The sequence below is a fragment of the Rattus norvegicus genome, chromosome 14, assembly GCF_036323735.1.
Source record: "Rattus norvegicus strain BN/NHsdMcwi chromosome 14, GRCr8, whole genome shotgun sequence".
NCBI lineage: Eukaryota > Metazoa > Chordata > Mammalia > Rodentia > Muridae > Rattus > Rattus norvegicus.
This window is the reverse complement of record NC_086032.1, coordinates 103584259-103728437: the sequence shown is the minus strand read 5'-3', so window position 1 is coordinate 103728437 and position 144179 is coordinate 103584259. Positions and strand designations below refer to the sequence as shown.

At 40.4% G+C, this 144179-nt stretch overlaps 2 long non-coding RNA genes and 1 pseudogene across 2 annotated transcripts in view; 2 read left to right on the top strand and 1 right to left on the bottom strand.

The window, feature by feature from the left end:
* Positions 1-20133, top strand: part of LOC100909672 (uncharacterized) — a 361625-nt gene extending 341492 nt beyond the window's left edge. Inside the window, exon 9 of the long non-coding RNA XR_005493507.2 lies at positions 17211-20133. This is a non-coding gene — a long non-coding RNA (uncharacterized LOC100909672). The remainder of the gene's footprint in view (positions 1-17210) is intronic.
* Positions 20134-65609: 45476 nt separating this feature from the next.
* On the top strand, positions 65610-75302 carry LOC108352810 (uncharacterized). Its single transcript, XR_001841214.3, has 2 exons — positions 65610-72362; positions 73014-75302. It is a non-coding gene; the product is annotated as an uncharacterized LOC108352810 (long non-coding RNA).
* Positions 75303-80218: 4916 nt separating this feature from the next.
* Positions 80219-107925, bottom strand: LOC134481694 (glyceraldehyde-3-phosphate dehydrogenase-like; annotated as a pseudogene).
* Positions 107926-144179: the final 36254 nt, after the last annotated feature.

Sequence of the window (144179 nt, the reverse complement as noted above, 5' to 3'; positions counted from 1 at the left end):
TCTTTTCAGAACACCCCCGCAACTCCTCCCCCCAAAAGAGTATGTGTTAACAAAGTAGTAAGAAATCAAGTGATACCTGTATTTTCTCCCTCAAGACCATCAGTGCTTCACTTAGCATGATGCGGACATGAACTTCTTTACAGTGCAAGTTTCTGAGACTTTTCCCCATATTTTCATGTATTCATCTCTCCCTTTGTTCTTAGATTTCACCCACTTGTCTCTCAATATGTTTGCCACATTTCATGACAAAATACTCGGGTCAACCAAAGGGAAGGGACGATTTCTATGAGACAATAATTACAGTCCATGGTGACTTGCCTGCCTACTTTTAGAGCTATATGGAATGAGGCAGAACTTCATGGTGGGGACCACATGGTAAATCTAGGGATTCAATAGTGGATAAGGGATTATCTGTAGGAAAAAGTTTCAGAGAGAGGATATGTAATGGGCTGTTTTCCTCCTGGTCCCAAGCTCTAAGAATAATGACTCAGACTCAGAATATATATACAAATACTTAGGCAATAGAGCTAGACTTATCCCTGACTAGCTAATAACTTAAAATAACCCATTTAAACTAATCTACCATTCTGCCACATGGCTGAATGTGTTGAACATATACCAACTGTTTGTCCTTCTTACTTCTTCCAGCAACTCTTCCAGCACCTGGCTCTATCCCAGAATTCTTTCTGCCCACCAGATGTCCCCTCTTCTATTCTACACTTTCTTATAGGCCATAGGTTTTTTTTTTAGTTGACAGGTGATGTGCCCATGTAATACACAAGATATTCTTTCTGTGAGGGTGGGTAACTGGGGACAGGATAGAACCATGAAAGTTATACACTCAGTAACCTCTTTTGTCCAACTAGATACCTTTCTCAAAGTTGTGTCCATCAATGATTAACCCAGAACTGCAGCTAGAATGACCTCCCCATAGTACCTCCATTGAAGGAGGAAACCTGCATAAATGACCTCTGTGGAGCAAAAATCAACAGCTATCGTTGCAGATTCTAAGCAATGTAAAGTGAATTTTAATGATATGCGAATAGATAGTCAATGAAGTATTAAAGGTATGCATATAAGCTAGGATATTGTGTTTCCTGTTGAGTTTACTGAATCTTTAACCGTTTGCATACATTAAACTAGGCCGCAAGACGAATTAAACACTGTACAGATTTTGTGTAATGCTTTCGGGTTCTTTGGAAACGGGGGAGGACTTCATTGTTTATAGAACTCATTTGAGTTACAGATTTGACAATAATCCCAAGTATGTATCGTGAAGAAACATCTGCTTGAGTGGAGTCAAAGGCTCTATCGGTTTGGTGAAATCAGCCAAGCCCATAGCTTGGTGGTATACATGCCCACCCTCTGAGTCCTGAGATTTCCACTTCTGAATGGGTTGTTTGGCATCTTGTGGACCCAGCCTATGATTATACCACCATCTGGATTCTTCCTTACATCAGGCTTCTTTCAGCCACAAGTTATACATGCTGTTTTGGGAAGAGCTTGTCAATATTTTGGTTTGTCTTTAGCTATAAGAGTGCCGTAGACGGTCTTGAGTGAACTTGGCTCTGCCTTGGTAATTCTCCGTCAGTTCTGGCAGCCAGAAGAATTTAAGTTCATGGTGTAGATATTTGGATTCCCCTCAAAATAAAAATAAAATATGTAAAATAAAATTTAAAATAGGCTGCCTTTTTTTTCCAACAAGAATACCCAAATTCCTAAAAATGGACAGCCATAGCCAATGCATGTGCACGTATAATTTTAATGTAAAAACAATGAAAATGGAATAGAATATTCTGAAGTTAACAATTGCTCGTGTTATCTTGGGTTTCAAGATGCATGAAGCAGTTGAATAAATCTTCCCATTCTGAATTTAACAGCTCACTGATGCTTTTGAAGTTATAAGATCTGTATCATGGTGGATTATTTCATTGAAATTAGAAAATGAACTAAGTTGCTACCTGCATTTTACTTCACTTGTACTCTTAGAACTTAGAGTATTATAATGTTATCATTACTATAGTGGACTTGAAATGTTCTCCAACCATCCTGGAATATTGTGTGGCTTCTTGTGCAAACAGTCACAGTAGCTGAGGGTATTACAAATGCAGGGGTCCTATCATATTCTGAACACATTGTTTTGCTATGGTCCTCAGCCTCTGGCTCTCATAATCTTTCTGTATCCTCTTCCAGGAAGATGTCTGTATGTTGGAGGAAGGTTTGGCACTTTGCTGAAAGGTTTGTCAGCTCTAAGAATTTCCTAGTAGAGTCTTTGTGAGAAATAGGAAAATTTGTAGTGAGCAAACATTCAGTTAATTCAAAAGCAGAGAATTACGGTATCAGGAACAACTAGAAAAGGAAGGACAAGTTTTAGCTCAAAGTAAGGCAGAAATATGCATGAACATATTGCCAATGACAATAAATATAAATGAGAATAGAATACAGTGAAAGAAACACATAGGCAAAAAAATACAGTTGACCATAAAAGATTGGAAACACTATCCCATTTTATACTTGCCAAAAACAAGAAAAACATAACTGTACAGAGTTGTGTGGTATTGAAGGACATGGTGGGTTAAAAGGAACTGATGAGATTTAAAATGGGAGCTGTACTTGACTATGGAGAGATAAAAAATGTTTGAAAAGAGATGCTTATTCTAATATGACCTTCACATGTAGAGTCTGCGTGTTCTAAAACATTATGTATTTCATCACTAGTTTTTAATAAATATAAACATTCTTTAAGAATAACGACATAACCATAGATAATTTGGTTCACATATAGATAGAATTTTAAAATACTAGTTACCTAACATTAGGTTAGGTTAACATTAAATGGAATCTCATCATCAAACAATTTATGAGATGGCTCATCTGTCAAAACCATGAACTATCCTGTAGAGGACCTGAGTTCTGTTCCCAAAACCGAGGTCAAGTTGCTGAGAACCACTTGTAACTCCAGCTCTGGTGGGATCTATGGCTCTCTCCTCAGGCAACTGGACTAACGGGTACATACTTATATTCACACTCATGCCTTGTGGATATGCATTCATATATATTATACATAGTTTAAATAGAGTTCAGATACATAGTCAAGTGAGGTTACAAGAATTTTTGTAACTTTAGTGGCTAGAGATGTGGCTCAGTGGTTAAGTACTCATCGCTCTTATAAAGAACCTAGGTTTCAGTCCCAGCACCCACAGAGTCACTGTCACTCCTGTCCCAGGTGTTCTGCCATTCTTTTCTGTCCTCTGTAGGATCTGGCATACACATAGAACACAGAAACTCACACAAGCTCATACTCACACATATACACAAAAACAAACATATTGTAAAGCAAACATTACTACAATTGTACGAAAAATATTTCCAATAAAATTAAGTAAAAGAATTAGTGTATGTGTCGCTATCTTAAGATGTTTAAACTAAAGCTGTTTCTAGAAGTGAAGCACAAATCAGGAAGGATGTGAAGCTTGCTCTCTATAGCACATGAAAAGTATACCCCACATTCCTCTTTTTCTACCCAAACTGTGAGCAGTGTGTGTCACCCCTGCTTATGCCTGGTCAAGGTAGGAACAGTTTCATTATATGCAAATCCATGTGACAGTCTCTACTCACACTCTCCTGGTTGTCTGGTGTGTGTGAAATTGTTGTTTCCCACATTCTTGCAAATGGACATTTAAGCCCAGGCATGAGATTCCAATCCAGCTTTGGAAGGGAGTGTAGGAAATAGTACTTAATGTTACATTACAACATCATGCTCGGTTACATTGCAACATTACATCCTCTGCTATCATTCCTGTTTCGGTGATAAAATACACTGACCAAACTTGGGGGGAGGAAGACGTTATTGCCTTAAAATTTATTAATAGCTCACAATTTCCAGTTATAATACCTCACAGCAGGGAATCAGAGAGTAGGTGGGGCATAAAATACCTCGGCACATCCCATCCACAGTGGAGACTGGAGAGAAATGGACGTGTGCACGTCTTAGTACTCAAATGGCTTCCTCTATTCTTAGAGTCTCAGGGAATAGTGCTGTCCACAGTGGGCTAAGTCTTCCCATAGCAGTCAGTGTAATTAAGAGAGTTTCCCACAGACATATGCAGGCCAACCTGATCTACATAGATAAGACTCACTCAAACCCTCTTCCCATGTTATTTAGGTTCTGTCAAGGTGACTAAAGTAAGTAGCACATAAATGCAGGGCACCAGATCTGGCTGTCCCTGTCCACAATTCGGAGACTGCTCAGCTGGGTTGTTTACTGGTTATTTGACGCTCACTCAGATTTGCCATCAACACTTGAACTAACACTTTCACCCGTGATGTGATCACCACTCTCTTAGTTTTGCAAAATAGTACTCGGGCAATTCAAGGACAAAGATGTTTTTGAAAGTTGAAATTGTTTCTTTATACAACAAGTATCTAGTCATCAACGTATCTGAGGATTGTTTTGGTTTTCTTATCATACAGATCACTTTCTCTCATCAGTGTGCATTTTAATGAGATTTTTTTCAAGGTAAATTTCATGATCAATATTATTTCAGCACACCATAAGCATGTGAGAAAACCTAAGCCAATTTCAGTTTTGAATTAAAATTTAAAAATTGTGAATGAGATATTGGACCATTGAAATCTAACAATATGGAATAAAATTCAAATTTTTCCAGAGAAAGTTAATTATACTGTAGAAGAACTATATGATTTAGAAGCAAACATAGAAAGTGTTACCTAATGTAACACATGCAGATGCAGCAAAAGCTGTCAATAAACACATGGAAAACTATTGTATTAATATATATGTATATAAAAGAAGATGATTAACAAAGTAGGGATGTAGGGATATTAAACAAAGAAATGTTTAAAGAGTTGGCTTTTGTGTTGGTTTTTAGGAAGTATCAAGACATAAACAACATAAAGAAAAGGAGGGAGAAGGGATAAAAATACTAAATATAATGTGACAGATGATAGGGAAATATTTTATTTTTAATTAAAATACGTATATAACATATACAAGTGTGTGTATGCATATACACATAATTTAAATGACATTATACCACTTGTGGTAAGAATGCTCCCCCTAAGAGCAACTATAAAACAACACCATCATTGCCAGGTATGGGAAGTCTTCCTTTGCGTTATTAGTCAGGAGAATTCTAAAATCTCCCAAAACAATGCAAGCTAATGCCATTGGCTTGGTTGCCTACCAGAACTTGAACATAAGCCCTCATTCTTGAAAAGATCATTCACTTCAGACCTAACTATACTAACTGGAATCCTTCCTTAGGACTAGGGCATAACACCCTAAGGTGCTATGCATGTTACTAGAGTAGACCAGCAACTAATCCCTACTCAGATGTGCACAACAGTGACTATCACAGCAAGATGTACCAGCAACACACAGTAGTGGCACTTATCTCTAGGGTAACCATTAGCCACCTAATTAGACTTAATGTCCACCCAATAGCAGGGAATTCTTTTCTGCCAATTACTGTGACTGATGAAATCATGGGCCCTAGTGGAGAAGCCACTGCTTCTAAATCCTAAGTCAATGTAATTATCATCTGCATTGTTAATACCTATCCTTATAGCCAGGGGTAAATTCAGCTCTTCTCCTCATCTAAGAATCTTCTTTTTCCCAATCTGTTGGTTGCTGTTTTGTCCTTTTGACAGTGTCCTTTGCCTTACAGAAGCTTTGCAATTTTATGAGGTCCCATTTGTCGATTTCTTGATCTTAGAGCATAAGCCATTGGCGTCCTGTTCAGGAAAATTTCCCCTGTGCCTATGTGTTTGAGGTTCTTCCCCACTTTCTCTTATGTTAGATTCAGTGTATCTAGTTTTATATGGAGGTTTTTGGTCCAGTTGGGCTTGAGCTTTGTACAAGGAGATAAGAAAAGATCTTTACCAATCCTACATCTGATAGAGGACTAATATCAAATAAATACAAAGAACTCAAGAAGTTAGGCTCCAGACAACCAAATAATCCTACTAAAAAGTGGGGTACAGAGCTAAACAAAGAATTCTCAACTGAGGAATCTCAAATGGCAGAGAAGCACCCAAAGAAATGTTCAACATCCTTAGTCATCTGGAAATGTAAATCAAAGCAACCCTGAGATTCCACCTCACACCAGTCAGAATGGCTAAGATAAAAAACTCAGGTGACAACAGATGCTGGTGAGGATGTGGAGAAAGAGGAACACTCCTCCATTGCTGGTGAGATTGTAAACTGGTAAAACCATTCTGAAAATCAGTCTGGTGGTTCCCCAGAAAAGTGGACATAATATTACCCAAGGACCCAGCTATACCACTCCTGGGCATATACCCAAAAGATGCTCCAACATATAACAAGGGCACGTGCTCCACTATGTTCATAGCACCCTTATTTATAATAGCCAGAAGTTGGACAGAACTTAGATGTCCCTCAAAAGAGGAATGAATACAGAAAATATGGTACATTTACACAGTGGAGTACTACTCAACTATTAAAAGCAATGACTACTTGAAATTCTTAGGTAAATGGATGGAGCTAGAAAATATCATCCTGAGTGAGGCAACCCAGTTACAAAAGAAAACACCTGGTATGCAGTCATAGATAACTGGATACTAGCCCAAAAAGTTCGGAATACCCAAGAAACAATTCACAAACCATATGAAGCTCAAAAAGAAGGAAGACCAAAGTGTGGATGCTTCAATTCTTTTTAGAAGGGGAAACAAAATACTCACTCACTGGAGGAAATACACTGACAAAGAGTGGAGCAGGGACTGAAGGAAAGGCCATCCAGAGACTGCCCCACCTTCAGATCTATCCCATATGCAGAGAAATTCACAACTGGTCAAAACTCAGACGACTTGACTGTTCACTGCCTAGCCCCTGTTGATACATCTTCAACCGAATCCCTATACCTAAGGATAAAGAAAGATTATAAGGACCAGAGGACTAGGACACGTGCTGTGGGATACTGTCTTCTATATATGACAAGCCCTGTATAAGGACAATGTGGTTGGCATGCTAACAGGAGAGGAACCAGTCTCTACTCCTAGACAAAGAAGTGCAGGTGACTGATGGCTGCTAAGAAAACAAAAAGGAGGTTTTTTTTTTTTTTTTTTTTTTTTTTTAACCAGGAATGAGCCTTCTGATAGCTTATCCAATCCCAAGTGGCCATCCGCAGACACGAAAAATATGAGCAACACTAAAGGGAGTGTGTGATATGTGTGTGTGCCTGTGTATTGCGTGTGTGTGTGCGCACATGCGTGCGTGTGTGTGTGTGTGTGTGCTTGTGTGTGTGTTTGTGTGTGTGTGTGTGTATGTGTATGTGTATGTGTGTGTTGAGATGGAGTAGGAAAGAGAGGGGAGGTGAGTTGGATGAGGTTATATGTAGAAGGGGAATAAAACATATGAAGTTCTAAAACACTAAAAATTGCTAAAGAAGGAGAGAGAGAAAAATAGTTCCTCCTATGCTAATGTTTTGTGCTGTTAGATCCCTAGGCTGCAGCAAGAAACCAAGCAGCAGCAGAAAAATAATGAAACAAATAGAAGGTGTGTTTCCACAGCATAAATCTTTTTGTTTCGAAACAGATCGTTGAGAAGTACTTTGTAGCCCTGGCTGTCCCGGAACTCCCTCTGTAGACCATTCCATTTGAAGCTCCCATTGTTGTTTCCTTGAAGTTTGTTCTGAAATGAGAAGGACTTCTAAAGAAGAGTGAAGGCGAAAAGTTTCCTTTCTCAGACCAAAAAATGTAGACTATAGCTACAGAAATTAAAGGAGAGGTCCTTGCTGTGGGGAAAGACAAACAAAGAAATGGCACCAACAGAAAATGAAAACAAAACAGAGCAGCAAACACTGAAAAGTAGCAGTAAGTAATAAGGAGCTGGGCTGTTGCTGGTTTCACTTCCCCTAGAGAAAAACATAAGGCTCACATATGTAAGCAAATTACACTTGTAGTATTTGGTATTGAAAATAAAAAGAGAAAAATTTAGTAACTAGTGACAGTGGGAGTGTTAGCCAATGAGGGACAATTTAGAAAACTTATAAACGGCATCAAGAAATTTTTAACCTAAACCTGTGCAATGGGTTTATTGTGAATTATTAAAACTAGCTGATCACTGCCATTTTGGTTTTAAACTTACTATATTTTACCTGATGAATGTTTTGTGACTATATTTAGATTTTGGATATATATGTGTGTGTGTGTATATATATATGTGTGTGTGCATATATATATATATATATATATATATATATATATATATATATATATATACCTTGAATGCAATAATTTAAATCTAGAAGCAGTGACTTTCTACCATCCAAAGATAGACATTATTGTCCCTACATCTAAAATACAGTTCATTATGGTTACATAACAATAAGGACAGAATCGCTGTAATGGCTCAAACATAATCTAATTCGGGTTATGACCTCAGAAAGAAGTGTAGTGTCCCACGGATACTGATCTTTCCAGTGTGCCCACTCTTCTGTGTGAAAGCAGATATGCCACCATCCCATTGGGAGTGAATTATTGGCTGTGACTTTATCCTTTGTCATCCACCAAGTGAATCTCCCTAACAGCATCCCAGTGTGCAATTCCAGGGCACAAAGGCACAAAACCAGTTACAGTTACAAAAACACAAAGATGATAGAGAACCTCTCTCTGAAGCTCCTCACCATCTATATCTACTTTGAATAACCGAGTCCACTTCGTTCTTTTTTCTCTGCCAGCATTAGTTGGAAAAATTCCTTTATTTTCCATTTTATTTAATCTGCATAGGCAGAGCCAAAGAACCTCCTCCTTTCCAAACACAGGCCTCCAAATTACACAAGGGCATCAGTGCTCCCGACTGCCACACCACAATACTTGAAACTATTTGATTCCAGCGAATTAGTGGACAAGGCTGTCTGAAAGCGGAGGACTCCTCTGTGTAGGTACTTAAAGAAACAATGAATAGCCGTGTGCCTTTTTATTGTTCACTGGTCTGCTGTGTCCTGGAGCAGAGTATTATTACAGATAATCTACAATGAATAAAAACAAAGCATTCTCCACTCCAAATATGTACATGTTTGCCAAGTTTCCCGAACCCGTGATTTCTCAAAATAAAAGATACAAATATTTATTTGAAAAATGATATAATTAAGAGAGGCTCACTACAGAAACGAGTCTATGCCACGCTGTATCACCAACCACAGAACCAATGAACAGGTTCTGCAGACAGACACCTATTGTCAGTAAGATTAGTTGAGCGCAGAACAGTGCCAGGAAACCTCTTTCATGCTTCAACAGAGAGTAATCTGTTTCAAGTAATAATAACCAGTTACATATAATTAACTGATTATTGTGAAAAAACTTGCCCAAACAACTTTAGCATGCTATAAGGTTTAATTTACTCCTTGAATTATTTAATGTTTCTATAGTCCAGAGACAAAGTGAACAATTCAAAACCAATTAAAAATTTTGCCCAAATTACTCCTAAGTTGGAAATGGGCATACCATAGCAGGTATGTGTTACATTGGATTCTTTTTTTTTTCCTTTTTTTTCTTCTTTCTGAGAGCAGTAACAGTAGTGTCTTCAAAAATAATGAGGTTTTCCAGAGTAAAATAGTTTATAAATCATCAGCCAATGAAAATGATTCATGAAATTAGATCAATTTTAATATAAAACAGCATAATTCTTATCTCTTGTGTAGGTAGACTTTTAAGATGTATGAGAAAGTGAATTGCTTATACCATGTAAATGAAAATAATCATTCAGTGTCTAATACAGTCGTGCAAATAAGGAAAAATATTTAGATTCGTACACAAAGAAATTTCAGTCATTGTTATTCTTCTGATTTACTTGGAAACACAATGAATTAAACTAATATTATTTTCTATTCAACCGGCATAAATTAACTCTGCTTCTGGGAACAATTCATTTTGAATACTTGCCCAGTGAAAAATGCTGGAGGTTTTATTTTTTCCCAGGTGAGGTCACAGCTTCTTAATTAATCTTTCTAATTACGAGAAAAAAGATAGGAAGAGTATCAATTGTTTTATGAAGGAAATTGACGATAGGTGTATATATATGTTTTGGGCTGAAGACGTTTCCTTGCTTGAACACTATCATCAGTTGAAAGTATTAAGGATGCTCTAGCTGCAAGTAGCATTCAGCATTATTAGATGACTTGGGTGCAAAGAGGTTTGTTTCTCTTAGGGATTAGCATCTTAGATGTTAGGCAGTGGGTGCTGGTTCCATGAGTCAGCCTTGTTGGGGTGAATCCTATCCCACTTGTTCTTGTCCTTCTCTCGGAGTCCCCAACAACATCCCATCTCTTGACATTGCACACTTGTGAAGCCAGAAATGGGAGGACATTGAGCTGAGAGCCTTGCCCTTTGCTTTATCGGGGAAGTAAAACCTTTCCTTAACTCCCAGCACTACAGCAAAATGTCTTCTCACCTTACTGGAAATACATCTTAGGCTCTCTAGCCATATTGCCATAATGGGCCAGTCTCATTTGCTCTTGGAAGCTAAGTAGGATGGATTCAGTCAGACCTTGGATGGGAGGACATGTGTTGCATGACTATTGTTAAATGGTGTTTTGGGTTTTGTTCTGTTTTTTTTTTTTTTTTTACATTTTATCACAGTATGTAGCACAAAGATGTTTGCAAAGGAGCTCAGGGAAAAGAAGTATTACCTTTGGAAATGAGCAAGAGAAAAAAGGACTGGATTATTTAAATGACTTTTTTGACTGACACCATCTACTATTCTACTTATAGGAAGTGATTCGGGTGATGAACTTTAAAACACACCTAAAAACTGGAAGAAACATTGTCTGTCTACATTGTCCTAGAGCTCCTTGAAAGTTATATGAGATTTTTTTACACAAACTTGCTCCATAAGCTGTTGGGAACTAAATATGATTAAGATTTTCGGTGTCACAAAAACACAGTCTTAAAGATATAATTCTTGTCGGCCACATCGGCTTAGCCTTTATTCCTCAACTGGCAGATCAGTGAGCACAGCTGTACTTAATTATTGACCTAGAGAAACCTTAAGATACTCAGATACTCAGACTATCTGCACAGCGGGTGGGGGCAGATATAAGTATACAAGCAATCAGAAATAACGTGCTATAAAGAATAATAAAATAATATAATGTAATTTGTACTGCACATCCTATGAGGACAAAATAAAAACATATATAAATGATTCAGAAAAATTCTATAAGGTAAATGTAGAAAAATCCCCTGATGTTAAAGAAAATATTGATCAAGAAGATTAAAAATATTAACCTTTGGCGGAAAGAAGGGTAAAATGTAGCTTGACTAAAACAGTAATCATCAAGTAGATTTTTTTAAAAGTGTTTTGTTGTTGCTGCTGTTGTTACCAAAATGAAGAAGAAACAAGTAGACTATCACAGAGAAACTAGGGGTCAGCCTCAGGTATCCCTACACAACACTCACTTAAGTCTTGTGAGTTTCAAAACAATGTATGCCAACCTACATGCCGAGGATGGACTCAGATGCAACAGATGATGTGCTACACATAAGGATCCACACTTGTAAGGACATTGTCGTCTGGTCTGCTAAGGCTCAGACAAGATCATGGAAGAGAAATGGAAAGAGTGTTTAAGGGCAGAAGAGCTACTGTGAGAACAAGTTTCTGGACAGGACAGGGTCATTGCTCTCTTGAGCTCATGACATCTGTTGTTACCTGGCAAAACAAGTCAGTCAACATTCCAGCATGGTGGAAAGAGGCTCAGGAGACCCCATCCCTGGCTGAGAAGCAATTGCCTCCGCCCCCGCCCCCGCCCCCGCCCCCGCCCCCGCCCCCGCCCCCGCCCCCGCCCCCGCCCCCGCCCCCGCCCCCGCCTCTGCCTCAAGTGCTGAGATTGAAGGCCTGGGCCAACACCACCTGGCCCAAAACAAACAACTAAAGTAGGAATGTGATTTAATGACGATTTAGCTGTTTTACCTGAAAGGAAGGTATACATACTATTGAAAACTCAATTTTGAAAACTGAGTTTAATTTTTTTTAATACCTCAAGGAAATGGAAACAATATAAGTGGCACAATTTTGTATTTTTCTAAAGGAAGAGGGAAGCAGTTAAAATTTTGGAGACATAACTCTAAAAACATAATGTACAACATCTTGCATTTTGATAATATTGTATTAACCCAAGTATGTATTTTTATTATATTTAAAAATGTAAAAACATTTATAGTTCAGAAAATTCCTTTTCTGTTTCAGTTTTAAATTTAGAAAATGCTTGCTTATTTATTAAACTTAAGCCAACTAACTTCCTTTGCCCCTTAAAATAACATGTGTAGGTGCTTGGGATGATGTTTAATTGTAGAGGGGTTGCCTAGCAGGGGCAAGGTCTGGGTTCAATGCCAGCACTCCAAAATAGTAAAGAAATAATAAAAGTTTGTAAATCTGTTGTGATTCGTGGCAAAATCCAATGGAGATCAAAATCCAGATTTTTGGATAATCAGCTGAGTTTAATTAGAAAGATTGCCTGGGAATATTCTGGTCAGGCCTAATATAATCAGAAGCTTCCATCAAATTAGAAAGGAGGCAGAAAGTTAGAGTGGTGTGATCTGAAGAATTCTCAATACAGTCTCCATGTCTTTAAAAGTGAGATAGTTCATAAACCGAGGGATGTGATGTGGTAGTCGCCAAACTTGAAAAAGTCAGGAAATAGATTCTCTAACACTCTCTAGAAAGCCTTTAACACTTGTATTTTAGCCTTGTGAGATTTATTACTTACAGCAGCGTAGGATAATAAATTTGCATTTTATTAAGCCACTGAGTGTGGTAACTTCTTCCAATAATAGTGGAAAGCTAATACGTATTTCAATCTGTTTCTACACAAATGGACAAATAAGATTGATGTTTAATTCAAGCTAAGGACAGTTAGTCTGGATTGACTGAATTTAAACCAATTTAAATATGATTTGACATTTTCCTCCACACAAGTGTGTGTGTGTTTGTGTTGTGATGAGTGTGTGTGTGTTTGTCTGTGTGTGTGTGTGTGTGTGTGTGTGTGTTTGTGTGTGCCTGTGTTGAAATGTAGCAATTAATTAGAGTTGAAAAAGTTCCATAGTAAAAAGAACATGATAGGGAATGGGAAGTATTCTCTCACAAGAGTCGGGATATTCCTGAAACTAAAAAGACTCACAAGACTTTGCCCTCTCCAAGTTTATATTAGCAGTAAGAACTTCTGAGAAAAAGACTTTTGAGCCGATCAAGCTCCAAGATTCTGTCTTTTGTGAGTCAGACTGGTTGAAGTGGAATATTAGTACAGTCGCTTTCTTTGAGTCACCCATTTTTTTTTCAAGTAAACTCTCACTTATACTTCTATAAGCAGCCCCAGTAAAACCCATTGATTCATCATCATCATCATTATCATCATCATTATCATCATCAACAACAACAACAACAACAGGCTACTAAGAAGGGGAGGAAGATGGGTTTAGCTAAGGATTTGTCCTACTGTGAGAAAGTGACCAGTGCTAAACATCAACAGTCAGAATTAAAATATCTATTCTACAAGTTATGTCTAAGAAATGAGAATAACAAGTGCATTGAAGTTTGGATTTGGACAAGAAAATGATTAACATTCTGGCCTTCCCCTGTCTCTATTCTCCTTCCTTTCTCTCTTTTAAAAGCTCCATTTACTATACTGATGTTAAAGTTAAGTGAAAACTGGGCAAGTGATATTTATTAATTTTTTGGCAAGCAAAAATTAGTAGCTTGAAATTACAGTAAATTTTTACGAAAATCTATTTTCTTGGCTGAACTGTCTTTCTCTGCTTAGACATTTCTTCCACTAACCCAATCTATGGCAGGCCTCATTCTAGTGACTAGAATTCTTACATGTTCCTTTGATGAAAGAAATAGTCATGGAAGAATATTGCCATTTTTGTTGGGTGTCTTTATGGGTCAGTTGATTAGATGTCACAGTTTTTGAAGTCTAAGAGGATAAACATTAACCCGGATGAAGAAAATATATTTACAGGGTTAGGGAACATATAATCTGTAGAAGCTAAAGGGCTTGATTTTCTTGGCTGGCAAAATATATTTTATGTAATTCCAGAGTTGACGCAAAGACAGATGAATATCCCCATGGTATAATCACCTAGTTGAAAAATCAGGTGACTTCAGTCTTCACGGTCCCCTTTAGCACAGGAAGTTTTTACAGTTTCTTTCTCTCTTGCTTGGTAGATGAGTCAATGTTTAAATGGTCGTTCATCATTTACTATATAAAAGAAAAGCTATTACCTGAAAGTCATTTTTACAGTTACAGGCAAACAGAAATAATCATTTTCAAGGACCTAGAGCTGTTTCTTGAAAGAAGTCATCATTTTATACTTATTTTACTTACTCTTTACTTGCATGTGAGCCGGCCCGACTCTGCAGGTTCCAGCTATAAAGAGTTTCTACCACTTTCCTTCTGCATCAGGCAACAGGAAGAGATTGAGCCCCCGGGGAATCATAGGTTATCATTCAGACTGACTGGAGAATGAATGGAAGGCACAAATGGGCCACAGCAGTCATTGCTTCCCTTATGAGCTAAGTCCTGGAGACCCTGTGAGTAGCAGTAGGCCTCGGTGAAGAGCCATTGTTCTTCTTAGGTAATAACTGTTGGGATATAGACGGGGCTTATGATCCACAAAGTGGCTAGACTATGGTCCTCAGGATAGCAATGATTTGAAAAGTCTTCAAAGATATATTTTTCAGAGATAACTTGGTGACTAATAAAGTGTGGAAAAGCTTGTTTTTTAATCGATGCTAAGATGTATACTCTAATGGCTGTTTAACCACAGGAACACATCCCCAGGGAATCACCTGCGGGCTCAATTCTGTCATTTTCTTGGGTCAGAACAACTTACTGTGTGTCACACAGCTTCAGAGAGCTTCTGTCCTCCAACTCACCTGCACGTCTCCATCATCAGTGCTGGGCTACATAGAAACACCTAGGAGCAAGCCCTCAGGTTCCTTTCCCTTGATATCTAGCACCATGTTAGGATTGGGAAATCTTCTTTTCCCTAAGGCTTTTCTCTATCCCCATAAAGTCTTCCAAATCCATAGTTTTCACCAAAGGAGAAAGGCCAAGAGATGAAAGGAGAAAGTAACACTTAGCTATTTTTAACTTTTGATTTTTTTTCTCTAATACTGAGGCTGTGCACTCCCATAAGTCCATTGTGAATCAATATAAGTCCTCCCTAAGGATAGAGTAAGCATTCAGTGGCCTCTGAGGACCTTTACCTTACAAAATACAGACGAAAAGAAGTTGCACTGTTAGAATCAATTGGTGAGGAAAATACAAAATGAGAAAAACTTACAATGAATCAGTAATGTCAGTCAACCCTTTCGTGTTTCAGTTGGCATAGCCTTTGTGTACATTTGGGAAATGGAGATTGCTACGCATCTACCCAGCATACTAAGTATTTATTCTGCTTCTAGGTACTGCTTGTATTTGTGGAACCCTTTGAACAATTTTGCAGCATCCGTGCATACAGCAGGAAGCCTTGTCCGAAGATTGGGAAATTTATTGAAAAGCTTCTGTGGATTAGGATGATATTTACAAGGTGATAGAGATTGAAAGAAAAAGAGTTGTGAATGCAAGAGACTCCAAAGCATTAGTATTTAGCTATGAGAGTCAAAGTAAAGGACTTGGGAACCCAAGATGAGATGGTGGCAATAGAAGCAGGAGTATTTGATTGGACATAAATATATGAGCCTGTTCCTTCTTTCCTACCTTCCTTCCTTCCTTCCTTCCTTCCTTCCTTCCTTCTTTCCTTCCTTCCTTCTTTTATTCCTTGTTATCCATATGTTGAAGGAAAATGAAAGAAGATGAAGGTTTATTTGTCATTGATTAAAAGTTAGGAAAAGGTTGCTTCTGGAAAAAATAATTTGTTATTGTTAACTGGTCATTTCTCTCTCTCTCTCTCTCTCTCTCTCTCTCTCTCTCTGTATGTGTGTGTGTGTGTGTGTGTGTGTGTGTGTGTGTGTGTGCGCGTGTGTGTATGAGACTAAGCTAAGCAGGCAGATCAGAAACTGGTCAAAGTTCAAACAGTGTCCATTTTTGTGGATAGAGTCACTAAGACCACAAGAAATCAATAGCATATATGTTAAGACAAGAAGAGACAAGTGAAACAGTTGGAGGTGGACCTGGAGTACATCAGCATTTCCTATAAAGAGCCAGGAAACAAATATTTTAAGCTACTTAACTTTCTTCATTACTGTCTAAGTTATACACAATATGCACATATATTGGAGGTCTGTGTGCTAACAAAATCTGATCATAGAAATCTACATACAGACGTCAAGCTGATTTGGCCTACAATTCTTTTGTTTCGTTTTTTGGTTTGTTTGCTTGTTTTCTGATCTAGGATGTTAAGGACAAGTGTCTAGCACAGAACCTTCTCAACATACATTTGTTAAGGTGATCTGTATTGTGGTAGAGTGACCATGAAGCTATTTTGCTTTGCTGTCCCAACAAAGGAAACAAAGGGTGCACTAAGGAGGAAAGAGACAAAGGCTAGATGAACGTGAGAATGGGGTATGTCACCTGCAATGATACAGCACCAAGGTTGTAAAATGAGGAGTTACAGAAAGTATCTTTAGCAATTAATAACCATCAAACATAAACGATTATCAGAATGTAACCAAAGAAAGGACACACACAAGATGTTCTAGATATTAGCTTGTTTATTTGTTTGTTTAGAGTCTCCTTCTCTATTTCATGGTAGTCTTCTAGCCTTAGCTTCTTCAGAATGGGGACTACAGATGTGAGCCACTATGTCTGGCTTCTCTGAGTGTTAGGATACAAGAAATTTGGGGAAGAAATCTGCAGGGCTTAACATTAAGGATTACTGTTCTTAGCATTTTATGTTTGTAGTTAAAAAGTATTATCACAAGCTTGATTCAAAATCTATGTGCTAGAGTATTATAAATCTAACATCATTAAATCTTTGAACTATTTGAGGAAGAATCAAACTTATTTTGACATTAAGTAGATAAAATAACCAGCTTGGATAATTTTAAATAGGTCTGTTGATATTTGTCAAGAGTTTTATTTTAGCTGCTTTTTTCTCGAATTTATGAGCTTAACTTTTGTGAATTTCCAGCTTTACTATATGAATTTGGTGGCAGTCATAGGACTTCAATATTTTCCCTTTATTATTAGTTTTCACCGTTTACTTTGTCTCTCTGTTATTCCACACAGGGCTGTCGGAGGTACTCCATGGTGATTTCAGAGGATCTCTTTTCTAAGCATTCCTGGTGCAAGGTACATGAATGAATCCCAGAAGGAGAGCATTGGTGTCTTTAGACTCCATGTCCTAGTATTTAATTCCCTGACCTTTTCCTGTGTCCCCTGTCAGTCTTAGTTTATGCAGCCATTTTTAACATTCGAAATGTATTTCTTTTTTGTTCTTATCGATCATCTTTGTATCATTCAGTGCAAGCCTAGTGTGTACGGTTTGTTGTGCTTATGTGAGGGAGAGAAAAACAACACAATAATGACTCATATCACTGAAGCTTTGCTTGTGATAATTGGGGCAGAGAGGAAGGATGGAGTGGAAATTGAGGAAAAGGGTCTTAGCCTGAATTTTCCAAATTGGTTATTTATCTGTTAATTCTTCATCTTTCCTCATCACCATGTCTGAATTCAGAAAGTCTTCCTAATGATAATAAACTGCGTCAAGAACAGATGGCTGATTTGATGGGATGAAAATAGCTGTGTCAATTGAGGGCATTTTTTTCCTTACCCATTTTGCTTTTCATCACTCTGGGGTTGGTGGTTCATGCTTTTTTCCCCTTGTACAGAATGTACTCTCAGCCTAATAAAATACCGTGAATCTCTCCCCCAAAGCAGTTTGGGCCCTTTTCTCTGAAAGACTTGAGAAGTGGCCTTTTGTTATTATTTCTGAGTAATTTCTACCTTTCTTGCCTTCTCAGTTTTAGATAAGTTACTTTTGGAAGGATCAGTTTACAACAAATGTTTAATGTCAGGAATTTTACATTGTCATGGGCCTGACAGCTTGGCCTGAGAAGAGGTGGGATTATGTCAATTGTAAATGAGTATGCTATTACATACTAATTAGACTTTGCACTAGTGGGGTGAAAGAGTGTCCTTTGGAACACCCCAGTTGTTGTGTTTATATGACTGTTGTCTATTGAAACCATCCATTGTCTGGCATTTTCCAGTCTCATCTCCTCAATGCCAATTCATAGCCTTTTACTTAAAAATATCCCTCCACTGCTCATTGACAGATACTCAGAATATCTAACAATAAAAAAAAAAAAACTCTGTGAGTCACATGCTTTGTCATAGCACCTAGTTTGATGGCACCAATGACAAGGTAGGCTTGTCAATTACATCCTAAATGCAAGACATTTTGCTAAAAACGTCCTTTACATTTTAAGTTTTCCTGACCTTCAAAAGAATATGAGAATATGTTTTATAACATTTTTTTTCTGAGGAGATTGGAGTTGCACAGTTCATAAATGTAGACATCGGGAGTCTGTTGTCCAATTTTTCAGCCACCTTTGTTACCTATAGCCAAGCCCACAGATTCGCACACTACTCTGTTCACACTGGGTGAGGGTCACTTTTGTCTATTTACTCATGGTCAGTGTGTTAAGCAAAAAAGTAGACATGCATATTACCAGTGTGTTATTTCTTTTCTACCCTCTGAAAACATCACCATTTCAGGTTCATATACCAGATACCTTTCCATAGACTTCCACAAGTGCAGTGCGAAGCTGACTCAGTAACTCTCACAGTGTTGCCGGCTTATGAAAGGAAAAGTGATTAATAGTCTAGTTAGCTATTTTACTCTCTTGCTTCGGCAGAAGGTAGTTTATTAGACTTGGCTAATGACGTTTTCCCTCTGTTGCTAGATAAGAAGCAGAATCAACAATGTGTCACATCTGTGTGGGAGCTGGCTCAACAAGGAGCTCAGCCACATAGAGCAACATCTGATGGTTTCTGACTGTTTCCTGATTGGGTTGGGCGGAGGCCATCTATGTGGATGCTTCTGTCCTGAGAGCACAAAGCTGTGTATGTTAGGCATTGTCCACAGAGTGACATCACTTCCTAAAAGAAATGATAGAAAAGGGTGGGTGAGATGTCCCCCGTGAAAAGCACTTGCAGCTAAGCCCAATGACCTGATTTTAAGCCCTGAGACCCACATAATAGAAGGAGAAAAACAACTCTCACAGGTTATCTTCTGGCTTCCATACAAGTTTCATGCCACATGCCACATGCGTGCCCTCACACAATAATTATTTTTTAATGAAAATGACAGATATAGCCTTGATAGTTAACATCAGAATACCTTGCTATGAGGGTTATGTGACTCCTTCCTTACTCTTTCCTTACTATTTTCAATAACTTTTAAGGTTGAAATAATTCCATAATGGAGTAAAAAGTAAAATCCAGGGAAAAGAAAAACAGAACATACAGCTTAGCTCCCATAATTCCCAGCAAGCAGAGCACATTTCCTGAATGCGACATAGTCTTGCTCACAGACGTGCCAAAACAAAAAAATACAAATCTAAAATTTGAGCTGATAACTTAGATTGTGGCAGAGATAGCAACTTGTGAAAAGTCACAATTTTGCATTGTGCTGGGAAGCCACCTTCTGTGGGGGACTACTGTCACTCTTTAATACCCAGCAGAGGCACCCCACTGTGCTTTGTCAGTCAGGAGCAACATCCAAGGCTCTCTGTAAAAGTAATTCACACTTTTCTCACAACACTGTTGCTTTAATTACCACTGAACTCTGCGGATGCTCAGGCAGGCCTGGTAGGACATGGCAGAGGCACAGAAAAAGCAAATGGCTTTTCTCTTTCTTACTTCATGATTAGCAGCTCATCTTTGATGGAAGGGTTCCTAGTTCTGAATCCTGGACTTAACTCCTTTTGGCATATTTATTATCAAGAGAAACACAGATGTGTGTGTGTGTGTGTGTGTGTGTGTGTGAGAGAGAGAGAGAGAGAGAGAGAGAGACAGACAGACAGACAGACAGACAGACAGACAGAAAGACAGAGACAGAGACAGACTGACAGATTGACAAAGACAGAGACACAGAGACAGACAGATAGACAGACACTCAGACAGACAGACAGACAGACAGAGAGAAACAGAGGGAGAAGAAGGGGCAGGAGAGGAAGAGGAGGGAGAAGGGGAGGGGGAGAGAGCTAATTGAAAGTTTTATTAAGGAGTGGGTTTCTCATTTCTCCTTTCCTGTTTTTGTAACAAATGTACTAAGACTTCAGTGTATATATTCTTGCTGGACAAATGTCAATCTGTTTATTTACTGTGGATTTATTTCTTCAGGATTAGTAGACATAGCAAATCACATAACAAAGGAAATCACAGAAGTGCCAAAATCTACCAGTGCATAAAAATAATAGACAAGGTTGGTGCTTCCTAAATATGAAGGCACTGTGGGAGGTTTAACATGTATGCAAGCAAACTCTTCATTTTGCATCACAAAATATTTTGCCAATGAACTTATTCCCACTGAACTGACTTCCACAATCTCCTCCATATAGAATACCAGAGTAAGTATCTGTAATCTCATGTGAACTTTCAGAGACGTAATAAACAGGGCTATTATCCTTAATAAATTATTTAAAGGATCTCTGAGTTTACTCCTGGCTCTAAAATTTCATGTTGAAATAGAATTTAGGGACTAGAGAGATGGCTCAGATAGTAAAAAACTTTTCTGGACACATGAGGACCTAAGCTTACATACCCAGAATCCATATGAAAACTAGGAATGTCTACGAGCACCTACAACAAGAGGTTCTCTGGGACTTGCTTGATACCAGCCTGGAGTGAGAGACTGGGTCTTCTGAATTTGTTATTCAGAAGCAGTAATGATGACATCCAATAGCCTACAGTAAGGTTGTGAGTAAAGTCATAGATCATGTTAGTGCTGTTCATTAGTCACTAAATCCTGACCTGATTGACCACAGCTGGACAGGATCTACTACAAGCCAAGACAAGAATTGCTCATCATTCAGCTGATACTGAAAACACGAGACATCTTCTCCAAGACGTCAACCGTCTATGCCAAGTAGCCCTTATCCCTACTTCTCCTGGATTTATCTTATTAAATTACACATTTGTTACCATTTGTGATAATGTGCTCTTCCTTGCTTTCTTATTGTAAGAAAAGATGAGCCCTCTGTAGGACGAGCACCCCTGAAACAGCAAAGTCCAAACAATTGATGCTCATTTATTCAGATAGATGACACAGATACTGTATGACAGATTAAAACTTTAAATTTGCTCCATTCTCTGGGCATGGTAGAGCACGCCTTTGATCCTAGCACTTGGGAGAAGGAGGCAGGAAGATCACGGTGAGTTCTAAGCCAGCCTGGTGAATTTCAGGAGAGCTAAGGTTATAAAATAGATAGACCCAGTTTCAGATAAACAAACGAACAAACAAATAGACTGTGTCACTACATATTTCCGTCCATGTGTTTTTGTTCCGCTGTTGACAAATATGTTGAGCTTGATTCACTGATGTGTGGGTTTTCATTCTTTCACCTTAAACCTGGGCAAATCTTTATATCAGTTTCAAACAGAAATGATGGAGTGAAATGATGGAAAGACACAGCTTTCTCCTGGACCTCCCTTGGCAGTCTGGAGATGATTCATCAGAAGTCTGGCTATCCTCTACGCTGACAGCACATAGAGGCAAGTGACAGAGGAGCCACCATGTATCCAGACACTGAATGTCATGAAGCACTGTGCCCTACGTGCTAATACAGACACCATTACGCAGCATAGGGCTACTTTATGCTACTCCACTGGGGACAATTTGTTACTCAGAAGGAGTAATCATGACACCCAATTTGGGGTATTGAATATCACTGTTGCATGTGAGAAATTACTTTTCTACACTTTTCTGTTTTGTTTTGTTTTTTCAAGACAGGGTTTCCTTGTGTGTAGCCCTGGATGTCCTGATACTCACTTTGTAGATCTTGAATTCACAGAGATCCACTTGCCTCTGCCTGCTGAGTGCTGGGATCAAAGACAAGCACCACCATCACCCAGTTTATATTTCTACTCTTATACATTTTATACACTATACTTATAAAACAAAAAAAATACAGAAACTTTTCATGATATTAATAAAGCATTCAGCTTTAAAAAAACAGCCTAATTTCAGCAGAACTGATGTAACATAAATTGTACATATTTAAAGTGTATAGTTTGACAAATTCAGACATAAGGAGTACCTACAAAGACACCATTACAGGTAAGACAATGATCTGTTGTTAGCAATGAAAAGATCATCACCTTCAAAGTTTTCTAGCATCCCTGTGCCATCTCCCTTCATTCCTGTACCCAGGCTACTGCTATCCACCTTCTAACTTCAGAGTCATTTGCAGTTTTAAGAATTTTACATAAATTGACCATACAATGTGCCCTCTTTTGTGTTGTTCAGGTTTTTCCTCTGGGAAAGTTATCTGTGATTCATCTACTTTGTCATACAGATCATTTCTATTACTGAGGACCAATGAACTCTTGGGCATGCTGTATCCTAGTCATGTAATAGATCTGGTTCCAGTTTGGGGATAGCACAAGTGCCACTATAGCTATGCATGTATGGTCGAGTCATTGAGTTGACACACATTTCCTTTTTTCTTTATAAAACACTTAAGAGTAGAGCAGCTTGCCTCCTCTCCTAGAGCCCAATCACAATGGCAAGAGCCTAATGTAGAACAGTCAGAGCTATATGTTTGCTGCATTTCATACAGTTATTGTTTTGTTGCCTAATGTCAATGCCCTAAACTATGTCCTCAACTGTAGATATAGCAAAATGATTAATATGTAAATATAATTATATGTCCATGTATGTGTATGTATGTGCTACTTTTGTTTTCACTTGTTTCAGATAGAAAGTTTAATATGGTTCCCATTATCCCATACTGATACTGACTCACTCTCTTCATTCATCCACTATTCATTCATCCACCACTATTAAATGGCAAACGCATATTTGCTTCCTCTTTTGTCTTTCATAAATGTTTGACACATGCGAACAAGCCCTGAGGTGAAGGCCTCTTGGATCTTGGTGTGTGGCTCCGACATAGACTCTATGCCTTAGCAATGTGAATTTAGACATGTTACTTAACTTCTCCAACTACCATGCTCTCATCCTTACAAAGATAACTGCAGTGGGACAATGGGTACAGGTCTCACAAGATCGTCGCACGGCAAGAGTGGAGTTCATGAACTGTAATGAGCTCAAGGTTTGAAATATCACAAGTTCTCCATAAACCACTACAGCACTGATAAATATTCATACAGTTTTAGAAACCACCGAATGAGAAATTGGGTTAAACTCTTGGCTACAGGGGCTATGGAGAATAGCTGGTATGCCATTGACTAGGCTGGTAATGAATATGTTTCCTCACATTTGCTTAATAAACTCTATGTTTCCTTTCTGTTTCTGAGTCCTGTTGTTAGAGAACTCACGTACTTGAACCCTTATACTACACTGAAGCCATGTGTAGGGCACTGGGAGAGAACACTAAATTTGGTCAATAGAAACGATCCTCTCAGAGGAAGCTATTTTCTTCAGTAGGACTGAAGATGAGTCACTGTGTGTGAAACCGAGAGCCAGACCACACAGAAAAGTGCCCTGCAGCAACTGGTTTATCCACTTCTCTATCTACAGGTAGCTGGAGGCAGGGAACAGAGTCTTGCATTAGAATTTCTTTTGAATTAAGTACTTAATTAGTAAAATATTGAAAAGCTTCTCTGCCTGTTATCTCTGTCTCTTTGTCTCTATTTCTCGTGTGTGTGTGTGTGTGTGTGTGTGTGTGTGTGTGTGTGTGTGTTTGTGTGTGTGTGCATTAGAAAAGTTTAATGTTTAATGGGTTTCAAAATTATTCCTTTCTTTTCTGGCAATTTGATTCTTCATTCGTGTGTTTTATGTGTAGACACTGTGAACTGGGGGAGAGCTTCAAAGACATTTAACTATTTTAAAAATAAAGTAGGTTAGTGTATATGTTCCCAACTTTAAGGATCTGGCTGTACATTACAAACCTGGCTTTGCCCTGCTCAGATTTCCATGTGTTCTGATATGATAATAGCCACCTGAAATGCTTGGTGACTATTGAATTGGCAAGATAGAAGTATGGTGCCTAAACAGGGTATGTTGGTTCAGGGTTTTGTATAGTAGTGCATTAAGATACAGGACAAAATTGTCCCTGCCTTGAGAACTATGCTTTGCTGGGCTATAAGTTTTACCTCTCTAGCCCCAAGTATTCATTTTTAAAGTGTCAAGTGTCCAAAGAACTAGTGGATGTTTTCAAGTGAATCCCGATCCCCTACTTATTTGAGGACTTCAGATCCCCTGCCCATGTAGTTCCTGACCCACATTCAGGGTGTTAGGATTTGAATATGAACCAGCAACTGTAGGTTCCTGTATTAAATAGTTTCGCCCTGGCTGGTAGAACTGCTTTGAGACACTGGAAACTTTAGAAGGTAGAAAAAGTATGTCACTGTAGACAGGTCTTTAAAGGTAAACCCAATCCCCAGTCTTTTTTGGCTCTAATTCCTGTTACAACGGGGTGAATAGTTTTCTCTGCAAGAGCATATTCATTTTCCATGGAGTTCTGCCCAAACAGGGATGAACAGTCATGGAGAAAACCCCATGAAACCATGAGTCAAAATAAGTTCCTTCTTTAGGTTACCAGCCCAGGTACTTTGTCACATCAATGAGAATGGTAAATAAGACACATGGCTTGTAATTGCCTCTCCCCTGGGTTGTGCTTTTTTGCATAATCATTACCAGTGGTATATGTGCCCTGAGCCTTGAGGCACCAGACTGTAGAAATATGAAGATGCTGTAAATGTTCGCATGTGAGGGCCCTAAAATACAATGATGTGACAAGAGGTAGGGTAGGGACAGGTGTCTTATTTTCTTCCTGTGCCTCTACTTTCCTGTGGCAGCCACCTTCATGAAGCCCAAGGACTCTGAAATGAAGGCCATGCATCCATAGTGACTATAATATACTCATAAAGTTATAAACAGGAGTTTATTTTAGGAAACAGTTTTCTGCCTTGATTCTTAGTGAAAATGTTTCACCATAAAATGGAACCTCTACTTGTGTTTTTCCCAAGGGGCTCCTCCAATGTGAAGGATAATTATAATTTTGTGTCTTTGGTTCCCTTCTTCCTCTCTCTTGTTCCCCTCTTTTGAGTTTACTGGGAAGGCAAGTCAGGGAGAAGAGGGCAGGGCATCCATAAACTGTCCAGTCTTTGGTCCATAACCGGCACTACTTGTGGCCTCGTGTGTAATTTCCATTTCTTCAGCCTTTGTAGAAAATACAAGGGAATTTTGATATTTCCCTTGTTTGGTATGTTCAGAGGAGACTCAGCAATAAGGCTTTGTTGGATCTCAAGTCAGCCTCAGTGTATCCCTTGTCCTATTCCCAAGCAGATAGGAATTCTCCAGCTGCTATACGTGTCCTGGTTTTTATTTGTCTCTCTGGGGCCTCTAGTATTAACAAGCTCTACCACAGTGTCTTCATCCTTTGCATCAATGTTCCTGTTGCTGATGCTGTGACACTGCCACCAAATGTGCTGAGAAACACTGACTCCCTTCTTTCCCATCTTGTGAATCCTCCTTGAGGATGCACCTTATCCTTTTTGTCTTCTTTGGGAGGATGTAGGAATGAGGCAGTCTTGCAGGCATTTCGAATTCAATCCACTGGTTTCTTACACATGACTGTGTTACCCCATATGGGTCACTGAACCCTTCCGAGCCTCAGTCAATCTTTAAAGAGATGTAAAACATGTTTTCTGTTGAGACAATTAACTGATGTGATTTATATGATGTGATTGCTATTAGATCGCATCTCAGATTGGCTCTGAAGCTCAATGTAAGCACTGCTTATATGCAGCGGTCATATTTGTAAATGATGTTCCCCATACACACAAACCACCAAATTAGCCAGAATGGCATCATAAGAATGCTAGGCCATACATCTTGAGTAGAGTTGAGTGTTATCAGTTAGATAGACTTTAGGACATTAGAAAATGTGCCAGAGAAATTGACTGAGTGGAAGTTGAGACAAGCATTTAAATTAAACGAGGAAATCTAATCTACACCCATATCTTGAATTCTTTTTTTTTCTTTTTTTTTTTTCGGAGCTGGGGACTGAACCCAGGGCCTTGCGCTTGCTAGGCAAGTGCTCTACCACTGAGCTAAATCCCCAACCCCACATCTTGAATTCTTATGTAGGGGTCTAAGTGTGTTTTCCTCTAGATAAAGCATAATGAAACATCTGAAAGCATCAGTCGGCTAACGTGGCACATGCCTTTAGACCCAGTACTCAAGAGGCAGAAGCAGGTGGATCTCTGAATTTGAGGACAGCCTGATCTACAGAACAGGTTCCAGGACAACCTGGGCTACACAGAAAAACCTGTCTCAAAATCAACAACAAACAAGCAAGCAAAGCCAAACCTTCATCTTAAAGTACCCCAGTTTAGCAGAAAGGAAGCAGAGACACACGTTTCCAAGAAAATGTTAAGACTTCCCTTTTTACTTTATGCCATGACTTAGTTACCAAAGCAGGCTTGCTGTCACACCAAACCTGCTCAGTATAAATTAGTCTTACCCAACATGGCCTTGTGCTCTGAGTCAAGTGGCATTTATAAGTCACACTCATGTTCCTGATTCTCATTCCCCTCCCATGAACTATACAACTATTTCATAAGGATTTTAAAGAGCAACTCCATTCTAAAATGAAATTCCTACGAATTTGGCAAAGTAATAATGTAATCATATTACATTAGGGGGGTCGGGTTCTCCAGTGCATGGGTACTCCTTACAAGGACCAATCAGGCAAGCTGCTAATAGAAAACCCATTAGAAGGTGCTGGCAGAAACTGGGCTGATGATAATTGCCAGCATTGCTCCTAGCACAGTGCGCTGCACAGGGCACACTCCCAAACCACTATCCACACCAGTCAGAGCTGCCATATTCTAGCTGAGAACCCTTGCTTGAAGATGTGCTGCATGTTCAACCCAGAGCTGGAAAACAGGCAGTGGTATGGACAGTCTCCAATTAGGCCTAAGATTTTAATCTACTTTGCAGAACTAATCGAATGGTTGTGCTTCCCCAGTGTTCATGTGAATTGCACCCTAGCTGGAGGTTAACGGACTAAACAATAGCAGCAGCAATTAAGTGGATGTAAATGAATGTGATAGGCTAATTCTCAGAAGGAGAACATCAATGTGTCAGTGTCAGTGCAGGGGTGCCGGGGATAAAGAAAGGATTGACTGGGACACAGAAAGAATGAGCGGCAACATTGTGAGAACACCCGTGCCTCAACTAAACTAGCTCAGAAATTCTTTGGGTATAAGCAGGAGGAATAAAAATAAGTAACGACCACAGTTCTCTTCTACGTATCTTCCTGTGGGAGGGAAAGAAAGAAAACACCACACTTTCCCATAAATATGCTCACACTATTATTCCTCATAGTGTAGCTTGACTATGAAATAGACTGCTCGATGTGGACTAGGGCAAAGCACAAATCTACTAACAATAAGGAGAAGGACATTTTCACGACTGGGGAAGCAGAGACCTTAAAAGAGGACAAGCTTCCCTGGTCTTTTTCATATTTGGAAATGGATCTAGCTAGCAGAGTTAGAAAGCCGCAGAAGTTTATTGCTGGCAGGTTTCAAAAGAGCCTGAGAGACAGTGATTGTGGAGCAATAAGAAAATGGAGTTTTCTTTAAGTTCTGATCTTTTGTACTTTGGGTATTTTTTTTTTGAGGGGGGAATTCCAGCATTCAAAATATGGTATAGGACCTGAAGAAACCAGGAAATCTTAAGAGTCACTTGACTTGTAGGTCTAGAAAATTCTGTCTAGCACCCACAGGCATTATTTAAAGGCAGTTCACTCTGTTTGAAAGAATATTGCTCTATGAATGCAACGCGTTCAGCCAGACATAGCCTCTGCCCTTGAAACATCTCGTGGCTCCTCTGAGATAAAGAGAGGAGGGAGCAAACTCTATGCCAGGACTTCTGGCCACGAGGGAGCCAAAGTCTGCCTTTCTTCCTTAGATACTGATAGTAAATATCACTGGGTATATTAGCTCACTAGCCTGTGATGGGTACCAGAGGCCTAGTTCCTAAAATAATGCACGCGATCAAGGAGAGAAAGCCAGCTGCATAAAAGAAGAGAGACTATTATAATACCACTTATGAATTAATAGTCTTTTAAAGAAAAATATTTCCCAATAGGCAACTAAAGCCTGGGAACAAACCAAGACAAATTGATCATGATTGGTAGATTGAGGGAATAAAAATAGAATTTGTTATCGGTTACCCAGAAAAGGAAGGCAGATACAAACAATTCAGGATGCCTTCTCCAGGGAGTGTCCAGATGATCTAGAACACCAGGTCAGGCTTACAAAGAATCCGATGCCAGGAAGCATCCCAGGTATGTGCTACCGCACTAACACCCTATACAAAGCCATTAAAACAAAGCTACCAAGATGTGCAGCTTGAACTTCATGTGGATCCTGAACAATGGGAAGGGGAATACCCCAAAAGCCTGCAAGTGGGGTATGTTCTTCTAGCTGGGGTCCATGGTCTGGCCTCAGTGGGAGAAGAAGCACATAGCCTCAGAGAGATTTTAAGTGCCAGGGTGGAGGAGACACCCAGTGGGTTCCCCATTTGCTCAAAGCAGAAGGGGAGAGAGAATGGGGAAGATGTGGGAGGGGGTGACTGGGAAGGGGGCAGTGAGCAGGATGTAAAGTAAATAAGTAAGTTAAACATGAAAAAACAAAGCAAAGCAACTCATGAAGTAAATATGTGTGCGTTTCCTAACTTTTCCACTAACTTTTGAAGCTACTTGGTAGAAATCTGCATGTTTTATATCTACCAGGACTACACCTATGACTATAGAAATAAATTGTATCAGGAAAACTTGAATTTTGAACAACTGAACCCATGGGAAGCAATAGTAAGCTTAAGGCCAGTTCAATTAGTTAAGCATCTGACCTTACTCAGCCTTTTGCCCTGCCTCTTTAGTGGGGAAACCGCAGAGAGGTGAAGAGTGTGTAAATGACATCTTACTGGGCAGGTATAGACAGAGGCTTTGGAAACATTGCAAATTAGCTATTCGTTTCTATCAAATCAGGAAACAAACAACAATGGATGGCAAAGGTTGAGCTACCATGCTTCAGTGACTTACAGGGTACCAGGAGTTTTTGAGGCACAAAATCTTTAAAGCTGTAATGTAGCATCCTAGGATCAATCAGACTCGAATGCAGATTTGAAGACACAAGTAGAAACTGCATAGGCGCAGGCAAGAGGGAAGAAAGCAAAGTGGATGTGAAGCAAAAAGTTGAAGGAGTCAAGAAACCATTGGCCAGTGAGTTAAGCATGTGCAGACAATGTAGTAGATATAGAACAATTCTTATGACGGGAATGAGTGCAAGAACAACGGAGCATGGGTGCAAGGACCCCATAAAACTGACAGCATTCAACGGCATGCGTTAAGAAAACAGGCAAGAGTGTGGCGTGAGTTTGACTCTGGTGAGATGAGAACTGGTTTCATTTGAACAGAGGAGCAATGCCTTAAACATATATGGAGGATTGAAACAGATTTCAATTCTCTTTGTTGTTATTTACAAGTGGAAGATGATGGCAGAAATAATATATACCGTGTAGGAATTTAGGTAAGAATGTACTGATGTCCTGCTGCAGTCAACAGGCAAGAACAAGAAAACCTTTATATATATATATGTCAAAGAAATACCAGCACAGGGGATCCATCTGTATTAGTGTTCTCTTTGAAATTATGAAAATAACAGAATTTAATATATAATTACTTTAAAAATACTGACTCTTGTCAAGGGATAGCAAACAGGGCCAATCTACTCTGCTTTAGTTCCCTAGCTCATGACTTTCCCTAGTGCCTTCAGAGTCCACAGGGATTAGATGGTAAACAAGGATGTCTTCTGATGGTGCTGAGAAAGAGGCGTGGCTTGCTCCTCTGGAGGAATGAAGTCAAGCCAGACACAGGTCAGGCTTGACACATCTGAAGTCTTGTGTGGTGAACCTCATGTGTATTAGCAGTTTCCACAGGACAAAATACATTGTATTGATTAATTCATGCACTACCAAGACCTGCTTTACTGATTTCCCATCAACCCGAAATTGTCTTTATGGGATTATTGTTATTTAAAAGTTATTTTAGGTATTGAAAATGTTAATTGTGGCAAAAATGAAACACACACACACACACACACACACACACACACACACACGCATACGCATTCCAACCTCAAACTTAAACAAGAGGGTGAAGTAAAGAAGAGGGAGAAAAGAAAAAGAGGAAGATCGGTGACGGGTGACATGGGCTATGGTGGCACACAGCTACAATGCCAGCAGTTGTGGGAAGGAAGCAGGAGGACTGTGAGTTCAAGATCAGTCGCAGCTACAAAGTGAGACCATGTCTCAGGAAGAACAAGAGTAAAGCAAAGAGGAAAGACAAAAACAAACAAACACCCCAGAAAGAATCACAGAGAAAGTGTGGGGGAGGAAGAAAAAGGAAATAACCGAAGGATCTTGCATAAATTCTAATCTAGTTAATTATTAATCTCTCAGTGCCCATCTCTCCCAGAGGCTGCTACTGAGTGTCCTGTAATTCTCTCACTTTTTACCATATTGTTTTGAGGCAGAGTCTCTCCGTGAACCTGGAGCTCACCATTCTGGCCATGCAGCAAACCTCCATGATGCTCCTGTAGCTTGGCTTTCTAGCAATGGGAGTTCATGTGTGAGCTACAGCTCTTTCATGTGAGCCATAGATCTGAAAACGGCTTCTCAAGCTCGAACACTTCCTCACTGGAATCTGGTTTTTAAAATGTTTTGAAACTCTTTCCAAATACGGAAGGAAAATGCTTGTAATCCCGTAATAATGACAGTCAATAATAATATATACATATACATATGAATGCATATATACTGTCTACTTTTGTGTATTTGAGGAAAATCAATCCAATTGGAAGCACCTTTGACCATCAATACCAAATGGTAGTCTATGTGATCTTAGTTCTGTGATCAAAATAATCACAAAATTATTTAATAGATGATTGGACATTTTTATTTTATTTACTCCTTATGCACACACTGATTTTTTTTTTCCTGGAGCATATTGCATAAAGTAGCTTATGTTGAACTTGAGCAACCTCACAATGAACTTCCTGTTCATTGTAGGATAGCATGATTGTTTGCTCCAAGTCAAAAGAGATAATAGAGATATGGCATTCAGAACAATTTGTATGTGCGTCCCAAGGGTGCTGACTAGCAGACAGGGAATCATATGTGCACATCAGATGCGTCTTGTCCTCAGCCTACCGTACAGGGTGGCAGAAGACACCTTTGCCTCTTCTCCAGCGCTGGTTAACTTTTGTCCGTGCAAACAAACTAGAAGGAATCATTTAGGAAGCTGGGATATGCACTGAGGGAAAGACTCCATCAGATTGGCTTGTGGGCATGGATCTGGGGGCATTTAGTTGTCTAATGATTTATGTTGGAGGGCACACTACCCAACAGTTGGGTGGGATATCATCCCTGGACATGCAGTCTGTGTTTGTTTAAGAAGACAGATCAAATCACAGAGAGCAAGCCAGTGACAGCATCCTTACGAACTCTGCTTTGTTTTCTGCTTCTAGGTTCCTGTCTTGAGTTCCTTGCCTTGGCGTGCCTCAATGATGTATGTAACCCATGAGATAAACAAACCCTTTTCTCCTACAAGTCGCTTTGCGTCAGAGTTTTGTCACAGGCACAGGGAAGCAGAGTGGGACATCTAGGATACAAAGTGCTCGCTCGCTCCCTCTTAGATCCCCAGGATTCCGTCAGTCGTCACCCACTACAGATGCTAAAAGAATAATGAAAAAATGGAAGTTTCTGCTATTCCTGAGTGAATAAATGCTACCAACATTCTGATTCTAATTGTCATTATTTTCTACTTATGACCCATGGACCATGTTTCTGCCACAGGGAGATGCAAAAATATTGGATATGAAGCAGCTTTTGTGGAATATTCTTGTAGATAAACATACTCATGCACAGTAGAATCTATAAAACTAATATAGAACTTTCAATCTACATCCATGACTTTATTGCAGTGTGCTATTGTGACAGTAGAGGATTTCTTCAAAGATGTAAATATATTATAAATTCAAATATATTTTTTTTAAAAGAACAGAATCTGGTTTATTAGTGTGCTGTAGAATTAAAGTTGCAGACACAGTATTTAGTAATGTTGTACTGACAGTGCACACAATCACACGCTATCCCTCCACGGTGGCGTCTACCCTTGCCATGATCTTTATTAGCTTTGCTCTGATAGTATGACCTTACAGCGTTCTACCCAGCCTTGACAGCCACATAAAACCCACAAACAAATAGGAGACTGCTGCAGCCTTTCAGATTTAGGATCCGACTCGAGCTTATGAATCAGATTTTTCTATGTGTGGACATGACAACTATGGAAAAACTGTAATTTAGGACATATTCTCTTTATCCCTTTATGTAGAATTTCACTTTAATGTGATGCAAATGACAGGAAGAAATACATTCAGTGAATGTTAAAGCCTTCCCATTAAAAATTCTGTATGCATTTTACATTCTAATTCACGTATAGTCAAAAACCCTGATAAAATCACAACGCTGATTTGACTGCCACACTTATCGTATTAATGAGGATACTTTATGCCTTTTGAAAATTGGGCTATGGTCCATTATGTGATTGTAAAGGATGTGATTGTATCACTTAGATTTGTTATTCAATCCCACCCCTCCTTCCAGTCAGGGTTGTATATGAGAAGATTCATTGGTGAGCCAGGACCCAGGCTGCAAAATTGCACAGCAAACTGGGCCCTGCTTTTTTTAAGCTCTGTTTTAGGTGAGATACACACTCATATAGTATATGAATAAATGCTATTTTCTTTCTTAAAAATATTTTCTCCTTTCATAAACACAAAGACAAGCTTGCCAATGAAGTTGAACAATAGGCAGAGGTAGGCTGGCTGGTCTCTCGGGAGGTTTCCGCTCTTCCCTTCCCAGCCAATGAGCCACAGCTCTCTATCACGACGAGGCTCCCACTTCCGGCTGAATCAGTTTCCACCTTTGCTCTGAAAACCAGTGAAAGTTTGGAGAACTGCTGCAGGCCCAGCTTTCTGGATTGGCAGGGGAGAGGGAGGGAAGTTGGCGCTTCTAAAAAGTTTCTATTTATTCCTTGCCTTGTCACATCGTCATCCCTGACTCCAAGGAGTACCCAAGTTTGACCACATCTGCTAGGATCCACTTTCTACCACAGAACCTTCTGCTCCTGGGTCCAAAGTGACCGGCTGCACCTCTGAGGTTGTACTTGTGTTCATCTCCAGAGAGATGAGTGACTGACAGTGAGCTCTCTAAACGTCTCACAGAACGTAACAGGACACAGACAACAGAGCTTTCCAACCTCCAGATGAAAGCCAAGCAGAGGACCAGTGCTTTGAGCAGATAGCTTCAATAGCTCAAAAGCATCATTTACCCAACTGCCTCCTTAGTCATGGCTCCCAGTGTTAACTCACAGTCCCCTGAGAGAAACCCAGACACCATGTTGTTGTCTGGACTCCTGTTCTTAGACATTATCCATGTTTGTTTGGATTTCTGAGCATTTGTGTATGAGGTCTCTCTCTCTCTCTCTCTCTCTCTCTCTCTCTCTCTCTCTCTCTCTCTCTTGTCTCTGTCTCTCTCTCTTTCCCATTTCTCCCTTCCTTCTCTTCTCTTTCTTTTTCCTTATTATTTTCCTAAATAGCTTTAAAAAACGGTATTCTGCTGCCTGGATCCTGGAGAAAATGGTGTTGGCTTTTGCAGTAAAACAGACTCTGTTGTGGAGTCTGTACAGTTTTGTAAATAGCAGCATCCAAATTCTTGACTTAAATTGTTCTGGTATGTCATGAAACCCCGTGTTTAGGGTTCCTCAAAGACTGTGTTGTTTTGTTGTGTTTTTTTCACAACTCAGATGAAAAAACATTTTAAGTTTCTATGATACACTGAAATAACAAAACCAAAGCACTGTACCCCCTACCTTCTATCCTTGACCCCATAGATAACAAGAGATGTCTTATGGAACCATTTGAATATCATGATTTATTTATTTTTTTTAGTGGAGTAAAATGATATAACAAGCAAGATCACAGGGAGTCTTTTCTCATGGGAAGCAGGGTTCTCCCTTATTTGAGATTCAAGGCCAACAGAAAGTTTGTGCCGTTTCTGGACGAGGCTTGCTACATCCTAATGTCTATAAATTCACTCTGCTCTCCTTAGCACTCTCCTTATTAATCAGTTTCGTGGAGCTGCACCTTCCCCATGCTGCTACACACTGAATCCTGATGCTCCCGCTCTGAATGGCCATTTCGGGGCTTTGTTTTGCCTTGCATCTACTCATCCACAGAGTGGTGGGTAGAGAGGGTAGCGTCACTGGCACACCCAGGGAAGGGCACATCATGTCTCACAGCATGGTGGGTAGAGAGGGTAGCATCACTGGCACACCCAGGGAAGGACATATTGTGTCATCTTGCCCCATGCACTTTACATGTATTTCTTTTCTGAAGAAACTCATTTGAGAAATTTTGGCTCTGCCTTTGGGGAAAATTATTACCTTCTTTCCTGCCTGCTGAAATCTGTCTCCTTAATCCCTTTCTTAATAGAAAACCCCACTTACTTACATCTTCTTGAATCCTATTGGTTAGTTCAATTGGCTAATTGTTACAGTTGTAAGAAATGCCAAGTCATTTTCTTCCTTTCAGTCACCGTGAATCTATTCTATGGCTTCCACAATGGCCCATTCACCAGCCAGCTTACTTTCTCTGGAGCCTTTCTGTTTTCCTCTGCTGTGCGGCATCACACCAGTTGTTCATTTCCTTCCTACGCACAGGAAATATGGCAAACAGTCCTGCTATAAAGAACCGAGGGGAAAGCATTGGTCCTGGAGATTCTGCCTTGGACCAAGTGCCCCAGGATAGAGGCAGGTAGAATACTTCATTTTAAAGGCTTTGTCCTGATATTTCTTCCCTCTTGTCTTTTCCAATTCTTAGTAGTTTCTTAGAATGAATTTTCCTACATAAGATGAATTTCTCCGTTTCTCTCTTGACAATGCTTAGTAAATCAGTGTATGGAATATTACCCAAGCAACCCACTCTCTGAGAGGGATTGCTGGCTGGAGCCATACTGTTTATATGCTGCTCTGTGCCCAACTGTGGATAATAATTGAATTGATTTTACCTGAGCAAAGACAAAGGAACCTCGGGCTGCTTTCTGCATTATTACATTCTCAGGTTATTTGGCTTTGAATGGTAAGAGCTCGACTAGAATTCTGGGTCACATTTAACCTGTTTTATGAAAAAACCCTTATTGGGGAAATAATAGTGAATTTTGAGGTTTTACTGATATGTCTGTCTACACAAATGTCTACATACACTATGTCTGTACGTGTACGTATGTGCACATGTGTATGTCTGTGTGTGTATATGTGTATGGATGTGTATATATCTATGTGTATGTGTATATATGCATCTGTGCATGTATATGTGTGTGCACATAGGTGTGTTTAAGTAAATGAGTCAAATAATGGGAGCAAGATATTGTTTCTGGTTTCATGGCTTACTTCATTTTTTAAAAATATGGTTTTTATAAAGCATTTTAGTTAAGCTGAAGATAAAACCTTGACTTTCAGATCCTCTGAAGAAATTAAAAAAATAATATTTCTTAGTAAATTATAATAGGACCGTGAATAAGCCAATCTATACAAAACAGAGGGGAATTTTGCTAGTAGCCATTACAAAGAGTGCTCGGTACATCGCTGGTGTTCCCTACTTACTAAGTCACTAAACTTCTGCAGTGGCTCTGATAAATGTGTGTGATTATCACGATTTGAAAAACACAGAAACTGGGACACAGAGAAAGATTAAGGACTTGTTCAAATTGTATAGGTAGTGAATGGGCAGTTTAGGAGTCAAACCAGGAAGCCACTTACTTGAGTCCTATAAGTTTGAGTTCAGAGGCTACAGATGTAGCCCAATATATAGTATATATGAGGCTCTGACTTCTACCATTACTAAATACAAAGTTAAAAAGCAAAACAAAACAAAATGAAAATGTTAAGGTTCTCTATCTTCTTTGGAGAAATCCTAAGTCTCTGACTGAAAGGTCGGGTCAGCCAGCTGTTGCATGAAACAGTACATATTTGTGAGTTATTTATGATTTTTCTACTACTTCATTTATTTACATTAAAAGTTATCTTGGAGAATGTGGAAATTAATTGTTGATGAGAGTTATCTTTAAAAATCCTGACTACGGAATACTTCATTGTGGTTCCTTGAGTGGCTACCTTCCATCACCATCTACCTCATGAGCTTCTGTTCATGCCCACTATCCTTCTGTGATAGTCAGAAAGCTCATGTCTACTCATGTAGACTCATGAGAGAGCTGGGGAATCAAACAGAGGTCTTAATGTTTGCCTGTGCTTAAAATGTGCACTTGCCACATTTGTATATGATGGCTACCCCAACCTAGAGGCACATTTCGACTTACTGTCATGACCAGAAATCCTTTTACATATGAACACAAAGAATACATAGAATGTGTCCCAGAATTTTGAAGGGTCAAGGGATATCAGAATTTGTGCCCCACATAGATTTTATTTTACTAAAGGTGGTTTGTATCTGGGTCATGCAGCATTAAGGATAGTGTGAATGGAATCATTCACACAGGCTTTGTTACCATTGAATTGTGTCACTAAACATGAAATGGTGTTCATGAATTTTCCACTTATATAATAGTATAAATGTTGTAACGCTATGTGAACCATGTGGGGCCCTAACCAAGTCTTCACTATCTGATCAATACATCAGCTTAAAAGTAAATGAAGCCCCACAGTCATATCATCCTATCACAATAATTATCTATAATTAATATCATTATTGATCAAGCAGTAGAAGTCACTGTCTGCATAATACAAGGCTTTTGGGATTTCATGGAAATGCTTTACAACTTAATTATGTTTCCCTAGGATATCATAAGATAATTCAATTTGTTTCACTAATCACTACATGGGTAGAAGGAATATCAGGATTTCATTCCTATGTCACTTACTCTACAGACTTCAATATAATAATGGAAATCCCATTTTGTTGCATTCATAGAATTACGTCTGGTACTTCTTCTGTTGGTTTTTATGGCAAACAAAACAGGTTTATAAGACATGCGCTACTGTATAAAATGTGTACGTAGCTGTGTTTGCCTCTTGGTCTTTATCATCTTAACTTAAAGTTGTGTGCCCTGGTTTTGCTTGTGCTTCACCTCACACGTCTATAGCAGTGCAGCTGAAAGTGTGAGCCCTCTATGGATCATGAGGTCTTGTATGAACATGAAGATCTTGCTTTAAAGGATCTGGGGTGAGTCTTAGGTTCACGGTTTTCTAATGATGTCAAAGCGGCTCGGAAGCGGGCTTCTAACCACAGGGTTAGTGGCACTGATCTAAATGCTATCCAGTGATAGAGGGGACTAAAATTGGTAACATAGCGCTTGGCATCTCCCCAGACCTGGGGTTCCTGACTCCACTCCTCATGACACTGCCACCTGCCTCCGGTTCTCGAGCAGAGCTGAGGTTTCAGGAAAACAGAGTATATACCCAGAGAGCACAAATCCCTCACCAGTGGGGAAACAGCAGAGCTCACCAGGAAGAATTTGCACCTCTTTGCCAGGCTTCCCCTGCTCTGCTGAAATATGAAATAAATGAGGTGGAGTTTAATTTTAGGGTCTACAAACTTGTAATGAGTTCATCATTCCTGCTATCATTTTGCATGGCAGGCTGAAGTCGGCAGACACGTTTTGTGAGAAGCTGCAGGTGAGTTCTGGTTTAATGAAGCACTCAGAGCGGTGAGAACGAGGCCATGTTTGGAATAGAGATTTTCACTTGGAAAACGGTTTCTCCTTTACCTTCCTAGGGTTGAGCTCTTGACCTCAGTTGCTGGGGGTTGGGCCCCTCAGCAGAGGGCACAATGTGCCCTGTCCTCAGAGTCGTTTCTGTCAGCCCCTTAAACTCCCCCTCTGGAGGGATCCTACATTAGGGCTCAGGAGCAAGGAAATGAAGGCTATTTTAACAAAGAAAATAAAATCAAATTATTTGGAATCTAAATCAGGCTTTTTACAAGGAGAGGTCTCCTAGCTGTCAGTGAGCAGCTTTCCATAATTCTCAACACTTACCAGACTATCCATGCTTTCTCAAAGCATTTGGGAGCCTTGCATGGATCAGCAGTTCTATCTGCTAAATAATTATAAAAGACATTTAATAACTCTCATCCCATAGTTGACAAGGCACAGAGAAGTCTTTCTATCTGTTATTCTTTCTGCCTTTTACAGACGTGTCTGTTCGCAGCATCAAAGGAAAGCAACATACACACTCACACATGCTAACTCACACACATTCACACACACACACACACACGCGCGCACTCATACACACATTCATATACCTACTCTTCTCTCACACACAAATACACATACTCTCTCACACACACTCATACACATACACATTCACAAATACACATTCATACACACATTCATACACACATTCATACACATTCAGACACACTCACATGTTCATACATACTACATGTGGGTTTGTAATCTTTCTCAGTAACAAATGACCTTCCTAATGAGGTGAACTAGTGAAAGAAAAATCCTCCTTTTCTGTTGTCCATGTTTCCTGAACTCCACATTCTATTTTCTTCTACCTTTTTGGCACAGGAAATGAATTCCATGTAACTTTGGAGGACTTTTAATACATTCATCTCAAGTTCTTCAAATTTCGCATTCCTCTGTAAATCATACAGGCATGACCCAAACCAGTTATTCATTATAAATCCTTTCTTTTCTTTTCTTTCCTTTTTTTTTTAAGAACAGCTTCTGTTTTTCCTCAGTTCTGATAGATTCTACTACAAACTTCAACTAGAGGAAGTGCAGACGACCATAACACTGTTCTCACATGGAGGGTATTTTATTAAGTCCAGCAGTTAAAAATGTACAAAGTTCCTTGTAATAATCCATTCATTCTGTTCTTGCCTGATTCTTGGAGTAAGCCTGCACAATTATTCAAATCCCAGCTTTTAGCTACAGCATACACCTCGCCATGGGGCTATGCCTCTGGAATCTCGCTTTGGTCTTGCATGTCAAATAGAATTAACTCCCGTAAGAAATGTGTGCAAAGACAACCCAAAGTGTCTAATCCTGCTGCTGTCTTAAATTTTTGAAACTCTGAACTGTCATCTTTTTCTACTGCTTTGTTGAAGTTCTCACTCCTGCCTCAGTCCACCCAAGGCTGAAGTTTAGGAAAATTTGCATCTTTATATTTTTTTTCCAGTTATGTTTTCTCTGAATCTTTTTGCCTGGCCTCTTTATAGAAGGAAAAAGGAAAAAAAAAACGTTGTTCAAATTCTAAGATAATTTTATACATAGAGGAATTTCAACACAAATTCTCTTTTTCCCAGAGAATTTACAACCTAAACTGAAGGTTCACCATTTAAGTCCAAATAGATATATGAGTGTGTGCGTAAGTGTGTGGCAGAATACTGTAGGAGAGGGGGAAGGAATAATGATATCATTACTTCTTTTCCTTAGACACTCAGCCTACCTAATCACAAAAGCTAATTCTGTCTCGATTGAATCTCAAACTGCATCATCTCCCTGGTGAATACAAGGGCGGGTGCAGTAGCTGGCAGAGTCTACACGGAAGCTGTACTGAGTAGATTAGCTCACTGAGTGATTTTATGCCTTCTTCCCTATCTAGTGGGCATGTTGTTTAAAACTCTTGACTGCTGGGATGGTCTTCTTCCTACTTCCTGATATGCTAAAGTTCACTTCCCCACCTTCTACAAGAGTGCCAGAAATAAGGACCCCAAAATATTCTAATTGACAGTATTCACACCTTTCGAATTCCTACCAATGAACGAGGATGGCTGGTTTGACTCCTCTTGCTCGAGGTGTCCCTCTGACTGTTTATCAGACATACATTCACAGGATGCAGCCTACATCTTTCAGAGCTCCTCCCCCAGCCTTTGAGCTCTGTCTGATCCTCATACACAGCACGCACTTAAATCGCCAGCAGTTGCACGTTGTGGGTTCCTCGAGGTGTCTTGACTAAGTGGGGTGCGGAGGATAAAACTGGAAGTTGTTGTGGTGGATATTTAATAAGTGGTAAACCGCAGCATTCTCTATTTGAAAGTTAATTAAGGCCACTCGCTGACCGGGCTTCTGCAGAAAACATGTTCATGGTTTAGCCATGGAAACAGTCCCAACAATGCTCAGCTAAAAATAATGACTTTAAGAGATATTTCCAACTGATCATTCTTTTCGTTTGTTTGATCAAAGGAGTTGCCATATAGCCATTGGCTCCTTTGTAGTGTTAAGGGTTTTTTTTTGTTTGTTTGTTTTTTGTTTTTTGTTTTGTTTTTTTGTATGTCTGGGTAGTAGAAACTAGAATGCAGGTCAGTGTTACAAACTGACTTCATGATCAAATATTATTTTAACTTTAATTTGTTTTTTGTGAGAATGAAGCTATGGAAGTACATGGAGGGCAGTTTACAAGTGTGTAGCATACACATACACTCACATGTATGCATGTGGAGGCCAAGCTCGAATACTGTTCCTCTGACGCCATTTATATAATTTTTTTGAGAATCCAACTCAGGTCCTTCTGTTTAAGCAACAAACCCATACCAACTGAGCTATGTTCCTAGCCTAACAAGAAATATTCTGAGGAAATTTCATAGGCAAAAACTCTCTTTTACAATAACAATTTCTTATGCTCACTTGTTTCACTTTTTATAAATAATAAGGACTTTAATATGCACATCAGATAGCATGGGACACCTGAGAAGCTAACCCACTAACATTATTAGCCTGTGCTACTCAAACTGTGCGCGTCTGTGGAGCAGCCTTCCTTTAGTGACAGACAATTTAATGTGAACTGTATTTCTGTGTGCTCACTGTTGCTTCAGGATGAGGTACAGTAATAAGACAACATTTTACTGTACAATATATTACCTTGGCTAAAGTTTGTAAAATATAAATGCCCTTTGACCATCTGGTGAGTGGATTTCTTGCCTTCTTGAGTGTCTTAGTGATATCCTTAGATAGAGCAATCTTCAGAGCAGCTGAGGGAATAGGAAAGTACCAGACAACTGTGAGGAGGGCACATTGAGGTAGAAGGCTCTCAAGGAAGGGGAGTGATTTCAGAGCATGAGATGCGTGGCTGCAAGCTGTTTTGCACAGAGCCATGGGAATTCTGCTTCTACTCATTCTTACTAGTAGAACCTGCTACCAGCTGGAACCTCTCATTTGATTTATTTTTTATTTTTTATTTTTTATTAACTTGAGTATTTCTTATAAACATTTTAAATGTTATTCCCTTTCCCGGTTTCCGGGCAAACAACCCCCTCCCCCCTCCCCTTCCTTATGGGTGTCCCCTCCCAACCCTCCCCCCATTGCCGCCCTCCCCCCATAGTCTAGTTCACTGGGGGTTCAGTCTTAGCAGGACCCAGGGCTTCCCCTTCCACTGGTGCTCTTACTAGGATATTCATTGCTACCTATGGGGTCAGAGTCCAGGGTCAGTCCATGTATAGTATTTAGGTAGTGGCTTAGTCCCTGGAAGCTCTGGTTGCTTGACATTGTTGTACTTTTGGGGTCTCGAGCCCCTTCAAGCTCTTCCAGTTCTTTCTCTGATTCCTTCAACGGGGGACCTATTCTCAGTTCAGTGGTTTGCTGCTGGCATTCGCCTCTGTATTTGCTGTATTCTGGCTGTGTCTCTCAGGAGCGATCTACATCCGGCTCCTGTCGGTCTGCACTTCTTTGCTTCATCCATCTTGTCCAATTGGGTGGCTGTATATGTATGGGCCACATGTGGGGCAGGCTCTGAATGGGTGTTCCTTCAGTCTCTGTTTTAATCTTTGCCTCTCCCTTCCCAGCCAAGGGTATTCTTTTTCCTCATTTAAAGAAGTAGTGAAGCATTCACATTTTGATCATCCGTCTTGAGTTTCGTTTGTTCTAGGGATCTAGGGTAATTCAAGCATTTGGGCTAATAGCCACTTATCAATGAGTGCATACCATGTATGTCTTTCTGTGATTGGGTTAGCTTACTCAGGATGATATTTTCCAGTTCCAACAATTTGCGTACGAATTTCATAAACTCGTTGTTTTTGATAGCTGAGTAATATTCCATTGTGTAGATGTAACACATTTTCTGTACCATTCCTCTGTTGAAGGGCATCTGGGTTCTTTCCATTTTCTGGCTATTATAAATAAGGCTGCGATGAACATAGTGGAGCACGTGTCTCTTTTATATGTTGAGGCATCTTTTGGGTATATGCCCAAGAGAGGTATAGCTGGATCCTCAGGCAGTTCAGTGTCCAATTTTCTGAGGAACCTCCAGACTGATTTCCAGAATGGTTTTACCAGTCTGCAATCCCACCAACAATGGAAGAGTGTTCCTCTTTCTCCACATCCTCGCCAGCATCTGCTGTCACCTGAGTTTTTGATCTTAGCCATTCTCACTGGTGTGAGGTGAAATCTCAGGGTTGTTTTGATTTGCATTTCCCTTATGACTAAAGATGTTGAACATTTCTTTAGGTGTTTCTCAGCCATTCGGCATTCCACAGCTGTGAATTCTTTGTTTAGCTCTGAACCCCATTTTTTAATAGGGTTATTTGTTTCCCTGCGGTCTAACTTCTTGAGTTCTTTGTATATTTTGGATATAAGGCCTCTATCTGTTGTAGGATTGGTAAAGATCTTTTCCCAATCTGTTAGTTGCCGTTTTGTCCTAACCACAGTGTCCTTTGCCTTACAGAAGCTTTGCAGTTTTATGAGATCCCATTTGTCGATTCTTGATCTTAGAGCATAAGCCATTGGTGTTTTGTTCAGGAAATTTTTTCCAGTGCCCATGTGTTCCAGATGCTTCCCTAGTTTTTCTTCTATTAGTTTGAGTGTGTCTGGTTTGATGTGGAGGTCCTTGATCCACTTGGACTTAAGCTTTGTACAGGGTGATAAGCATGGATCGATCTGCATTCTTCTACATGTTGCCCTCCAGTTGAACCAGCACCATTTGCTGAAAATGCTATCTTTTTTCCATTGGATGGTTTTGGCTCCTTTGTCAAAAATCAAGTGACCATAGGTGTGTGGGTTCATTTCTGGGTCTTCAATTCTATTCCATTGGTCTATCTGTCTGTCTCTGTACCAATACCATGCAGTTTTTATCACTATTGCTCTGTAATACTGCTTGAGTTCAGGGATGGTGATTCCCCCTGAAGTCCTTTTATTGTTGAGGATAGCTTTAGCTATCCTGGGTTTTTTGTTATTCCAGATGAATTTGCAAATTGTTCTGTCTAACTCTTTGAAGAATTGGATTGGTATTTTGATGGGGATTGCATTGAATCTGTAGATTGCTTTTGGTAAAATGGCCATTTTTACTAAATTAATCCTGCCAATCCATGAGCATGGGAGATCTTTCCATCTTCTGAGGTCTTCTTCAATTTCTTTCCTCAGTGTCTTGAAGTTCTTATTGTACAGTTCTTTTACTTGCTTGGTTAAAGTCACACCGAGGTACTTTATATTATTTGGGTCTATTATGAAGGGTGTCGTTTCCCTAATTTCTTTCTCGGCTTGTTTCTCTTTTGTATAGAGGAAGGCAACTGATTTATTTGAGTTAATTTTATACCCAGCCACTTTGCTGAAGTTGTTTATCAGCTTTAGTAGTTCTCTGGTGGAACTTTTGGGATCACTTAAATATACTATCATGTCATCTGCAAATAGTGATATTTTGACCTCTTCTTTTCCGATCTGTATCCCCTTGATCTCCTTTTGTTGTCTGATTGCTCTGGCTAGAACTTCAAGAACTATATTGAATAAGTAGGGAGAGAGTGGGCAGCCTTGTCTAGTCCCTGATTTTAGTGGGATTGCTTCAAGTTTCTCTCCATTTAGTTTAATGTTAGCAACTGGGTTGCTGTATATTGCTTTTACTATGTTTAGGTATGGGCCTTGAATTCCTATTCTTTCCAGGACTTTTATCATGAAGGGGTGTTGAATTTTGTCAAATGCTTTCTCAGCATCTAATGAAATGATCATGTGGTTCTTTTCTTTCAGTTTGTTTATATAATGGATCACATTGATGGTTTTCCGTATATTAAACCATCCCTGCATGCCTGGGATGAAGCCTACTTGATCATGGTGGATGATTGTTTTGATGTGCTCTTGAATTCGGTTTGCCAGAATTTTATTGAGTATTTTTGCATCGATATTCATAAGGGAAATTGGTCTGAAGTTCTCTTTCTTTGTTGTGTCTTTGTGTGGTTTAGGTATAAGAGTAATTGTGGCTTCGTAGAAGGAATTCGGTAGTGCTCCATCTGTTTCAATTTTGTGGAATAGTTTGGATAATATTGGTATGAGGTCTTCTATGAAGGTTTGATAGAATTCTGCACTAAACCCGTCTGGACCTGGGCTCTTTTTGGTTGGGAGACCTTTAATGACTGCTTCTATTTTCTTAGGAGTTATGGGGTTGTTTAACTGGTTTATCTGTTCCTGATTTAACTTCGATACCTGGTATCTGTCTAGGAAATTGTCCATTTCCTGAAGATTTTCAAGTTTTGTTGAATATAGGTTTTTATAGTAAGATCTGATGGTTTTTTGAATTTCCTCTGAATCTGTAGTTATGTCTCCCTTTTCATTTCTGATTTTGTTAATTTGGACGCACTCTCTGTGTCCTCTTGTTAGTCTGGCTAAGGGTTTATCTATCTTGTTGATTTTCTCAAAGAACCAACTTTTGGTTCTGTTGATTCTTTCTATGGTCCTTTTTGTTTCTACTTGGTTGATTTCAGCTCTGAGTTTGATTATTTCCTGCCTTCTACTCCTCCTGGGTGTATTTGCTTCTTTTTGTTCTAGAGCTTTTAGGTGTGCTGTCAAGCTGCTGACATATGCTCTTTCCTGTTTCTTTCTGCAGGCACTCAGCGCTATGAGTTTTCCTCTTAGCACAGCTTTCATTGTGTTCCATAAGTTTGGGTATGTTGTATCTTCATTTTCATTAAATTCTAAAAAGTTTTTAATTTCTTTCTTTATTTCTTCCTTGACCAGGTTATCATTGAGTACAGCATTGTTCAATTTCCACGTATATGTGGGCATTCTTCCCTTATTGTTATTGAAGACCAGTTTTAGGCCGTGGTGGTCCGATAGCACGCACGGGATTATTTCTATCTTTCTGTACCTGTTGAGGCCCGTTTTTTGACCAATTATATGGTCAATTTTGGAGAAAGTACCATGAGGAGCTGAGAAGAAGGTATATCCTTTTGCTTTAGGATAGAATGTTCTATAAATATCCGTTAAGTCCATTTGGCTCATGACTTCTCTTAGTCTGTCGACATCACTGTTTTATTTCTGTTTCCATGATCTGTCCATTGATGAGAGTGGTGTGTTGAAATCTCCCACTATTATTGTGTGAGGTGCAATGTGTGCTTTGAGCTTTAGTAAGGTTTCTTTTACGTATGTAGGTGCCCTTGTATTTGGGGCATAGATATTTAGGATTGAGAGTTCATCCTGGTGGATTTTTCCTTTGATGAATATGAAGTGTCCTTCCTTATCTTTTTTGATGACTTTTAGTTGAAAATTGATTTTATTTGATATTAGAATGGCTACTCCAGCTTGCTTCTTCTGACCATTTGCTTGGAAAGTTGTTTTCCAGCCTTTCACTCTGAGGTAGTGTCTGTCTTTGTCTCTGAGGTGTGTTTCCTGTAGGCAGCAGAATGCAGGGTCTTCGTTGTGTATCCAGTTTGTTAATCTATGTCTTTTTATTGGGGAGTTGAGGCCATTGATATTGAGAGATATTAAGGAATAGTGATTATTGCTTCCCGTTATATGCATATTTGGATGTGAGGTTATGTTTGTGTGCTTTCATTCTCTTTGTTTTGTTGCCAAGACGATTAGTTTCTTGCTTCTTCTAGGGTATAGCTTGCCTCCTTATGTTGGGCTTTACCATTTATTATCCTTTGTAGTGCTGGATTTGTGGAAAGATATTGTGTAAATTTGGTTTTGTCATGGAATATCTTGGTTTCTCCATCAATGTTAATTGAGAGTTTTGCTGGATACAGTAACCTGGGCTGGCATTTGTGTTCTCTTAGGGTCTATATGACATCAGTCCAGGATCTTCTGGCCTTCATAGTTTCTGGCGAGAAGTCTGGTGTGATTCTGATAGGTCTCTTTTTATATGTTACTTGACCTTTTTCCCTTACTGCTTTTAATATTCTTTCTTTATTTTGTGCGTTTGGTGTTTTGACAATTATGTGATGGGAGGTGTTTCTTTTCTGGTCCAATCTATTTGGAGTTCTGTAGGCTTCTTGTATGTCTATGGGTATCTCTTTTTTTAGGTTAGGGAAGTTTTCTTCTATGATTTTGTTGAAGATATTTACTGGTCCTTTGAGCTGGGAGTCTTCACTCTCTTCTATATCTATTATCCTTAGGTTTGATCTTCTCATTGAGTCCTGGATTTCCTGTATGTTTTGGACCAGTAGCTTTTTCCGCTTTACATTATCTTTGACAGTTGAGTCAATGATTTCTATGGAATCTTCTGCTCCTGAGATTCTCTCTTCCATTTCTTGTATTCTGTTGGTGAAGCTTGTATCTACAGCTCCTTGTCTCTTCTTTTGGTTTTCTATATCCAGGGTTGTTTCCATGTGTTCTTTCTTGATTGCTTCTATTTCCATTTTTAATTCCTTCAACTGTTTGATTGTGTTTCCCTGGAATTCTTTCAGGGATTTTTGTGTTTCCTCTCTATGTGCTTCTACTTGTTTATTTATGTTTTCCTGGAATTCTTTCAGGGATTTTTGTGTCTCCTCTCTATGGGCTTCTACTTGTTTATTTATGTTTTCCTGGAATTCTTTCAGGGATTTTTGTGATTCTTTCAGGCATTTTTGCGATTCCTCTCTGTAGGCTTCTACTTGTTCTCTAAGGGAGTTCTTCACGTCTTTCTTGAAGTCCTCCAGCATCATGATCAAAAATGATTTTGGAACTAGATCTTGCTTTTCTGGTGTGTTTGAATATTCCATGTTTGTTTTGATGGGAGAATTGGGCTCCGATGGTGCCATGTAGTCTTGGTTTCTGTTGCTTGGGTTCCTGCGCTTGCCTCTCGCCATCAGATTATCTCTAGTGTTACTTTGTTCTGCTATTTCTGACAGTGGTTAGACTGTCCTATAAGCCTGTGTGTCAGGAGTGCTGTAGACCTGTTTTCCTCTCTTTCAATCAGTTATGGGGACAGAGTGTTCTGCTTTCCGGCGTGTGGTTTTTCCTCTCTACAGGTCTTCAGCTGTTCCTGTGGGCCTGTGTCTTGAGTTCACCAGGCAGCTTTCTTGCAGCAGAAAAGTTGGTCTTACCTGTGGTCCCGAGGCTCAAGTTCGCTCGTGGGGTGCTACCCACGGGCTCTCTGCAGCGGCAGCAACCAGGAAGACCTGTGCAGCCGTTTCAGGGAGCTTCAGTGCACCAGGGTTCCAGATGGTCTTTGGCTTTTTCCTCTGGCGTCCGATATGTGTGTGCAGAGAGCAGTCTCTTCTGGTTTCCCAGGCTTGTCTGCCTCTCTGAAGGTTCAGCTCTCCCTCCCACGGGATTTGGGTGCAGAGAACTGTTTATCCGGTCTGTTTCCTTCTGGTTCTGGTGGTGTCTCAGGCACAGGGGTCCTGCCGCTCCTGGGCCCTCCCCCACGGGAGCCCAGAGGCCTTATACAGTTTCCTCTTGGGCCAGGGATGTGGGCAGGGGTGAGCAGTGTTGGTGGTCTCTTCCGCTCTGCAGCCTCAGGAGTGCCCACCTGACCAGGCGGTTGGGTCTCTCTCTCACAGGGTCTGGGGGCAGAGAGCTGCTGCGGGCCGGGATCCGCGGGTGTGGGACTTCCGGTAAACACAGAACGTGCCCGGTCCTACAGGAATTCTGCTTCCGTGTGTCCCAAGCTCACCAGGCAGCTTTCTTGCAGCAGAAAAGTTGGTCTTACCTGTGGTCCCGGGGCTCAAGTTCGCTCGTGGGGTGCTGCCCACGGGCTCTCTGCAGCGGCAGCAACCAGGAAGCCTCTCATTTGATTTTAAACATTGGACTGACATTGGGGGTATCAGACCAGGAATTCCAAGTCAGTCATTTCCTACCCTTTTTTATTGGATAATTTATTTATTTACATTTCAAATGTTATCCCCTTTCTCAGTTTCTCTTACACAACCCCCCTATCCCATCCCCCTTCCCCTGCTTCTATGAGGGTGCTCCCTACCCATCCACCCAGCCTCACTGTCCTAGCATTCTTTTATACACCCACATTACAATGAAACAAAGGATATTCCTGGTAGAATCCAGAGCTCAATTCCTACTGTACCTCTGGCAGAATTTGGTAGAAAAACAAAACTGGCAAGAAGGCATAGTGGTGGAGACGTGATCAATACCTCATCTCAGATCTGCATTCAGATTTAACCAGATGGAAGCTGAGTCATAGTCCAAGAGCCTGATGAACTCAGACCTGGATCCAGAACAACCTGGGTATGAATTAATCGGACAGAATTTCGACAGGATGATTCCAGCCTCACTGTCCCTATAAGTCATCTCTTCTGGCCTTTTTTTTTTTTTTAATAAGAAAACATCACACACTGATCTCTATCAGCAACAGTTTGGTGTTTCAATTTTCATCACTGCTTACTTTGGATAAAGCTCTGTGCTGTTCTGTCCTGGTCTGCTCTGCTCTGCTCTGCTCTGCTCTGCTCTGCTCTGCTCTGCTCTGCTCTGCCCTATCCTGCCTTGCCCTGCCCTTCTCTCTCCCCCTCCTATTCTCCTCTCTCTCTCTCTCTCTCTCTCTCTCTCTCTCTCTCTCTCTCTCCCTCCTTCCAATTTAATTAAAAATGCCCAGCATCAGACCAAGATCAAGTAAGGAAACTCAGGGGAGTCTTCCATGAAGAAAAGGGTCTTCTGGACACCACAGAATGGGCTTTTATTTATTGTCTCCGGGATGACTAAATGAAAGCAGGCAAGACAGTGCAGCAGCCATCCTTTCAAGCCACAGCTAACTTGGTGGAACACCCCATCCCCAGGGCGTGAACAGACCGCCCCTTGGCTGAACATCAGCCTGCTGTCCTGCTGCTAGCTCTCTTGGCCAACAAAAACAAACAAGCATAACAAAAAAACGTGAGAGTGTCAGCAGACAGCACCTCTGCAGGAGTCCTGCCACTGAGAGTAGACTGGATTCGCAGTCCATACAAAGGCTTGGACAAGGTTTCATTGGCCCCAGCCACTCTGCTCTGCTCTTCTCTTCTCCGTCCTACCTAGCAACTTGACTTCTGCCTTTCAGTAAGGTAGCAAGCTTATACAGACACAGGATCTGTTTTCTGTAATTCTCCAGAGAAAGAAGTCAATTTCCCCAGAGAAAATGGGGATGGGAGGCGATGAACAATTTGGCTTACAAACAATTACCCAGGTTTAAATGACTGATTTATACCCTGCAAAGCTCAGGCTAAAATCTTCAAGTTCTTCACAGATAATTCGGGGATAGTACATTCCCCTTTCTGATTGTGATGTTTGAGTGAGGTACAGAGATGTATTATTATCAAGAACTAAATGAAAGGATGTTTGGACAGATGTGAGATGGGTACAGAGCCAGAGAACATGTTTGAGGGATAGAGAGTCCTGTTGAAAGCAAAGTTTTCAAAATTATTGTCAAGTTTACTTTTAGTAACTTTTATAGTAGAAAAGATTGGTAATTCTTATTTCAAATTTTGGGCCTGGATCCAGCACAGTCAGAAGTTCTTGATAAGCCTTACTGAGGGGAGGTAGCTCATTGTATGACTGCTATAGAACAGCTCAGCTGGAAGCCATGTAAGGCAGCAACCAACGGGCCATCATGTGATTCTGCAGATGGGTACCTTGCTCAGTATTTAATACTCATGTTATATGAGTCTCCGGGGAGCATTTAAACAACCAAGCGTTCCTCTAGCCTGCCATTCCTTTCCTGTAGGAGATAGTGCTGAAAACAGGGATGTGGGCACCTCTGACCAGACAGACCTGAGCTGTCATTGCAGCCACATGACTTTCACAAGGAGTAAAAACATTGGCATCTCTGCAGTTAGTAGCCGCATGGGAGATTTGCCCCATGGGCTGTTTGTCCTGTTGTCTATGTCAGTTACAGAATGTAAAGCATCCCTTAACGACACTGGAAGGAACAAAGAAGAATAAAATTAAATTATAAAACTTAGGTATGGCGTGCGAGTTTTTATCACTACCACTTAACTAAGGGCCTAGCTTACTTTCTGTGGTGTGTGTATGATTGGTTACGATTATGGAAGGCTGTGTTCTTATCATTTGTTTGTTTTTTAAGTATCATTCTCTCCCTTAACATCGACCTAAGAGCCATCCCAGTGCTATGGAAAGGGCACACAAACAACAAGTTGTGGTACCAGAAAGGCCTGGCCAGAATATGCGACACCTACTCGGAAGATAAAGTGGACACCTCTTTGAGTGCTCACCATATCTGAGAGACGGATGTCGTAAGGTTGGACGAGCTTTCCCTTGCCAGTGTCATAACCAAACATAGCTCCTATCTACCATGAGAAGAGAAGCAACATTCTTCTGCGGCATGGAAGCCAGAAAAGTACCCAGTACTTGTGGACAGTTTCTGAATGTGTGACCAACAGGGATGATGGGTAGGGTTGGAAGCAAGCTAAAGAAACAGAGAGAAGGAGTTACATAAGCTCTGCAAACAGTCTTCATCTATAAAATGGGCTAGAGCTTCCTGAGTGCTCCAGCTGTGCTGGATGAATAGGGCAAAAATCTGGGTCTGTGAGAGGCAGTCCTGTGAAAGGAATGCTGTTTAAAAATAAGAGGAAATGCATAATCCTTGTCTTTGAACAGAGCCAGTTCTCTGCCTGCCTTCTCCTCCAAGCCTCAGAGGAGGCGCCTCTGGAGTAATTGGCTGTGAGGGCTTGGCATCTATCTGTTGAGAAATAATCTTTGTCAAAGGGCTCTGGGGTGGTGGTGTGAGGCGTTTATTAGTGATCTAAGGCAACAGAAGTTGCCTCTGGTGCTTATTGACTGTTTCTTGCTGGAGGCGCAGAAATACACAGGCTCGAAAGGGTGAGTTACTGTGCTTGCTGCTCTCTAGACCAGCGGGGACTTGGCAAGCTCTTGGAGGACATAGTGTCTTGCATCAATCAACACTGACCCCTCTGGCTGAATATGTACAGGCATAAAGAGGCTCCTAAATTAGCCTCTGTTCTCCTTAGCGGGATGGATGGAGGATGAAAAGCAATTCCTCGAGGAGGAGAAAATGTGTGTGGTGCTGAATTGAGCTATGTTTTGAAACCCAGGCCATCTCTTTCTGCCCCAAACAGGTCTGAAATGTCTTCATTTTCCAAGGGCCTATTAAAGAATGGACAAGTACGAATAAAACACTTGGGTATTTGTTTACAGACAGAAATGGAGCAGGGTGGCTAAGGACCAACTGTAGCATTTTCCCTGTGATCTGATCAGGTAGACATATAGGTCCCTTATCAGAGACGTATGATAGAGTGCTACGTCAGCAGATCACCCAGGAATGTGGTTATTAAAGTTGCCATTGGTTGTTAATGTGTATGAGGACATAATCTAGGTGCCTTAATGTACCCAAAGATCCAGTTAAAACTCACAAAATCTACAAATCACATGAAAGACAGTCTCATAGCATATGGAGAGGACAGCCAAGAGCAATGCTTTTCTGTTTGCGAACCTTCACCTATTCTTTTTCCCTCCTTTGGTAGCAACAACTTGTCCTTGGCAAAGAAAAGATAGGATGGATCTGTTAGGGGGAGCAAACCGTGGTGCCTCATGATATTTTGGCCTTTCCCCTCTACTGGTCTAGTGGCAATAAGTTTAATGTCACATGGAGATCAGTCAGTATTCAAAAGGCTAGCAAGAATAGTAAAGCAATTAGTTCAGCCCAGCTTTCATGTTGTTGTTTTCATTGTCATTACTATTATTATTATTATTATTATTATTATTATTATTACTACTGCTCTTTCCATAAGGCATAATCCCAGCATATGGATACCTGCTCCAAAACCTAAGTAAGCCAGAGAGTATGGGTAAGGTGAATCTAGGTGACATGGTACAGACATGCCATGTGCAAGTGTCACCACCACAACACACACACACACACACACATACACACACACACACACACACACACACTGGGACAGAGAACAGAGAACTGAGAATATTTATTCCTCAGAATTAACAGGTCTGCTTTGGTGTTTTCCTCCTTGAGAGGGCTGGGTAGGAGCCTCAGAGGTCTGTGGCACTCTGGGTGTCGTTGAGAATGCCATTCTTAATATTTAAGATTTGGGGAACCCTTAGTGTTGGATGCTGTTATGTATCCTTAGCAGATACTAACACATTTCAAGTCTCTTGAATACCTCACTAAATTTATTTCCTATACTCTTTATTTTTGAATGAGGAATTTAAGGAAAATAGAGATGATCTGTTTCCTATGGTCATATACGAAACACGTGGTAGAGAGCAGATTTGAACCATGTCTATCTGATCCCAAACATTTGCTCCTAATATTTTAGCATTCTTCTGACGTGGTATATCTCAGGGATGCTAGAAAGTGAAGATCGACTCCTCATCAACTTATTATGCATTTATTTTTACTTCGTGGGTTATGGCTAATAAGTCAATCTGAATCTGAAGAGCAGTACTGATGTTTCTCCTAAATCTGTGACCTCTACACACACACACACACACACACACACACACACACACACACACACACACACACAGAGAGAGAGAGAGAGAGAGAGAGAGAGAGAGAGATCATACAAACTCCAGGGACAATTTACAGATTTGGAGGAGTGACTATGTGGGATTCACATGACCACATGGGTGTGCAGGTGGCCACATTGAAAAGACCAAATCTGAGGAAATTTTGACTTTTACAAAGCAATAAATGACAAAGAAAATATTGAGTAGGTATTGCCCAAGACCCATAGTTGTTGATTATTCAACATATCTCATAATGACTAGAATGCCCTACAATTCCTTCTTCACTCATTACTATCCTTCAGCTCCCTCCACTGCCATCGTGCACTACCAGAGTCTTTTCCACAGTATGTGTATATACATGCTTCAGTGTGTAAATCAGGTCTAAGCGAAATACATTGCATTTGGCCAAAGGCCAGTACAAAATTTGGGAGGAAAAAAAAGGAGATATAGCACAATTTCTGGAATAAGAGTATCAGAACAGAGCAAAGTCAGAAATGATTTGGGGTTTTAAAAAAAACCAATATTTGTTATATTTGAACTTACAAAGAGCTGACTGAGCATTAAATACTTCTTTAATGACGACTGCAATAGAGTTGAGGCGACTGGAAGGTGTAAGAAACTATTCGTGTAAATCATATCTCTGTCTTTGATTTTAAAATACAATGTATGCTAAATGAAAATAAATTGGAGGAAAGAAAAATAAAGCATTAAAATATAAATATGCATAATTTCACCACAACAAATGTCCACATGATTTGAGAGTAATTTTCTGGTTTTATTTATTCGCAAATGCACATAGATATGTACACAGATATACACACATATACAAAGCACTGTTGATTTTTTTCATGCCAAACTCAGATATAAAAAAGTCAGTGTCATACTATAACCTATTAAAACTTTTATCTTGGTTATCCGAAACCCTTTACTGGTCTTGGTACTACTTCAATCTTGTCTACTCTGTACATTTTCCTTGACTTAGACATTCAGCTTGTTCAAAGTTATTACACTTAGAAGTTTCTTTTTAAATACTTAGCCTCATGAAAATAATAGTCCTTTAGATTACTCTTCTAGCTGAACTTGATGCCCAGATGTCACAGATCCAGCAATGGTTGCATAGACTTGGACCCACGGCAAAATCACAGCAGTAGCAAGCACAGTATAATAATCCCTGAAACTACGAAAGCCACCCTTCTGTGACAACAAATTCCAAGACAGCTCCCTTCCCTCAGTCAGAGAGCAGAGCCCTCTGCTTACCAAGTAAGGATTGCAGAGGGGGTTAGCGTGCCTTAACCCTGTAAGGCACATTTCTGTGGACACTTGCCCAGTCCTGAGCCACACCCCTTGCTCTGTCTCCACTGAAGCAGAGAAACAAATGATTGGAGAGGAGGCTTATGTCTAACACCAAGGGTCACTCCTCTGCCTGAGTGCTTTCAGTCACACAGCCATCAGCAGGATGTCCAGGCTGGGACTTGTTCCCCCATTGTTCGGCCAGTAGCCTCACAAATAATCCCCAGAGCCCTGTTCCCCATCTGTTTTTGTTGATGCGTGCTGTGTCTCTACCATATGGTGCAATCAGTCCCTGTCTGCAAAGTCCTCCCGGAATGCCTTATGAGGCACCTTGTCCTTTATCACAGGGCCTCATGGGATGCCTGTTGGGCTCAGCCTCTCCAGATCTCCTTCTTTGAGACCAAAGGGAATGTCTGAATCTTGTAGATTACAGGATACAAAAATCTGTGATTTTCCTCTTCTAGCTAGGTGGCATCACCAGACTGTTTATATGTGGGCACCTCCGTGATGTACTGGTTGTGATAAGGTCAACTTCTGCCAGAATTAGACCTGTTAAATGAATCGAGGACCAAGAAATGATGGAGGAGGGTTTAGGAAACATTTGCAAAATTTGTAATGACTTAATGCATATTTTAAATCTTCTATATTTTCACCCCTCTATTAAAATTATAAGTTATATGAGCATCATGCATATGCAGATGTCTGTGGAGGTCAGGAGATGAAGTTGGTGCCCTTCAAGTTCACGGGCAATTGTGAGGCACACCATGTCAGTACTGGGCCCTCTGTAAGAGTTGTAAGTGCTTTAATCTCCTAAGCAACCCCACATCCAAGCTAATGAAGGACTTGAGCTCTGCAAAAATGTTCTAATATCATGTTTCTTGAGTCTGAAAGAGTTTTCAAATGAAAATTCTAGATTTGGTGGTTTAGGCTTTTCCCTAAGCTTGTGTTTGTTACCCAAACAGAACAACTTTTAGGAAATCAACAGCAAGACATACAGACCCAATTTTGGTGATGATTTATGAGGTTTGTTAAAATTTCACATCTCTACTCCCATTCTTGCTCAATGTTTAAAATAGTTAACACCCCTTGCAACTGTTACAGAAGTGAGCAACTGTGGGATGATGTCACAGGTGAGACAGGTACAAGATAGAAGGAGGCCTGTCATTGGATGAGAAGGAAGGGTGGGCGGAAGAAAAGTTTGAAGGAGGAGGAGGAGACTGGGACGGAAAGGAGACAGGAGGGAGAGACAGAAGCTGTGGCAGGATGATGGAAGCTGATGTAAAATTCTGCTCTGTGTATTTACAGGTTGTTATCAATGTTCTTAAGGGATGGATGGTACTGGACTTTGTATGTTTAAGTGGGCAATTATATATTATCAATTGGGTCAAAGATTATTGTGTTGTGCGTTCTTTCATGTGACGGTTGGTTTGAGTGTAGAAAAGTGTGCGGCGGCAGGAGGCGCTGGGCTGCCATGAAGTTGGGATGTGTTTCCGCCAAGATATCTAGGAGATATCTTGGGACACTGAGGTGTCAGACCTAGTGGGGTAAAAGACCATGATACTTTTTTTTTTTTTAATATTTTTGCAACAACAAGCAACAGCTGTTTGAGACCTATGCAAACTGAAAGAGCCTGTTCTGGAAGAGAAAGAAGTTTGCCACCAGCTCATCAGGGGAGTGAAAATTATACAATTTATATCATTAGAGTAAGAGTTGGCTTGGGGGAGGATGCTGCCACAAGTCTGACATTATGGCTTTACAGGGTTCTGCTAAAGCCATAATTGTATTTGGGGGAGATTGTTAGAGTAATACATTGGCTAGGAAGATACTTAACAGTTTAATTAATATACTTAAATACAAATTATTATCCCCTTATAAAATAATGTTTTTATTAATTCATTGAATTTCCTACAGTGTGTTTAGATCATGCTTTATTTCCCTTCTAAGAACTTTCATACCCACTCTCCCTACACTGAGCTTCCTCCCCACCCAACTTTAAGTTTTCTTGTTTTCCCATCAAGAACAGGTTTTGTTTCTCATAAAAATGTTAATAAGACCCAGCTGTTACCTCTTCTCAATGTTCAAAGCTCATTTCGGCTTCCTGGGAGCTGGACACAGTAGTTTGGTGAACTTCTGGATAAGCTTAGTCTCTCTCAGGATTCTGTTGTGCCAACTGGTTAACTGTCAGTTTTTCATTACCTACCCAGACACCAGTTATGAACCTATTTGCTTAGGCATTGAGACTTTCCTTCCCCTCACTCACTCCTACCACAAACCCATGCAGGTGAAATATCTCTGTTTTTATGAATGGTAAGAACTGAAGGAGCAAAATTGTAAATGTATCTTCCCTAGGTTCCAAAGTTGAGTGGGATTTTAAGCCACACGTTTAAGACTAAAGTTCATCTCTTTATCTACTCTTGTTAGTAAGCATATCCATATCCGAATGGTTAATGGTGGTCAAATATAGTGTGTGCACCACAGAAGCGTGCCTCCTTCTCACAAGGCATATTCTTTTCAAGGCATTATTTCCAGCTACATTTTGCTTTTGTTCTCATTCTTAAACACAAGATAGAAAGGAAACCCTTTGAAAATAAAAATATGAAGCAGTGATGGTTAAAAGAACAAACAAAGAAGAAAATAGAGTCATGGCATTTGAAATGATAAAACAAAATTATTTGTGGGATTCAGTTGGGAGTGAATTATTTATACTTTGAGGATTTAGGTTTCTGTTAATGAAGATAAGTGGCAGATAGTTTTTGAAAGAAACGTTGTCTGGGGGGGTTACATGCTTTGCTACTAAAATTTTCTTCCTCAGTGATATATACATACATGAGAAACCAGCTCTCTGTAGGAAATAGTGAAAAAAGGTTTGTTGTTGGAAACCCATGCGTTTAGAGTGTAGGGAAGAGCAGGTGCAGTAGAACAATCAACACAGAAGGACAATTAGTGCCGTCAAAAAAGACCAACTTGATATGTTACTGACACAGTTTACTTCTAACACTTATGAAATGGTAAAAAGGCAGATATAAATACTTCCTGTTACATACATTTACTTCAGAAATTTAATTAAACATTTTCCAGGTATCTTCAAAAATGCTCTGTACTGTCAGAATAATTTTCAGAAGACCATATATACTCCTGAGTCCTTGACCTTGAGATGTCTTATCTTGTCTAGTCAATCAACCCACAGAACTTACTTTTGAATTTCTGTAAAATGTTCCTATCCTCATACCCTCTCATTGTAAAAGAGAATTGGACATTTTTAAAAAAGTCTTGTCTTGCTTCCGTGTTCCAGACTTTTCTTTCCTTACTTTTTTTTTTTTTTTTTTTGCAGGTTCAGGTACCATTTCAAATAAAGCAACAGGGACTGATTTTTAACAAGTTCTCAGGTCACTTCAGTCTGTAGACTGTTTTGATCTCCCCCAAATGTCTGCCCTTTGGTGATTCCTTGCCACTTCTCCACATACCTTGAGACAGTGGCCAGGTTTTGCATGCATAGCAAAACCCAGGGAAGAGCATTCGGGAGCTCTGAAAACTCCCCTATTTGTTTACTACTGGCAGAACAATGCCTATGTGCGCAAATGTCTACTCTTTCCTCAGGATTACACTGTTGCTAGCTTTGCTTGAGGGGGCTGCCCTCCTATAAGAATAAATGCATACTTAGGATAATTTCTCTGACCTATTTACCTCCATTTTAAGTCACACCTGTTTAATTCAAGTTCCATTGTTGCTGATCCCTCGCTGTCACTTAGTCATCCTACTCCTGTGTCCTCATGAGTGTTACTCAACTGTCGCTCTAGCTTTCAAGACTATCCCAAGAATGTGTTTCTTCTCTAGCGGGTACCCAGAACTCCATCATACTTCCACAATCTAGTATAGCATATAGGATAGCAGATAAATTGGGTAGGATTAGAAAGAAAACAAACTGTTCTGTGGACTCATTACTTTAACTTAAGAGTGAGCTATTCAGATTAAAAGATCAAAGACAATGGGTTTATTTAAGTCTAAGAAGTCCTGTTGAAGCTTTCTGAAGAATCCTCACCATTTTCCTGTGGAAGGAAACCAGAACTATCCATATTTCCCAAGGTTGATTCTAAGAGCCCAGTGAAGCTCTCCCCACTCACCCAGGTCAGAACATTTTCATCAGAATAAAAAACTAGATAGGTCAATGGTATATCTCCTAGGACCAGGACAATTCGGGTATGAAATCTTCTCTAAGCTTTTCATTAATTTCTCTCTACACATGTGGAGAACCTGTTTTGCTAGAAGCAGAGAGAGAGAGAGAGAGAGAGAGAGAGAGAGAGAGAGAGAGAGATGGGTGGCTAAGGCATAGTGGCTATATCAGTTGCATACTCTTCCTATGATAAAATACCATGACCAAAAGCACCTTTCAGATGAAATAGTTTATTTTGCCTTACAGTTCCAGAGGGAGTGTTTGTAAGTACAGGGAGGCATACATAACATAGCATGGTAGCCAGATTAGGAAGCTGGGAGATCATAGTGTCAGCTACACACAGAAAGCAGAAAGCAAATTAGAAGCCGAGCAAGGACATCAACTCTCAAGTCCAGTGATATGCTTCCCACAATTAAGGTTCCATAACCACCGAAACAGTATTACCAACTGAGAACATTTGTTAAGACACAGCCTGAGTCTGTATGAGATATTTCTTAATCAACTCACCACAGTGATGCAAGACCTTATTTATAATAAGAAATGAATGAATACATACATACATACATACATATTGGATGGTATCTCAATAAAAACTTTTTTTTCTACTAAATTAACTGTTTCAGGCAAGAAAGCTTTTTGCATACCACAAGATTTTTAATACTATCTTCTGAACCGTGTCAAATGGTTCCCTTTCTTACAGGTGTGCAATTCTTCACACTGGATGAACTTACTGAGAGGTCTAATACATGATACTAAACTGAAAGGTTCTTAAGTGATATGACATTTTCAATTACTTATTCTACAATGATCATATATGTTTGTGTTCTTTTCTGTCTGCTGGAATGGGTTGAATAACAAGAAATAAAAAAAATGTTTTCCACAGCACCTATATTTCCATGACGATGCAGACAGTAAATAGACACGGAGTTAACAATCAGAATTTACACCACACTAGTGCTACAAACCAAACACATCTAGAATTTCTGAATTTTAGTACAGTGTGTTTGTGTGTCACACCATCAATATGTGGGCCAGCAGGAAGGGAACTGACTATATTTGGTCTCCGATTTTCTGGAGCCTATTTTGTCAGTTAGAATTGTATCTGCTTGCCTTGTTTGTATGTTTGGTCTTCCTGACCCAACACTCCTGCTGAGTCCGTTCTTCCTGTGGGAGACAGCATAGGTGCAAGTGATTGAATCAGATAGAGGCTGCACCAATAAGCCATCATCTCTGTTTCTGTCACACCAACTAACATTTCATCCCCAAGAAAATGCACATACCACACCCAGAAAAAATGGCCAAAAAGTCCTTTTTTATTCTTATTTTGTAGAAAAATGTGGTTCTGAAAGAGCTACATAGGTCCACCAAGAAGACAGTGACTCTTGTAATCTACTTCCTTCTGCTCTTTTATCAGGTTAAAGGTGCTTCGATCTCTGAACTCTGCTGTACTGGGGACTAAGCCTCTAGCACTGGAAGCTATGGAGGGCGTGCTCAAGTAATAGAGGAAACTTTATTGTAGCAAGAACCAGTAATGACTCAAGGTACCACAACAGAAACATTAGCTAGTACAAATTCTCTGAAGAAAGTAAAATAGACTTGGGTAGTTCCTAGAAAGCCACAAAGAGTAGAATCTTTAGATGAAGCTGAATGCATTTCAGACAATCCAGTGACCAGTGACATAGGGACCAGTGAGAGCACAGGAATACTGTAGACAATGGAGTCAGTGAAATGGGTTCTCCGAGAGCATTTCATGATGCATTACTTACTTTGTAAAATCGCCATGACACAATACATCACAAAAGGAAGTTAAGGAGAGCAGGATTTATATTAGTTCATGTTTTGAAAATCTAGTCTGCCCTGGTAGAGCAGTCAATGTTGTATGAGTTTGAGGTGGCCAGTCCACATCCACAGTCAGTACAGCCCCTTTAACCTCTCTAGAAACATACTTATAGGAATGTTTAGACGTTCATCTCCTAAGTCCTATAAAGTTGTCAGTTGTATACTAACTGTCACATATAGGGGCACCTGTAAACATTAAGGATACTTGATCAAAAAATTATTAGTCCTGCTGGGCTTGGAATATATGCCTGCAATCTCTGTACTCAGAGACTAAAGCAGGAAGATTGGGAGCTCAAAACCAACCTGGACTGCATAATGAGATCCTTTCAGAAAAAGAAAAAGGAATGTTCTTAGCTCACATACTGATAGGGTAAGCAGCCGATCCTGAGGTGAAAAGGTGCAGACATTTTTCTTCCCAGGGGTTTCTCATACCAAACAGAGCTCCTGTCCCCTTTCCTCTGCTTATTCTCACTCTTAGGAGACTTTCTGTAGATGTGAAATAGCAACATCTCTGAGTGTCTCTGACTTGATAGAACCCTTTTCTCAGAGATACTGGGTCCTTTGCACCAGGAGACAACCCTGATCTAACCATAAGAGGTGTGGGTTGTACCTTTAGGAAGTTTGTAATTAATATAGGACAGGGTATGGAAAAATGAAAATGGGGAAACCTTATGATTTCCACCAGGGTCGTCACAAGCAAAGCCACTTACAAGTGTTTGAATTTTATCAGTTTGGAGGCACAAAGGTGTTGGATGCTTGAAGTGCCTGTAATTATGAGGACTTATGCACTTTTTTTTGAAGTGACCTTTGATCTTTGTCCTGTGTGGGAAAAAAATTGTCTAAAATTGGCATTTAATTAGCCAGGTTTCCTTTTGTCCCCATCTTTCCATAGATGTAAGGAAAAGAGAACTATGATTCTATTTTCAGACACATGATAAAAGCAAATCGAAACGTGGAGATGCTTTCTCTGGGTCGTGGCAACACAGCTCCAGGTGCACCTTGCCTTCTACTAAAAAATCACCAACCAAACAGGTGAAATCTACAGCTGAAAAGTCAGACCGTGGCATCTTTAGCAAGAAAGAGGTTGTGTCCACATGAGACAGAGTATTAGCTAGCAGAGCTCAGGCAAATGGTATGCGATTTTCTGAAAAAGTTAATGTGGCAGTGTTTATTCCACACGCATTTGTTAGCAAGATAACTTCAGAGCAGTGATCGGGATCTGGGACACCTTGCTACCCGTTTCCTGAAACTGCGGTCCCTTTGGTGTCAGGGGCAACGACACTTGGCACTCTACAGTCAAAGTAGTTCACCATGTTTGTCTCCGGTGCTACCTGGAGGGAGGAAGACTTCAGCCCTGAGTCCTAAAAACCTTAGTTGGACACCAGCTGCCAGCAACCTCCAAAGAAGAGAGCAGACTGCCCTGCCTTAAGAGAGCTTGCAGCTCACGAGAGGTGCAGGTTAGAAACCCCTTGGGTGGTTCAATCAGAAGCCTTGCGTCTTTCCACCACGTGCTGCTATTGTGCGGCAAGAACACATGCTGCGAGGAGACAAAGAGGACGCGCGTTTATTTTTGAGCATAGGACTTAGGAACCACTTGGGAAGAATATTCTTGATTGAGAACCAAAACATTCTATGATGCTTAACAAACCTGCAAATTGAAAAATCAGCATCGGCCTGTGCAGCCAGGAGGCAGAAGAAGGGCCCATACCCTGGGAAAAAAAAACCCAAACTATTCCTTAAATGATATTTGTATGCATTTGCAAAATTACCACTTTCTGAATCAAAATCGCAAGCTGTTTTCATCTGAGAACATATGTTGTGCCGTTAGACAGTAACTCCGCCCGCCGCTGTCCGTGACATACCCCGCCGCATCGCATAATGGACAGTCCTGCAAAGAGAGGCGCCTCAGTTCAGTCAATGCCCCTGTAATAATATTTTAAAATAAATGATATGCATCATTAAATCACCAAGGATGACTAACTCAATTTTAGAAAACCCACAACTCCAGCAATCATAGTTACAGCTCTGATTTGAATATTTTCACTTTCACCTGAGTAGCCAGTGGGAACCAGTCAAGCAGATTCCGCATCCAGGCAGAGGAAGGCTGCGTCTCCCAGGAGTGGGAGGAAACCTGTGATTATGTAGTTACAGTAACTCACGAGATGCCTGAGTCTGCCTGGGCTTTTCAGACTCTCCCTTCTTCCCTTCTTGCCTACTTATTTACATATCACCAGCATCCTCTTTGTAAAGTTATTTTAAATAATTTATTAGATTGATCTTTTTAAAATTCTACCGTGGCTAAATGTCATAAGGAAAAAAAAAGGACTTTCTAAACTTACTTAAAGGTTTCTGGTTTCTACTGGAGTAGGCCAGTTACCTGCTCCACTGCCGATATTCTAAAAATACCTTCATGTCCGTACTATTACCCATTCTTCACGTCCAATTGCTCTGTTATGGTAATAGTCAGAGGCACACCATGCAGTAATTACTTACAGCTGACTGAAGAAAAGAATATTCAACTCCCCCACTGCTCCACTAGAAGGTCTTTATGCTCTATTAACTCATTCCTGTTTATTAATACTCTACTGGTAATTCAGACTGCTGCCTCTTAGGTTTGTAATGGGAGGGCTATTAAACAGCCATTACTGACCATATGGGTTGGCGAATATTTGTTGTCCCCCCCCCCTTTGGTGGACTTTTTCCCCCTCCTTTCAACTTGTTCTTTAAGAAGCTATATTATAAACTAATAAAAATATCGTTACATCTGCATGAGATTAAGAAGCTTGGCAATTTCTCCCTTAGAAAATGTGAATTTAGTCCCAGATTGTCAGTGAAAATGAGATGGGGAAGAAGGGAGACCTGGGAAGCTCGTTCTCTGGTGGGAGCTCTGGACTTGGGGAGACACTTTAGATCGCATGCTTTCTAAGTATCTGTTTGCTTTTACTGACGTTGGGCAGCATTGGACCGTCTTTAGTCACCTCCAACCTTTGAGACACAAATGGATTCATTGAGGAACCCAAGTCTAACACCAACTTTTCTTTCTAACCCCCCCCCCGGGCATTTGCAAGTATTCACTTTCAAAGTTAAGGCCTTGTGCCTTCTTCTTCAGTGCGCAGGTATGTGAACCTGGGAGGTGACAAAGCCCCTCCTGGGACAGGACGGCATGAGTAATGGGTTCAAGTGCAGCAAGCAGGTGGTAAATGATGATTATGCTAATAATATGTGTGCCTCCTTTGTAGGTAGCTAGCCTGGCTGTGTTGCAAATGCTATACACATTTAAAGGCAGATACATCTTTGAGGTCCAGAGGAGCCCAGAACAAATCTCTATGGAAAAGTTATGATCATCCAGGACCCAAAACAGGTTAATCACTTCACTGTCAGCTTTTTCACAATGGAGGCTGAGGCTGTGGGTCTCAGCTGTACAGCAGCCAAGGGCCCAATTTCCTTAGTGCTCTTGGGTGTTTCCTCTTTCTTTCTTTCCTTCTTTCTTTCCTTTCTTTCTTTCTTTCTTTCTTTCTTTCTTTCTTTCTTTCTTTCCTTTCTTTCCTTCCTTCCTTTCTTTCTTTCCTTCTCTCCTTTCTTTCTTTCCTTCCTTCCTTCCTTTCTTTCTTTCTTTCTTTCTTTCTTTCTTTCTTTCTTTCTTTCTTTCCTCCTTTCTAATACGGAGTCATCATCTCTGTCCAAATCTTTCTAACCACTTAATAAGCAGATAAAATCTTGGGGGGAGTGGTGCGTACCTCAGGTTCTACCACTTAAATTGCTGAAGAAAAAGGGTGGCTTGAACTCAGAATTTCAACTAGCCTGGGCCCAAAGAAGTGAGATTCCATCTCACAGGCAAAGGAAACAGACCCCAAACACCAAAGCAAACAAACAAGCAAAAATAATAGAGGTAACACCCCCACCCCAATTTACAGCTTGCTCTGATCTTGTCTCCTTTCCTGGGCAGGCAAGAGAATTGCGTATGTGTGCTGTATGTCTGTCAGGGGAATGCAGCTAATTTAGCACCATTCAGTGTTACCTGGTGGCATGGCGCTAGAGTCCTTTTTCTCCCAGGTACGTTCTAAATGCCTGAAGACAGGGGCTGTGTTTTTTTGAGTCTGTCTTCTGTTTGTCCTTGCACCTGGCTCAGTGGTAAACATCCAGCTGGAGTGCAGTAGAAGTCATAACAACCCAATGGAAATATGCAGCATAAAGAAGGACCCAATAGCTGACCTCCATTACTTCATCGTGTCTGTTAAGAAAAGCGATAATAATAGTAAACAACAGCAAAACAAAATGCCAAAATAAAACCTCAAAAGCTTGGCTAAGTGGATAGCCAAGCACAGCCCAGCCCACAGTTAATGACCAAAGACTTCTCAGTGAGATTCAATTTCTTGAGCCAAAACCTAACACAAACTTTTTGTATAGCAGGTCTCTGCCATGAGGAAAATTTCAGAGGACTTAACTCCATTCAAGCCTTTCTAATCGAATCTAGAATCCCTGACTACAGGGGGGGTCTGTTAGACTCCGATAGGAAGAGAGGGACTGCACAGTGAATCTCTGTAATGGGACCTCTAGTGATATAGGGCAGCCTGATACCAAAGCAGATCCAGCCTGGATGAGAATTCCCTGATGATGATGTGAAAGGTCCGGGGGTGGCTGGCCTGCTCCCGAGTAGAGTTTTTCCATGTGTGAAGAAGGTGGCAGGCACCAGAGTTCAGCCACTGATGTTGGCTTCAAACATTTTTTGTTATTGTTTTTAAAGCAGAATTATTATCTTTTTTCTGGCAAACCGTCACCCAGAGTCCCGTTGTGTCTATCAGATCACAGGAGAACAGCTCCAGCTGATGCTCCATTGGGAAGCATGGTGCCCAATGATAACTCAGCTGTTAAGGGTGAGGGCTTCCCTGGGTTCCTTAGAGCCACTCGGGGAAAACATTTTCAGGTCCAAACTCCTTCGGATACAAAAGTGTGGTCCGAATAGATAATCCCAATTCTATACAGTTTACTCCAGCACTGTCTCTTATTCAACTTTCTTTCCTCTAGCCTGATTAAGATAATTAACAAATTACGCATGCCCCATATTGTTTTGCATATACATATATACATATGTACATTTTATTTTGGTATTCATAGACATTACAAATGAGGTTTACTGATATCTTTCATAGTGCCCTCCTTCTATGTATCCATGTGGGTCTGGGTGCTGAGGATACTTAGACTGTACTCTCTTAGCATATTCTGTTCTACAATGCTTGCTATGAGCCTTAGTCAATATAACATGATTCAATTCTGGAACTCTAGATTTTTAAAGATGGGTATGGTATCCCAGGCTAGCCTTAAACTGTAGAGCTTCCTGTTATAATCTCCCCATTGACTGCTGAGATTAGAGATCTATGCTATCCATTGGGCCTTTATTTATTTTCTAGTAGAAAGTGTATGTACTAAGCAAATCTGCCATTTTTCCACCCCTAGGTTCCTAATAATCATGAGGTATTTGTAAATGCATATATGATTGATCGTGTAATATTTGTGTCCTATGCCTGGTTTGATTATTTACCATAATTTTCCCAGTTTTATCAGTGTTGCAAATGGTGAGGTGGTTTCTTTTTCTGAGTGTGTGTGCATGTGTGCATCCGTGTTTGTGTGTATGCATGTGTGTATATGTGTTCTAGCATGTGTGTGTGTGTGTATGTGTGTGTGTGTGTGTGTGTGTTTGTCTGTTTTTCTGTCTATATTGCCTACCTGTGACAATAGATTGTCATTGTCCTTAGAAAGTCACTATGAATAGATGTGTGTACAACACAGGAGGAATAGGATATTAAGGATTCTCTTAACAATGAAATGGTTTTAAAGTCAGATGAGCAAGTCAAAAGGATTGTAGTGTATCTTAGTGCTTTTGGGCTGTGTGAACTGGAAAGCCTTGACTAAGCTCTCAGGCACTTGAAACTCAAGGTATATATGATCAAATGCCAGCAATTCAGTTCCCAGGTCTTTCCCTGCTTTTCATACACAGCCCACTCATGACATCCTCACTTGGTCTGGCTTTAATGCCCACTTTTGAGGAGAGAGAAGAATACATGTATCTCTCCTTCTTTTATGTACAGCCATTGATCTCCTTTTGGACACTATACATTCATGTCCTAATCTAAGCCTTCCTGGGATACTTGCAAATACTACAACACTGGGTACAAAGCTTTGACACATGTATTTGGGGCAACAGGAGCATTTGGCCAATGTGGCCCTTGAATAATAAGAGATACTTCATGGCCTTGAATGGCAAATGTGGGGTGGTTGTGTTCAGCTGAGTCAGATGTTCAGAGCCAGAGTCCTGGTACTGGTTTGAACTCCACCTAGGTACTTGTTTCTTCCTGGTCTGGATCACAAAACTCATTTTTGCTTAGTTAAGAGGAACCAACAAAGGAATACCATTGTATGAGTTTTGGAGGCAAGTAAATACATTGATATCCTTGAATTCTTTTTCTAGTAGAGGCAGCAGAATGGCTGGATGTGATAGGTAATCTGGTATAAAATTATAAATTATCATTTGTGTTTGAGACCAGATTCTTCTACTGATTGTATATGTTAGGAACATATCAGTCAACCTTTCTGGAGCTTGTATCTCTCTCTGTAAAATAGCTCTCTGGAGCTATGATTTGCTTCAGAATCTTGTTTGACTTTGCTGGGCTCCTGAACAACAACAACAATAACAACAATAACAACAGCAAAAATCTATCGCTCTTCATATAGTAACCCCAAGTAAAACTGCATTAAAATAAAACAAATGAACAAATAGTCATATGCGTAAAATCCTAATATGTACCCAGAATTATCAATTAGGCTGCATGACATAAACATTTACTGTTGATATCAATGAAAACTCGAGATAATTTAGCAAAAATGCTCTGAAGCCTTGTAAATATCATCCAACTGTGACTCGGAACAGTGGAACTTCCCCACGGGTGGGAACATCTGGGCAGTACATAGGCTTGATTTCACAAATTCCCCAATTTGACACACACTTGCTTTGCGTCCTCCATATTTCATTGTTTGATTAATAAACACATATTGTGTTGTTACCAGTGATTTACTTGATAAATTTATAATTCAGTGCATCCTTAAAGGGGAATTGGCTACATAGGTAATCCTATGTTATTTTAATACAAAATAAATAAAAAGACAAGTCCCTGAAGTGTTAACAATCGCACCAGGGAGGGATGGCGTATATAGTAAAAAGATAAATTGCTTCAGATGATGGTACGTGGCTAAGGGATAAAGGCTCCTAGTGTTGAAAGTTGAGGTAGAGTAAGTATACGGGTGGGAGTTGAGGAGAAGGTGAGGAATGCCTCAGGCTACTATTTATTGTATTGCAGAAGAGGTGGGAATCACAAAAGCAGTGTAAGGAAGCCACATGTGAAAATGGTGATTTAGATAAAAATAAGAGGGTTCTGAATTCAGGAAAAATCCAGGTCTATTTGGAAATAATGCTTATGTGAGTGACCAGTGGGACAGTGGCAGGATAACTTCTTCTAATGCAGGGCTGTGATGAGGAAGGGGCAATTCAATAATTGAGTGAAGAATTTCAGAAGGATTCTAGGCTTAAAGAAAACATTTTCACTGGTAAAATCACAAAAGGGTCCTAAAAAATGGAGAAAAGACAAAAGCAAAGTAGAGAAAAGCTGTAGGAGAGCAAAAGACAGAACAATATATCTCAGAGATGGGTGAGCTTGGGAGAGCCATGGTGAAGGCAGAGATCAGGCTGATTCTCTGTCCTGGAACTTGAGAATGGGGAGGCAGGACAGAAAACAAAGGACTGAACAGGAGAGGGGGGGGATTGAAGAGTTCATGGGGAAATAATAATAATGATGATAATAGCAAAGATGAGGGGAACACAACACTTGTTCAATGTGGAAAATAAAATACAGTTTATTTAGTTATTGTGTAGTAAGCTTACAGTTAAACCTACAAAGTCAAATGTGCAGCAAATTGCAACTGTTTTCACGTGTATGACTCTCCATTTCCAGATGTCATTCTCCAGTGAACGATAATGCAACACCAGTCAATCCAGTGCCTGACTCTGCCTCGCTCTGTCTCCACTTCCAGAACTTTGGTACTACTAAATGACAGAGGTGGCTAAAAAGGTAGACGTATGCCTTTGGCTGGCACCTCTCTATGTTGGCACATGCCAAACCTTGCAGTTACCTATCCATCCATAGCACCTCTAAGGCTTTTCTTCTTCTCACCTCTGAGGTTGCCAGGTCCTCCTAAGTCTTGCCAAAAGTCCTTTCTTTCACTGGAGCATCATATGACTTAAACAGTTCAAGAGTGGGGAGAGTGAAGATGTGAAGAATGTGTAGGACAACAGAGTGCTATCTTCTCAATGACTGGCCGTCTGCCTGCAGTTTTGCCATTTCTCTCCCCTGCTCTTAGACAACACAAATGTAGCTGAGTGTTTTGTCTCCCCGTCCTTCCTCTCTTCATCAGCTCATTCCCAAGAAATAGCACAAGTAAGGTGAACCTGTTTCTAAACTTCTTTTCTCTTCTCCAGCTATTTTCTTCCATTTTTCTATTCTATTCCCAACTCCAACAAAACATGCGTTTCATAATTTTCCACCTGTGTTTATGTGTCTTACCAGTATTTGCTCCCTGTTTCAAAGTGCTGAGAATAGTCCTTGACATTTGGATCAAATGAAAATTCAGAATTGGGACATGATCAATACCACCGTGGCTATAACAATCCTTGGGATCTAGGGAAAGAGAGAGGAACTGTTGTGTAGTCTGTGTTGCTTACACTGTAGGTGACCCTTGGGGATTGCTAAAGACTTCTCATATACTCCCAGGCTCGGTCAGAGCACATAGAGCTAGAATGAAGATACTGGGGGCTGTTTCTAATGTTTGCTCACTTCTAACCATTATAAGTGGTGCTTAGGTTCCTGTTTGATTGTACAATGGGAAACAGTTTGGCATCCTCACAGAAGACTATGACTCACCGTGGTTAATGATGTCCTTGAGATATTCATACAGACAAAGAAGAGCCCAGATGAAAATTATTACCCTGGGAGGTGCCAAGCTGCTAGAGAAAAGTCCATCAGAATGACTTCCATGATCATTTCTTCTGCACTAATATCACTAAATATGCTACTATTAGAACAATAAGAGTACTGCTCCTTCCTGTACATGTTATTACTTTTGTAAATTCCCTATGCAATAGTATTTTGTCCTTCAGATGTGCCACAGTAGCAGTCAGAAAAATCACAACCACACTTTCAAAAAGCCCTATCCTAATTTTATGTTGAAATTAATATAACTTACATAAGTGACTTCTGATATTTTTGTCTTTCACTTGGGGTTCTCGCCCCACAAATCACAGACTTTTAAAACAAATCCAAATAAAATAATCACGATGTTTATCAACTGAAGTATTTACAAGGAACAAAATATGCAAAGGAAGACCTTCTCTATATCTATAAAGAGGGCCAAAAGGTTACACAACGATGGATTTCCTCATCAGACCAATTATTGTAAGAAAGAGTTCATATTCTGGGTACTTTTCATTTTATTTTAAATATGATTTTACGTCGAATCTTCGAGAATTTCACATCATGCACTTCAATCCCACCCACCTTCCAGGCCTTCCATATCCACCCTCTACCCTTGAAGGCTCCCCAAAAGTAAACAAAAGATTTAAAAAATGAAAATTAGAAAGGAAAAAGGAAAGAGGAAGGAAGGAAGAAACAAACAAAGAAAGGAAAAGAAAAACTAAAAAAATCATCTACTCCTCTGGGCTCTGGCTGGCTCCTTTATCTACCACAGCCTTCTTCGCAGGCTCTATTCTATCCGTCTGTCTTTCCCACATCTCCATTACAAATGCATTCCGCAGTAGCATTAAGTGTTGCAGTGTGTGTAGAGTACACCCTTTTGTCCAAAGTGCTTTACTTGTGAGTGTTCATTGCAGTGAGTCCTTAAGCTAGTTTGAGGTTTCTGACTGCTGCTGTAACATCAATCTGGATGCTCGTAGAGACTCCCAAATATCCTTCTGTTGCCCCTAAGTCATGAGGCTCCTGCAGCTATGGATCCAAAGGACTGACCTCTTTTTTTTTTTTTAGATTTATTCATTTATTATATATAAGTACACTGTAGCTGTCTTCAGACACCCCAGAAGAGGGCATCGGATCTCTTTACAGATGGTTGAGAGTCACCATGTGGTTGCTGGGATTTGAACTCAGGACCTCTGGAGGAGCAGTCGGTGCTCCTAACCACTGAGCCATCTCTCCAGCCCAGGACTGACCTCTTCATGTGTTTCAGTACTTCATAGATGGGTACATACTGGGGTAGACCAACTCAAAGCCCTTGATCTGAGCCTGGGCGTACTTGAGCCAACTTTCCTGCCAACTTTCCTGTGCCCATGCCATCGGGGTCATCTCTCCCACACACACTGCTGCCACAAGGGGTGGGGCCAGCTCTTCTGCACCCATGCCATTGGGGTCAACTCTGCTGAGCCCTCATGACTACCAAGTGGTAGATGAGTGTCAAGAACAGCTCTGACATGCCTATGTCACTGCTGGGGAGAATGGGTGGTGCTGATAGAAGGCAGAGACAGCTTAGAGCACCCCTGCGACATCAAACTTGTTTCAGGCTACAGTACAGATCACTGTTATCCTCATAGATTTTGGTGTTAGCACGGGTAAGGGACTCCCACTGCAGCAGCATCATGGACCCAGAGGTAGCAGCATAAGCAACGGATCATCATGGCCTCTGGTGACCGCATAGGCCCCTCACATCACCACAATCACATCATCTCCAGTTCTATCTCTCTTCATAGCCCACACACTGCTGGCCTTTTCTTTCTCTCCCATCTCCACAGCACATATGTGTTCATCTGCACGGGCCATGTGTGGCTCAGGGTTTCTCTGGGTACTTTCTAAAAAATAAAAATTAAGCGAAGATTTCCTTAAGTGGAGATGACATAGTATATTAAGTAACCAAGTAATATTCTGCTAACCATGCACCAACCATCAGGGAAACCTCACACAGGCAGTTTGTAGGACTGTGATCGTTATCCGGTGGATTTTCGGTTAGGATGAATCCAGTTCTACCCTACTTCTTCAAGTTCCTCAACATAGTGATTGCCGCACATCACTGTTCACGCAATGAATAGGGACCCAGCAGAAGAGAACACTAGCTCTGTTCTTGGGAACATAGAGGAGATAGTATGTGAAAAGTGAGCTCATCACCTTAAAACTGAAGCATGTGGTACTATGGATTCCCCACGTCATAGGAGAATCTCCTCTGAAGTCTCATATCACCATCCCGAGACTGTGTCAAGTCAGCTTGGGCATTGGGTATGATTCATTTCTATATTTCCAAAAATGAGTACTAGAAACAAAAACTCATGTTAAAAGTAGCTAAGTACAGCATAGTAGCCAAGGAAGTACTGACTGGTGGACAAGGACGTGAACCTGGGATGTTCTACATTTCATGAAGGTTATCACCTGTACTCTAAGTTAGATAAATAGGTCAATTGAAAGTACAGGAGACGACAGGTGGACAACACAAATGAATCGAGGAACTTCACGAATCGTTAGCAGTTGGTTTCTATTTCAGTGCTCAGTGTTTTCTATTAGTACAACAGTTGGTAGGTAAACAAGAGCAACACCGGAAGACGCTACACTGCTAGATACTTGGAAGTCAAAAGTGCAGTGGGAGAATCTGCTATGGAGCGCGCATGCTCAGGAGAGTATTTTGTCATTAGCTTACTGTTGACGCTGATCACGTTGCACAAAGGCTTCAGCTAAAGAAACAAACAAGAAAACTCCAGTGGAAAGTAAGAATGACGTCTATCTAAGGTCACCATGGGTACTGTTATCTCTGGTGCAGCAAGTGAACATTTCCTGTCTTCTTAGCAGGCATCAGGGTATGCGCTAAATGTCTTCTGTGAGTAAATTACAATCCTCACTCAAACAAAACAAAAGAGGAGTTTTTACAAGTGACACTGAAGCACAAAATGGTGGACACTCGGTCAAGAAAATCGTGGAAGTAGGAAACTGGAATGCAGTGTCTAGCTGCTCATTCCCCACCGCCAACTCTGTGTTCATAGCTGCTCATCTTCTTACACTGACCCACTACACCTATCTTGGGAGATCAAATGGAATTGAAGCCTGAGCTGGAAGTCAACAGATTCCCTAGAGCATGCACCTCTACAAAGGTATAGCATGCCAGTTTCTAAATAATCTATAATTTATAGTTTAAGAATAATTTAAATCAAGCATATAGTGGCAGATACTTATAATCCTAGCACTTAGGAGGCTGAGTCCTGGGGGTTGGGGAAGTAGTTGAGGGTAGATATAACAATTGTAAGGCTAGAGTAGGTTACATACGGGGACCCTGTCTAAAACAGCAACCAAAATGACTACTCCCCCAAAAGGATTATTCAATTATAGGAATTGTTTTGAAATAAACACTCAAATTTCATGTTAATTATGATAACCAATATTTTAGTTCCATGGGACCTTATTATTAAATGATATATATGTTCTATATTTTATTTTGAAATAAAGTAATTCAATTCATGATCCTGTATGCCAACTAGCTACTTTAGTCAAACTGCCTGACAGTGTTAACAATCCATTAAAGTGTTGAGTTAGGCTTGGTGTTTGAGCAGAATCAAGAGCATTAAAGCAGTGTTTTTGTTAGAAGACCACAGGCAATTCGTATAATTCCAGATCTCCAAATCTTTAGTAACTTATTGAAAGGAATTCTATACAACTCATCCTAAAAGATAAATACAATTATAATAAAAACTTCTATCCCACTAAAGACACATCTTGATGACTTTGTAAATGTTGCTTTTTTCTAGGAAACACAAGAGCATGGGAGAAGGCTTTCACCATAAGGATGGAAAATTAACACTCCTCAGGCAGAGTCAGGAGGGTGTTTTCTCCTCCCCACTCCTGATGCCCAGCAGTCACTGAATGTAGTCAAAGAGCATGGTGCTGGTACGCGTGCCTGTGCACTGACACCCACACTTTCCTGAGACAGCGAACATACGATGTTCTCAGCTCTTTTTCTCACTCAACCTATATTTTGGAGTGCTCTATAGATCTTTCAAGTATCCCAGGAGCTGAGCGTATGGCATTAGCTGAATGAAAAGAAGTACATACAGGCTAGGAAGGAGAGTGCCACACCCTTGGGATGATAGGCAAGTGGTCTTCCTAGGCTGATGTGTAAATACAGAGCTGTTGACTCATTCTCCATATTAACGGCTCCAACTTAGTGTTAATAAAATGATTGTGGGAAATTTCTTTCTTTTCTGGTAAAGTATAAATCAAGGAGGGCTTTCAGACACTAACTTCTCTCCAGAACTCTGTTTTGGTTAAATTCCTTTTCTCTTTATTTTATTTATGCCCGTCATTCTTGGAATTATTTTGGGGTATTATTTTATGAAGAAAGCACAGTAATTATCAAAATTCCCCAATAAGATCCAGGCAAGAGCTGCCTTCACCTTTGTCCATACGCTCATTCTAACATGTTTCCGCCTCTCAGCACTGGAGTGGAGGCATGTGCTTGCCGTCACATCAAGCATATACTGTGAGCACAGCAAAATTCGACAGTGTCAGCTAACGACTAAACCAGAGTTGCAGAAGGAAGACGTGTTACAGGGAGACGCTCAAAAAAAAATGTGTAAGGGGCCCATTTTATTTCCAAAGAAAAATTTTATTTCAAAGAAAGAATATTTAGCCATATTAGGTTTTTTAAGGAATTACATATGATTAACTCTTTACATTATCTTATGGCAATTATACAGAAATTTCTATTTATGTAAATAAAGTAAATTCATCGTAACACCAGAAAAAAGTATATAAAAATGGCATGTCAAATTAGGATATATGCATTTTCAGGGGATGTGATTTTCTAGCTAAACAGATTAGTTTACATTTTCCAAAATAAAAAATAAGTGGAAATAACTATATAAAATGAGGCTTACAGCTGGACAGATCTTCTTGGCAGTGGTCCAGACACTGAATAAGAAAAGCCCCTCCAGCTGAGGGGAGTATAAGATTCTCAGGACCATTTTACAGGCCTGGCATGGGAAGGAGGCCTTGGAAGGACTGCCTTAGCTATGCATCCTGAACTTGACTGCTACCTGTAGACAAGCACAACACAAACCACCCTGTGAGACTCACGCTGAGTGTGGCAGCAGTAGGGAACACTCTTGCTTAGTAGAAGAAAAACAGCAACATAGCAACATAAGACGAAGATACCCAAATTTTCCGCCCCAGACCAAAAAAACAAAAAAAAAAAAAACAAAAAAACCAAAAAACAAAACAAAACAAAAACAAAAACAAAAAAAAAAAAACAAAAAAAGAAAAAAAACAAAGAAAAAAAACATAACAGAGAGTAGGAAATTCCTAACTAAAAAGCATGCGGTCATTGCAGTCATTGCCATTCAACGCTAGGATTTGAGAACCATGGATGGTTTGATCGAATACTGAAGCCCAGATAACGATTTCTTGGCTAATGGGCGTGAAGCTGTTCTGATGCTGAGATTCAGACCTTTGCTACCGAAATCTGATGCTTATTCCCAAGATAAGTGAAACTCGACCTTCAAGAGTAAGCATGATGTCAAAGTGGCTCTCTAGACCCACATCTTTACAAAAGTGCATGGTACGTTTGAGGTGGCCAATGCTTGGAATAGCATTCCCTTGCTTAGTGGTGTGCTTGGAAGCATAGAGCTTGTTAAAACACTTCAACAGCACTCTGTGGGCAACTGGTTATGCAGGGCAGTTTATTTATCTCTCAGCATTAAGAGAATGCATTGGATCATCTTTTCTGTGTTTCCTCAATACCCATTTGCTGTTTGTTTTTGTTGATGCAGCAGCGACTTTATCCTCGGTCTTTTGGCTCTGACTTGGGAGTGGGGGAGCGCCACAATTTTGTACTTTTAAAATGCGCATGTGTATTTTAATTTAGATGATAACTCAGACTGTGTTTGTTGAACCATTACTCAGACTGTGTTTGTTGAACCATTACTCTTCTCCTCGTGGTACACACATAAAATTCCTTTTCACCTTCCACTGGATGACTTGTCTGAAGCAGAATGTGGAATCCATTGCTCGCTTTGTAAATAAAGCTTTATTGGAACGAAGTCACTGTCATTTTCTCGCACATTGTCTATGATTGCTTTAGCACCACTGTGACAAGGTTGAGTGGATATAATGGAGACTGTATGGTCTCCACAAATACAAAAGTATTTGTCAATAAGTACATAAAAGTAGACTGTGTTAACCTGTCACTTGGTGAGTACACAATTGCGTATTTTGTTGGCTTGGTAAACTAGCTAAACAAAAAGAAATGACTGCTACTCACCTGTCTAGTACACAAGTCCCATTCAGGGGTCTGTGGTCACGAGAAATAATCATAGCACTGAACAAAGAAGAAGAATCTGGTAAAACCTTAGTCTTTCTTGGGTTTGTTGAGACTTTGCAACCCCTGTCCCAAGAACCACTCCAATCCGTTCTAACAAACAGCCTTGTAGCTTTTGCACAAATTTACTGTTATTTCTTTTACCACGTTTTCCTCAAGAACAAGGTAATTAGGCTATAAACAGAGGTCTGCCAGCTAATTTCAGTCAAGGCAAAATTAATAGGAAGCCGGCAGATAATCTCTGCTATGTGAAATTAAAATAGATACATTTTAATGACATTCTAAAACTCCAAGACTGTTTTCATCTCTCTGCCCTGTTCTTCTGTGAACTGCTACTCCCTTGGATGAGGAACCCCCAACCCCCCAGTTAGGGGTTCAGCTGGCTGCTCTAGCCTTTCCTTCCTCCTGCCCCCTCTATTGTTTTCTGGTGGAGAGAGTCTCCTTCTAACCACTTCTCAGGGGGTTCTCTACCAGAGACAATACCATTGCAAGGGCAGATACCTACACCCCAAGGTCTCAAAAGTCTCAAATGTTCACTGACATTAATAAGAGCCTGTTTGCTAAATCTATAGTGAGGCTTCATTGTGGAATTTAAAGGTTAGAAGCAGGGTTGGAGGGAGGGAAAGAAGAAAAAGGAAAGAAAGGAAGGAGAGGAGAAAGGAAAGAGGGAGGGAGGGAGGAAAGGAGAGAAGGAATGAGGGAAGGAGGGAGGGAGGGAGGGAAGGAGAGAGAGAGAGAGAGACAGTGGCAGAGGGTGGGTCAGTTTCTAGGAGGGAGATTGAAGCATTGCTGCTGGGTTCTGTTGTGCCAGGAGCATATTAAATATGCATTTTTTATATCTGAAACACCTTGAGATGTTGTCCCCCAAGTGATCACCTGCCTTCTGAGAACCACAGTCTGAAAAGTACTGATTGTTAAAAGGTAGGCTCTAAAGGGAGAAGCCAGTGTCTTCCTGGATGATCCTAATCAGATAAGGACAGACTTAGCCCAGCCATGCACTGATCAGCCAGTGTTTGGTTTGAAATGTAGGCATCTCAACTGAAGTTATGTGTTTCTTTCTTTTGAATATTTCTTGCAGACATTTAAATACATTACCACTAAGCCAGAACCAAGAAAAGCATAGAAAGCATTTTGGGGAATAAATTCAGCAAGTTTCCATTTGTAGCAGACAGTAAAGTTGTTGACATGCATTATGAGGCACGTGTAACATTGTTGACGTACATTATAAAGCACATGTATTTTACATTCTGTCAGGCTCAGTCAAATGCTCGAGGTGGAATAATTTGGCTGCCAGGGATTATGTCCAAAGCTCTAGGACTTATTAGGTGTCCATGCTTCCTCATAAAGGGACAAGGAGTTTCTAAGTCACCTGCAGAGCTGTTTAAGCAAGAGGAAAAGCTTATTTCATTAATTATGCTACAAATGTGACTTCAATGGAGGGTAACCAGCTAAACAGAAGATGAAAGGATTAGTAGGAATTCTCTCCACCCAAGTGTTGAGCTTCACACAAATTTATTTAGAAGCACCTCCATTACTGGGGGAGCTATGAGTTGATCGACTGTGTCTTAGAATTAACTACAGTGGTGGGAGCACAAATTGCAAACCAGCATGAAGTCACAGAGGGATAAGAGGAGCAGGAAGAAGTAAAAATCAGAGACTCATATGTATAATCTGGTTTCTTTTCCTTGGCTCAGTATTGGCCCAGCTACTCAGGGTTGAGCACTTGAAAGAGCCTAATTATTGTCAGGCACAGGGCCTAATGAGAACCACAGTCTTTTCTCTTTTCATTTGCTTCTATGTTCCTGGGAGTCTGGACTTTGGTTGGAGGCACATGACTATGTTTTCTTCACTTGACATGTTGGAAGAACCTGTGTAGGGAGGAGAGGGAGGACCCACACTGGAAGATAGCCTGAGTGTTAAGGTGTTTCAGGGTGGCAGTGTATGGAGCTGGATGAGCCAGCTCACGGAGCTCACTTAATGAAGTTCTCTTTGACGTCCTAGGGATGCTGTCTGGTTCTCGGGTGCTTTAATCACCGTGCTCTCTGTACCCCATTTATTCTCCCCACGAATGAAGTCTGGCCCACATCACAGCAGTGAGCAACTGTGCGGTCTCTTCTCTTCCTGATTTCTTCAGGTTTGACTCAAGATTCAGAAGAAACATTGAACTTCCTTACACATAGTTGAGATGGGATTTCATCATGAGAACGCAATGAGAATCCATTCGAGGGACAATATGTGTTCTATGGTGGTGTAGACTGGATAATCTCACTGAGTAATTGTGAGCATATTCAGCTTTTCTATATATATCTTTTTCAGTTCAAAACTACAGGTCTACGTGCTTCCTTACTGTTAGAAGATCAGTGCGCCCTGCTGATCTTAATTGCTTGATAATTGACACCTGCTTATCTTTCTCAGATGTTAACCTATTCCACAAGGAAATGCTGAAAATTGACAGGTTTCTCACTCTGGTTTATGGTTCTAGTTTTCTAAATATTCTGTGAGGCCTCCTCAGCCAATAGCTTAAAATCTTCACCAGTGTTACCCAACAGTGATAGCAGACTTCAGCTTGCCTTTTACCTCTGGTAATTTCAGTCAGAGTAGTAGGGCAGATGAGCATCCTCCAAGCATGTCTGGAGTGTGGAGAGTAACAGCATTAGAGGCAGTTTATAGAGCTCAGGTTACAGGGACCTAAATCATCACTTTCTATCTTTACATTGATGACATAATGTTTGTAAGTTGACATTAGTCATGGAGTATTGAACTGGAATTTTTTTTGGGGGGGGTGAAACTCTTCATAAAAAATAGAATCTTCTTTAGCTCCTAATGAAACCAAAAGGTTGACTATCCAACATCTACCAAGAATATTGTTGCCAGAAACTGGGAGACTCAGGCCAAACATGTGCCAGTGGACTTCTTGTTGCTTAGACTATGACCTATGTGATACACTTGATGTATAGTATACACATCGATGATTTTTCAATTCTGTATCCTGACTGTTTGTAGAAACTGTGTGTATTTTTTCCAACAAGATACTGTAAGCCCTGAGAGTAAAATTAGCTACTTGTTTAAGTCTATGGGTGTTTGAGAACATGTGAGTGTGCTTTAAATTACACATAATTTTAAACAACTGTGTAAAAGAGTTTTAAAAGTTTAATGGTGCTGAACCAAGCATAGGAATTAAAAATTGAAAAGAAAATACGAAACTATACCTTGTTGTTCTGCTTTAAAAAATAAGTTTCCCTCTCATTTGCAATTAAGATGCTGAAAATTTGCATAAAATGTGTAAAATTAGAGATAATTGAACTACAGTAGCTATAAAAGTGGCTTTTCCATTTAAAAAATAAATCAGATGTCCACTAAAAGGGTGTAAAAGCCATTCCCCCATCTCCCATTTGGATATCTGGTATTTTTCACACTTTTATAGCTGATTTTTATTGCCAAACATTCCATAGCATTTGTGGCAGCTACAAGATGGCAGCTGGCCTGTGCAGGCCTGTTAAGGACCTTTTGGGATATTTCAAATGTAGCCACAGTACATAGACCAATAGATAAATCCAAGGAGAACTTTAAAAAAAAGTCATGGAGGGTAGCTCCTGTACAGAGATGTTTTTCAACAAAACATCAGTAGCAATTTTTATTTTTCTCTGGACATCTAGGGTTTAAAGAGAACAATCTAGAAAATAGCCTATCGGTGATTAAAGTGACCAAAAATAAGGACCTAGACTAGTGCCTGTGCTTCAGGTAAGAAAACTTTTTTTCCCAAGGTAAGCCACAGTCTACATCCTGAAGGGTACTCAGGGCTGAAACATGTCTTCAGCCTGTTCCTGATTGGCCACTGCACACTGGCCACTGCCCACTGCCCAGGAGATACTGTCTACAGACCACTGCACATTACCAGTGCGCACAGCACACTGCCCATGGACTACTACACACTGTCTACTGTACATGGTACATTGCACATTACACACTACATACTAAATACCACATATTTCCCACTGCCAACTGCAAACTGTTCTTTGTCCACTAGGCACTGGCCACTGCCCACAGTCCACTACACACTGTTGTTTGCACACTGCCTGCTACACACTACACAGTGCCCCATGCCCACTACACACCAGCCAATGGGAATGCAGGAGTGTCTCCTTTGGAGCTCAGCATGTAAAAGCTCACGTTATTTGGTTCACTCCTCTACCGAGATATTCATAGTGTCAGATATTGGCAGCGACTGTCTGGGTTTGGATGTCTTTCTCTTTTCATGAAATTGTAAGCCTTGGATGGCAGAGACTCCACTGGTCAGCATAATATTGGCAATGATGATGGAATAAAGGTCTGGGTAAACTTTCCAATATGAAGCAATGAGCTGGAACTCATCAACATGGGAGAGAATGCAGAATTCTTAGAAATGAGTCAACATACTTGTTCCTATGTAAATGGAGAGATGTTCCTTTCTGCTAGGTAGTTTTTAAAATTTGTTGACTTAGCTTTAACCGTTAACATTACACAGCTTGGAGTCACCTAAGAATGGATTCTCAAATGATGTGCTTAACAAATCAGTATGGCCTGTGGACATGTCTGTGGGAAGTTGTCTTGATTGTTATGTGATATAGGAGGGTCCTGCTCACTCTGAGCAGTACTTGGTTATATACTAAAGCTCCAAAACAGGTGTGTATCCAGGTGTACATCCAGGTGTGCATCCAGGTGTGCATCCAGGTGTACATCCAGGTGTACATCCAGGTCTGCATCCAGATTTACATCCAGGTCTACATCCAGGTGTACATCCAGGTCTACATACAGGTCCACATACAGGTCTGCATCCAGGTCCACATACAGGTCTACATGTAGGTCTACATCCAGGTCTGCATTCAGGTCTACATCCAGGTCTACATACAGGTCTGCATACAGGTCTGCATACAGATCTACATACAGGTCTGATCCAGCAAGAACATCCCCCTATGGTTTCTGCTTCTCTTAGATGAGCTCTTGCCCTGGCTTCCTTCCCTGATGGACAGTGACCTTGGAAATGTAAGTCAAAAGATCTTTCCCTTGCATAAATTGTGTTTTGGTCATGGTGTTTGTCATAGTGATAAAAAGTAAACTAGAAAAAAATCACACTAATATGTAATGTGGCTAAGTGTTCTGTCTAGCACTTCTACGTGCTCATGGTGTAGCTGTGTGCTAGGCAGTAGATGATGTCAGAACGTCAAGGAGGTTTGGAGGATATACGTCCTGTCCAGTTCAGTCTTAAGAAGCCTCACGTTTGTGTTCTTTATAGCTGTATTTCTTTCCAGTTGATGTTGGATTTATATATTATGATAATTACAAAGGAAGATATGTGTGTGCGCGTGTGCATGTGCATGGGTGGGTGTGTGTGTGTGTGTGTTTATGGAGAAAGTCCTGTAAAATAGGTAGCAAGTGGAATGTGGAACTTTCTGGATTATTAACTGAGGAGGTGACAGGAGTTTTCAGATCTTGGGAAGAGCACACGTATAATAGATGTTCATTTAATTGTTTTCATCTTCCATTTTCCCTCACCAGCTTTTCAGGTCCCGGTGGAAAAATGCAGAAATGCAAAGCCAAACTTTGTTAAAAGTTGGCAAAGAATGAGAAAAGGGGAAGAGAAAAGGGAAGGGATAGAGATGGAGTCAAATTTTGTGCCAGTCCCCATTCAGCTTGACTTTCAGTTTTCTTACTCAGATTGTCCAAGAAGTCCCGTCTTAACCCCCTCCCCGCCCACCAGTGACAGAGCCATGGACAAGACACCAAGATGCTTGAGTTCAGCAGGACCTCATTTGGGGCCACCTTCCCTTTATCTCACTTGATATGCAGTCTTGGAATTTTTGACTCTCTCTTACCTCTTGCCCAGAAAATGACCTCTGAATGTCTTTCCTCCCTAGAGAACATCTGTCTTAACCCGCCTTTATGTTACGGAAATTCTATAACCCTCCCCTTCCCCATTTCTTTTGTACAATAATGAAACTTCCACCTTTGAGAGGACTCAAAACATTTTCTTTCATCAGCCTGGTGTTAATTTCACCAAAGCTGTATGAAAAGAAAGCCATTTGGCTATTTCTTGTCTAGTATTCTTGTTCCTGCGAAGCATATCCAAGGCTCCCTCTCTGGTTCTCAGACACATGCACAGAATTATGTAATTGGCCCAACAGTTGCAGGTTCTCCACTCTCTTGCTGCCCGATGTTATTGCCGAGCAGATGACTGTTTGCAGACCTTCCTTATTGCGTAAATGGCTACATTATCACCGTGTACACATTAGGACAAGCAAATGGGCCCCTTAAGGCAAATAAGAGTTCAAATAACCCAGACAAGGTAGCCCAACTGAATTGAGGATTCACCCTTGTTACAACCTCATTGCTTTATGGCACATGAGGCAGGGGAAGGGACAGACTGCTTCAAGTGTGTTTCTCCTGATCCTGCTGGCAAATCACAGCTTTATTACAGTAACGAGCCTGACCATATTTCTGTGCTTATGCATATTAGGCACCAAATGTATTTTCTGGCCTGCTAACCCATGGTAGTAACTAACACAAGCAATTTGTCCTGGGTTAGTGTGTGTGCATGCATTAAGAATGGGCATGTTTGTTGCTCTGGGTTATAAAATACTACATGTTTCATCATGCATATTTTTATATGCACAACTTAACTATATGCAAAATAGCTTGGCAATTAACCAACACAACTTATTAGTCGACTACATGATTATTGCATAAATATGTAAGTTGGGCACAGCCACAATTTCAATTTAGCAATATTAAAAATTTCATGGGATTTTTAAGCATCTACAGAATGCACTACTTTTTCTCTCCTTACTGGTAAGTGGTAAGATTCTTTACAGATACCTTGGTCCTCATTTTCATCTCCATAAATAACTGCCAACCACCTCCTCTTTTTAGAGGCTGTAGGATTTTAGACTGTATATTCCCGCCTAAACACTGTGGACTGACATCTGGTTTTTGATCTAAAGAATATTTAGGTGTAGGTGACTAGTCTCAATGCACCTCTTCCCTAGGCACATACGTTGTGAAGCCATTTATTGACTGGCTTGTTGTTATTAGAAAATGACAGCCTTCATTCAGTTTAACCACTGAAAACAATGCCTATGCCCTTTCTCTCCCTTTCTGTTGAATACCAGGTTCATAATTTTATTTACCAAATCATGGGTCTGTGTAGAGTTCGTCCACTCTGGGCAAGTGGGAATGTGGCTTTCTGAACTATCAATTAAAATGAACTTCCTCCTGCTTCCCTCAAAAATAAATCACTAAATAGATAAACAAAAGGCAGATCAAGAAAAATTAGAGCCAACAGGAAATCTCTGATAAAGGAATTACTGAAGACTTCCACTCAGACCACCTTTTGAAGTTGTGGGAGAATTATTTTCTCACTCCGTTCTGGTTTGGATTTATGTAAACTAGCACACCAGCTAGATAGCTTTATTTAGTCACTACTAAAGCAGGAACAATGTTGTACAAGTGCTGATAACATGAAATACCACAAAACAAGTGGGCTTATCCCTTCTGAAGCTTCTTTTCCAATACTGGTGTTTCTCTTTAGCAAAGCCTGCTGTGTTTTTCAGTAATATGATAAAACAACATAAATGTCTTTGTGGTTAAAGGTGACTGTTTCAGAAACAGCATGGCTGGGCTGTCTTTCATGTCTTGACACTGAATTTTTAAGCAGTTCCCTAGCTCCTGTGGATATAGGGGTTTTTGCTTATGTACCTCCAAAATATCATGTACCAAAGAGAGGAAAAAATAAGAAACTCACATTGGTTACACGTGATACCTTAAATACCCAGAAATTCAAGATACTGAGAAGTGCTTTTTACAGCTTTGTCACAGACTGATGTCCACGGTAGATACTGAGTTCTTTGACGGTCTTTTCTTACACTTTCAGTGCAAGTTGGTACAAATGACCCCAGCTGAATGCTGAAAGCAGATGTTTTTCCATTAATTAGCCCTGGACCCGGGCACACTTGGGACTTCCTCATCTTCAGGCCGAAAGGGATTGGTCCCAGTGAGTGTGCTCTATATCTGCATTTAGTATTATCTCATAAACAGCAGTGAAAACACAGCAGGCCCTTGATGAAGATACATTAGCTTATTTCTAATTTAAAGTTACATTGCTTAACCTTAATGTAATTGGTCACCGGTGGCCAACTGTTTGTATAGTGTGTTGATGACCAAAGAGATGTAATAAATTATAAAACTCTCTGCTTAAATGGAGGCAGTGAATGTTTTGTTAAAAGCCTTGCATGTAATAATGGTAAAATAATTATGTCTCAAGCTGAATAACCATGAAGCTGTTGATATTAGTAATGGCATTGTTCTTGGGGTAGCTCGGTTTATTCACACTTAAATACTTTAGCTTGACTCCTCTACATTGCCAAAGAGAAACTTTCCAAGTTGAGCCTCACATTGATTAAGATAAACTTGTTATCCTAATATCTTGCTTAGGGGTGATCAGTGTAGGGATACTGTAGTAGAGGGAAGGAAAGGATTAAAAACATGATATGGTTAACTAGGAACAAAAACGTAAATACTGCTAGCCCGTGTGTGCTCCTGTATCACTGACATGAACATTTTTTAAGAAGACTTGATTAACTAGTTGGGTGACTGGGATAATAATCAAATATGAAAGTAATTGACACAACTTTAATGTTTAATAATAAACAATTGGCCAGGGGCAAAATAAACAAAAACGGTTTCATATCTCAGAACATGTTCATATTTGAATTTTCTTAGGCCAAATATAGTGATTGCTGGGCGCCTGAGAAGCACAACACAGGATTATAACAACAATTACAGTTTGTTTAGAAATGAAATAACCTGAACAATGATACCCACTAACTGACTTTCTCTATGCTACTGCTCAGATCTCTTCCTTCTCACTTATACTTAGGGCTGGAGATCTGAGTTTACAACGTGAAACCTGAAATAAATATATCCGTGCTCCTGCCTGTCTCTCTTTCTTCCTGCTTGGGTAGTGTTAGCTCCTTTGGCTATAATAAGTAGAAAAAGTCTTTGTGTTTCTCCAAAGACAGTCCTTGCCTCTAAATATTTGCGTTCTGAATTTTGGATCACCTCCAAAGGGCACTCACATTACAACAGGGAGAAACATTCCTCTGCCTTCTCACATTACACTTCTGAGAAAGACCTTCCAATAATTTAAACTATTTACAGTACTACTGGACCATCTTTTCCTCAGACTCTTTCCAAAATACCCTGAGACACTATTTATGGCTGGCTTCTGAGGTGCCTCACAGGATCAGTTTACAAAATGGAGACTTCAACATACGGAAGCCATTATTTTGTTTAACACAATTTGAAATGTTATCTTCCCTCCCTCCTTCCTTCCTTCCTTCCTTCCTTCCTTCCTTCCTTCCTTCCTCCCTCCCTTCCTTCCTTCCTTCCCCCCCTCCTCTCCTCCCTTTCTTTAATCACTTGCTCTCTGCTTCCTTCATAGAAACACCACCTTGTCCGGTGACATTCATTATTCGGACCCTGAGAGTTTACCATGAAGGTGTCAATCACTCCAGGGCCCATTTGTCAATATTAATTGGAGCTGGTCCCTAAAATAAAAAGTGTTGGGAAAATAACAGTGTTTTTTTCCCACTCTGGAAACAAAAAGAAAATTTTCCTATGAAATTAAAACTTCTACATTATGGATGAAACCTGACAGAGCATGGTAAGTCGTTGAAGGCAGTGGGCTTCAGAGGAGCCGCCCTTCCTAATTGAAGCTTTGAAGGTGGCGCGCTCAAGTTTGTCCGGGGAATAGCTGCACTCTGAGGTGACTTCAGAGACACCCATCTTAATGGGAAAAATGACTAGGTTGCTATTCCAACTAAAAATCAATGTGGCTCTCAGTTTTAATAAGGAGCATGAATCTAAAAACGTGTTTAGTATCAGGTTATATAAACATACCCTAATGAGATACCATAAAACCCATCACACTAAAGGCTGGTTCCTACAAGGTATATTAGCTAAAGATGCTCCATATATTAGGTCAGTGTACAACAGTGCACATAATAAAGCAGCTCTGTCAGGATAAGATGCATGTTTTGCCCCTTAAAACTGTTATGTTTTGCACATTTTAGAAGGTTCCTTGAATACATGAATAAGATGAGTTGTTCTCATCCCCTTCTTAAGCAATCTCAGAATGGCTATGACCTGAAATTGGAATTCTTGTAAACACCCATCCGAAGAAAATGTGTGCAGCTCTGTCTTAAAGAGACGGTACATGTTTAATTATCCCAACTTCTTTTAGCAGAATACTATTAACATGCACATTAGCATCATCTCATTGGCTCTTCCTGCTGCTCCACCTTGGGGGCAGCAGTAGGAGCTAATCTTATTGCTCCCATGCGCATAATAATGAAATTTGGTCTTGTCTCAAGGCAGCATTCTTTGGTCTAAAGTACAGCTGGAGACATTACTGTTCTGGAGAATTTCTGACCAGTTCATTGTAAAAGGCTAAAAAAATAAATAAAATAAGATATGGTCCTAGACCACAATTGTCAAACATATTGTCCTACCTTGAGTGAAACATCCTGAACGATTCAAAGAGCAAATGATTACGTGTATGAATAAAAACATGGATGAAGGCTAAAGCCTTACATCTCCACACACATATCAACAAGCACGCCCCAGACACACAATCCTATGCTCAGCGTACATCTGTGAAAGTTCTGCTTCTGTGCCCTGCCTTGAGCTGCATACTGAGGGTGGGGAATAAAGCAAAGCCAGGGAAAAAGCCTTTCACTTCTGCAGTTTTCATCCATTTCCCACGAAACAATGACAAGATCTCACAGAATATATAATACCATTCCCTTTTTTTTTGCATGCAATGTTTGAAAAGCTTAAAAAAAAAAAAAAGAACCACCAACCATGCATACTCTATATGGCATGCACAAAATACACGTGAATTCAAGGCTACTGAATTAGGGAAGGTTGTTCCAACATTTCCCCCTGGTACATTATTTGTATTCAAGGTTTTTGAAATGACATTGTAATCTGATGATGCACCAGCCTATTATATTGTCTAGCAGGACAAATATCCTTGCGTTTTCTCTGTAGAACTAACACAATTTTTCCATGTCAGAGGTGCATAATATCCTGGCGGTCATAAGGAATGATGCCATTAATCCTCTTGGGCAATCTCCAGGTCTGATTATTAGGGAAATAAATTTGCATGCTGCATATGAGCTAGGTGAATCACCGAGAGCACAAATTATATTTCCTGACAGCAAGTTAGAGAATGGAGCCCTGTCGCTTTTTTATCTCCCCCCCCACCCCACCGAAAGCTATAGAATTTCAATTCATTACATGAGATTGGTTAGAATTCAAGTCTCTTTTTAAGTTGATATTAAGTTGAGTCTGTTATCTCTGCGAAGGCTGGTAGGTTCCCCAGAGTATCCACCTAATCACTACTTAAAAAAATCGAAACGTATAGTTAGTGTCATGATTTAGGTACCGGAGTTCCCTTATTTATCAGCACAGAGTGAGATAATTTCAATTTGAGCCTCCATAGCCCTCATGAATTTAACTGATTCGAAAGCTTTTCACCCCAACTCCCTGTCTGCTTTCTCCTTTTGTTGCATATTGTAATAATAGTTATTCTGGGCACCTTCGTGACTGCCATGCCAGGCATTGTACCAGGCTCCCCCCTCTCCAGTAGAAACACAATTGTAGCCAGGCTTGTGCAAAAATCCCCAAGTCGCCTTCTCCATAACTGACTGCCATCCCTTGCTGGCAGTACTGCAGACGTGTTTGCATTCAATATCCATGATGAATGTATTTTTATTATTTCTAGGGGTTGGCATTGGAGAAACCTTTTTGCATTATTAAATTTGAGCAGGGAGAATGATAGCAAATAAGAGCATAATAAATTGCTTTATGTCCTAATGTATTAATTAAGCAGACATTTATTATAATGGTTGTTTTATAGACCCATTGTAAAAATGTATGATTGTGTGGTGATACTCTTCGCTCGAGCCACATATGGCAACTCGGGTGAATGGGTTGTGATGTCTGTCAGATTGGAAAGGGTTCACTAGGTCTAGTCTGCAAATTCACAAGAAAGCAATGAACCTTGCTGGGGTGTGAGCAATGAAATAGTGTTGCTGTGGCCAGCATGCACGAAAGAATCCTTTTATTAGAATTGTGCCTATGTGAAAAAAAATAAGACAATGCTTCCTATACACAGGAAATACCTTGTATTTGTGTGAGGCTTTATACTTTTAACAGTCCATTTATAGATGGACACACAGAGAAGACACATTGTACAGAGAATTTCTTCAATTAAAAAATGGGTGTCATTATTATTATTTGGGAGTCAGAAACTTGTACATTTCAGGACCTTAAGAGTGATAGGAAAATCTCAAAGGCAGACAGTTTTGGAATGAGTGCATGGAGAATGTGATGTGCTACACGCTTACTCATACAGGGGGAGGCAAGACCACCACAGCTCCAACGGCTATGCTCTGGCCACCCATTACCTGAGCCATAGGTAATAGTCAGAGAAGCCATCCTTCCCCTATCTTGTTCTTCACAGTGGGTCAAATGACTATTGCCGCTAAAAAGAAATAAAAGTGTTTGGCAGGTTCTTTCTCTGTTTTGCTCTACTACACCAATATGATGGTTGGTCAGAGATCTCTGAAAGGACAGAAGCACTCTGTGCTTTATAAGCAAGTGGTTGGGGTTTCTGCGGAGTTGGGAACTACTCTCTTTTAGGAAAAGTAATTGGGATCTGAAAAGAATTTAGAGAATTTCAATGAAGAGAGGCATGGCAGCTCAGAGACAGTCTCCTGATGCTTCCTTGAAGCCCAATGACTGTCTTGTCTTCAAGACTTTCATTCCTATTTAAGGTGAGATTCTGAGCCTAGTGATAGAAGTCGTTTGTGACAAATTGCGAAAAAGACACAAGGTTAGACTCTGGGCATGTCTAAACCCACTTACTACAGATGGTAAACTAAACCTGTCCTCAGTGTCACCCTAGACTCCTCTCTCCAGGAATTCTGTAAGAGTATGTCAGAACAACGGTGTAAAGGGGCCCCAGGCTGAGAGGCACTCAAGCTGAGAATTGAGTCGACTAGTCCTTGGGTACATGGGGGAAGACTAAGCCTAGTCACTGGTCACTGGTAGGAAAGAATAGGAGAAGCTGCACAGAGTGCTTCTTGGAAATGGTATGTGATAGAAAAGACCTGAACCTCAAACCTCCCTCAACATGGTACCAAAACATTCATTCCTTTCAGGGGCAACATGGAGCTTTGACAAGGATCTTTTCATTCGGCAGGTAACAAAAGCTGAGTGGTTTGAGTCTGTATTTTACACAGTTAATCCAGTCATTGCTCCTGGAGATGTGATTTTTCCCTTCTGAGTACCAGACTCCTTGTCTGTGTTGTTTTCTATTGCTACTGTTTGGCCTGACCTAGGAAGGGGTCCAAACTTATTTCACATTGGACAATAGTGAGATCTGAGTGAAAAGTCAGGGAAGGACTGAAGATGGGAGGTGGCATCATTTGTACTACATGGGACTCCAATGCCTAAAATGCCTTGTTCTTATCACTGTGCCAATCTAGAAAGAGAGCGGAGAAGATGGTGAAAGCTGGGAGGAACAGGAAGATGGCAAAAGGCAGGGAAAGGAAGAGAAAGGACCAGAGCCTGCAATCTAAATGGAAGTTTTCTACACTACTTGTGGAGATTTTTGAGGACTGAAGTTTGGATATTAAATCTTAAAATGGAGCATTTGGAGAGGAGAAAAATATCTGGACATGGTAACAAGCTTATAGTCCCGGCATCCAGAAAGCCAAGGCAAGAGAATTGAGAAGTCAAGATTAGATAGTGGTACCTTACCCAAATTCTCAAACTGGGACGGATAGACAAAGGAAGAGAAGACAGGGAGGGACAGAGGGAGCGAGGGAGGGAGGGAGGGAGGAAGAGAGGAAGGAAGGGAGGGAAGGAGAGAGAGAGACAGAGAGAGACAGAGAGAGACAGAGAGAGACAAAAAGAGACAGAGAGAGACAGAGAGAAAGATAGACATAGAGAGACAGACAGACAGACAGACACACACACACACACATACACACACAGAGAGAGAGAGAGAGAGAGAGAGAGAGAGAGAGAGAGAGAGAGAGAGAGGCTGCCTTGTATGTGAGCTGGATCCATAGGCCAACTGACTGATAAGTTTTTACAAATTTCAGTTATAACACAGATGCTTCTGACACTCTGTAGGGCTGGGAGTCCTTGGAATCCAAACACACTATGCTTGTCCTAAAAGCAAGGGCTAGTTTTAAGGACTTTGCCCAGGGCCCGGGTGTCCACCAGGGAGATTGCAGTGTATTGTGTGCCTCTGTGTGGTGACCTATCGTGACGAAGATGGAATTTTGCACAGCCAGGCAGCTGACAAACAGTTCACCTTTCAGGGGAAACATAATGTTTCTGATAAGCAGCTTATGCTAGTTTTCTTAGCAAATAGCCCAGAAGCATTTCTGTCTCTGGCCTTCCCAGATGTGATAAGTTGAAAAGAACCCCTCTGACCATGTCACGGTCAGGCGGGCATGTTCAGGGGACAGCTGTGTGGAGAGATGTAAACACGTGGCAATTTGAAACTGATATAAAATAATTGATCACAGAGCCAGCCCAGAGCATGCATTGTTAAAAGAAACACATGTCCCTGTTTATAGAGTTGTGAATAGAGATGCATGTATTTATCATTGGAGCCAGAGGCCAAAGCCTAGGCAAGCTTGGTCAAAGGCTTGTCACAGTGTGGCACAGGGCCATGCATAAAAACAATGCACCTTTGAGTAGTAGTTTTGAATGTCTAAAATACATACATACATACACACATACACATATATGTACATACATACACACACACACACACACACACACACACACACACACACACACACATCCAGGTAACCAATGCTGGGCTTACGTGTTCTCATTTGTTCTTACTTTGTTTACCATGGCAACTTAAGGAAGTAGCATTATTGGGTTTTGGTGAATGAAAACATGAAGATCTAGAAGGGTTGAGTCATCTGTCTTTGAGTGGGAAATGGTTTAATAGCAGAATCTAACACCTTAGTTCAAAGCTTTTATTTCTACTGTTCTTTCTCCAAAAGTGAAAAAAAAAAAAAAAAAAAGAAGCACTGTTTTGGGTAACTCTTGCCCATTGCCTGCCTTGTAAGAGGAACAGCCATGTATGCTAGCAGACTAGTCCACTGTAAGTGACCTTCACATTTTACCTCAAAAGGCAACCAAAGGGAGTGACCTGAGTGCCAAGGACTCAGTCAGATGCCAGGAACAGAAGAAGGTGATGCTTTGGGGGGGGGGGGGGAGCTTTAGGATCTTTACAGCCTTTGCATTGCACAGAACATCCCCTGTTTACAGTCTGTTTTCAGAAAATTGGTTGCAAGAAAATTTGAGGAAAAATGCATCCCATTGTCTGTTTACCTTGTGGGCATTTGGTAACTATCAGGTCACATTTTCAAGTGAATCATGTGCACTGGTGTTAGTGAAGGTTAGACTCTCAGTGTTACCACCAGTGTCATATGGCTGCAGTGACAGTCAGTGGTATTCAAACTGAATTAATCAGAAAACTTGGCCTACTGCAATGTGACAGTTACAGGGAGAAAGAAAACTATGTATATACCAAAGGCACGCCACGGGACCATCTTTCCACCTCAAGATAACCTATGGCTACATAACCTTTCCAGACCAAAGGCATAGGGATAAACGTCACCAGAAGCCAGGTCATTCAGGTTGGTTCCCTCTTGTACCCCTCTCATTGCTCAAAGTGGCCTTGGTGGTTTCATTTTGCCTAGGTAATGAGAGGAAGGGTGTCTGAAAGCCTTGTAAGAACACAAAGTAGAGAGACATTGGGATGAAGGTGTTTCCCCTGATCCTCTCAAATGTGAGCACACAGTGTTGTCCCTCCCTCCCTAGCCGTAAGGAAATGTGGTGATCACGGTGATCCTAGTGGTGCCTTAATTCTATAAATATGTAATGTTAATTATGTAAACAGTGCAGAACACTGAAATCTCTTCATCATGTGTCATACAGTAGAAATAGTATGCAGCCTAACGCGACATTATACAGTAATAATGTTATTTTCACGTTGGCTAGTTGACAAGCATAGGCCAACGCTGTCTATCAAACAAAACTGTTCTGCCAGATTGTATCTTAGTGATAAGTAGAGCAAGAGCCACTCTGAGTCTGCTTGTGTATTAATCAGGGGATCAGACTTGGGCCGCTCCTTCAAATATGCCCTCTAATAAGAAAAGAGAATTTTCAGGTCACCCTGCGTCTTATTCAGCTCAGGCTGCCTTTACAAGATACCATGACTGGAGTGGCTTACAAACCAACATTTTATTTCCTCACTGTTCTGGATTCTGCAAGGTCTGAGGCCAGCATGGTAGGTCTTCATGATGATGTTCATTCTGGATGGCCTCCTCCCTGTCTTCTGTGTTCTCAGATGTTAGATATACATAGAGAGAAAACAGGGGAAAGGTAGAGGGGGTAAAGAGAGGGGAGAAGGGAGGGGGGAGAGCGCACACTACTTTTCGTGTCTTTTCTTGTAATGGCATAGATACCTTGAGGAAGAGGTCCTATCCTCCTCACCTCATCTAACTTAACTATCTCCCAAAGTCCCCATCTTCAAATACAATCATAATCGTGGTTAGAATTCTAACGTATAGATTTTAGGAGGACACAGTTTAGTCTATAGCACCAGGCTAAAGCTGGATGGTTTCAGAAAACATGCAATTAAAACATTAAATTATGTGTTTTAAGAAGGGCATTTTGGATTTATTTTTAATTGACAGATAATTACCTTGTAATATGGTATCCATTGTAAGTTGAAAAGCTTAGGAAGACATCCTTTGAAACTTCCCCAACCATAGTCACAGTTATAGTGAGGTAGGAAGACCCCGCATATTTGACAGAGGCAGGCAAACCGCTCTTCACACAGGCGGATACAGACTTCATGCAGACTCATGCTATGGCATCATGCTTGTGCCAACAATGATTTGTTCTGAAGTCAAGTCTCTAGGGCATTTACTGTTCTTAGAGAACAAATACAGGTGACACGTATATTTTCATAAGTAAATTTACTTCTTTACCCTTTCTGCTCCACATTCATTTTGTTAATTGTTGCTTTGCAGTGGGTTAAGAATATCCAGGATGGGGCTGGGGATTTAGCTCAGTGGTAGAGCGCTTACCTAGGAAGCGCAAGGCCCTGGGTTCGGTCCCCAGCTCCGAAAAAAAAGAACCAAAAAAAAAAAGAAAAAAGAATATCCAGGCCTCGGGTTGAAAACACAGTTCCAGTAGCAGTGTCTTCTGGTCACTCCTAGAGAGTGTCTTCTGCACGCACTTAGTATTGGCAAGTTTCAGACAGCCCGAGAAGCAGCTGTGCAGCCCTTAGGTAACTCAGGGGCAAATGGGAAGGAAAGGAAAATTTGCTTCACGTTCTCTTTTATTTTTATTAAAGCTGTGTGACAACTCTTAAAGTTGGGTCATTGTGGGAAGAGATATTGCATAATCACCAGACAAGTTAAGAGCCCGGTGAAACAGAGGGACTGAGTCTACACAGCGTAAAGTGAAGAGGACACTGCTTAATTATTATTTAATTTGAGCTATCTTTGCCAAGATGCCCTTTAACAATTAATTAGTCTTGTTTTAAACACAATTTCATAAGTGGACCCCCAAGTATCACCTCAGGAGAAAAATGTAGGGCCAATAAGATAACTATATCAAGAAATATAATAAAGGCATCTCTGACAGGCTGTAAACAATGACCTAGGATCCAGTTGAGCAGTCTTAAAATGCTGAAAATACTGGTCTGTGTGCTCTTATATTCTCTTCTCTGTGAGAGATTGTTTTGAAGATTGTATAAATAGTAAGAGTAAAGATGTTTCGATAACTACAAATTAATTTTACTGTATGAGTTGAACCTAAAATACCTTTAAATATACTTTTCAAGCCTTATCAATGAATGTCTATTATGAATTTATAGTAGAAGCAAGTATCCTTTAATCTTATTTGGAAGTGATACATGGATGGGAGAATAATATATACTTATTACATATATATATATTATGCATGCATACATGCAGGTACACACACAGCTCATATATATATATTATGCATGCATACATGCAGGTACACACACAGCTCATATATATATATATATATATATTATGCATGCATACATGCAGGTACACACACACACACACACACACAGAGCTCAGTTCAGATGAACTCCTGATGAAGCACATGGGCATGTGACACTTCTGCCTAGCACTATGGTTTGCAGGTAATGGGCTCCTGCTAGGTGGCAAATGCTTTATACACAGGAACGAAATCTTAATAGGCATTGTATCCCTGGTGCCTAGCAACAACATTCAATCACGAATATGAGCAGTTTGTTTGAGAAAGTCTGCACTGGATCAGACTGGATGATAAATGTCGGAATAAGAGAACACGTGACTTGATCTACAAGGTCTTAAGTATAATCAAGGGGGTCTCAGGCGGCATGATCCAGGGACCAGAAACTGTTACTGAGGCATTGACTCCAGCCCACATAATAGCCATGCTGTTAATCAGTGCAATAATTGCAGTTTTAATTTGATTGTTAGGTAGATAGAAGATTGGTAAATATTTTCCACCTCATGGGCCATACAGTCTTTGCTGCATCTACCTACCTTTGCAGACTGAGGAAGGAACAGCCATGGGAAATATGTCAGTGAACCCAGTGGTTGAACCCACAGGAGAGTTTGGCAACTTCAGATCTAGCATGCCACTAGACATATATTTTCTTTTCTGACAAAAAAAACCATTTGACTGACACCTTTTTAGTAAGCAGTGAGGTTAGTGCCTTGATCTCATAGTCTGTGTTCAGCCACAACAAAATAGTGACAACATTACTCAGAAGTCATTGCATCTTTAAAACATATATTAGTAATGCTCAAGCTGAGTGATAGTTGTATAGACTGAGTGGCAAGTGGATCCTGCAATGAGACTATCAACACCCATGTTCAAAATAAAAAAAAAAAATTACAGTCGAATTCCAATGGCCCAGTCAGTCACTTAAAGCCAAAGTATCAAGGGAGCACACAAGTCTTCCATGAGATTAGCATCTCTCACCACATGAGCCTCTGTGGGCTGACAAATGGAAGGTGGGCTTTTTCATCCATGCTGCTTTATGTCTGATTTGAATCCCACCGGGTACAAGACTGGTACACTCAAGACTCGGATGGCAATAGTTAATAAATGGCCCATCAGGGACCTGCCAGGGTCCCTTTGCGTGAGCAACCTTAGGTAACATTTTCTTTGCTTCCTCTCCTTTTCTGGCTCTCTGAGATTCCCTTCTGCCCAGGCACGACGTTTCCTTCCAGTACTTTCTAAGTAACTGAATGGTAGATCGCACACCTTTAAGGCTGTTATTTTCAAGTTTTAATAATGTTTTGCAAGTCACTTCCTGTTTCTCAGCTGCCAACCTCGCCGAAAGCATTCCTTGTCAGGTACTAATTTGGGTGACGTGACGACCACTTGATCTAAATTTTTGGTAGGTAATTACTGAGTCAGAAGTGAGTAATTTTTTGATATCCAGTGGCAGTCAGAAAGGTGGGTATTTTACTAACCACTCATTAGAGATTCTCCAGTTGTGAAATGTCCTGAATTTTGCTCTGTTTGCAGACAGAAGAAAAACCTGACTGCTCAAACGAAAAGGAAGTTCCAGCTTATTTTGGCAGTACTTATCGGGTTGTGTTGAAGGGTTTTTTTTATTATTATTATTACGAACCAAATCCAGAGTTTCATTCTACCAGCAATATTAATTTTGTATTGATCCAAACCTCATGCAATCAACGGATTTCTTCTATCTCTCTCTTTCAAAGTCACCAAAGAGCTTGCATTTAATCTAGAAATGTGTTGAAGGTATTTCGGTTATTAAGGGTTTAAGAAATGTCGGGATCTTCTGTAGGAACATTTAGTACTTCAGAGCCTTCCTTGAAGAGCCAGGCCTTTATATGGAATACTTAGGGATACTTTTAGTGTTTTAAAAAAGTGTTCACTTTATTTTTATACTAAAAGAAAAATGATAATAAAAGGAGATGTTTCTGAGGAGAAAATAAACTTAATTATCTAAGGTTGACTCATTATAAGCAATAAAAGCTAAAGTAAATGTGTTTTTGTTGTTGTTTTTTCTGACATTTTTATGTCAGGGGCAGGTATCAGAATCATATTGTTTTGGTAAGCTGCTTGATTTTTTTTCTCTTCAAATCCCTGGTGATTAAATCATAACATGTTAATATTAGCTCAATCTGTAACACAGAGTTCCAGGTTTAAATTCGGTTTCATTGTTCAAGACGCTTTGTGGTAAGACCCACTGTGAAAGTGGGAGTGTTTCGCTGATGTGCAGTAACCTCTTTAGTTTTCTAGGGATATTATATACTTTATCTTGAACTGAAAGGCTCAAACAAAATCTGTTTTTCTTTCATAGTTCTGGATGCTGTAAGTACAATTTTATGTTATTGGGCATAAATTGGGATTTAGGAAACTGAACTTCACTCTAGACCCAGCAAGATCAACTATATGTCTCTTCTACATTTGGTCGGTTCCTGTATCCTTTAGCTTGTGTCCCAGCCTGCCTTGGGAAAGAGAGAGAGAGAGAGAGAAAGATGGAGAAAGGGAGGGAGGAAGAGACACTGTTAAAGTCCCCTCTGTCTTCTTTCATAAATATTTATTGAAATATCATTTAGAGCTTGGCTTGGTCAAGGTAATCACTCTAACTCATCAAAATCCTAAGTTTATTTGTTTCTGCAAAGAGCCAATCCTTCAAAAAATAACTCACAGGATCAGAAAATTAAGATGACTGCATCTGGAAGCTTTTGCGAGTCAACCCAAACGCTTGTTAGATATTATATAAAATAGACTAAAATCAACACCCTCGCAGGAGTGCAGCCCCTTGCAGAGGCTGGAGGGAACACTCATGTAGCAAAATTCCTAAAGTATGACCCATGTTATGAAAAAAGTGTGGATTTAGAGGCAAGAAAAAGCCACAGAAAGGATGCTGGTGAATTCATACTTTGGAAATAAGCTACGTTTGCTGGGTGGGTTTATGGTTCCTAATTTGAATCCTTACTGAATTATTTGAACCTTCCGTCTTTGATCTCTTAGAACTCGAAATAATTCATAATTATAATGGAGACACTATTATATGAATCACAGACTTTAGTGACAATATTTAGAATAACTCTGAAAAATAAAATATTCTTCCACTTCTAATAGGCTTAAACCTTAGTAATGCCTAAGATGTTGAAAATTCATTTAGTATGTCTAATCTTCTGAACATCACAACTTAGCTTAACTGGCCTTAAACATGCTAAGAATGCTTATAGCAGCCTACAGTTGGTCAAAAAAGCAAGCACAAGGCCTGATTTATAATAAAGTGTTGAGATTCTCCTGAAATTTATTCAGTGCTATACTGAAAGTAAAAAACCAGAGTGCTTGTAGGGGTACACTTTCATACCATGGTAAATTGAAATATCACTAACTTGGAGACTCTCTTCAGTAAAATATGAATTGCTACAGGCATCTCTGGTCTCTAATATTCTCTATTGTTTATGTTTATTGACTAATATTCTTAAATCCCTTTAGAAGAAGACAGAAACAAGCCTTCCTTGAGTTGCTGAGTTAGCCTAAAATTTCTCAAATGAGTAATTTTCTTTATCCAGTCTTAGAAGGCCATAAGAAAGGGACAATGGTGACAGCTCACTCTACCATTAACTCATTGCATCTTTATAGGGACTGGTAGGTGTTTCTATGTTTCTGACCTATGTATCCTTTCACTATTAGCTTGAGTCCAACATTGCTATATGCCATAAATGGATCGTCAGTAGTTTTCATGTTTAGTAGTATATAAAACAAAGGCGGCTAGGTACCTTGGATTTGGTGAAACATGGGTTAGCCTAATGTAAGTAGAGAGTGAAGCAACATATGTTCTTTTACAGGTAATCCATAGATTTAAGTTTGGAGAGAAATTACCAAATCCAATACATATGCCTATTTTCTTCTTCAGATTATGCACCTGAAGTGTTCTCTTTAGAAGTCTCTGCAGGAAGAGGCAATACAGAACAATAAAAATCGTGATCTGCTCTATACCTGACCTGAGCACGCAGCCCTTCAGCTATAAGGTTCAGTTCATCCTTTAAAAGATATTGACAGAATGTTTGTCATACGCTCACACTAAGAATACTATATGGTTCTCTGGTGGGAACTGAGGGCTCCCTGCATAGTCTATCTGCTTCTCCACACTTATTTGCTATCGTCACATTAGGCAGTACCATGTGACTTGTTTTGATCAATGGATCAGCTATTGAGCCACTCTGTGCTTCAGGGTAGTATCTTGCTTCTGGGGATGTGTTCTAGAAGAGTTTATTTTGTGACACAAAATGTTTCTTGGTAGCATATCTTGCTCACTCCTGGATATTTGCATGGGGCCGAGAGCTAGAGCAAGTGGCTTTGTAGTCTATCAAGCAGCAACAATGAGGTGGGTATCTATTAGGACAGCACAGAATAGTGCTGCTCATTTTACAATGTTGCCTTGCAACATATGGAGAAAATATGCACATTGATTAGTCTGTGGTCTCAGAAGGTCACTTTTACAAGTTCGGCATGTCTGGACTCTGCTTTAGGGTCAGGAAGGGCTGAAGTTAAGATGTCAACTCCTATGGTGTCTCTCCTCTGAAAGAAGGGCACTCAATTCCCAAGCATACTACTCAAGGATAGCATTCATTTTCTTGATCTTGAAGGACTAGGTTATGATCCTCCTTGCTGGTTGCTGTTAGTGTCCTATGCGATATCATCTATTTTTACCAGCAACCGAAAACTAAATATATTGGTTCCATTGTTTAGCATTCCTTTTTGCAAATAGGCCAAGAGATCTTTCTGCTTTTCAAGGTCTTTGTTCCGTGCCATCTCTACATTTGAAGTTTACCTGATTTAGGACATAGTTCCTCTAAAACCTCCCTTCTTAACAACACCCAAGTGTTTGCATGGTGCACTAGGGAGGTGGGAGTCTAGGTCCCCATCTTCTGACCTTGTCCATCATGACAGTGTATCTCAATCCACAGATTACATGCCTCATACTTGTAAACAATAACTAGCTATCTTTTCATCCTTGCACCAGGATTGGACATTTTTCCACCTATTTTTAATTTCTTAAATAAGGCAGTATTACAGAAAATCTCCCCGTGAAGAGGCCTCATTACTTCCCATCTGCTCTGAAGAAGAGAAGCTCTGTTCCCAGTCCTCTGAGTGGAATAAAATCATCTTGTACTCCTGTCATTACACAGCACACAGAACAAAACAGAGCATACTTTTGTGTCTGCAATTTATGTCCGCTGTGTGCAACATTTCACCAAGATCTATTAGTAGTTTTCTTGATAAACACAGTCTTATTCAGACTTTAACTAACCCAAATCACACCACTCTGCTGTCTGCATGTCTGTGTACCACTGTGCTGCAAGACTGAATGCTTGAAAGCCTTCGTAGCAGTTTTCATCCCCACTGTCACCAGTCTAAGAAGACTCCACTCCATATCCACACTGACATTCTATAGCAATTAAAGTTCTGAATACGCTATAGTTTTATGTGTGAATGGGATGTCTTAATTATATTTTGGGGGTCACTCATTTACACGGTTGGAGACTTTTACCTCTCCAACATTCATATCCCAAGTAACTTGTGAGGCAGTTAACTGTATACGGTTAAGATGTACAGTTGTCTTCTTATATTTTTGGTTGTGAGCCAAGCCTTTAACAGCTGAGCCATCTCTCCAGCCCTACCGTCTTCTTCTAATTTGGCTTTGGTTCTTAAGTACCTTTCACTGAGGTCTAAGAAGGAATCGTTTCCCTTGATACCCATGCTCACACCTTCCTTGAAGTCTTCAGCATCTTGTAAATCTTAGGTAGGGGATAGGATGATAGAAGAAGATAGGAGATGCTAGGTTAAAAATGTTAATAACATCTTTAGTCATAAGGGAAATGCAAATCAAAACAACCCTGAGATTTCACCTCACACCAGTGAGAATGGCTAAGATCAAAAACTCAGGTGACAGCAGATGCTGGCGAGGATGTGGAGAAAGAGGAACACTCCTCCATTGTTGGTGGGATTGCAGACTGGTAAAACCATTCTGGAAATCAGTCTGGAGGTTCCTCAGAAAATTGGACATTGAACTGCCTGAGGATCCAGCTATACCTCTCTTGGGCATATACCCAAAAGATGCCTCAACATATAAAAGAGACACATGCTCCACTATGTTCATCGCAGCCTTATTTATAATAGCCAGAAAATGGAAAGAACCGAGATGCCCTTCAACAGAGGAATGGATACAGAAAATGTGGTACATCTACACAATGGAATATTACTCAGCTATCAAAAACAACGAGTCTATGAAATTCGTAGGCAAATGGTTGGAACTGGAAAATATCATCCTGAGTGAGCTAACCCAATCACAGAAAGACATACATGGTATGCACTCATTGATAAGTGGCTATTAGCCCAAATGCTTGAATTACCCTAGATCCCTAGAACAAACGAAACTCAAGACGGATGATCAAAATGTGAATGCTTCACTCCTTCTTTAAATGAGGAAAAAGAATACCCTTGGCTGGGAAGGGAGAGGCAAAGATTAAAACAGAGACTGAAGGAACACCCATTCAGAGCCTGCCCCACAGGTGGCCCATACATATACAGCCACCCAATTGGACAAGATGGATGAAGCAAAGAAGTGCAGACCGACAGGAGCTGGATGTAGATCGCTCCTGAGAGACACAGCCAGAATACAGCAAATACAGAGGCGAATGCCAGCAGCAAACCACTGAACTGAGAATAGGTCCCCCGTTGAAGGAATCAGAGAAAGAACTGGAAGAGCTTGAAGGGGCTCGAGACCCCAAAAGTACAACAATGTCAAGCAACCAGAGCTTCCAGGGACTAAGCCACTACCTAAAGACTATATATGGACTGACCCTGGACTCTGACCCCATAGGTAGCAATGAATATCCTAGTAAGAGCACCAGTGGAAGGGGAAGCCCTGGGTCCTGCTAAGACTGAACCCCCAGTGAACTAGACTATGGGGGGAGGGCGGCAATGGGGGGAGGGTTGGGAGGGGAACACCCATAAGGAAGGGGAGGGGGGAGGGGGATTTTGCCCGGAAACCGGGAAAGGGAATAACACTTGAAATGTATATAAGAAATACTCAAGTTAATAAAAAAAATAAATAAATAAAAATAAATAAATAAAAAAAATGTTAATAACACACCATAATTTTTACTCCTCATTTCCACAGAGGAAGCTGCTTCGGCTAACAAGCCAGCTGCTTGTTCTCATGTGTGGGCTTCTGTGCAGGAACTTAGAAGAGTAAGGGCAAAGTAGTAGGCCAAGACTGAAAAAGCAGGAGGAACTCTTTCCTATTGTGCATCAAATGCAGCCCTGGCTGCTCTAAACACAATACACTGTTTTCCTGCCTTCTACCAGAAAACTCCACAGTGAACATGGGACTAATGGGGGAAATATTGATTCAGGTTGTTAATTTGCTTTCAAAAATTGGGTTCCTGAAATCTTGGTAGAATAGGCCCAAGACATATCTGTTTATCCATTTGTTCATATTAAAATGGCACTTCTAGAAAATATTATCTGGTATTAATCTGGAGAATAGTGTTGTAAATGCCAGAGTTTATGTTTATTATACTTATTAAACTGGTCCTGATACCTCATAAAAATAAAATAAATGCCAGGGTTAGAAATGTAATACTTTGTATAATTCTTCAAATCTTTAATATTCTGTTTATTAAGGTTTTATTGAAATACAATACATGGAGGACAGTGAATGAGTGGAGTCCTGGCTTCTGTAGCAGCTCAATTTCTGCACCATACTTTCATTTCTTTAATGAAAATCTTTTAGGCTTCCAAATATCTACATTCCTGTGAATTTCCTTTAAGAACCAGTAAAGAAAAGTTCCTCTCTTTCTCAAAGAAATGTTTGTGTTTGAGGAAACGGTCAACTCAGATACTTGCCACTCAAGCAGAGCCGATTTGGTTTAGTTTTGTCGTCATCTACATAGGAACAGGGACAGCCTTCCTTTTGGAGAAAAAAATCAAGGACATTAAGCCCAGAGGAGGCTTTGGGGGATGCACATAGGCGAAGATGTTATCCTGCACAATTCTTGAGAGAAAGAATCATACTTTTATCCTTCTCTCTAGTAATACTAGTCCTACACATGGGATCCTCTTCTTACCATGCACCATTTGACTGTCAAAAATGCTAAGTTGACATTAAGGACTGGAGGAGAAACTTCATGGAAATCTGGTTTAATTTCAATTGAAAGTCTGATCTGTCTCTGGGCCCAGCTTTCTTGTTCATGTATGACGTAGTGGACTGAATATGTGTGCGCCTTTTTAAAATCCCAACTTCCAATGTGATAATATTATGCCATAAGACCTTGAGAGGGTGAAGTCAAGCCTATGACTTTGGGTAGTGCCTTTATGGAAGGGTTTATGGAGGTAGACACTCTCTCCCTCTCTTTCTGCCACCTGAGAGCACAATGAGAAGATGTGAGAGTTTTCAAACCTTCATTAGAGTCCACCACATTGGCTGCCTGATCTCAGACTTCCCTCTTTCAGAAAAGGCCACCTCATCCATATTTGCTTATAGCAGCCTGGGCTGCCAGAGATTCAAAGACTTGATTAGAAGACCCATTCTTTCTGCTGACACTAACGTGAAGCTCTTTGTCAGGAAATCCAGTCATCGGCAAGTCACGTGATGACTCAGTCCTATGTATCTGCTTTCACAACTTGCTGGTAATAATAACAATAGCTCAGTTTAAATTTCCCTGGCATATTAAAGAGACTAACTACATTAAAGAACTTGAGAGCTTCCAAAGTAAAGCAAGATATTACTATGACAATATTCAAGTATCCCTTACACACTTCAGAACTAAGTGATCACACTTTTTATTCCTCATGAATCTCTATGTTTATTGTGACCTAGACAGAAGTAGAGTTTATAAAATAGACTAAGAGTGTAATTGCTTTCATAGGTTGAATTGAGAAATTCTAGAAAACTACTCTAGTGCTTGTGAATGACGGAGTGGAGATTCTCCTCTTTGCTGTAGGAGAAGTAATTATAGCCATAAGGGGAAAACAACAAAAAATTTCTAGGGGACAAACAAAACAACAACAAAATCCTATAAGAAGGGTAGTTAAGACTGTAACTAGTCATACAGCATCCATGACAAGCATTTTGGGTAAAGGACTACAGAGCAAATATTTTGGGCTCTGCCAGCTATAGGTCTCTTGTCTCTGGGCAAGTATGTAACTGGCATTGTAGTATGAAAACAAGCTTAAAATAATCAGAACTAAATGAACAATGCTATTTCAATAAAACTTTATCAAAGCATGTGATGAACAGGGGTTGTTGGCATTTAGATCAAAATTTCCTACTCTTACTCTAGGTGTGAGCCTTTTGACTCTGGAACATCTAGTGCTGAGTCACCAGAAGCTATGGAATTGGTTCATTGCATGGATGACACTAAGACTGATAAAATTAATCAAATATGATTTTATTTTTATCTAATCCTATAAAGCCTTATGTTCACACACTGTGTGGCTCCTGAAATATATGAGACTGGGGTTTTCTATTTGACAGGTGTTATTCTTTCCTTTCCTGGTTTTACCCTTCTCTAACTTCAGCACATTGTATGTTTTTCTGTGTTTTGTCTCTGCAGTGTCTTCTATTTAGTTAATTGCTTATTTTGAGCGTCATAAATTTCTCCAGAAAAGTCTGAAAGTACATTAAGTATATGTGAGAATAAACAATTAGTATTTTATATGATTATGACTATTTTATTTTTAACAAAAGTTTACCCTTTAAACTAGACATTTTCTCTGACTTTATTTTGTGTAATACCAGTGCTGACAAGATGGTCCTTGAAAACAAGAGTCAATGATCACAGAAACTGGAGGAACTCTCTGTTCTGTCCATTTGAAAATCAGTCAGCAAAAACGCTGTGCTCTACAGGGAAGAAGACTTATTAGTCTGATCTGGATGCTAAAACACAGGTCTGTAGATGAGGCAGCTCAGGTAAGGACATGGGTTCCTCATAGCACTGAAGGCTGGGTGGGAGCTGATTCCATGCCTAGGATGTTTTCCCTTTTTTTTTTGAAGACAGAGACTTTTTGCTATAACCTTACAAAGTTAAAAAAGGATTATGACTCACATATCTTCTCTTACAAGGATACCAATCACATTAACAAGGATTCCATCCCCATGACCTAAGTACCTGCTCGAGTTATAACTTCTCAAACTATCACAATGGGGATTAGAGTTTCAACTTGAATTGGGGTGGAAGGATATAAACATTCAGTTCATAGAAGAATCAAAGAAGTCTGGTGATCTTTATTTTACCTTTCTTTAAATATCCCATATGTAAATATCTTTTGATACAAGATCCCAGTAAATGCCCAGGTCCCTTTCCTCTTGAAATCTGTCAGATATGTGTAGGAGTCAGAGCACAGGGACACATCCCCATAATAGGACATTCTTATCATTTCCTTTATGGAACAGCATGAGAAGTCCTCAATCAGGAGAACTGAGCTGACCTACATAACAGTCTGAGCTGAGACATTAACCATTTTTTAAAGTGATAGAAATTCTAGCTGTCTAACACTTGAAGATGTTGAAGACTCCAAACTTTTGGGAAACTGAGTCTTGGCAGCAGAGAGGAGAAAGCTGTCACCACTGTCCAGCTCCTTCCAGGCATTCTACAAATGCAGCTTGTCCTACATGTGCATGCTATGGAAATCTACCCTTTCCGTTTTTATTTTTTGCCCATCAACAGTAGCATGTGCTTTGTGGAACACAATTTAAAAATAATCTCATAACTACTGTGGCAGAGTACTTTAAAGGATGGTCACACATGTTCATGACAGCTGACATCTAGACACTTCCTACAGCAGCCATGTGACTCCTCCAGTCAAAGGTGGAGGCTATTTGTGAATCTGCCCAATTCCTTGACTTCTTCAGCTATTGGAATAGGGAGAAATGATGGTGGGGCAGATCTGACGCTGAAGCTCTAGAGACCCTTGATCCTTACATTTGATATCTTGGTACCCTGTCATTCTGTGATGGACAGCTATTCTCCTGATCATGAAATGATGTCATGTCACCTCTGTTACTCCAGTCAAGAATCGGCCAACTCCCAGGCTTAATGTGAGGCCATCCTATAATCCTCAGGTGTGACAAACCTTAGACAACAGCAAGCAGCAAAGCTGATCCAACCCGCAGCCATGAAAGCATACCCAGCTCAGGCCAGAGGCAGGCAGCTGTTGTGCAGTCGTGAGAGGACCAATAAATGATGAGTATCTTGATCCACTGACTTTTGGAGTTCTGGCAGCTCTCTCTGTGTGCAGTAATGGCCACCGATGACATAACTATCATTATTATTTGGGTCTTTTCATATTCTGTTCTTTACTTGTGGCGTATACAAGGTAATCAATGTTATAAATATTACCAAAGAATTATTGTAGATGTGTTGTTTTAACTTAACATGGTCAGTCTTATACACTCATCTGCCAATAATACAAACTTGTTTTGGGGTGAGGGATCTCAATGGTGTAAAAGAACAAATATAAAAAAAATATTTCTGATTATATTCTCTCTTGATAGTTTCCTCTTCCCTGAATGTACCAGGTAATGTTCAACTAGACGCCATTAAGGAAGATTTCTTTCTATCCTGAGCGTGTGTGTGTGTGTGTGTGTGTGTGTGTGTGTGTGTGTGTGTACATGTGTGTTATTTGTTTTCTGTTGTTTTGAGGAAAGGGATTGTAATGAGTAATAATTTGAAATTTTCTAGTTATTCCTTCTTATAACTTGAGAGGTAAGAGAAGAAGTTTCTTAAATAGCTGGAAAGATAAAATAGCCAAACAAAAACCAGGGGCTGGAGAGATGGTACAGTGGTTAAGAACATTGAATGCTCTAGCAGAGAACCCAAGTTTGATTTCCAGTAGCCATACAGGGGCTCAGAGCTGTAATTTGTGTTCTAGGGAATCTGATGCCCTCTTTTGACCTCCACAAGAACCAGGCACATGTGTGGAGAACAAACATTCATACAGGTAAAACATTCATACAATAAAAATAAAGATATAAGTATAAATAACACACACACACACACACACACACACACACACACACACACACACACACATGTCAAATGACAAAGGAGCTTCCTCCTTCCCCTGCCATAGGTCTCTGTCCAGGGGGAAAATGGATACAAAGACACCTTTCTTCTCTCAGAAAAGCATTCATGGGCAAACACATTGGTAGGATCTTCCTCATGGCCCGGGAAACTGTGAGCACAGCCTGGGGAGAATGATCTGTCTTCCAGGTTGACAGAGCAAAAGTGGAGCTGCTCGCACAATCAGGGCTTCACTGGACCAGTGGAATTCCCATACCACACACTCGAGGCACCTACCTGCTTAGTGAAATGGAACCAGCTAACTGAATTTAAATTAATAGTGTACATTTCTTTTCGTTTAAGTTGTTAAATTGTATTTCCACATTTGATAGTCATTTGCTAAGTCGTGGAAAAACATCGCATATATAATAATATATGTGGAATTCCCTGTAGCATTTGTGGGGGGAGGGACTAACAAGTTTTATATGATTTTCTCATTTGAAACACCTGTATTTTAAAGAAACATTGAAGGAGTAGCTAATTTCAATTCATATTTTATTAGAAATATTATATCACAAATGATAGATGAATGAATGCTGATGCATTTTTTTTTACAAAATGGAGACACTTTGATTCACTTTCTTAAGCAAGAAAAATAAAATTGAAAAATAAAATTATTTTTTCATGATTTGATCCTTTTAATTTAAACAAAGTTTTATTTTTTTATTTTTAAGCTCTTTGAACCTAAATGTCATAGATGAAAATAATTTACTCAAAGTCAACTAATTTATAAACTTAAACATGTAATCATTCACAGCATCAATGACTTGATTCTTCATACCTCATTACATTGGGAAACTGAGAATGAAGGGAAAAATAGAGAGAGCTTGAGGTACATTGATTGTGGTTTTCTTCATTATCAACATCTGTAGTAAATTGAACACAAACATATAAAGTATGATGACTTTACATTTAGGTTTGTTCTTTCTTTGTAAATAACATGACTGTGGAAATGATACTGACCAACAAAGGTGATTATTCTGGATTCAAGTATCATGCTTAGGAGCTAGGAAACTCAAGTTGATTCCTGTTCACTTTTGCAGTGAACTTTGTTGATGGTATTCAAGAGAGCAGGGAGGGCTCCTTAGGCCCCTTCTGTTATTACTTGGGTCTAGGATGGAAACTGTGAGGGTGATGCCCAGTGTTGGGGGCCAAGCTGGGACAGGGACTTCTCAGAAACCAAGGGTCTCTATCTCTCTCTTGCTCTCAGTGACCTTGCTGGGGTTGGTGGTCCAAGGTTTCTTACTCCTTAGAGGCCATGTAGGCCATGAGGTCCACCATCCTGTTGCTGTGGATTCATGAAGGGAAAAATAGAGAGAGCTTGAGGTACATTGATTGTGGTTTTCTTCATTATCAACATCTGTAGTAAATTGAACACAAACATATAAAGTATGATGACTTTACATTTAGTCCTGAAATGAGCTTTACAAAGTTGCCACTGAGAGCAATGCCAGCCCCAGCATCAAAGGTGAAGGAGTGGAAGTTGCCGTTGAAGCCACAGGAGACAACCTGGTCCTCAGTATAGCCCAGGATGACATTTAGTGGGCCCTTGTTTGCCTGCTTCTCCACCTTCTTGATGTCATCATACTTGGCTGTTTCTCCAGGCAGCATGTGAGATCCACAATGGATACACTGGGGATAGGAACACGGAAGGCCATGCCAATAAGCTTCTAGGTCAGTTCTGGGATGACATTGCCCACAGCCTTGGCATCACCAATGGATGCAGGGATGATGATCTGGGCTGCCCCATGACCATCATGCCATAGCTTTCCAGAGGGGCCATGCACAGTCTTCTGAGTGGCAGTGATAGCATGGACCGTGGTCATGAGCCCTTCCACGATGGATGCCAAAGTTGTCATGGATGTTCTTGGCCAGGTGAGCTAAACAGTTGGTGGTACAGGATGCATTGCAATCTTGAGTGAGTTGTCATATTTCTCATGGCTCATACCCATCATAAACATGGGGGGGGGGGCTGGCCAAAGGGATGGAGATGATGATCCTTTTGGTCTTACCCTTCAAGTGGGCCCCAGCCTTCTCCATGGTGGTGAAGATGCCAGTAGAAACCACAACATACTCAATATCAGCATCATCCTATTTGATGTTAGCAGGATCTTGCTCCTAGAAGATAATAATGGGCTTCCTGTTGATGAAAAGCTTCCCATTTTCAACCTCGACTGTGCTATTGAAATTGCCATGCGTATAGTCATACTGGAACATGTAGACCATGTAGTTGAGGTCAAAGAAGAGATCATTGATGGCAACAATCTCCACTTTGCCACATGCAGAGAAGGCAGCCCTGGTAACCAGGAGCCCAGTATGGCCAAATCCATTCACACCAACCTTCATCATCTTGTCTATGGCTTAAGGATGACATTGCATAAGAAGATGCTGCTGTCTCTGGAACAGGAAGGAGGAGAGAACCTCCTCTTTACTTCTTACGTTGGAGAACTTATACATCACATCATTTTACTAGTCTTGGGTTTAAATACAAAGAGTTGCCAGTATCTAGCTACTTTTGATCAAAAATAATGGCAATTTTTAGGTCTTTAAAGAATCATTACAAATACTTTTAAATATTTGGGAAAACTACAAAGCTTTTATTGTCCTAATATATATGTGTGAGTTTGCAGACATACAGACACAAGCACATGCACGCACACAGACACACACATTGCATTTCTTACATCTGGAATAACTGATACAGATTGACCCATATTCATTTGTTTAGAAGGTGAAAAGGACAGAAGTCACTATTTAGCAGGAACAAATTTTGATGACCGCTCTTTCCTCCTACAGGTTGATAGCCTGAAGATGCAAGGCATGACACGCCTAGGGCTTTTCTGCTCTGTAGTCCTCATCTGGCCAAAGCGTGGCAGATCTGGCCCAAATGTGTCTGTCGTTTTAGCATGACAGGAAAATATGAGATTCTGGGTCAGATTCGAATTTGGGGGAACCCCAGCACCCTTCTGTTTTAAGCTTCTCCTTCAGCCTTGCCAGCATCTAAGGGCCCTGGCTTCCTCTACACTGTGCCTCTGTGTCTGTCTACATCACACACTTTACGTTCTATGATGTGTGTTTCCTGAGGTAGCCAAAGTCTCTTTTTCTTGGTAACTTACATCTTCTAGTTCTAGCTCAGTTTCAATGAGGTCTTTAAATTGGACTCTTGTGGATGGGATCTGCTGAACTGGAGACGTAACAATGAAGTGCCAAGAAAGTCTCAATAGGATTGAGTGCTCTTAGGGAAACAGGATGTAGGTTTTCTGCTTATGGCTCTTTCATTCAGGGCTGTGGGTTCTCTGGGGACCAACCTAGCTCCCCACTTTATGAACTGTTGTAGATCTTTACAGTTCATACAGCCCTGGAATGGGCAAAGCAGCTCATCCTGAGAGGCATATCTTATTCTGGAGACACTACTGTTGCTGTAGTGTCCTTTAGGAATGGGTCTTTATGAATGGGTCCTTAATGCATGGCTAGAGACAATCCTTGCCTTAGATTTAAATCGTGCAAATCTGAGGTCAACATATACGAGTTGGCTTTTTAACACATTAAAATGACTTTTAGAATTAAACATACATTTTTAAGACTTAAGAGTAAAATCCACTCCAACTTTTAGAAAAAAATTATGATCATTGGTTATCTACAGGGTATGCTTAAAGCCTGGGATGTCATTTCCAAAGACGATTTCTGAAAACTTTTGAAGAGGTTGTGGGCATGACAGTTGTGGGTACGACTGTCCTCCGGGCCCACCCCATGCTTTGTCTGTCAAGGAGGCAATGCTCTAAGAGCACAATAAAAAGAGTGCTGATTTAAGTGGCTTACTTTGGAATGAACACTGTAGGAACACCATGTAAGTGGCACAGGCTTGTATTTCCAGCTACCTGGGAGGCTGAAGCAGGAAGACTAGTAGCCCAAGGGTACCAGCCTAGGTGTTTTAGTGAGACACTCTTTAAGATATACAAGAGAAGTGATGTGGTGGTTGTAGAACTGTTGCCCAGCCTACAAAGGCCCTGACTTCAATTTCAGTTTCACCACAGAAAAAATAATGGCCACCCAATAGTGTAATTTCAAATGTGTTAGTATAATTTTTCTGTAAAGAACTCCAACGTAGTACTTTTCAATAATCACAAGATTGATAATTTTGGCTGCTAACAGCTTAAGATAAATAAACAGTCATAAGCCAAATCAAACGACACAAACTGATTCTTGCAGAGTTGTGCTCCAGTGGCAGAGTTAGGCTCCCAAGTACTTAGACGAGGCCTCTTCAGACATGCTTTAAAGAAGGCCGGTCCTGAATATCTTTTGCTTTCTGCCAGAGAGAGAGAGAAGTCCACATGTTTCCTTGCTGAAGAACAAACATGACACTGCACTCTTGGGGATATTACTTGTTTAACAAGTTACAAGAACATGATTTGAAGGGGGAACAGCCAGGCTATGTACCCCATAAAAGTACAAATGATTTACAAATAGTTAACAAGGAAAAACTAATTATGTGTCTCCTGTCTCACAGAGGCCAGCCCCAGAAATGGTATAATCAATATGGGAATGTTAAACGTCTGTCAGCTTTTTTTTTTTTTTTTTATTAACTTGAGTATTTCTTATATACATTTCAAGTGTTATTCCCTTTCCCGGTTTCCGGGCAAACATCCCCCTCCCCCCTCCCCTTCCTTATGGGTGTTCCCCTCCCAACCCTCCCCCCATTGCCACCCTCCCCCCATAGTCTAGTTCACTGGGGGTTCAGTCTTAGCAGGACCCAGGGCTTCCCCTTCCACTGGTGCTCTTACTAGGATATTCATTGCTACCTATGGGGTCAGAGTCCAGGGTCAGTCCACGTATAGTCTTTAGGTAGTGGCTTAGTCCCTGGAAGCTCTGGTTGCTTGACATTGTTGTACTTTTGGGGTCTCGAGCCCCTTCAAGCTCTTCCAGTTCTTTCTCTGATTCCTTCAACGGGGGACCTATTCTCAGTTCAGTGGTTTGCTGCTGGCATTCGCCTCTGTATTTGCTGTATTCTGGCTGTGTCTCTCAGGAGCGATCTACATCCGGCTCCTGTCGGTCTGCACTTCTTTGCTTCATCCATCTTGTCCAATTGGGTGGCTGTATATGTATGGACCACCTGTGGGGCAGGCTCTGAATGGGTGTTCCTTCAGTCTCTGTTTTAATCTTTGCCTCTCCCTTCCCAGCCAAGGGTATTCTTTTTCCTCATTTAAAGAAGGAGTGAAGCATTCACATTTTGATCATCCGTCTTGAGTTTCGTTTGTTCTAGGGATCTAGGGTAATTCAAGCATTTGGGCTAATAGCCACTTATTAATGAGTGCATACCATGTATGTCTTTCTGTGATTGGGTTAGCTCACTCAGGATGATATTTTCCAGTTCCAACCATTTGCCAACGAATTTCATAAACTCGTTGTTTTTGATAGCTGAGTAATATTCCATTGTGTAGATGTACCACATTTTCTGTATCCATTCCTCTGTTGAAGGGCATCTGGGTTCTTTCCAGTTTCTGGCTATTATAAATAAGGCTGCGATGAACATAGTGGAGCACGTGTCTGTTTTATATGTTGAGGCATCCTTTGGGTATATGCCCAAGAGAGGTATAGCTGGATCCTCAGGCAGTTCAATGTCCAATTTTCTGAGGGAACTCCAGACTGATTTCCAGAATGGTTTTACCAGTCTGCAATCCCACCAACAATGGAGGAGTGTTCCTCTTTCTCCACATCCTCGCCAGCATCTGCTGTCACCTGAGTTTTTGATCTTAGCCATTCTTACTGGTGTGAGGTGAAATCTCAGGGTTGTTTTGATTTGCATATCCCTTATGACTAAAGATGTTGAACATTTCTTTAGGTGTTTCTCAGCCATTCGGCATTCCACAGCTGTGAATTCTTTGTTTAGCCCTGAACCCCGTTTTTTAATAGGGTTATTTGTTTCCCTGCGGTCTAACTTCTTGAGTTCTTTGTATATTTTGGATATAAGGCCTCTATCTGTTGTAGGATTGGTAAAGATCTTTTCCCAATCTGTTGGTTGCCGTTTTGTCCTAACCACAGTGTCCTTTGCCTTACAGAAGCTTTGCAGTTTTATGAGATCCCATTTGTCGATTCTTGATCTTAGAGCATAAGCCATTGGTGTTTTGTTCAGGAAATTTTTCCCAGTGCCCATGTGTTCCAGATGCTTCCCTAGTTTTTCTTCTATTAGTTTGAGTGTGTCTGGTTTGATGTGGAGGTCCTTGATCCACTTGGACTTAAGCTTTGTACAGGGTGATAAGCATGGATCAATCTGCATTCTTCTACATGTTGCCCTCCAGTCGAACCAGCACCATTTGCTGAAAATGCTATCTTTTTTCCATTGGATGGTTTTGGCTCCTTTGTCAAAAATCAAGTGACCATAGGTGTGTGGGTTCATTTCTGGGTCTTCAATTCTATTCCATTGGTCTATCTGTCTGTCTCTGTACCAATACCATGCAGTTTTTATCACTATTGCTCTGTAATACTGCTTGAGTTCAGGGATAGTGATTCCCCCTGAAGTCCTCTTATTGTTGAGGATAGCTTTAGCTATCCTGGGTTTTTTGTTATTCCAGATGAATTTGCAAATTGTTCTGTCTAACTCTTTGAAGAATTGGATTGGTATTTTGATGGGGATTGCACTGAATCTGTAGATTGCTTTTGGTAAAATGGCCATTTTTACTAAATTAATCCTGCCAATCCATGAGCATGGGAGATCTTTCCATCTTCTGAGGTCTTCTTCAATTTCTTTCCTCAGTGTCTTGAAGTTCTTATTGTACAGATCTTTTACTTGCTTGGTTAAAGTCACACCGAGGTACTTTATATTATTTGGGTCTATTATGAAGGGTGTCATTTCCCTAATTTCTTTCTCGGCTTGTTTCTCTTTTGTATAGAGGAAGGCAACTGATTTATTTGAGTTAATTTTATACCCAGCCACTTTGCTGAAGTTGTTTATCAGCTTTAGTAGTTCTCTGGTGGACTTTTGGGATCACTTAAATATACTATCATGTCATCTGCAAATAGTGATATTTTGACCTCTTCTTTTCCGATCTGTATCCCCTTGATCTCCTTTTGTTGTCTGATTGCTCTTGCTAGAACTTCAAGAACTATATTGAATAAGTAGGGAGAGAGTGGGCAGCCTTGTCTAGTCCCTGATTTTAGTGGGATTGCTTCAAGTTTCTCTCCATTTAGTTTAATGTTAGCAACTGGTTTGCTGTATATGGCTTTTACTATGTTTAGGTATGGGCCTTGAATTCCTATTCTTTCCAGCACTTTTATCATGAAGGGGTGTTGAATTTTGTCAAATGCTTTCTCAGCATCTAAAGAAATGATCATGTGGTTCTGTTCTTTCAGTTTGTTTATATAATGGATCACGTTGATGGTTTTCCGTATATTAAACCATCCCTGCATGCCTGGGATGAAGCCTACTTGATCATGGTGGATGATTGTTTTGATGTGCTCTTGAATTCGGTTTGCCAGAATTTTATTGAGTATTTTTGCGTCGATATTCATAAGGGAAATTGGTCTGAAGTTCTCTTTCTTTGTTGTGTCTTTGTGTGGTTTAGGTATAAGAGTAATTGTGGCTTCGTAGAAGGAATTCGGTAGTGCTCCATCTGTTTCAATTTTGTGGAATAGTTTGGATAATATTGGTATGAGGTCTTCTATGAAGGTTTGATAGAATTCTGCACTAATCCCGTCTGGACCTGGGCTCTTTTTGGTTGGGAGACCTTTAATGACTGCTTCTATTTCCTTAGGAGTTATGGGGTTGTTTAACTGGTTTATCTGTTCCTGATTTAACTTCGGTACCTGGTATCTGTCTAGGAAATTGTCCATTTCCTGAAGATTTTCAAGTTTTGTTGAATATAGGTTTTTATAGTAAGATCTGATGGTTTTTTGAATTTCCTCTGAATCTGTTGTTATGTCTCCCTTTTCATTTCTGATTTTGTTAATTTGCACGCACTCTCTGTGTCCTCTCGTTAGTCTGGCTAAGGGTTTATCTATCTTGTTGATTTTCTCAAAGAACCAACTTTTGGTTCTGTTGATTCTTTCTATGGTCCTTTTTGTTTCTACTTGGTTGATTTCAGCTCTGAGTTTGATTATTTCCTGCCTTCTACTCCTCCTGGGTGTATTTGCTTCTTTTTGTTCTAGAGCTTTTAGGTGTGCTGTCAAGCTGCTGACATATGCTCTTTCCTGTTTCTTTCTGCAGGCACTCAGGGCTTTGAGTTTTCCTCTTAGCACAGCTTTCATTGTGTCCCATAAGTTTGGGTATGTTCTACCTTCATTTTCATTAAATTCTAAAAAGTTTTTAATTTCTTTCTTTATTTCTTCCTTGACCAGGTTATCATTGAGTAGAGCATTGTTCAATTTCCACGTATATGTGGGCATTCTTCCCTTATTGTTATCGAAGACCAGTTTTAGGCCATGGTGGTCCGATAGCACACATGGGATTATTTCTATCTTTCTGTACCTGTTGAGGCCCGTTTTTTGACCAATTATATGGTCAATTTTGGAGAAAGTACCATGAGGAGCTGAGAAGAAGGTATATCCTTTTGCTTTAGGATAGAATGTTCTATAAATATCCATTAAGTCCATTTGGCTCATGACTTCTCTTAGTCTGTCGACATCACTGTTTAATTTCTGTTTCCATGATCTGTCCATTGATGAGAGTGGGGTGTTGAAATCTCCCACTATTATTGTGTGAGGTGCAATGTGTGTTTTGAGCTTTAGAAAGGTTTCTTTTACTTATGTAGGTGCCCTTGTTTTTGGGGCATAGACATTTAGGATTGAGAGTTCATCTTGGTGGATTTTTCCTTTGATGAATATGAAGTGTCCTTCCTTATCTTTTTTGATGACTTTTAGTTGGAAATTGATTTTATTTGATATTAGAATGGCTACTCCAGCTTGCTTCTTCTGACCATTTGCTTGGAAAGTTGTTTTCCAGCCTTTCACTCTGAGGTAGTGTCTGTCTTTGTCTCTGAGGTGTGTTTCCTGTAGGCAGCAGAATGCAGGGTCCTCGTTGCGTATCCAGTTTGTTAATCTATGTCTTTTTATTGGGGAGTTGAGGCCATTGATATTGAGAGATATTAAGGAATAGTGATTATTGCTTCCCGTTATATTCATATTTGGATGTGAGGTTATGTTTGTGTGCTTTCATTCTCTTTGTTTTGTTGCCAAGACGATTAGTTTCTTGCTTCTTCTAGGGTATAGCTTGCCTCCTTATGTTGGGCTTTACCATTTATTATCCTTTGTAGTGCTGGATTTGTAGAAAGATATTGTGTAAATTTGGTTTTGTCATGGAATATCTTGGTTTCTCCATCAATGTTAATTGAGAGTTTTGCTGGATACAGTAACCTGGGCTGGCATTTGTGTTCTCTTAGGGTCTGTATGACATCAGTCCAGGATCTTCTGGCCTTCATAGTTTCTGGCGAGAAGTCTGGTGTGATTCTGATAGGGCTCCCTTTATATGTTACTTGACCTTTTTCCCTTACTGCTTTTAATATTCTTTCTTTATTTTGTGCGTTTGGTGTTTTGACAATTATGTGATGGGAGGTGTTTCTTTTCTGGTCCAATCTATTTGGAGTTCTGTAGGCTTCTTGTATGTCTATGGGTATCTCTTTTTTTAGGTTAGGGAAGTTTTCTTCTATGATTTTGTTGAAGATATTTACTGGTCCTTTGAGCTGGGAGTCTTCACTCTCTTCTATACCTATTATCCTTAGGTTTGATCTTCTCATTGAGTCCTGGATTTCCTGTATGTTTTGGACCAGTAGCTTTTTCCGCTTTACATTATCTTTGACAGTTGAGTCAATGATTTCTATGGAATCTTCTGCTCCTGAGATTCTCTCTTCCATTTCTTGTATTCTGTTGGTGAAGCTTGTATCTACAGCTCCTTGTCTCTTCTTTTGGTTTTCTATATCCAGGGTTGTTTCCATGTGTTCTTTCTTGATTGCTTCTATTTCCATTTTTAATTCCTTCAACTGTTTGATTGTGTTTCCCTGGAATTCTTTCAGGGATTTTTGTGTTTCCTCTCTATGTGCTTCTACTTCTTTATTTATGTTTTCCTGGAATTCTTTCAGGGATTTTTGTGTCTCCTCTCTATGGGCTTCTACTTGTTTATTTATGTTTTCCTGGAATTCCTTCAGGCATTTTTGCGATTCCTCTGTGTAGGCTTCTACTTGTTCTCTAAGGGAGTTCTTCACGTCTTTCTTGAAGTCCTCCAGCATCATGATCAAAAATGATTTTGAAACTAGATCTTGCTTTTCTGGTGTGTTTGGATATTCCACGTTTGTTTTGATGGGAGAATTGGCCTCCGATGGTGCCATGTAGTCTTGGTTTCTGTTGCTTGGGTTCCTGTGCTTGCCTCTCGCCATCAGATTATCTCTAGTGTTACTTTGTTCTGCTATTTCTGACAGTGGCTAGACTGTCCTGTAAGCCTGTGTGTCAGGAGTGCTGTAGACCTGTTTTCCTCTCTTTCAGTCAGTTATGGGGACAGAGTGTTCTGCTTTCGGGCGTGTAGTTTTTCCTCTCTACAGGTCTTCAGCTGTTCCTGTGGGCCTGTGTCTTGAGTTCACCAGGCAGCTTTCTTGCAGCAGAAAATTTGGTCTTACCTGTGGTCCCGAGGCTCAAGTTCGCTCGTGGGGTGCTGCCCACGGGCTCTCTGCAGGGGCAGCAACCAGGAAGTCCTGTGCTGCCCCTTCCGGGAGCTTCAGTGCACCAGGGTTCCAGATGGTCTTTGGCTTTTTCCTCTGGCGTCCGAGATGTGTGTGCAGAGAGCAGTCTCTTCTGGTTTCCCAGGCTTGTCTGCCTCTCTGAAGGTTTAGCTCTCCCTCCCACGGGATTTGGGTGCAGAGAACTGTTTATCTGGTCTGTTTCCTTCAGGTTCCGGTGGTGTCTCAGGCAGGGGTCCTGCCACTCCTGGGCCTTCCCCCTCGGGAGCCCAGAGGCCTTATACAGTTTCCTCTTGGGCCAGGGATGTGGGCAGGGGTGAGCAGTGTTGGTGGTCTCTTCCACTCTGCAGCCTCAGGAGTGCCCACCTGACCAGGCAGTTGGGTCTCTCTCTCACGGGGTCTGGGAGCAGAGAGCTGCTGCGGGCCGGGCGTCTGTCAGCTTTTTAACCAGCAAAAAGTAAGTAAGTAAGTAAATAAATAAATAAATAAGCCAGAAGGAAGTCTATAAATAAAGTTGAACTCTATTCCTTAGTCACTTGCAGTTCATATGTCTGGATGCACATGCAATTCTCATGTAAGACGAACCTTCAAAAGTTATTACCAAGATTATGTGAGGAGGTCCATTTAGCTTCAATGTAGATACAATTCCAAGAGAAAAGGTGGCTTCCCAATGGGACAAAAGAACATTCTTTTTAACCTCATTCAGAGAGATTTGACTCTCCTGGGGGCTTTGGAAACTTTCTACTTATCTTCAAATTTGGAGGCATGCAAGGTCATACAGTTTGAATGGTTCTTATTCAGCTACACAGACAATGAGACAAATATGTTAGTGGTATCTCAGGGACTAGGGACACTGGCTGACCGGGAATTGTGACTCTGGAATACTTTACAAAGTGAGGCACCTGGAAGACAAACAGGACTTAGGAGACCCAGAGTCAGAGTCCATGAGGTGAGTTCTTAGTTCTGGTCACTGACTTGCGGTGAATGTGATATGCTACAGAACCTTCATCTGAGAAATGTGGACGACAGTAGGATTCACACCACGGGGTTATGAAGAGTTCACTGCATACTGCAGGAAACGTGCTGGAACCCATCCATGGAGTTACCAAATGGCCAATACGTAGTAGCTATTAGTATCAAACCAAGCCTTTTCTATTTGTAGCCCATGGTCTCTTAGCTTTGGGCCAGGTACTGGGTATAAATAGGTTCACATTAAAAACGGTGGCCTGCATTTCATGGACCTTTGCAAAAACCTGTCAAATTTTTGGGGACAAAACAAATACGTTAGTGATGAGAGCCACCCCCATGCTCCCCTCTTCACAGTCTACTTTCATGTATCCACGGCTCGTCTCTTAATTTGCTGGTGCCACCAGCTCAGCAACCGGCCATTGATAGTAGCACTTTGCTGTTGTAGCCGCAGCCAGGACCTCAGCAATCACAGCCATGGCCAGAGAGTTCTGCCCCTTCTGATGCTCCCAGAGATGTGATGTGTCTGATTCAGAGTGACACCATGCCTACTACGGTTCACGGCACGGCTTCTACTCCACAGCACATTTCTTTGTCATTGTTCTGGGGGATTCCGTTCACTCTTAGATCCTTTGCCTGTTAGTCCTGTGTAGTGTGTGGGTAGATATGCACAGGGACATAATCAGACCGACGACCAGAATGAGTCTCATGTTGTTCTCTTCGTACTAGACTTTTCTTCTCGGGTACATGTGCTGAGATGCTTGTGGTCAGTCAACCTTCTAAAAATTATCTGTTTATTGCGATTCTGGACAACATATTTGCTCTTCATTCATAACCGGGCACCTCTGCATGCCATGTGTGCTGGGCAGAATCATTCCCTTTTGCATTGTAAATAGAGTAATTTTTTTCGATGTCACAACAGAAACTTTACCCCACATGCTTTGGGGACTATGATTTGACCCACAGCAAGAGCCTGAACTGGATCTTATCAATGGCTATGGCAGGGTTCTCTGTGGTACACATTGAGAGATGGGAACCGCGTACTGCTTCTGCACATAAAGTTGCCGCTGCTGGGCTCCCTCTGATTTGCAGCTCTGCTTCAGTAGTTTGGGTTGGTTACCACATTTTACATTGTAGTAAGTTTACTTTATTACTCCTGTCACATCAAAGCAAAGCAGCTATTATCTCATAACAAACCAAAGCTACATTTCTAAACCACTGCATCTAACCAAGCTCCAGTGCTATAACACCTAATTTACAGTTTATTCCAATTGCATGGACACACGAAGCACAAAATAATATATATATATATATATATATATATATATATATATATATATATATATACCAGTTTCCATTGGCTCATCTGGGCCAAGTGTTTCAGAGGTTGAAAGGATGGTTGTAAAACATCCCAGGTTCTAGGTTGCTCACAAGACTTTCCACTTAGAGCTGGGCAGCTAAGTACACTTCAGGGCCAACTTAAAATTGTCCACACCGTAGATTGATATCACTCAGGTTTTCGCCCCTCCAGGCAGCCAAGCTGGGAGGCTGCTTGCCTAGGTTTATCCTCAAGTGCCTCCCTTGAGCGGCAGACACTGTTGTTTGGGGGGTTATTAAAGCCCTGGAAAGGTAAAATTAGTCTCTGAGGTATTTCCATAGGGCAATTGCCCTATTAATAAAGGGCTTTGTCTAAATACAAAGTAGCTATTTGTTTCCCGAGGTTCTTTCCATGGGTAACATTGGCTAAAGACAGATACGACCCAGTAAAAATAGAGAGACCTTGTTCCCCTTTCATTTCAGAGCACCCATACACTACTACAAAGTTTCAAAAGGGGCCCCACTTCCCTAACCAAAGTTTAATTCTTTCTTAAGGCTCACTTTACCAAATTCCCTGGCCCTGCCAAGAAGGCCCCTCCTCGCCCCACTTCCACAACACCCTCGCTGCCAGACTCTAGCAGGATCTCTTTTATTCAGCTTCCCCAGTTGTTGGGTATCCCCCAGAGTATCCCATTCACTAACAGACTGTGAATAGAAACACAGCAGCATTTGGAGAAGAGATAGGTGGGGCATATGTGATGGCTACTGGGCAGAATTTAGAGGACCTCTCCATTTCTGGTGGCTATGAGTTGATACGAATGTGGTCATTTATTAAAAGCAAATCCTTGGTGGAAGTAGATATTTAGATCAAAGGATCAGTTTCCCCGTTTTTTGGTTTGAGAAAGCCACTGGGGATTTTAAGCACTTATCACATTTCTAAGGAAGCTGTGAGGGGGCACATTAGGGAGGCTGTGGCAAAAGCATAGTGAGACAGACCCAGCTCCTCTAACAGCCAAGCAAACCCAGTGAGCACAGCAAACCCAGTGAACACACTTTGAATTTCTATTCATATCTATATGATGGCCAGCATGATGGCTTCTATAGTCAGTACCTGGAACACAGCTACTGACTGGAGGTGCACAGTTCCTCTCAAAGCAGGCCTTCCACATACTCTAGACCAGAGGTCAGTCTCACCTTCCTGATGCCGAGAACTTTTAATACAGTTGCTTACGTTGTAGTGAGCCCCCAACCATAAAACTATTTCATTGCTGCTTCGTAGCTGTAATTTTGCTACTGTTAGGGACCCTAATGTAAATATACGATTTGCAAGAAGCCTGACATTCAACCTTAAGGGAGTCTCTCACCACAGACTGAGAGCCACTGTTCCGGTAGGTAAATTTCTGTCCTTTCCTGGCCCCACTTACCTTACTCAGTGAGGAAATTACAATGCTGAGGCTGTGGATCCAATTAGATGCCCCTACTCAATGCCCTGTTCCATAAACTCCAAGCTGACTTCCCAGTCCGACATAGACCTCCTTCTTCTCCCCGGTCTCCAATTTCATTGGCCATGAGATACTGCTGCTCTCTATACAGGGTGGGGAAGAAATAGGTGTAGAGACAGAAGCAGTCCCACATCCAGTACGGGAAGCAAGCACATTGAGACATGAGATAGACTGGGAGGTTGAAGAGCAGCTCCATCTGTACTCAGAGTTCCAGGGAGGAATCCCACAGAAGTTCATTTCAACCCGAGTCTTCTGGTTATTAAAAGTAGGTATTCAGCAAGTTTGGGGAACAGAGTGTGCTATCCTTTGAGATCTCTTTAGAGTGTTTTAACAGAAGCAAACACATGCTTTCGTCTGAGAAGTGCTGTGTGCTCGAGTTGTACTGAGTAATCCTGTCTGATTGGGCATTAGCAGCTGCAAACACCCAGTCACAGGTACAAACCACAGGACTGCTGTGGTGACAAGAGATGTTTCAGTCATGCTGAGACAGGAGAGAAATGCCACAGATTTGGGTAGAAAGATGGGTATCAGGAACAGTTTTCCTTAATTACCTGAGCTAGTGGTCACTCAGGTCCAGGCCTACAGTCTTTGTATTCATCTCTGATTATACCCTGTTCATTTTCTCCCCTCAGTCTTTGAAAGAATCACAGTACAATATCTGATTTTGTTTGTCTTCCCACCCTACCTCCTGGGTGTTGTTACTGAATATTTTTTTTGTACTTTCAAAAGCTACAACACTCCCCCACATTCTGTCCATCACATTAAAAATGAAAATACTCGATTCCCTGAATTCTTAGCCTTGTTTGTGTTTCTCACACCATGATCCTTGTTTTGACTGTTTCCAATCCTCCCCCCGTCTCCCTGCCTTCCTTCTATTTTCTTTCTCTGTTTTCTCTCTCCTGTACATCTGACTGTGGCATAGGAATGCAAAAACTCTTCTGTTTCCTCAAACCTCCTAGGCAAAAACACCTACAGGAGGTGGGGATATTCCGTGGTTAATGAACAGCTGACTGTGTGCTGAAGACCAGGATCCAGTTGTCATCACCCACATGATGGTTCACAACTGGCTGTGACTCCAGTGCCAGGGATCCAAGGCCCTTTTCTGTCTTCCTCCAGACCCTGCGTGCACATGCTGTCATGAGTTTGAGAGGTACACATATACACACAAAACTTTAAAAAAAATCCTTCAAAGGGATCATCTTTAAAAATGTGCCTAAGGTGAAATTCAGAGACCTGCCTCGGTCCTTCACAAGTCAGCAGGAGGAAATCTGTGAGGAGGTATGGACACGGGCATCCACCCTTGCCCTATCACTTTATACAAGTTATAAGAAAAAGCTCGGGAGAAAAGGAAATGGCTAATTGCCAAAAGGCTTGAAGAGGCAACAGGGGGGACTTTGGAGGAAGTCACCCTGGATGAGGTTCTGAGAAATGAAGAACTCTTCTCCTTTCACGGAGCATCTGTTCAGTTGATGCAGGAGGATGGAGGTGAATGAACATCACAGGGCCACCCCTTCACCCACGCTCGCTCAAAAGCACCTGTCCACACTCGCGATTCCTCTCCAAAGGAGTGCAGGGTAGCTTTTGCTCTCGGGATGCCTGCTGTGTCTTTGGCGACAATGTCACACACACACACAAGTGTCATAGTGGGGAGCTGTTTTCTCAGAATGGGCAAAGGACAAATCCCAGCCTCACCCACCATATGGAGCTTGTTGACATCTGTGCAGCTGGGAAATGAAGGGAATTTCTTTCCGCATAGCCAGGCCGAGATACAGGGATGTAAGAGTGATTTCCCTCACCTGTGCCATGCTGTATCCCTTGCAGTTTTCTTCTCTCCTCTGTCCCTTTGCCCAGAACACTCTGGAATAGGATTCCCAGCTACCCATGCAACCATCCAACCTCAATTCATGACATCGGGGTTACTTGTGCGTCAATCAAGGCAGCAGAAACTCCTTTACTCCTTTTTCTATGTTTGAGTTAAAATATTGAGTCAGGGCCGTCTGATTCTTGTCCTGTTTACCCATGAAAAAGTGATTTATTTTAAACTAGCCATGAGTCACAGGACAGATATGACTTGAGGGTGCTGCAAACACTCATTTCTTGACTTCAGGAAAACAAAGGTTGTAGTGACGTTAAGAGGGCCTATTTTCATTTCTGTATCAAAAATACTTTTTTTTTGATAGAGCAAATCATGTCAGAAAGTCGACTTGACTTGGCACTTGATTCTTATGACTTAGCCTTTGTATCTCAAAGCGAGAACAGAGCAGGGCTGTGTGGTCAAGTTGCATGCCGTGGTAAGTCAAGCAGAGAGTTTCTGCACAGTGTGCAAGTTCAACACCGCTTCTACACTTTTCAGCTTTGTGGCCTTGCAAATGTTCTTACTTGTACCATTAGCTTCCTTGCATATATATATATATATATATGATTAAAGGAGGTACACATTTTGAGGGCCATATGAAATGACAATCGAGGTGGTGCTTGAAGCATTAGACACCCTGTATATGTGAGTTTGTCTCCATCCACAGTCCTTAGCTTGTAAGCTTTCCGTATTCTGAGGGAAAGTAATCAAATAGTTAAATGAACAGACATTGGAGTTATGCTATCGCGAATTATTGTCCTGGGACTCTGGGTAACTTACTTAGCCTTATCTTCAAAATTTGAATTAACAGTTGAAGTGACTTCACTGGATTACACTACGGATGAAAAGAGATGATTATAATAAATGCTTCGCTCGGAGTCTCTGTTAGACTGTGCTATGTCTGCTTACACTGCTCCTAAGCCACGTCTTGCCTGCCTCATGTCTTCAGAGGCACAGCACTGATATGTTCCAGTTCAAACTCCATTCTCAAAAATCTCTGAGCCTATCTGGACCAAGCAGGAAAGGACCACATCTACTCCAGGAGATTTGCTAAGTGATAAGGAATTCATTTATTATATGAAAATATTCAAAGATGCCCTGCGCATTCTAATTCCACCCCTAAGATTGTGTTTCTCCTATGGACTTCCTCTTTCATCCCAGACTCTGCCCTCTGCTACGGCACTGCAATGCAGCATGTAAAGATTTCTTCTTGTCCGAAGTATTGAAATCCACAGGCAATAGTTATTCTTGATTCTTGGTTGTCAACTTAAGTGACTTAGAAAACACTTGGGAGCAGAGTAAAGCACGTCTCTGTGTGTAGCCATAAGAATGCTCCCAGACAGGATTAACCAACTTGGGAGCACACCCCCCCCCCGATGGTTTTGATGAAATAAAGGGGAAGAGTGGAAAGTCAATGGCTCAAGTATTCTGCCTCTGCTTCCTGGCTGCCACCAGATGAGCTTTCTGGCAATGTCACATGTTCTTTGTGTGACAGATGGAAATCTTTGAAACTTCAAGCCAAAAGAAATATTTTCTCCCTTAAGTTGTTTTGCTTAGGTGTTTTTTCACACCTACAGAAAACTGACTACAGAAGGCCCACATTTAGAGGAGTCAGTCACGAGCATTTAAACTAGGATGCTCCAGAGGGAAAAGCAGAGGGTGGGCCTGAGGTTACATAGCAGGCTCCTTCTCCTTTGGATAATGATAAAAATGGGGTGTGGGAGGAAGGCAAGTTGTTGGCCCCTTTTCAGCGGTAGAAGTAACAGTAAGAGAAGTAACAAGCCATTACAGGAAAAAGAGAACGTTGTCCTAGATTTCCACTTGGATTTGGAATAGGTCATCCTTTGGGTGCTCCTTTTCCCCTATTTTTATTATTTTATATGTATGGACATTTTCCAAATGTATGTTGGGTGTGCTGTGTCTGCACCTGCTATCCGTAGAGGCCAGAAGAGAGGCATCAGATCAGATTCCCAGGAATTCGAGTTGTAAATGGATTTGAGCCACCTTTGGACATTCTTCTCTTTCATTTGAATCTGTCTATGCTAAACACAGCCCAAACACCCAAACTGAATGAATGTGAACCTGGTTGCCTGGGCTGACTAGATGAAGGTGAGTTCCTTTGATGTATCCCTTGTAGTCTACTTTATGTCATAGAGGACACCAAGACGCTCTCTTCTCTTCCTCCAAAGGACTTACAGGCATTTGAGTGGTGGTCCAAAAGGACTCTGATCACACTTGGAGACTACAGCCACTGGAACAGTACAGAAGGCTCTGGAAAAGTCAGAACAGACAAGTTACATCAGACATAGGTTCCACACATGCCCATCTAAGGTAAAAGTATGTCTTCCTCTTCAAAAGGTACCTCTTCACTCATTTGCATAGACTTTTGGATTCCAACTGATTTCCTAATGCATGACAGTGGGAAGAACTGGGTAAAGGGGCCCCAGCCTGTGGTGCCTATTGTGGTTTAATCTAGAGGCAGAACTACTAAACGTCAGAGCAAGGACCCTAGGTCAGTGCCCTCTGCAAATCAGAAGTGATTTAATAAGGTGAGTACTAATTAAAGCTGCTTCAGTGATTTTAACACCATCACCTGGCCAGCTACTCCGAAGGTGCCATTGCTAAGGAAAACAGTAAACCTGTGCCATAGGTACCGTAGCTCAGGAGGGGATTTTTGCAAACTCAAGAGTTATGGATAAGGCTTGCCGGCCTTCCGAAGAGCAGCTTTCTAATAACACCATTTTCAGAAGCTGAATTCATGTGTGTATAACCATGTGTGCCTTGGTTGAAGTTCTCTGGGTCACAATTTTACCTAGCATTAATACAGGTGCTGTCCAATCACACGCAAGTATGAGTAGGTGCTGTCCAATCACAAGCAAGTATGAGTAGGTGCTGTCCAATCACAAGCAAGTATGAGTAGGTGCTGTCCAATCACAAGCAAGTAGGAGTAGGTGCTGTCCAATCAGAAGCAAGTGGGAGTGCTGTTTGAGGGAAAGCTGCCCCAACGCAGTGGGGGTATGAAGCTACAGTCAAGTTCATCTTTGCAAATTTGCAGAAAAAGATACATGGAATTTATCTGAAAATCAGATTTTGAAAGAAAACAAGATTATTAGTTGACCATGGTGTACAGTTATGCCAGGCCATCTGTGATTACAGGCATCATTTAACCTCGGTGTTACATAAAGGAAACTTTAAGAAGTACAAATCATCAAGACAGCCCCTGGGCAGAGGAGTGGGATTCTGGTAAAGAGGACTCTACTCCACTCCCTAATCCGTAAAATTGGGCCATTTATACTGAGGTACTTGCTGGGCAACTGAAAAAGACAAAGCCGACTTCTCATCGTCTTTAGTCAGTATGTACCCTGGAGCTATTAGGAAGGTTAGTCTTCTACACCTCACCTCTAGGGAGCAGCAGGAGGCTATGTGCTAGGCTCAGAACCATCCCACCCTCTACGCCAAAAGTTATGCTATAGGTGGTGTGATATCGCCTTAAGTGTCACTAGCAGTGTAGTTAGGAGACTCTGGCTAACGCACACACACACAGTCCAAACACACTTCACTAAGTCATGGACATGTGAAAAGATGGACATGTTTTCTGTGTATGCTTTGACCGTCCTGCACAGACCAGAAGGGATGTGCACGGTGTTTTTCTCTCTGTATACAAAAAGCTTAATTAGCACTTCAGGGGAAGAGTGATATCGATGAGCTGCAGGCCACCACACTTACCACAAGGGTCAGGCACAAATGGTCACCAGCACTGTTTCAACCTACCTTTATTTTGGTGTTCTGGTTCAGTGACAGATAGTCTCAAACATTTAGGCTTAAAAGCAGAAACGTCTTTATCAGGGCTGCTCTGAGATGTTTTCTATGATAGGCACTCTCCATCTTCATTCTCTGTACCATTTGGGTCTCCTTCTAATACTGTGTGTATGTGTGCATTGGGAGCACACAGATAATTCTGGGTGACCATATGGCTGAAGGGTGCTGAATTCCTTTCTGGTTTTAGTTACAATTAAATGGGTACCAACACCTAAAAACAACGAGAGGGCTGGAAAATAAACTAGCTAAGAGAATAAATAGGTGAGTAAAATGTCCTCATGTAATAGGCAGTAAACCTGCAAATTCAGGAAATGTTTAACACACCTGGAAACCCACCCCAAGCCTGTTCCGTGAATTCCCAGTAGCCACCAATAGAAGGGCTGCTAATATTTACTTCAGAAACTCATTCTCAAGACACTGTGCTTAGTGTTAGACATATCACTTGGTGTGGCAATAAGATATACAGGTGATGCTGAGCAGAAACAAACCACAGAGGGACTCTATTCCTTTCCATATGGGTCTGGGTTCTTCATGTGTAGGTAATTTATAAAATACATGGTTAAATAAACCAAATCATAAACACCTGGTAAGATTATGTTGAAATTTTGGGATTTTTTTCCTGAGTTGTCTGAAGCTCTGAAACATTTGAAGATGCCCATTGGAGCTGCACTTAGTATTTTTATTATTAAAGACATTGATATTTTTAAAATAAAGGGACCTTTAGGATCTCCGTCATTTAGTGTGTATTTTAAATAATTCTCAGATTTGTTCCAGAAAAGATGAGGTTATCTTCACAGAAGCAAACAAACAAACATAAATAAATGAATAAATAAATAAATAATAAAATTGACCCCAAGCAGACTTCTATCCTTGCCACCAATATACTTTTAAAATCAGGAAGTGGCATACACCTCGACTCTTGGCACAGAGGCTGAGACAGGGGTACCCTTAGTGTGAAATCAGACTAGGCTGCATTTTTATGCCCTGTCTCAAAAGTATACAACAAATAAACGAAATATATCAGTGCATCCAGAAAATTCTCACCAGCGTTGGTCATTAGGTTGTATTTTAGTAGATGTTCTTACATTTTCTATTTTATTTGTTTGGTATTTGCAAGCACCTGCTTTCGCCAAGACAACGTTGTCTCTCACCTTCCTTAAGCCTTGCAAGCACAGATTGAGCCAGTTACTGCCTTCTAATGTTTCCTGGACAGTATCTTTTAACTCCAAATAACCAACACGTTGGAGAGAATAGATTATGAAAAACTCTTTTCTTAAAGCGTGCAAAACGAGAATTTTGGTTTCTTGAAAACCACAGAAATATTATAAGAATGTTTTCTTTGTTTTAATTCCGGGTGTGGGATATGGGTCTGCTTTAGATCGTCCGCAGGAGCTGACTATAATTTGCTTCATGCTGTAGCAGGACTGTAACTTGGAGAGCTGCAGGTGGTTTCTGGCAGTGTATGATGTTTGGAATTCTGAGCTCTCTTGGAAGAGTTTATAAGTGCTAGAGCCCCAGAGGGGCTAGCTCTGCTGCTGCTGCTGCTGCTGCTGCTGCTGCTGCTGCTGCTGCTGCTGCTGCTGCTGCTCCTCCTCCTCCTACCCCTTCTCCCCCTCCTTGTCTTCCTCCCCATCCTCCTCCTGCTGCTGCTGGTGGTTGCTGGGTGCCGATGTGGTTTGCTGCAGTTTGTCAAGTAGTTGGGTTCAAAGGGACAAGAAGAAGAAATTAGATATTATGACAGAAAAGATCAAATTTGCCCCAAGGAACTCAATGACTCAATGCCCCCAATTAGCAGGAAGTAGTATGACAACATCCTTGTCTCCTCTATACTTCTCTCTCTCCTACCTAGTGCTGGGGAGTTGAAAGTGTAGAAGAGAGGTAAAGAAAGGTAATAGAAAAAGGAACCCATAAAGTAGCCAAAAGTCCAGCTACACCCCTAAAGTTACCAACAGTCCTTTGCTGTGGAAGGGCTTGACTCCTGGACTGCTGTACTCCCTGGAAAACTGAAGCCTCTATGTCCCAGCTTCCTCCATTTGTGACCTCACATGACTGTTTCTGGCCATAGAACTGGACTCACACTGTGTGTAAACAACCAGTGGTCAGGACTATCTGACGTAATTAATTGCCTTTCAGTGGTGAGTGATAGGTGATACAGAACGATCATCTCAGATAAAGAGTAAACAAAGTCAAGGCTGCTCCAATACTCACTGTCTCCATCTGTCTGCAAGTAACAAGGAAGAACAGGAAAATGAAGAGACATCAGAGACTCAGAGACACATAAACATCACTGAGAGGAGAGAAGGTTTGGGGTGGGACGAGAAGGCAGGTGGCTAGAATTTATGATGCAGATTTTTGTAGGATGGTTCGGGACAGGGCAGGTGATTCTGCAGGATGCAGGACTCTGTATCTGGCTGAAGAGGAGGACGGGGTAACTGTAAGACTCAAAAAAAAAAAAAAAACAAAAACAACAACAACAAAAAAAAAACAAAAAAAGGCCATGATTATGATTATAAAACAAAACAGGCCATGATGATAGAAAGCTCCAAGATTTCACAGGAGGATGAAAGACATTCAAGTTTTCCCTAGCCATATGGAAGGGAGAAAGAATCAACACCAGGAAAGAAGGGTGCTATTAGGAGACCTTAAACCTTCGACATATACATTGAGACAATGTTATTTCTAAAACCCAGAAAGTTGACAGAGTAGATGAAACAGATAAGCTGTTTGAAAGACAGAAATTACCCAAATTGACACTAGAATCAATTAAAAAATATATAAATAGCAATATGTGTTAAACAAATCAAATTAGCAATTTCAAATGCTCCTAAAATAAAAATTCCAGGCTTGGATAGCTTCACTGGTGAATTCTGTCAATCATTTTATTAAAGAAATTTCAAATTTTACATAAACTTCTTCAGATGCTAGAAGCGGAGAAAACGATTTCTCAATTATTACTCTGAGCTCATCATTGGATGATTCCAAAGAAAGAGACACTTAGAGATGGGGAAAGCCTTAGGTTAGTGTTTTTCAAGAGACAGATTATAGACACGAATGCTTTATTTTCAAAATGAGGTAAAGTAAGGGTTTGCACATGTATACTGTAACACTTGCAGAAAAGGCATGAGCAACATTCGGTGTTCACTCTGGAAACAGTCAGCAAGTTAGGACTAAAAGGAAGCTCTCTCCATTTGAAGAAGGACAGTATCAGAAAAACTCTAGGTAATATTTTCCCATAAGCCTGAGTATTTATACTCATTATTGTTATCCAACATTACTAGGAGGATCCTAAATGTAACATGTACACATACACACACACACACACACACACACACACACACACACACACACACACACAAAGACCAATGGCATTACCACCAACAAAAACAACAACAGCAACAACACTAACAGAAACACTTGCCATTTTCCTCACAACAATATAGAAAGTCATACTTTACAGGAAAAGGGGAATTGTGTTTACTCTCATTCAACTTGGCCGCAAGCCTAAGAAATCTAATGAAAGTCTCCTGAGCTACTACATGAGTTTCCTGAGATTTTGGAATGTGAAGACAATATTCAAAAATCAACTGTACTTTAGATAAGAGTAACTAGAAGACTGAGTTAATCGGGGATGGATTCATACATGCTTGGAAGACTGCAGAGTCCTGCAAACCAAAGTGAGAAGACATCTGAATGAGAGCTATACTACAGTCTTGGGTCAGAATGGTCAGTGGAATTCATACATGAAATATTCTCAAACTTGCTTACAAGTTTACATAGTTACAAGAAGACTCATATCAGCTTTCTTTTTGGTAGTAGTTGATAAGTTTTATATAGGAATACAATACAAAGGATAGAGAGGGACCAGTGGTGTCACTCTGCTGCCCCTCGTTCTGGAGATAACCTCACCTTCTCTTCTCATGTGGTACCAGTCTTGATCCTGAGACAAAGGAGTCAAGAATGACAGGAGCAGACTTACTATCTTAGCTCAGCCTACAGAATGCTGAGACGCTTAGAGAACAAGAGATGTGCTTTTCATAGTTTTGGATACTGGGTAGTCCATCAAAATACCATGGGATTCAAGTCTCCTCGGCTTGTACGTGAACATGTTCTCACTTTCTTCTCAGGTGAGGCAAAGAGAGCTCTGTGCTACCCTCTTGGAGGACACGAATCAAATCTTATCAAATCTGTCCCCTTCTTTACCATTTCACTTAGCCTTAATTATATCCTTACTCCAGACACAGACGCATTGGGAATTAAGGCCGCTATTCATGTGGTTTAGAAAGCTGACATTCAGTTCATGGCGGTGACAGCACAATAGTTTCACAAAAGCTTTAATGCAAAGTCATACTCATTAGGGAAGTGTAGTTTTAGTGTAAGGAGAGAAATACAGATCAAAGGGAAAAAGTAGTTTATAAATGAATCCACATGTATGTGTCATTTGATTACTTACAGGTTTGTTGAATTAATCCAATGGGAGAGAAGACTCTGTAATAACTGAATAGAATATGTGGGCACCGAGACATAAGGGAGGGAAGAGTGTAGCACTGGCTTTACCTTGTAATATGGGTGAAACAAAAACATCTAGAAAAGAACCAAGGAAGAGTATCTTTATGACTTGAATAGGTAATATCTTCCTACAGAAGATATACTCAGCCTCGACAATACCAAATTAATCCAAACTAAAAAATTGATCACTTCTGTTCTAATAAATAAAATGCTCAACCATGATGGGGGCTAGAATTAGCTGCAGTTCATATCCTGTGAAGGGCTTTATTCAGAGCACGGAAAGTTCAATCATACATCAAGTATTTGTTAAGAACACAAGATATTTTTGATCAATGGACAACTTGCAAAAGAGGGAACAGACACTGAAAGAAAGAGGGTGTCTGAGTGGTCCACAAGCCGGGGAAAGCTGTTCAACATCATCATCAGAGAAATGCAAAAGCCACAGTGTGACAACATTGCACGTCCACTAGAAAAGCTAAAATTAAAATAAAAACTGACAAGACCAAATGTTGTTGAGGATGTGGAGTAACTGGAATTCTTGAGCATCAGATGGGAGTGTAAATTTTTATTATCACTTTGGGAAGGAGTTTGGCAGTTTCTTAGAAAGTGAAATATACATTTACCACATGACCCAGCAATCCCACACTTGAGTGTTTATCGAAGAGAAAATGTATCCACACAAGAAAACTTGAACATGAACATTCTTTGCAGTTTTATTCATCACAGTTAGAAACTGGAACTAATCCAAATGTCCAAAAACCTGTGAGTGATAAACAAATTGTTGTTTGGGGGTATAATGGAGTAATACTTGGTAATAATAAAGAATGCACTATGGAAAACATGACGGAATCCCAGGCAAACATTATGCTGAGTGACAGGAGTTGGGAACACAAATGCGCACAGTGTAGGCTTCTGTGGCGAAAGCTCTGAGCACAGGCATCCTAGAACGTCTGACTGGAGACGACAGATCAGCAGAGGCCGAAGCAAAGGCTGGCCAACGTCAGAGATGACAGCTGCACAGGGAAGTTCTTGGGACCTGTAATGTTGAGTTTAGTGTGGGACACGGGGTATGTCTATTTGTTAAACCCCACTGAACACTTGGAATGGGTGTGTTATATGGTATCAAGTAGAAAATTCAAAGAGATAATTAAGCATATTGCCACCTACATGCAACTAGAAAAGACTGTCAGAATTCCACATGGTAGGTTTCAAAAAAGGTAGGCCTTTCTTCTTCCTCCTCTCCTTTCCCCCTCTCCCACTCTCTCCCTCTCCCACTCTCCCCGTCTCCCTCTTCCCCTCTCTCTCCTTCCTTCCTTCTTTCTTTCTTTCTTTCCTTCTTTCTTCCTTCCTTTCTTCCTTCCTTCTCTCTCTTCTTTCTTTCTTTCTTTCTTTCTTTCTTTCTTTCTTTCTTTCTTTCTTTCTTTCTTCTTCTCTTCCTCTCTTCCTTTCTTCCCTTCTTCTTCCTTCCTTTCTTTCTTTCCAGGCCAGGGTGGCCTGGAAATCACAGAGATCTTCTTGCTTCTGCCTCTGAGTGCTGGAATTAAAGGCATGTGCTACCATGCCTGGCTTTTCTATTTCCTTTCAGCACTTTCAGAACTTACCAATTACCCTGAAAAAAATGGAATACACATCCCATCTGTCTACACTTATAATAGTGATTGTTTTAGAACCAATGGATTTTAATTATTGAGTATTCTTGAGTAGTACTCTTTAAAAATTACATGAGGGATTAATTGCAAATAGTTTTCTTTTGTTACATCTTTATGAGATCTGATAGACGAGATAAAAGCACCTATTGTATCAGGTTTGGAGAGAATGGTGGAAGCTGGGAGCATGAAGTATAGTGAGACTGACTTGTAGTTTAGCAGGCTACCACATTAGGGTGAATAGTGATTGAGTTATTAACCTACACCTATACTCTTATGACTCTTTGCTTCTGAGCAGGTAGACAAATTGTAAGTCACTCTGAACACATCTTTTAAGATGCCTTTAAAGAATGCACTTTTAGCCCTTACTTGATAGCATGTCCATTTGTGCACCTGCAGGTGGAGGTTAGAGGTCAGCACTAACTATCTTCTGCTTTGCTCTGCACCTTGCATTTTTGAGACAGGACTTCTCACTAAGCCTTGAGCTCATCAATTTGGATTCACTGGGCAGCCAGGGAGCTCTAGAGATTCTCATTTCTCTTCCTCCCCTATGTTGAGTTTATATATCTGTGCCATGATGCCTTGATTGAATGTGGTCACTGGGGAGTGTTATTCTTACATGGCAGTCACTTTGCTGATCGTGCTGTCTTCCCAGGCTCCATGCTCTTCTTGGATCTGCTGTGACTTCTGTCTTTTGTCTTTTCCTGTCCCTCTAATCTAGCTTCACATTACTTTATGAAGATTGATCCTAATCCCCACTACTGGTACTCATGAGAACAGATAAGCACGTTACTCATATAATGTCAATACTCCCATTCCCTGATGGCTATGGCACATGCACTGTTATAACATCCAACTCTCCACAGTCCAGTCTCTACTTAGCTAGTGTTCACATAGAAATGCATTCTAGTATTTCATTATTTCTTAAATTAAGCCTGTCAAGATTTGTCTCAAAGTTTGTGTCTACAGTTCCCAGATTGCTGTCATTCAACATTCTACCATTTTCTCAAAGTTCTCTTCAAATTCTCTCTTTTTGAAAGACTTCCATTGAAATGTTACTTGTCATGAATTACTTCTTGATATAAAATAAATTCCTAGCTTTTAAGTCTTATATCTGTCCATTCCATGTAGCCACACATGCATGTAATCAGTGTCTATCTTCATTAGCCAATAGTCACACTTTATTTTTTCTTTAAAATTTTTATATTGCTTTATGTGCCTGGCTGTTTTGCCTGAATGAGTATTTGTACACCATATGTATATGATGCCTTTTGAGGCTAGAAGAGGACATCATATTCCTTGGAACTGGAGCTATAGAAGATTATGAGCCACTATATGCCTCACAAAAAACCTGGAAATTGAACCTGGGTCTTCGGAAGAGCAGCCAGTGTTCATAACAACTGGTTAAACATCTCTCAATCTCCATTTTGACTAACCCTAAATAAGGTGTTCTCATGTTAAACTTCTAACCTGATACCATTTAATCACACTCATCATTAACAATCTCCTGTAAAGGTAGGTGTTCTTCATGTAAGTCCTGTCACAATTCTAGGCACTCCAACTTTCATAGAAGTGGCAGGTTCACTTTCACTGTCACTGCCTACCAAGTGGACGGGACTCACTGTGCGTTCCACCTATGGAGGTAGTCTGACTTATCTTTATAGACACTCTATAGACATGCTCTTCTAAAGCCTTAGTAATTCTCATTCAGATTTCTCATTTTTTATATAACCTAGAATTTGTTTGAATAAATTGATTTCAATGAACAATTCTCTCTCTTTCCATAAGCATGTCATTTATAGATGCACATATTCGTTAAATGGCTAGCAATCACTGGTTGTTGTTGATTTCATGTATTGTAGCTAATGGCAATAATGTAAGTTGGTGTTTGAGACTATATTGTTACATCAACTTATGTGCTATAGCGGAATTGAACATATATTTTTAGTACAGACATTTGTATAAGATAATCAGTTGAGGCACCTGTAGAAAAACCTCTTTATTTTGATAAGCATAGACTTTAGAAACAGACATGCTCATCAGTGATGGGTAGCAGAAAATAGATATTTCACATTTATATGATATGGAGAAGAAAGCATGGATTAAGTAATTTGCAAATTACTGATATTCTAAGCTTGATTTCCATTAGAGTCTTCTCAAGGCTCACTAAGCAGTCCTGGTTTCAGTAGCCACCCAAAAATACACAAGGCTACCACTAAAATATGCCTTCCCTAGTTGCCAAATACAAAGATGGGTTTCTATTCTGTTTTTCATTTTTCGCTGAATATTGTTGAGAAGTGATATTCATACCCATTAGACAAATGTAGTCAGGATTGTTGCAGTTATATATAACACATCAACACCTGCTTGTTTCTTCTCATTAAAAACGTGATATGTACTGAGATCTGGTTGCATTTGAAAGGGTGAAAATGCATATCAAAAGCAAATCAAAGATCTTGTAAAAGAGCAGTGGTGCAAACCTCTGAGAGCATCACTTCTCAAAGATGATGTATTGAAATCTGTCCTTTCTGTGAATTTTTGTGTGCAGCCTCTTTAGCTGGTGAGGGCTCCCTCTCCTAACCTGATGGGTTTTTAATGGATGTGTTGGGGAACGAGGTATAGGGCTTTCATTTATGCGACCTTTCTAGTGGAAGGTGAGTAATGAGAGTATTCAACAAGAATCTTTTGACTGCCACATCTTATTTTGCATCATTGTGGGATTCATTTAAAGGAGACATGGGCTGTGTTGGCATCTCAAATTTGCAAAAGACTGAATATTTCCCCAAAACCTACTGGTATTTCCAGGATGATGCAGCTATAATAAGGGAACTTGTTCTTAGCAGCATGGACTTGATGTCAAGAGTTTCCTAGAAGTCTTAGAGTATAAAATATATTTTATTATGGATATTGAAGACACAAACCTGACACTATTGTATGTGTGTAAAGAGAAATATGTAGTAACATGTTTCTTGTGGTGAAAGAAATTAGCAACAGATATGTTTTAAGTATAATTTATTTTGCTTGACACAAAAAGTAAAAGTAAAAAACGGCCCTAACATAGACCCCCATGACATTTTCATGCTCTAATAATGTGAATAATGTTTGATCACATCAAAATGTCTTTTATTTCAACAAATTTGAATTCTTAAGTGTTGTTTTTTTTTCTAACCAGTCCTTTCCCAATACAATGGTGAGATCTGTGATGTAGTTATATTTAATCATGCCCTTAGACTGAGGATCCTAAGAAGTAGCTATTTACAGTCTCTCTTATAATTTTAAAAAGACATCTTTATTTATTTTATGGATATTTAAGTGTCTGTGTATTGGTTTCAATGAGAGCAAATCCCATAGACTGTTATATTTGAATACTTTGTTCCCAGTTGGTAGACTGTTTGAAAAGGATCAGGAGGTGTGGCCTCGTTGAAAGACCTGTGTCACTGGGAATGAGATTTGAGGCTTAAAAAGCCCATACCAGGCTAGTTAGTATTCTCCCCTCCTCTCTGTCTCTGTCTCTCTGTCTCTGTCTGTCTTTGTCTCTGTCTGTCTCTCTTTCTCTCTCTGTTTCTCTCTCTCTCCTTCTTCCCCCCTCTCTCTCTCTCCTTCTTTCTTGTGGATCAGGTGCAAGCACTCAGCTACTGCTCCAGCACAATGCCTGCCTTGCCTGATGCCATGTTCCCTGACATGATGGTCTTAGACTCACGCTCTGAAACTGTAAACACCCATTCAATGTTTTCTTCTATAAGTTGCCTTGGTCATGATGTTTTTTCATAGCAGTAGCAAAATAACTAAGAGTGTGTCTATGTGAGTGTATGGCAAATTTGTTCATGTGCCCATAGAGACCAGAAGAGGTATCAGATTCCTCAGAGCTGGAGTCATGGGTTGTTGTGAGCTGGCAGATATAGTTGCTAGAAAAATCAACAAGTACTTGTAATCACTGAACCATCTCTCCAGCTCTTCACTTATACTTCTTAATAAACATTTCTTTCAATTTATAAAGCCCATAAACATGGGACAGCTGAATTTTGGTTAAAAGACAAATACATATAAAAATGAGCGTGTTATCAGACAAAGTCACAAAGGGCAGGCTACTGAAACAAGCAACTTCAAATCTGAAAAAAAAAGTGTACAGCTAAGATGTTTTCTTGACCTTTTCTAACTTAAAATGATCCCTCAATAGTCCCTGGGGGATTGGGATCCTCCCACACCCCTGAAGATCTCTCCACATTGTCTATAAATGGATAATCAGGGGAGGAATCAGTTGGGAAGGCTTGATGTCCCAAGATATTGTCCAGAAATAGCCTGCAACATTACGTACTTAGCTGCAAGAGAGGCCTATAAGTGGAGTCTATGTAAGTGGAGGGACAGGGAACTCTCCTTAGTAGACACCTGACAGCCAGGGGAATTCACAAGACAATTTAAAAACCATCAAATAATTATGAGGAACTAAAATCTGAAGGTCTACCACTGCAACCTTCTCTGAACAATCTGTGGGATGTCTACTCATTGAAGTACATGGTCGGGGAGATTCCATGAGGGTTATGTACACTAAATGCTGCTAAAGAAGGAGCTCATCCACCACCTCTCACTCATATTCTCCACTTTCTCTTTGGCAACTAATTGGCAACAATGTGAACTAAGTTGATGAGCTCCCAGGCTAAGGCAGCATCAGTCTTTTGTGTAAAGATATTTGGTCCTCAAGCCAAGATTCTCTTAGGGTTAAACACAATAAACACCTTTCCCAAACAACCATCATGATATATTTATTCATAATAGTAAGAAAGTCTCTACTGAAGGCTATAGAACTATAAGGAAAAAATAGGGGTCATTCTCCTTTAAATAAAATTGTGGCATATTTTCTACTAAAATGATTTTTTTTGAAATAATAGGTAAGCTGTCCTTGTTATTCATAAACATCTTATTTATGCATCTTCACTGTTGTGATAAATTAGCTGGGTTTGTTTTATATTTCCCTACAGTTTACTTTAAATAATCCTTCACAGTCGTTCACCACAAGACCACATAAGGTTCTTTTTTTAATACCTAGAATGCTGAAATAGCACTTTGAGCACAGACTGTACTGCATAACAAGTGAATTGTTTCTGCTCAGAAATGCCATGCAAAAACTTATTCGTTTCACATTGTTTGTATGTAGTTTAAATCTTCAAAGCTTCTCTGTATTTTAAAGCAATATTATTTGATCCCATAGTCAGACACCACCTCAATTTTCTGTCTATGCTCCTTACCACTCTCACACCAGCATCTTCTGAATCACACTGTCACAAAATGCTGACCACCTAACATTAGAATAGTAACAAAAAACATGGTCCACTCCCTTCCACTGTACCCATCTCTTTAGTTTCTACACAAAACCAAATAATTTTGGTTTGGGGAGCTATCATTTATTCAAACCTTCCCATCTCATCAAGCTCAAGGACAGAGTTAAATGAAAATGACTAAATGCTGATTTTCAACTCTACCACACCTCTGCACAGCCCAGACTCCTCTGTGCTGTCACCAAGACCGTTGTCTTGACATGTCTGCCAAACCATTGTTGTGTTCAAACCTAGCGTAGCGTTTGCAGGGAAAGCATTTGACCTACATGGTGTCGCTGTAGACGTGACTTCTTGTGCTCTTGACCCACTGGTTCTGAAGAACACACAAACTACAATAGCACAGATACTTCTTTCCTCTTATGTCTTGTGAAAGTAACGGAGAATTTTACGAAACCATATCCAAAAGACTATGTTGAATATCAGGTTAGTGGAGGTGATGACAAAGTAAGAGTTTGACTCATGGAGTTGGCAGTCAATCTGAAGAAGCCACGCACCTCACAATGACTGAACCGGGTGAGAGCAGGACACTCTCATGTTTTCCTTGAGCTCCAAAGCAGTAGTCAGTTCTGGCTTATAATTTGGTCTTGGTTCAAACACTGTTGTATGTACCTGTAGTTGTTTAGATTTAACGTTTTCTTTGACTGACGTTTCTGTTTCTTCTGTTATGTCTTCAATGCCTAAAAATCTCTCTTCTATCCCTTGAATCGTGTGGGTGTGTCTTGCTTCTGAGGTTCATCTTTGAGTTCCTCAATTTTTCATTTCCAGCATTGTCTTCCTTTGGGTCCTCTTTAGTCTATATTCACTTTCAGATCTTGAACTATTTAATTCATATTCTGCTATGTTTTTATGTTTACATAGATTCTTTAATGCACTTAATAATTTCTTCTTGAAGGACCCCTATCACATTCATAAAGGCAAGCTTAAAGTCCTTGTCTCATGCTTCAGCTATGCCACATTTCTCAGGGCCTGCTGTGGACAGGAGGCTGTGCAGGAGGACAGGCCTCGCTCTCCTCTTACTCAATGATAATAACTTTTTCTTTTTTGCATCATCTATTTCCTCACATTATGCAGTGATGGTTTGGTCATGTATAGAATCCTCTGGCTGAGAATCATCTTTTCACTTGCACTTAGCACCATACTTAAAACATAGCACTTGAGTGTAGAGTTGCATTAAACATATTTCCTATTAGTTGGTAATCAATGAAATATTATATTTATCTATCATGTATAATATATAACCATTTATTACCAAAAAATTTTAAAAATGAACTGGATAGAAAGTTTCATCAAGAAAAGCTAGGGTTATTTAAGATAGGAAAATGAGTAGAAGGAAGAGGGAAGGACACACCCTGGGGAAATGATGGTTAACAGTGAGCAGCACAAAAGGTTAGACCTGGAGCTGGGGAAAGGACTCAGAAGTTCAGAAGCTTGTGGCAGGTGCTAGGGTGGCACTTTGAAATAACAAATTATTGCTGGAGTGAGCAGAGTAGGTAAAACCTATTACTGAGCAATGCTTATGAGTGTGCATGTGTCAGCCTCTACCCTTTGTTGTAAATAGACTTTAAGTTCAAAGTAAATTCAGTTCACCAAAAATTGAGGGAAAAGCACTGAGAGTTCTCACTTATCTCTCTATCCCTATGCATTGTCTTTCATTGTTTACATCCCCCACAACATTGGTGCATTTGTTAGAAGTGATAAATACACAGTGATATGTCATCACCTAGAGCTCACAAGGACATATGTCTACCACTGCAGCATATAGAGTGATTCCATTCATCTCCCGCATCCCAACCACAGGGAATAATGATTTATGGCTTTTTGAAATGTCACGTGGGTAAACTAATACAGAATGAAGATTTTTTTTGTCACAGTGACTTTGTTTATTTAGTAGTATTTAGATGTCTGCCCTTTTGGGTTTTTTTTTAATTATTGGGTAACAGAGATTTTTGGTGATAATGTTGAAATTATTAATACATTTGCCTATGAAAAATATCTTATTTGTTTCAAGTTTGGCAATTAGAAATAAAGAATCATATGCAGGGTTTTTCCCTAGGTTTCTCTGTGTAACAGACTTGACTGTCCTGGAACTCTCTCTGTAGACTAGGGTAGCTTTGAGCTTAGTGTTCTGCCTGACTGTCTTCTGAGTGCTAGGATTAACGGTGCACACCACCACTGCTAGGACACATGCACTTTCTGTATAGATGTAGATCTTTAGATCTTCAGACTAAATACTAAGAGTTATAATGCTTAAGGCATATTAGTCTTATTGAAAATTATGAATATATCTTCTTTTATACACCCATAAGGAATGAAATATGTTTGCATTGCTCCAAATCTTAACCATTTTCTAATGATCTAGACTTTGGATATTTGCAAAAGAATACAGCGATGCCTTAGTTAGATTTTCTATTGCTCCTTCTTAGGGAAGAAAGGGTTTATTTGGCTTATATTGTCACTGTATAGTCATCATTGAAGGACATTAGGACAGGAACTGGGACATGGCAGGAACCTGGAGGCAGGACCTGATGCAGGGGTCATGGAGGGTGGCTGCCTACTGGTTTGCTTTCCATTGCTTGCTTAGCCTGCTTTCATGTAGAGTCCAGGACCACCACCCTAGGGTTGGCACCACCCACAATAAACTTGGTCCTCCCACATCAATCTCTAATTAAGAAAATGCCCCATAGCATTATCTACAGCCCAGTCTCATGGAGGCGTGTTTTAACTGAGGCCCCTTCCTTTCAAATTTCTTTAGCTTGCGTCAAGTTGACATAAAACTGCCCAGTGCACTGAGCCCTTGGAAAAGGGAAGTATCCACAGATTTTTCTAGGTAAAATAAACATAGTCACATGAACAAATAACATCAATGTTTCAGTTCTTACACTACCTAAAAGCTACCCAAGGAATATGTGAAAGGGAAAAATGTCTTGTTTGGCTTTTGCACTACTGCCATTTAGCATTATGAGATGTTGCAATGTCACCACTGACTTCAGAGTAAATCTAATTAATTAGTTTAAAGTCCCTTTAGGGGAGAAGAGGTTAGAAATCAAGACTCCAGTTGAATCTGGTTAGTCTCCCAGAATGGAATCACTTTATTCTAACGTTTTGTAGTATTATCTCTGGCTATAGACAGATTTTCTTGTGCTCCCATCCCTTTCCATTTGTTCTCTTGGTCTCCAATAGGTAGGGCTCTTTGATTTAGATTCTACACGTCCTTTTCATGGACCTTCATGGTGTACCTAAGAGTTGACCAAGGCTATGCAGTCATTATCCCATAGGTATGTGCTAACGAGTTCAGGAAGGGGCATCTGAATAAGTCGGAAGACACAGAGCACACACATTGAATAATAATTTTAAAGGGAAAATGTCTCTTAGCTTTATGGTCAATATGACAAGGCAACGATCTCATTTGCATGAGATTATATAATCACCTGCATTAGGTGATTATGCTTAATTAAGAAAGCCAACAACTGCCATTACTTTTGCTTCCTCAGTCATTACAGACAGACCTAATTAATATGATATCGTAGCAACCAGTTTTCTAGTTGACTCCCATTGTAGTTGCTATGTGCAACAAATCTGGAAAATAAAAGTGATGGCAAACGCTTTTGGAGTTCAAGTTGTGAGAGTATTCAATATCCATGAATCTACATATCAGTCAGTCAATCATTTCTGTCTTTCCTTCTACATTGCTATCTTTGATCACAGGTACTCTGAAAGCCCACCACTGTGTTATGAAGATCTCCCTGAAAGGAATGGAGACTTCTAACAAACAGCTCCTAGAGACCTAGTTGCTAACCACCATTTTGTGTGATTCACTGCCAAGATAGAACCTCTGTTTTCAGCCTAGCCTTCAAATTAACATAGGCTTACATGAAACAAAAACAAACAAACAAACAAAAACAAAAAAAATACCTGAAAAAACAAAAACAAAAAGCTACATTAATCCAGTTAAAGTTTTTCTAAATGCCCAATCTCAAAAAAAAACTGTAAAAGAAAAACAAACAAACAAACATTTGCTGTTTCAATCTGTTAAATTGGAGGATGGGATGCTATGCAGATATAGGTAGGTAATTAAGCACAAGTGTTCTTTGGTATTTTCTCTCTGCTTTGAGGCTGTCTGCAATATTTTAACATCACAATCCAGACAGCCTAGCACTACAAGAGTGCTGATGTTGGCAGGGGACAAAACCCCACTCCTTCACGGTGGTGGCTTGAATAACAGTGTCCTCTATAGGCTCATATAATTGAATGCTTAGTCCCTAGGGAATGGCACTATTTGAAAGAGGTGGAAGAATTAGGAGGTGTGGCCTTGTTGAAGTAGGTGGGGCTTAGCTGGGGAAAGTGTGTTACTAGGGGTTACTAGCTGGTGCCTTGGATACCTCCTGCAGGTGAGGAATCGAACCAGACTGAAAGAGAAGTATGTTACCATCAAGAAATATGCAAGGAACTGGAGATCTGAACAATGCTTTGAAATCAGAACTGGAGATGCAGAATTTGACCATTTGGTTTTTCATCATACTTTGGCCCAGTATTTCCTCACTATGCTCTCTTTCCTTCCTTTTGGAAAGGTAATGTAGATTATGTTCCATTGTATGCTAGAAGTATGTGATCTGCTTCTTGGGTTTGATTTTACAGGAGGAGAGAAAAGACTGATATCAGTCTCAGCGAGATTTTGGATGTTAAATAGTATTGAGATTGTGAATGATTATTGGTAATTTTGAAATTCAGTTGAATGCATATTTGAATTATGATATGGGTATAAGGCTGTGGAGGCTAGGGAATGGAATACTGTAGTTTGAATAAAATGGTTCCCATAGGCTCATGTATTTGAATGCTTAACTACCAGGGATTGGCACTATTTGGAATTATTAGTATTAGGAGATGCCACCTTGTTGAATCCAACAAGTGTGTCACTGAGGCTGGACTTTCAAAAACTCAAGCTAAGCCAAGTGTTCATCCTTCTCCATCCCTGTGGACTAGAATGTAGCTCTCATCGACTGCTCCAGTGCCATGCATGCCACCATGCTCCCTATCATGATGATAATGAACTAAGTCTCTAAAACTACAAGGCAACCCCAATGAAATATGATTTCAGTTATAAGATTGGCTCGGTCATGGTGACTTTTCACATCAATAAAACAGTGACCAAGAAACTTGATAACCAATTTTGAGCGGAAGTCCAAAATTGCTTATCTGTGTTTTATAGTATCACTTCTAATGACAAGATTATTTTGCTACTGGATCTTTAATCCCATGAAGCAACTGTACACTAGAAGACAAGAACATACAATTATGTGAGTTCAGCAGCAGGTACCTGAACAAGACACATGCCTGAGTTAACTGAGATCTGAATTGATAAGGACAAAATTTTGTGGGTCAGTTCATTACAGTAGGAGAGTATGAAATGGTGTGGAATTCAAAACTTAATGTGATAAAACTTATGTATCTTTTTGGAGTAAACTATTCACCTTCCCAAGATAGGACTAACCCAAAATAGTTGGTATACTGCTTTACATAGTAATCATTTTTCCAGAGTTAGGTGGTTGTAGTAAAGTCTGGTTGAATATGAAAGAGGGCCCCGAATCCACTCAGAAATGGAAGGAAGTTTCCTTCGGAAGCCTCACTACCCTTCATATTCTGCTGTATGATAAAAATTTCAAACTTTATGTGAGTTTTCTTTATGAGACCATTTACTGTTTTCCCCATACTATATCAGAAGTTAACATTGTCTGTAAGCTAAAGAATTCTCCCAGGCAAGAATAGTTATGCAGAAAGATTAAATAGAATACCATTCCACGTGGGAGCTCCTGGGAACAGAAAGAGTAGAATATTCTTTCTGGGATTTTTATGTTTTCTTCCAAAAGTTTCTTTCATTATTGGGCTCATTATTATAGATGGGCTTCAAGAAAATCCATTGGGGGGTCATGGGATTGGGGAAAGAATGAAAGATCTTTTTACTATGATCAATTCCTAGAAAGAGAAGTAGAATTTCATGAATTCAATAAAAATTCAAAACAATGAGCTGACTCACTCAAGAAATCTTTGAACATAAACTTTCTCCGTGCGTGTGTGTGTGTGTGTGTGTGTGTGTGTGTGTGTGTGTGTATCTTACATTCAATACATGTTTAATGATAATAGTTCATTAAATAAAACAATGGTGAAGTGGGGTGGTCACATTCGCTAGACAATCCTGTCAGACCAGGAAATAATAGAGGCAAGGAAAGAAAACACAAGTGTTATTTGTGATAGACTGCATTGCTGCATTATAAGACTTTAAGAAGAACTGATATTGCTCTGACAAAGGAAGATAGATACAGCTAAATAAAAGAACTTCTCTTTATTCACACAATTTAGTTTGGAATAAATGGGAAGAGCTTTTAAATTATGAATTCTTCAGCAACAAAACTTATGGAAGCAGTTTCTTAAAGCCCCAGAGAAATTACCGTGGTTTTCATCTTAAGGTCGACACTGGCTTTCAATAGCAGCCCGAGAGAGCTTGAAGATTCGTCTCTGTTCTTGCGTTCCCTCCCTCTAGCCATCCAGTGTTGGAAATCTTTTCATTTCACACACCAATTGAGTGTGTTTGCCAGGGAAAAAGTTTTTACTAGACTTACTTCTCTATCCTCTTTCTGATGCACAAAGTTAAAGTCAGACCTCTGGCCAATAGCAGGGCATTGATGAATCCTTATGCT